This window comes from Oncorhynchus kisutch, linkage group LG27 (genome assembly GCF_002021735.2).
Source record: "Oncorhynchus kisutch isolate 150728-3 linkage group LG27, Okis_V2, whole genome shotgun sequence".
NCBI classification, from domain to species: domain Eukaryota; kingdom Metazoa; phylum Chordata; class Actinopteri; order Salmoniformes; family Salmonidae; genus Oncorhynchus; species Oncorhynchus kisutch.
Genome location: NC_034200.2, coordinates 17,185,428 through 17,329,606, shown reverse-complemented (window position 1 = coordinate 17,329,606; position 144,179 = coordinate 17,185,428). Strand labels below are relative to the sequence as shown.

Genomic DNA, 144,179 nt, shown 5'->3' with positions numbered 1-144,179 from the left:
AAATCTATTCAGAAATACATACATTATTTTGTATCTTTTGTCTCTTTGTGTTTCATAAATGTACATTTGCAAGAGGCTGAATGTATCTCACCCGTTACAGCATCCATGTGAACGAAGCAGTGCCCCTCTGGATCTATCTGATGCTGTCTGGTCAGAAAGAGTATGACATTATTGCTGTCCGTAGCATTGAATGCAAGGGAACCAGTGAGCATTTTGCTTCCCTTGATAATATTTGTAAGTAATAGCCAATCAGCATTGAGCTAAACTGAGTGAGCTCAGCTGTTAATGGTCCTGGCGCACACAAAAAAAATGTCAATGGAAGCCAGTTTGGATTTGGCTTCAGACCAATCACATCACAACCCAAAGGTCATTATTGACAGAAAGAAAACATGAATTTTGCATCTTCTTGTGTTGTTGTACTCCAGTGGCTAGCTAGCTAGCTAGCCATCTAAAATTGTCTCTTTCCTAAATAGCCATGGATGAAGATATGTATTTGGACTTGTGGTTTTATTTAATTCTCCGTACTGGCCAATAATTATAATGGTGATTCTGATCCAACCATAAATTCATACATTGTGCCCTTGGCCAGAGAGGATGGAAGTTCAACATGTAGCTAGCTAGATGTAATATGCTAATTATAACTAGCGGGCCTGACGTATCATTGCCCATGAAAGGAAGTTAGGCTAGCAAGCAAGTACTTTAGTGAGGTAGCCTAGGAAAACAAAAACTTAAAGCATGTTCTGTATGACAGTTATAGATCGTTTAGGCAACATGAAAGAGGAGGATGGCATTGGCGTTTCTCTACAAGTAGGGCAAGTCGACATGTTTGTTCTACTTGCACGCACACACAGAAATCAGTACCATGGACAGCCACATCATATTTAACTTACGTTAAAACTAAATCGTTTTTGCTGTCTTTTAGTTGTCACTGTATTAGACTAAGCATAGTTGATTAGAGGATGTTGAAATGTTGAAGTTGAAATGGTGCTGGAATAGTGGAGGCAGCTCCTGTTTTCTTTGCGACATGTGATAACTCTTCGCTGTTCTAAATCAATATTAGTTTAGTAGACCAAATATGTTGGAAACATTACCTTGCCTGACCATGCTGTAGGTCATCAATCAATCAATCAAATGTATTTATAAAGCCCTTTTTACATCAGCAGATGTCACAAAGTGTTATACAGAAACCCAGCCTAAAACCCAAAACAGCAAGCAATGCAGATGTAGAAGCACTGTGGCTAGGAAAAACACCCTAGAAAGGCAGGAACCTAGGAAGAAACCTAGAGAGGAACCAGGCTCTGAGGGGTGGCCAGTTCTCTTCTGGCTGTGCTGGGTGGAGATTATAAGAGTACATGGCCATTTAAGGCCAGATTGTCCTACAAGATGTTAATTCATAGATGATCAACAGGGTCAAATAATTATCACAGTGGTTGTAGAGGGTGCAACAGGTCAGTACCTCAGGAGTAAATGTCAGTTGGCTTTTCATAGCCAAGCATGCAGAGGTTGAGACAGCAGGTGCGGTAAAGACAGAGAGTCGAAAATAGCAAGTCCTGGACAAGGTAGCACGTCCGGTGAACAGGTCAGGGTTCCCTAGCCGTGGGCAGAACAGTTGAAACTGGAGTAGTAGTATGACCAGGTGGATTGGGGACAGCCAGGAGTCATCAGGCCAGGTAGTCCTGAGGAATGATCCTAGGGCTCAGGTCCTCCGGAAGGGGAGGGAGAGGGAGAGAGAGAGAATTAGAGGGAGCATACTTAAATTTACACAGGACACCAGATAAGACAGAAAACTGGGTTCGGTCTGCTTTCCACCAGACACTGGGAGTTAATTCACCTTACAGCAGGACAATAACCTAAAACACAAGGCCAAATCTACACGTGAGTTGCTTACTAAGAAGACAGTGAATGTTCCTGAGTGGAAAATCTATGGCAAGACCTGAAAATGGTCTATCAATGATCAACAACCAATTTGACAGAGCTTGAAGAATGAAAAGAAAAGAACAATGGCCAAATGTTGAACAATCCAGGGGTGGAAAGCTCTTAGAGGCTTACCCAAAAAGACTCACAACTGTAATCGCTGCCAAAGGTGATTCTAACATGTACATCTAACATCACCCAGAGGTTGAATACTTATCTAATCAATATATATTAGCAATTCATTTCTCAGATAATTTGTTTTTACAGATGTTAGACCATTTCTTCCACTTTTGACATTACAGATTATTTTGTGTTGATCGTTGACAAGACATGACCATTTTAAAATGACATTTGAATCCCACTTTGAAACACAACAAAATGTGGAAAAGGTAAAGGGGTGTGAAAACTTTCTGAAGAAACTCTAGCTAACTCACTTTGCTCATCCCGTAGCGTCGACTGCTGACTGCTCAGTTGTGAAATTCCAGGAGTTGGGAAACACGGGAAAGAGATTGGGGATTGGCCTTAATTTTGATTATAACTACAGAGGAAAACACTTTGCCTGTTCCCTCTCCTATCCATGCCAGATTCAGATGACATCGCCTGGTAATGACACCGTGTTCGCCGAAGGAGTGCAGTGTCACGCTGAGACTCTGAGTGGGCCTCGGAAACAAGCGCCCTTCTTTCATCTCTGATGCGTTACAGAGACTAGCAGCATCTCGCTTTAGATCCCACCGCTTGGTCTGTAATCAGGAACCATCTCGTACATCTCTCTCCGAGTGCATTGCGTACTAATTAAACAGATTGTAACTGTGTTTTGACACAGTCAGTCGAATTGATCTTACTTTCAACCTCGCGACTGGAAACGAGAGGAGCTGAGGATTCCGTCTCAGATGTTTCTGCTTCAAAGATTTTCCAAAAGTTTGATAACCAGTGGGACTCTCAGCAGGTTCAAAATATGGAACATGAAATTACAGCATGATGATTACATGTGTCTCTTCAGCCCCACACTATTAATGGACTTTTAAAAAATTGTCTTACGCACAAACGTCTTATTCTTCCAAAGACCAAATATACCTACTCTGTATTTTTATGTGTTCCAGACCAGATGCATTGAATAATCGTCCAATGGAAAATTGGTTTCCAACTTCCTGTTTATAGTTGGTATAAAGCAAGGCACAATTGGACAGATGTTCCAACTGAAAAAAAGATTGAAGAAATATGCTAGACAAGATCTATAAGATACGTATTTTTTTATTTAACCTTTATTTAACTAGGCAAGTCAGTTTAAGAACAAATTCTTATTTACAGTGACGGCCTAGGAACAGTGGGTTAACTGACTTGTTCAGGGACAGAACGACAGATTTGTACCTTGTCAGCTCGGGGATTCGTATCTCTCATGGACAGAAGCACGTAGCATAAATGGTAGTGGCATCTGTCAAACAGACTGTGGGATGTGACAATTAATGAGGAGCTTTGTTCCAGTACGCTTCTTTTTCGTTACTGATCATTTGGACATATCACAATTTTGCAGGAGCTCGCATCTTTCGAATTTCAAAAGAGGAGGGGACATTTGGGCCATAAACGTGCCTGATACTTGCAGAGTTTCCGTTTAGGGGTTTGGAGTCTTCGCATGTCGCGTTAACATCTACCCCCAGAATTTAATCAAGCATCTGACGCAATTATGCAAGATTTTAATTCTAATGAGATACTGAAATTCTGTACAGTTCAGGACGGAAAATAAATTAACCCAATTCCCTTCTAAATTGTTTAATGCCATTGCTGACACGTTCTGGAGCAAGCTCCATTATCAGAGGACTATTAGATACATTTTCATATCACTTTCATGTTGTAGCATGTGTGTAATTTATATCATTGTACCCCACTCTTATGCCTTAGACCTATAGACAGATGGGATTGCGTATGCTGTACTTTAAAATGCCAGATCAAGATTATTTTCTCAGTACAACACATGTAAGTTGAACTCTTCACTTCCTATTCTTGGTTATTTTGTATGAATGTGCATCACCATATTGTGAATGTCACAGAGACATACAAATAGTAGTGGTATTGTACATTTTGTAAATAGTGTGAATTAGAATGAAGCTAGGACATTCATACAAAGAGTGAGTTAGTTAGAATTTAACTGTTGGCATACACAGTTTTTTTTTAAATGAGAGAATGAACATGTTGTACTGAGATGATGTCAGTCCTCAGAATCTGGTAGAACATCATCCATTGATGTTAATTCTGTAATTGTTTTGACTCTCTCCTGAATCCTGTACATTTTTTGAATTGATTGTTTCTTTATTATCTCCTGAATCATGTTGACTAATTGAGACAAAGATTCCTCTCTGGGGCTTTTCGCTGCTAAATGTATTTATCTAATTAACTTGTCAGCTGCGTGTATAAAATTAGCGTGGTTGATAGTGATTGTAACCCCGAAAGAAACACAATAGCCCAAACAAATCATTAAACAGGGAAATTATACTCTTGCATAATTAATGTACAAATAATTAATGGAATATTTTTCCAAATGGTGAGGATAGATCCAGTGATGAGATGATTTCATTATGCTTAGGCATATCACATTAGTCATACTCTTGATCTACTCTTACTCTTACTTCTCCCATACAAATTGATTAGTTACACTGTATAAAATGGCTGAGAAAAATCTCATGGTTACCTAGCATGTTTTTCTCTTTCTAGGCTACATGTAAACAATTCTCTTCAAAACAACAATGTCATTCTTCAATCATGACTATATTTCATACCCAGTGTTCTTGGTCTTTCTAAAGAAATGTCATTCCGTTACACTGACTAACAGACTATAATTACATAAAGTCCATCCAGTAACCTACACATTTCTGCTACACAGGCAATATGATCGATGCTGCTGTGGGGAAGAGACCAAAACATATGTTCCTTCCTCCTTCCCTATTCAATAGTCTCTGAAAAAATAAGAGCAAGAAGAAAAAATACTATTGTTGTGATCTGTTTGTTCCTTCTACCTTAATTGCTTCATTAGTTGTTTCCGGGTTTAAATGCTCCTAAATCATCTATTACTGATCTCGCCCATGTACAGTAAAGGCTCAGCGTCAGCTCCTGACTGGCGCAGCGATCTAAGGCACTGCATCTCAGTGCAGGAGGTGTATCACATCCGGCCTTGATTGGGAATCCCATAGGGTGACGCACAATTGGCCCAGTGTCGTCTGGGTTTGGCCGGGGTAGGCTGCCAATGTAAATAAGAGTTTGTTCTTAACCGACTTGCCTAGTTACAAAAAATATGAGAATTGAGGACCCTGGTTGGAGACCATATCCACCGGGTGACCATGGTGCAGCATGGTCTTCCAGATCCATGAGCTGGGAAGTTTCCTTGGCAGAGGATAGTTTAAGGAGAGGGATGAAATGAGCGGCCTTAGAAAACCGATCCACCACTGTCAGAATGACGGTGTTGCCATTAGACGAGGGAAGTCCAGTGACAAAGTCCAGAGAGATATAGGACCAGGGACGATGTGGGAGCGGTAGTGGCTGAAGAAGACCAGAAGGAGCTTGCCGTGGAGTCTTGTTCTGGGCGCACACCGTGCATGCGGCGACAAAGGCAGAGACATCACGAACCATTGCAGCCAACCGAAACGTTGTTGAAGGAAGGCTAGGGTATGGCGGGAACCAGGATGACAGGTTAGCCTGGAGGAATGAGCCCATTCCAGGACCGGACTGAGTTGGGGACAAACAGCTGGGCAGCCGGGGCCCTCTTCAGGTCCAGGCAGGGAGCGTTGTGCCTTGCGAACCAGGGTCTCAATAACCCAATCCACTGTGGCTGCTACGCATGAGGTAAGGTGAATGATTTTGGTGACCGAGGGTGTGGCAGAGGAACTGTATAGGCTAGAGAGAGTGTCAGGCTTCACATTTTTGGACCCTGGGCGGTAGGAAATGGTGAAGTTGAATTTGGTTAACAAGAGCCCACCGGGCCTGCCTGGAGTTAAGGCGCTTGGCTGTACGGAGATATTCCAGAATTTTATGGTCGGTCCAAACCAAGAATGGCTGTTCTGCTCTTTCCAGCCAGTGCCTCCCCTCTTCCATCTTCCATATTGACCGCCAGGAGTTCTCGGTTGCCAACATCATAGTTCCTCTCTGCAGGATTGAGACGATGGGACAGGAAGGCACAGGGATGAATCTTTTGGTTCTGGGCAGATCGCTGGGACAGGATGGCCCCCACTCCAACATCCGAAGCATCCACCACAACCACAAATTGAAGCGACGGGTCTGGATGGATGAGAATGGGTGCTGTTGTGAATCGATGCTTCAGGTCCACAAAGGCTTTTTTGGCAGCAGGAGACCATTTGAAAAGTACTTTTGGAGAAGTGAGTGCCCAAAGGGGGGCCGCCAGGATGCTGTAACCCCAAATGAAACGGTAGTAGAAGTTTTTCAATCCTAGGAAACGTTGCAACTGCACCCTGGACCTAGGTTGAGGCCAATCCACCACTGCTTTCACCTTTCCAGGATCCATCTGGACATTACCCTCAGCAATGACATATCCCAGAAAAGTGATTGTATAGTTGTGGAACTCACACTTCTCGGCTTTCACAAACAGTTGGGTCTCCAGGAGGAGCTGAAGGACCTGCCTGAAGTGAAGACCATGCTCTTGGGCAGACCAGGGAAAAAACAGGATGTCACCAAAGTAGACGAACACAAAACGGTTAAGCATGTCCCGGATCCCATCGTTTACCAAAGCCTCCAAACGGCATGATCTGATACTAATGTCCGCTGGCTGTGTTGAAGGCTGTCTTCCACTCATCCCCTTCACGTATCCGAACCAGGTGGTAGGCATTCCGAAGGTCCAACTTGGAAAAAATGGTGGCCCCTAGGAGATTTTCAAAAGCCAAGGAGAGGAGTGGTAGTGGGTAATGATTTTTGGCAGTTATGTAATTCAGTCCCCGGTAGTCTATGCACAGACTCAGGGTCTTGTCCTTCTTCTCCACAAAGAAAAACCCTGCGCCGGCAGACAGACGGACGGCCCCAGTAGCCAAATACTCCTCTTTGTACTCTTCCACAGCCTTGGTCTCTGGCCCGGATAGAGAATATAGCCGACTGAGGTGGTGTGGTGCCTGGGCGAAGATCAATGGCACAATCATAAGGACGGTGCGGGGGGTAGGGAAGTAGCACGTGCCTTACTGAAAACTTTAAGTATGTCATGGTATTCAGTGGGAATGACAGAAACTTCTAAAGCCTTGCTGTCCTGAGGAAGACATCTGGGGGAAGACTGTGCTGTTTGAAGACCGTGGGAATGGCAAAATGGGCTCCAACCCATGATGGAGCTTGTGGTCCAGTCAATAACAACAGGGTTATGGTTTTGGAGCCAGGAAAACCCCAAGACAACAGGAACATGGGGAGGTGCAATGAGGAGGGAACCGAGAGAGGTTGAATGGGAATACCTAGCTCAGAAGCAATAGTAGCATCCATAAAACTTTCATCAGCCCCAGAGTCAATAAGCACTCTGAGAGACTTAGATTGGTCTCCCCACAGCAAAAGCACAAAAAAAGGTGTGAGGGTAATGGGAATTAGGGAACTCCCAGTCTGACTCACCAAAGTACTTGTACCCACCAAAGACAAGGGTTTCCTAACAGGGCAGGTGGATATGTAATGTCCTGCCTGCCACAGTAAAGACAACAGTTAGAATTCAGCCTACGTGAGCATTCCCCAACCGATAACCTAGCTCTTCCGAATAGCATAGACTCAGGAGAATTCAACTCACCCGTCGTTGATAATTCACGAGGGCGCTCGGGTGGCTTCAGATCCTCTTGGGAAAACTGCCTTCGAGAATTTCCCGATTACTTCGAAGATGAGCGAGCCATAGCGGGTGAACGAGTGTGGCCGACGCCAGACCTCCTCTCACTCCTGCGTTCCCTTAAGCGTCCATCAATTTGAATGGTTAGGGCAATGAGGGAGTCGAAATCTACCGGCAATTCCCGAGCAGCTAGCTCATATTTTATCCACCTCAGATAATCCGTGAAGAAAGGTATCGAAGAGAGACTACGGATTCCAAGCAATCTCATCGGCCAATGTGCGAAAATCAAGAAGTTTACTGACTGCCTCTCTCCCGGATACCGGAGACTCTAATACCTTCCTCACCTCTGCCATGAATTCCTTCAGTTGACATCAAAGGGTGGCTTATTGCACCCAAACAGCCATGGCCCAGGAGAGCGCCCTTCCCGACATTAACGTAATAATATATGCTCCCTTCGATCGCTCCGAAGGGAACGAAGATAGCTGTAGCTCCAATTTTTATTTGTTTTTTTATTTCACCTTTATATAACCAGGTAGGCTAGTTGAGAACACCTTTATTTAACCAGGTAGGCTAGTTGAGAACACCTTTATTTAACCAGGTAGGCAAGTTGAGAACACCTTTATATAACCAGGTAGGCTAGTTGAGAACACCTTTATTTAACCAGGTAGGCAAGTTGAGAACAATTTCTCATTTACAATTGCGACCTGGCCAAGATAAAGCAAAGCAGTTCGACACATACAACAACACAGAGTTACACATGGAGTAAAACAAACATACAGCAAACAATACAGTAGAAACAAGTCTATATACGATGTGAGCAAAGGAGGTGAGATAATGGAGGTAAAAGGCAACAAAAAAAAGGCCATGGTGGCAAAGTAAATACAATATAGCAAGTAAAACACTGGAATGGTAGATTTGCAGTGGAAGAATGCGCAAAGTAGAAATAAAAATAATGGGGTGCAAAGGAGCAAAATAAATAAATAAAATAAAATAAATATAGTAGGGAAAGAGGTAGTTGTTTGGGCTAAATTATAGATAGGCTATGTACAGGTGCAGTAATCTGTGAGCTGCTCTGACAGCTGGTGCTTAAAGCTAGTGAGGGAGATAAGTGTTTCCAGTTGCAGAGATGTTTGTAGTTCGTTCCAGTCATTGGCAGCAGAGAACTGGAAGGAGAATTGGTTTTGGGGGTGACCAGAGAGATATACCTGCTGGAGCACGTGCTACAGTTGGGTGATGCTATGGTGACCAGCGAGCTGAGATAAGGGACTTTACCTAGCAGGGTCTTGTAGATGACAAGGAGCCAGTGGGTTTGGCGACGAGTATGAAGCGAGGGCCAGCCAACGAGAGTGTACAGGTCGCAATGGTGGGTAGTATATGGGGTTTTGGTGACAAAACGGATGGCACTGTGATAGGCTGCATCCAATTTGTTGAGTAGGGTATTGGAGGCTATTTTGTAAATGACATTGCCGAAGTCGAGGATTGGTAGGATGGTCAGTTTTACAAGGGTATGTTTGGCAGCATGAGTGAAGGATGCTTTGTTGCAAAATAGGAAGCCAATTCTAGATTTAACTTTGGATTGGAGATGTTTGATGTGGGTCTGGAAGGAGAGTTTACAGTCTAACCAGACACCTAAGTATTTGTAGTTGTCCACGTATTCTAAGTCAGGGCCGTCCAGAGTAGTGATGTTGGACAGGCGGGCAAGTGCAGGCAGCGATCGGTTGAAGAGCATGCATTTAGTTTTACTTGTATTTAAGAGCAATTGATTGGAGGCCACGGAAGGAGAGTTGTATGGCATTGAAGCTTGCCTGGAGGGTTGTTAACACAGTGTCCAAAGGAGGGCCAGTAGTATACAGAAAAATAAGCAAGCACTGAGAAAGAAAGCCCTAACAGGTACCAGAATCTCTAGAATATCGCTCCGGAGTAGGTAAGCAGGGTTCTCGGGGAACCGGGGTAGGCTGTACCAACTCACCACTAAAAGGAAAAAATGTACCGGGAGGTTGGGGTCTCTCAGGGATGGCGAACAGCCTATGAGTTAACTCCTTAATTTGCTCCATAGTAGCCTTAAACCCTTGGGTGTGGCGTTCTGTCAGAGAACGAAGCCCTTCCAGAAGGCTCCTCATGTCTCCCAATGGTGGCTCCCTGCAGGGAGACAGCGTGACGAAGCTGGTCCAAGTCTACTGGGTCTGTCAAGGCCAGTTCGTACTATCATAACTCAAGGCGATACAGACACAGGAGGCAGATGGTTGGAGTCTTAGATGTTTAATAATCCAAAAAGGAGTAGGAAAGAGAATGGTCTTGGACAGGCAAAAGGTCAAAACAAAATCAGGAGTCCAGAAGGTACAGAGTGGCAGGCAGGCAGGATGGTCACGCAGGCAGGTACAGAGTCCAGAAACAGGCAAGGCTCAAAACCGGGAGGACTAGAAAAAGGGGAAATAGAAAAAGCAGGAGAACGGGCAAAAACTTTCAAACTGAGAGCACCAGCAAGGCTGTTGACTGGAATTGTAAAAGAAGGGTATATAACTTATACCAGAAAAACTACCAGAATTGCCAGAAACTACCGGAACTTTATCACATGACAGTGACCTTTCTGAGTACTTCAGATTATGACAGTTACAGTTTAAGTTGGAAGTTGACATACACTGAGGTTGTAGTCATTAAAATCAATTTTTCAACCAATCCACGATTTTTTTGTTAACCTCTCTGGGATCGTTCGGGACACTAGCGTCCCACCTCGCCAAAAGCCAGTGAAATGGCAGGGCGCCAAATCCAAAACAACAGAGATCTCATAATTAAAATTCCTCAACCATACATGTATTTTACACCATTTTAAAAGATACACCTCTCGTTAATCCAACCACAGTATCCAATTTCAAAAAGGCTTTCGGCGAAAGCAGAACATATCATTATGTTAGGTCAGCAACTAGTCACAGAAAGCATTCAGCCATTTTCCAACCAAAGAGAAGTGTCACAAAAAACAGAAATATAGATCAAATGAATCACTAACCTTTGACGATGTTCATCAGATGACACTCCCAGGACTCAATGTTACACAATACATGTATGTTTTGTTCGATCAAATTCATATTTATATCCAAAAACCTCCATTTACATTGGCGCCATGTTCAGAAATGCCTCCAAAACATCAGGAGAAATTGCAGAGCCACATCAAATAACAGAAATACTCATCATAAACGTTGATGAAAGATACATGTGGCGGTAGCGTAGCCTAGTGGTTAGAGCGTTGGACTAGTAACCGGAAGGTTGCGAGTTCAAACCCCCGAGCTGACAAGGTACAAATCTGTCGTTCTGCCCCTGAACAGGCAGTTAACCCACTGTTCCCAGGCCGTCATTGAAAATAAGAATGTGTTCTTAACTGACTTGCCTGGTTAAATAAAGGTAAAAAAAATAATAATAATGTTTTACATAGAATTAAAGATACAATTGTTCTTAATGCAACCGCTGTGTCAGATTTCAAAAAAGCTTTATGACAATATTTAATAATCTGAGAACAGCGTTCAGCCACAAATGCAAGCCATACAGTTAGCCGCCAAATTGTGGAGTCAACAAAAGTCATAAATAGCATAATAAATCTTCACTTACCTCTGCTGATCTTCGTAGGAATGCACTCCCAGGACTCCCACAAGAAATGTTTGTTTTGTTCAATTATGTCCATAATTATGTCAAAATACCTCCGTTTTGTTTGCGTGTTTAGTTCACTATTCCTAAGGCAATCCAGACGAAAAGTCAAAAGAGTTCCATGACAGTTTGTGGAAACATGTCAAACGATGTTTACAATCAATCTTTAGGGTCTTTTTATAATATATCTTCAATAATATTCCAACCGGACAATAGCATATTCATTACAGAGGAAAAAGAGGGCACGGTGCGCCCGCGTGACCGCGCAGTAAACAACTGATTGGCCTCATCCTAGTCCACTTGTTGAAACAGCTCTTATTCGACACCCTTCCACAATAGAAGCCTCAAACAACTTTCTAACGACTGTTGACATCTGCTGGAAGCCGTGGGAAGTGCAATATTGCCCCATAGACACAGCATATTGGATAGGCAATTACTTAAATGAAACTACAAACCTCAGATTTCCCACTTCCTGGTTGGATTTGTCTCAGGTTTTCTCCGGCAATATGAGTTCTGTAATACTCACAGACCTCATTCAAACCGTTTTAAAAACTTCAGAGTGTTTTCTGTACAATACTACTAATAATATGCATATATAAGCATCTGGGACAGAGTAGCAGGCAGTTTACTCATATTCATCCAAGCTACTCAATACTGCCCCCCGTCACCAAGAAGTTAACAAATTATAGTTTGGGAAAGTCGGTTAGGACATCTACTTTATGCATGACACAATTAATTTAAAAAAAAAATGTTTACAGACAGATTATGTCACTTATAATTACCCGTATCACAATTCCAGTGGGTCAGACATTTACATACACTAAGTTGACTGTGCCTTTAAACAGCTTGGAAAATTCCAGAAAATGATGTCATAGCTTCAGAAGCTTCTGATAAATGATGTCAATTAGCCTGAGTCAATTGGAGGTGTACCTGTGGATGTATTTCAAGGCCAACTTTCAAACTTAGTGCCTCTTTGCTTGACATCATGGGAAAATCAAAAGAAATCAGCCAAGACCTCAGAAAAACAATTGTAGACCTCCACAAGTTTGGTTCATCCTTGAGAGCAATTTCCAAACACCTGAAGGTACCATGTTCATCTGTATAAACAATAGTACGCAAGCATAAACCCCATAGGACCACGCAGCCGTCATACCGCTCAAGAAGGAGACGCGTTCTCTCTCCTAGAGATGAACGTACTTTGGTGCGAAAAGTGCAAATCAATCCCAGAACAACAGCAAAGGACATTGTGAAGATGCTGGAGGAAACCGGGTACAAAAGTATCTATATCCACAGCTAAACGAGTCCTATATCGACATAACCTGAAAGGCCGCTCAGCAAGGAGAAGCCACTGCTCCAAAACCGCCATAAAAAAGCCAGACAACGGTTTGCAACTGCACAAGGGGACAAAGATCATACTTTTTGGAGAAATGTCCTCTGGTCTGATGAAACAAAAATAGAACTGTTTGGCCATAATGACCATCGTTATGTTTGGAGGAAAAAGGGGAGGCTTGCAAGCTGAAGAACACCATCCCAACCGTGAAGCACGGGGGTGGCAGCATCATGTTGTGTGTCTGCTTTGCTGCAGGAGGGACTGGTGCACGTCACAAAATAGATAGCATCGTGAGGAAGGACAATTATGTGGATATATTGAAGCAACATCTCAAGACATCAGTCAGGAAGTTAAAGCTTGGTCGCAAAGGCGTCTTCCAAATGGACAATGACCCCAAGCATACTTCCAAAGTTGTGGCAAAATGGCTTAAGGACAACAAAGTCAAGGTTTTGGAGTGGCCGTCACAAAGACCTGACCTCAATCCCATAGAACATTTGTGGGCAGAACTGAAAAGAAGTGTGCTAGCAAGGAGGCCTACAAACATGACTCAGTTTCACCAGCTCGGTCAGGGGGAATGGGCCAAAACTCACCCAACTTATTGTGGGAAGCTTGTGGAGGCTATCTGAAATGTTTGACCCAAGATAAACAATATAAAAGGCAATGCTACCAAATACTAATTGAGTGTATGTAAACTTCTGACCCACTGGGAATGTGATGAAAGAAATAAAAGCTTAAATAAATAATTATCTTTACTATTATTCGGACATTTCACATTCTTAAAATAAAGTGGTGATCCTAGCTGACCTAAGACAGGACATTTTTACTTGGATTAAATGTCAGGAATTGTTAAAAACTGAGTTGAAATGTATTTGGCTAAGGTGTATGTAATCTTCTGACTTCAACTGTATCTGTAATTATCTATGGCCCTTTGTGTGGTCTTATGGCTTTGTTTACACAGGCAGCCCAATTCTGATATTTTGCCCAGTTATTGACTGAAGCTGATCTGATTGGTCAACAAACCAATTAGTGGGAAAAAAACATCAGATTTGTGCTGCCTGTGTAAACGCATATCAAATATTTAAAATAATCAAATAAGATCATTTAAAAATATGAAATAGAATGACAAAGCTGTTAAACATTATTCTAAATTTAAACTGTCAACTTAGTGAACACCATGTGTTTAATACGAGGGTTTTTAAGCATGAAATGTCCATTATATTTTTTTACTCACTTATTAATTTTACTGTGTCAGTATGTTGTAAATGTTTTGGCACCAAACCGGTGGCAGTTGTGAAAAAAATCAATAGTTGGAAGAGTTTTAGAGTTAATTGAAAATAATGCCGTTGTTGATTAAATGCTTTTTTAATTAATTAGGCTATGTTCTCTTTAACCATATGGTCTATCCACTAGAAACTTGTGTACAACATGGTCTATATATTAATATTTTGGGGTTGTTGTATTTGTTCTTCAAGTATAAATTACCAAAGTGTTTATAGATTGCCATAGTTTACTGGTAACTTTGGTAAATTACTGGTAGTTTTGCAACTAACTGAACTCATCAGCCACCAGCCACCTTCCAGATATGCCTCTAATATCCATAAAGAGTAGACTACAGACCACAGAAGGGGTAAGAGTGACACCTAGCGGTTGTAAAAATTCTAATTTGCATTGTAATAAGACATTTCCAATGGCCAGGTCCTTCATATTGTAAATGGAAATATCCTTACAGTGAACTAAAAATCATTTTGAAGTCCATCAATGGTTAGGTCACTGTGGTAAGGGTCAATTTTATTTAAAATCCACTAATATCAGAGTATACTGTTTATGGAAATGATCTTGACTTGATTTATGTTCATAGAAGCAAAAATGTAAAGTCAACAATCAAATTTCAAGTTTATTGACTTTGATATAGATTTGGAAGCATTTTTCACAGTGACAAGAAAAAAAAGCTATTTTGGAGCGTACAGTAGGCCTTTGTGTTTAAATAATAGGACTGTGGGGTTACAGCCACCAGTGGTTTAAGAGGCCACAGAGAGAGCCCCTGCAGTGCATTGTGTCTCCCTGTCAGCCAGTCCCTGTCAGCCATGGTGGACTGAGATGCAGCAGCCAAGTGCCCTCAGAGTGTCCCGTGGAGGACGAAAACGAACATCTAGAGAGACTGGTTTCAGAGTATGCAGAAAACTAATTACAAGCAATAAATTAATTTCACGCTGTCGCTTTAGAATTAATTGCATCTTTAAAGAACTGACTGGAAGAGATGGCTTGAGTGGTGATAACAGTGGACAAAGTGTTGTAATAATTTATGTACCAATGGCATCGCCGTGCTGAAGGTTGCACGTCATGCTTCTTAAAGGAATGCGCTAAACCTCATTTAATTGCTGCTTCAGTATTTTCGTCATACATCTTATGTGGTCTATCTACAGGCTATAAATGGCCAAAAGTGCTTAGATTGCCTCAGCCTGTCTCCCCACTTTTTTCTAAAGCTTGGTGTGGAAAAAGGGAAAGAATGAAACAACTGACATCTCCCAGTCATCTTGATCGACAGTCTGCTAGCCTCGCTTCAACTTCTCACCTATGAGACAGCCATTTTGAGGTGAGGTGATACATTTTACACCATGCAGCTGAGGCTAATAATAACAACTGTTGTACCAGGTAACCCTGACTACCAGGCTTCCAACAGGTCCACGTAACACGGGTGCATGTCACAAGTCCTCAACTGGCAGCTTCATTAAATAGTACCCGCAAAACACCAGTCTCAACGTCAACAGTGAAGAAGCGACTCCGGGATGCTGGCCTTCTGGGATGCTGGCCTTCTAGCATCCCGGAGTTGCCTCTTCACCTTTGATGTTGAGACTGGTGTTTTGCAGGTACTATTTAATGAACCTGCCAGTTGAGGACTTGTGAGGCATCTGTTTCTCAAACTAGACACTCTAATATACTTGTCCTCTTGCTCAGTTGTGCACCGGGTCCTCCCACTCCTCTTCATATTCTGCTTAGGGCCAGTTTGCGCTGTTCTGTGAAGGGAGTAGTACACAGCTTTGTACGAGATCTTCAGTTTCTTGGCAAATTCCCATATGGAATATCCATCATTTCTCAGAACAAGAATAGACTGACGAGTTTCAGAAGAAAGTTATTTGTTTCTGGCCATTTTGAGACAGTAATCGAACCTACAAATGTTCGACGCACCAGATACTGAACTAGTCTAAAGAAGGACAGTTTTATTGCTTCTTTAATTAACACAGTTTTCAGCCGTGCTAACCTAATTGCAAAAGGATTTTCTAATGATCAATTTGCCTTTTAAAATTATAAACTTGGATTAGCTGACACAATGTGCCATTTGAACACAGGAGTGATGGTTGCTGAAAATGGGCCTCTGTACGCCTATGTAGATACTCCATAGAAATCAGCCTTTTCCAGCTACAATTGTAATTTACAACATTAACTATGTCTAAAATGCATTTCTGATCAATTTTATGTTATTTTAATGGACAACAAATGTGCTTTTCTTTCAAAAACAAGGACATTTCTAAGTGACCCCAAACTTTTGAACAGTAGTGTATATGTGTTTATTTAATATAAATATATATATATACACACACTGTATATATACACATATATTATCAGGGGTGCTGCAGCACCCTCAACATCCCTGCATCCCACAGCTATGTATAGGTGCCAAGGATTCAGACATGTTGAAGCATTGTGTAGAAGGGATATCCCACAATGTGAGAAATGTGCAGGAGGGTATAGTCAGAGGGAGTGTAAAGTCGGGATAGAGAAAGCATTGTGTGTCAACTGTGGGGGCGCAGATGCAGCTGAGGATCCAAAGTGCCCTGTGAGAGAGACAGGTTGAGATTGCCAGAGTATCCACTTTGTTAGATTTGTTGAATATACTCCAATCCGGCATCCTTCTTTCTAACTAGGTTCAAAATATATCCCATCTTCGACCTCGTCTTCTATCCCGCACGGTCTGCGTTCCAGTAACCTCTTTACAGCATGAGCAATAAGCATGACACATTTTGAATATTAAGTAACTCTGTGCACAAAGGAGAATGCTTATTTGGATCATGTCGGCCAGGCTTTGGCTCCTGTAAAATACTAGTAATTCAAAGAAAAATAATTAAAAAATATATATTATTTAACGATAAAAAGCACTACGTCATTCATTGCCTTATCCAAGCACAGTTTTAATGTCACAGGGGAACATTTGAAAAATACATATATTTGGTTTGAGGTTATTTGTAAGTCTGTTCTTAGAATGCCTTCTTATTAAATTTGGGTCAACTGTTCTTTTCTATTATTTTTTAAATGCAGAAGAACTGCTGAAGTCATTTTTGTGGATTAAAAAACAAAAAGAGAGTCTTTTAAGATAAAACTAATTGGCTCCTGTGCAGAAATCTTTGATGTGGCTGCTCTGCTACCAACTCTCTAGCGAGGCTCCTTTACATGAAATATAAACTATATGTTATTGTGTAATCCTCTCATAATTATGACAGTAATTGTAATCTTACCAGATAATTGTATTTTGTAAAGCACTTCACTGTTTGATCATTGTGAGGAATTTCAGACTTTGTACATTAATTTCCATTCCCATTTTACTGTCCACTCTCATCTTTAATATTCATCACCCACAATTGATTGACAGATGTTCCAATCTGGACCTTCTGTGTTATATGTTTCAAAGACATCTTCAGAGTAATTTTAATTAAATTGAGAAATGATAACTGCAAATCTCCTAAGCTGAAACACGGTACAATTCCACCATTGGAATGTAGCACAATTTTCTTTCATTATGCCTATAGGCCTACTCTATATAACAATTTGAATCACTGTTAGATTGAAACCACCCTCTGTCAAGGGTTATGGTACGATAACCACTTTTTTATTAGTAGGGTTTACACTATTTTTATTCAGCTGTGTTTAGACAGGGAACACAATTCAGATCCTTTTTTCACCAATCAGATTAGCTCTGAAAAAGATCTGATGTGAAAAGATCTGATGCATCTGGTCAATAGACCAATTAATGGGGGAAAAAAATATCAAAATTGGGCTGCCTGTGTGAATGCAGCCTAACACTGAGATCAGCATATGTATCTGGTTTGGGTATGCTCCCTGTGTTACTAAGCTGTGTTCTATGGTATGTAATGTTGGGAGAAATTATATTGCTAAGCACAAAGTACCACTGAGTCAAAGGCTATTTCTTGTTATATATACACAATACGAGTCAATAGTTTGGACACACCTACTCATGCAAGGGCTTTTCTTTATTTTTACTATTTTCTACATAGTAGAATACTAGTGAAGACATCAAAACTATGAGATAACACATATGGAATCAAGTAGTAACCACAAAAGTATTAAACCAATCTAAATATATTTAATACTTTACATTCTTCAAAGTGGCCACCCTTTGCCTTGATGACCGATTTCTACCCCAGTATGCACTGGAAGGAAGAGAGGTTAGTGGAGGAGTGGCGAAGCGAGTTCTGTGCCATCTTGGCCCAGGGCACGAACGCCGCCCACTCCCCAGACCGGTCCTGACAATAGGACCGCAGAAACCTGCCCACATCCTGGTTTACTCTCTCCACCGGCCCATTACTCTCAGGGTGAAACCCCGAAGTAAGGCTGATCGAGAACTCCAGACATTCCATGAACGCCTTCCAGACCCTAGACGTGAACTGGGGACCCAGATCAGACACGATATCCTCAGGTACCCCGTAGTGCCGGAAGACGTGTGTAAACAAGGCCTCCGCAGTCTGTAGGGCCGTAAGGAGACAGGGCAGAGGGATGATATGACAGGACTTAGAGAAACGATCCACAACGACCAGGATCGTGGTGTTACCCTGTGAGGGTGGAAGATCAGTCAGAAAATCCACTAACAGGTGCGACCAAGGCCGCTGTGGAACGGGTAAGGTGCCTCAGAGCCTTACACTGGGCGCACACCAAGCAGGAGGAAACATAAACCCTTACGTCCTTAGCCAAGGTGGGCCACCAGTACCTCCCACTCAAACAGCGCACTGTCTGACCGATCCCAGGATGACCAGAGGAGGGTGACGTGTGGGCCCAATAGATCAACCGGTCCCGAACAGCAGATGGGACAAACAGACTCCCAGCGGGACACTGGACGGGAGAGGGCTCTGCACGTAACGCCTGCTCAATGTCCGTGTCCAGCTCCCACACTACCGGGGAGAATGGGAGTGGGATCCATGGGCCGCTCCTCTGTGTCATACAGCCAGGACAATGAGTCTGCCTTCACGTTCTGGGAGCCTGGTCTGTAGGAAAGGGTAAACACAAAACGGGTGACAAACATGGCCCACCTTGCCTGGCGAGGATTCAGTCTCCTCGCTGCCCGGATGTACTCCAGATTGCGGGGGTCAGTCCAGTTGAGAAAAGGGTGTCTAGCCCCCTCAAGCCAATGTCTCCACGCCTTCAAGGCCTTGACGACAGCCAACAGCTCCCGGTCCCCCACATCATAGTTTCGCTCCGCCGGGCTGAGCTTCTTCGAGAAGAAGGCACAAGGGCGGAGCTTCGGTGGCGTACCGAGAGCTGACAGAGCACAGCTCCTATCCCAGCCTCGGACACGTCCACCTCCACTATGAACGCCAAAGAGAGATCCGGATGGGTCAGCACGGGAGCCGAGGTAAACAGAGCCCTCAGGTGACTAAAGACCTGTTCGCCTAAGCTGACCACTGCAAGCGCACCGGGTCCCCTTCAGCAGTGAGGTAATGGGAGACGCTACCTGACCAAAACCCCGGATAAACCTCCAGTAGTAGTTGGCAAACCCTAAGAACTGCTGCACCTCCTTTACCGTGGTGGGAGTCGGCCAATTACGCATGGCTGAAATGCGGTCACTCTCCATCTCCACCCCTGAGGTGGAAATGCGATACCCTAGGAAGGAGACGGACTGTTGGAAGAACAGGCACTTCTCAGCCTTGACGTACAGGTCATGCTCCAACAGGCGACCAAGCACACTGCGCACCAGGGACACATGCTCGGCGCGTATAGCGGAGTATATCAAAATATCATCAATACACACCTCCTTGTGACCCCCCTGCGTCACCATGCCCAAAGGAGCGGTGACCTCCCTAATCAACCCTGACAATAATGGTCGACTATCTAAGGCGTGAACGGGGAAGGGCACAGCCACGGGAACAATGGGGATCCCTAAACTATAGGCTAACGCTCTATCAACAAAATTCCCAGCTGGTCCACCAGCTGGTCGAACGTGAGGGTGGTGTCTCTGCAGGCCAACTCCCGACTGACGTCCTCGCGCAGACTTCAGCGGTAATGGTCGATCAGGGCCCTGTCGTTCCATCCCTCGCTGGCAGCCAGGGTCCTAAACTCCAGGGCGAACTCCTGGGCACTCCTCGTCTCCTGCCTCAGATGGAAGATGCGCTCACCCGCCGCTCTACCCTCGGGCGGGTGGTTGAAGACTGCCCGGAAACGGCAGGTGTACTCCTCAAACTGGTCCAATGTCGCATCTCCCTCTCTCCACACGGCGTTGGCCCACTCCAGGGCTTTCCCAGTGAGGCACAAGACGAGGGCGGACACCCTCTCAAGGCCCGATGGAGCCGGGTGGACGGTGGCCAGTTATAGGTCCAGTTGGCAGTTTGCGGCCTTTCCGTCGTATTCCTGGGGCAGGGAGAGACGAATCCCACTGGGACCAGGAGGAAGAGGGGCGCTCAGAGGAGACCCCGGTGCTGCTGGAGGCGCTGGAAGAACTCCCCGTCTCTCCAAGTGGTCCATAGTCTGGACAACGCGGTCCATGGCGGTGCCAAGATGGTGGAGCATTGCTGCGTGCTCCCGGATGCGCTCCTCCACCCCCATACCCGGGGTACCTGCTCCTGCTGACTCCATAGTTGGGTCGGTGATTCTGTAAGGGGTGCGTACTGGCGGCAGAGAAGTCAGACGCAGGAGAGCAAAAACGGTGTTTCCAACGGCTCAGTTTAATAACAAAAACCCACCGGAAAACAGATCAATAAATGGGTACATAACCTGACGCACACCAGGACAGACGTGCACAAGCACTTACAATAAACAATCACCGACAAGGACATGAGGGGGAACAGAGGGTTAAATACACAACATGTAATTGATTCAATTGGAACCAGGTGTGACGGAAGACAAAACCAAAGAAAAATGAAAATAGGATCATAGATGGCTAGAAGGTCGGTGACTTCGACCGCCGAACGAACAAGGAGAGGGACCAACTTCAGTGGAAGTCGTGACAGTTTCCTTACTTTCCGGCAACTGAGTCAGGAAGGAAGCCTGTGTCTTTGTAGTAAATGGGTGTATTGATAAACCATCCAAAGTGTAATTAATAACTTTACCATGCTCAAAAGGAATATTCACTGTCTGTTTTTGTCTTAATTTTTACCCATGTAACGCTAGGTGCCCTTCTTTGCGAGACATTGGAAAATCTCCCTGGTCTTTGTGGTTAAAACTGTGTAAGGTCCCTCTTCTGAGGGATATGAGGGATATGTTCTTCTGAGGGATATGTTTTTGCATGGACATTGCCATTGAGGACCACCATTTTAAAGTAGCCAACTGGGTGGGACTTCCTATAGATTAAGGAAGGATCACATCCAGGTCATCAAATGAATTATACTAGTGAGCAAACATTTCATAACTGCAGGTGTTCAAAACACACTCCAGATGGAAGTATGCAACCATTCAGTTTGTTTACCAAGTCATAGTAGTAGAAGAAAATTCATTACTTCAAAATGTAGATGGCCTCAATGGCGCTGCCCGTTCCCTCACAGATGCCACAATAGGACAGATACAGTGTGTCATCTAAGTCTATGGTTCAAGGGTGAATAAAGTGTCCTTAGTTACAGTACCTTGCGATGTTAGTTATTGTGCAAGGCTATATGTACTGTACTGAACAATGAACCACACCCTCTTATGCCTAGATAAGCCTGGTGAATGGTTGAGTAACAATATTTCAAAGCTAGGCCACTCTCTCTCTCTCACTCACATCCTCACTCTCTCTCTCTATACTTAAAATGAAGTATTTACAGTAAAACAGCATGACCAAAGTGAATAACACAACAAGTGTATTTTATATTATTTACTTTAAAAAACATATTAGCAAAATTTGACACTTACGAAATAGGCAATACGATTAATTTACAAAATGGGTCAGTTTGGTAATTGAATTCCAAATTAATAATATGAACATATGACAATGCTGATGAATCCATAGAATTAGGAATTAGAATACTAGAATGGAAATGAACCTTCTAAAAATTGGCCAAAGGTCAGCCATGTTGGTCAGGGAGTATGCCAGTGCTCTGATAAGATAGTGTAAAACAATGAATGTGGAGAATTTATCTGCACTGTATGTGTGTTAGCTAGCTAGCCAAACAGTTTTAGATGAATGATTCTAAATTAACTACCAATATGCCAACATTCCATTCAAACAATGTGGTCAATTCACAGCCATACACTGGTTCAAATCAGTTGATGATAGGACATAGACAAGTTGTAAATGCAACAAGTACTGAAATTGTATCATATATTAGCACTCACTGCTTTCCAATAAAACTACATCTGAGACATTTAGGGGCTATTTACACATAACATTTGTATAAAACCCATATACATTGTATTTATAATTATATGACAATATTTGAGGTTGACTATAATTACATTACACAATTTCTGATACATCACATGCCTCACTTTTATTTTTCTGCATAAGTAAAATCAGGAAATAGATAATCTATGCCTCTACTGCCATTCATTCCAATTAGACTAGTTATGGATTTCTCCCTGACCAAGACAGCTGACACTTTCGCCCCATTATGGAACAAATTTTGAGGGTTTATGACATAGCACCTCTAGTAATGTCATAGGGGGCGGCAGGTAGCCTAGTAGTTAGAATGTTGGGTCAGCAACCGAGCTGACAAGGTAAAAATAGGTAATTCTGCCCCTGAGAAAGTTAACCCACTGTCCCTGTGCGCTGTGGATGTTGATAAAGGAAGCCTCCCACACCTCTCTGACACATTTCAGTTGAATTCATTCAGTTGTACAACTGACTAGGTATCTCCCTTTCTATGGATCAATCAATAGAACAACATGTCGCTATGAATACTCACAGGCTGTCTGTCTGGTTCAAACCCCCCCCTGTTCACACACTCAGCCTCATGCTGAGTGTGTGAACTGACTCACTGTCAGACACTGTCTCATCAACCCCATGGGCCGTATCAGCACCTGTCTCTTCAGAACCTTCTATTCTAAAAATAATCACCCAGAACCTTCTATTCTAAACAGAAGCAGGCAGAACATTATATTCTAAAAAGTAGCACCCAGAACCTTTTATTTTAAACAGAAGCACCTATAACCTTCTGTTCTAGTCTAAACACAAGACTCTCTGCAGCCAATCAATCATAGGAATCGAATGGATTAAAGGGACGATCGTAGTGTGACCAATTAAACATAGAAGCCCCAATGCAGTCTAATCAACACTCATATAGAATAGTGTGTAATGTTTGTACCCCATCCACCTAAATTCATAAGTTATTTTAAAAATCAAATAATCTCGTCAAATATTCATGTATTCTTCAACGCACCTGTTTTTAGAGTCACATGAACAAACATTTGATTCTACGATACTAAACTTCATGTGGCTTTACCATAATATACACAAATAAAATAACATGACCAATGCCCCCCCCCAAAAAAATCTTGATCGCTAAAAATAATTTCTAGTTCAGGATTTAAATGAACACTCAGTGGTGCAAAATTACTCCAGTGTTGGTGTTAATAACCAGATTTGAATGTGATTAAAACACTTAAAAACATAGCCATCATTATCATATTTCCCAGCATGCTCTATTACAGTTTGATTTTTATTATTGTTTGTTTCAATATCTGTGTGTTTGCATGTACTGTACATTGACTGATCAAAGAATATTATGCTACACAAAGATAAATAACATAATTTTTTCTAAACTAATTCAATCTGTTAGTTAGATTTATTGCAATGGTTGTTTCAGTTTAGATGGTTTAGGTAGGCTCATCTATCAAATTTTCCAAACTCTGACAGTCATTCTGAATGCAGGCTACGGGTGATCAAAAATGTAAACTCTTGGATATCCACACTCTGGCTAGATTCCAATAGGAATGACATCACCTTGCAAGCCAGCATAATGTGAATGCACACCTGATGTGGCCTGTAAACTATGAGTTTTGGGCCACTGTTAATAATTTTATTTGGTGAAAGCCACAGGACTGAAAATGAATGAATGCAATGACCATGTCTTTGTCACTAACAACTCTACAATTCACTCGAAAAGGTAAGGCACACTGGGAAATATGCAAATATGGCTTTACACCATACCCCAAATACGAGTTACCTTAACACTACAGGTATTCATTAAAATGTTAATATCACTGAAAAAAGTGTGGACCCGTATAGACTCTGAAAAAGTGTTACATTTAACAATCGCAGAGTTGATTCAACACTGGGGAATTTGCTGTACAAGTAAATACATAGTACTTTCCAGTGCAAAATGTCAAACTAACAAACAGTTAGAGCAATTCAGTGTGTTTACTCTGAATGATAGCATAGCAACCCTCTTAACAGATTCCTAAAATTCATGGTATTATCAGAAAAAGAGTACACTTACAGTAATAAAACATATTGCATTATATTCTCTTTGTTCATTTCTTGTTGTTACAGACCTCAGCTAATGTCTTGAACTTTGGCCCCAATGTGTTTAGGAAGTCCAGGTCTTCCTGGTTTCCTTGGTCACTGCAGCAGCCCACCGAGCCGGCTGGAGACCCCACCCCCTCAAAGCCGTACGTGCGGATGATGTCATCGGCATATCGCCCCTCCTCCCTCGTCCCTAGGTAAGCCAACTTCTGCAAAGACCAGGTAGACAATGTAAGAGATGACGTGAAGAAAGGAGAATGCATTTTGTTATTAGTCCATAGAGAGCAGGGACTAGTCCGATGGTAGGTAAAATATTACATCTTTGCATAGGATATTACTGACAGGTATTACACTGAGAACAGACCAACATTTCACCAACCAGACAAGATATATGAAAGCTAACACAGGATTTAGCAAGTAAGAAAGCATTTCAGATGGGAATAGTCTAGGCTTTTACCAATAGGAAGAACGATTTACATTATTTGAGCTGTTTCTCAAGTTCTCTACAACCACTTTACCTGTTGTAAAAACAGCCCGTTCGTTTGCCAAGTGTGCCAGGCTGCAGAGTCGTTGAATTTCATGAAACGTGTGTTGTCAAAAGTCATGTTTCCACCGCCATATTGACCTCCACCACATTGTCCACTGCCATATTGTCCAACGTATTGGCTGCTTTCGCATTGGCCTGAGAAGCCGGTCTCCTTATCGGTCACTACGACACCGCCGGACTCCTGTAGCAGATTCTGTTGAGCGCCCAGGCCTCCTCCAATCATACCAGAGTTCTTAGCTCTCACCCACCTCACATCAATCATGGATCCCTTCACTGATGAGTCGATCCCAGATGCAGGAACGATGATGAGATTTGAATCCTGAGCCATATTTCAGAGAAAGAAAAAAAACATCCAAAAACAAATGAGGATATAACAGTGAAATTAGCTAAGATTCCATGAACATGAGAAATGTGTTTTGTAATGCTGTCATTATGACAGACTTACCACTGCATCCCCTGGGGCCTCAATGTTAGACTTCAGGAGGATACCGCCACTGTCTCCCATATCTTCCAGCTCCATTTTCTCATTCTTTGTAACACAGATGAATGCAAAGAAGATACCTGCAATAAAGAACAAAAAAGAAAAGTAGCTCAATCAAAATGTATGGTCCGAAAGTGGTCACAGGTTCGTCTGACGAACAAGAAGCACAAGCCATTTGCTAAGGAACAAAGTTATACTAGCTGTCATCAGCTGCTTAAGACTTCACCTAATGTCTAACGCCTCTGACACCAACCTGTCAGGCCTACATAAATAAGATGAATGAACATAATAAAACATTAGAGACTCACAGAGAAGAAGTAGCAGGCACAGCGCCAGCAGCATGGCCAGGATGGCCCACACCCCCAGCGACGTGGAGTTCTGGTAGGCCAAACACGCTCCGTTTCTGCAGCGGCAGATCCGGACCGTTACCGTCTGGGTCTTTCCAAATCCCTGTAGGTCCTTGACCATCAAGGGGACAGTATACAGACCATTAGGGAGCTCCTTGGTGTGCTCCAACATCCCTGCAGTGTCTGAGGAGGAAATACACTGTTGTAAAGAACAGGAGTTTGGGCACTAGTTTTCCTGGTGAGATTACATTGTAAGGACAAAAACTCCTGGCTCTAAACAATACTCATTGTCAGTTAGGTGCTGTGTAAGGTGGCTCTGGTGATGTTGCATTCTAGAGTATTTTGGCTCTAACGTTGTATTGAAGAATGTATGAGACTGACTACTCACTATAAGATGTGCATTTTCCGTTTAGATTTAAATAATTGCTTCACTTTTTAAATCACATATGCAAGATATCAATTTATATAGAGATGGAACGGAGTCCGGAGGTAGGAATCATTTTCATACCGTTAAGTCGCTTCACAGCCCATCTCCCATCATGCTCCTCTCCCAGTTTGAAGCTGAAGGGGGCGGCGAATGGAGCTCGGTCTTTGTCCTCTGCTACCACCAGCACAGAGCCCATCTCTCCCCCATCCTTCTCACACACCACCAGGTCTTTAGAGGGGATGACTGGGACGTGGTCGTTCACATCCTCCACTTGAATAATCACTGTCCCTGTACCGGTCTTGAGACCTAAAAATAGAGTAAGAAACACGATAACATATCAATGAACAATTCTTGCTGTTTTTTTTGTGGTTTTATTGTGAGAGCTATTGGGGATCCTAATAAAATACCAAGTCACACCAGGTGTTATAGAGTGACTGCTATACTCCTCATCTTGTCACTTAAACAACAGACTTATTGTTCCAATTCATCCCAAAGGTGTTCGATGGGGTTTAGGTCAGGGCTCTGTGCAGACCAGTCAAGTTCTTCCACGCCGATCTCGACAAACCATTTCTGTATGGACCGCTGTGTGCACGGGGGCATTGCCATGCTGAAAAAGCAAAGGGCCTTCCCCAAACTATTTCACAAAATCATCTAGAATGTCATTGTATGCTGTAGCCTTAAGATTTCCCTTCACTGGAACTAAGGGGCCTAGCCTGAACCATGGAAAACAACCCCAGACCATTATTCCTCCTACACCGAACTTTAATAGTTGGCTATATGCATTGGGGCCGGTAGCATTCTCCTGGCATCCGCCAAACCCAGATTTATCAGTCGGACTGCCAGATGGGGCAGCGTGATTCATCAATCCAGAAAAACTGGTTTCCACTGCTCCAGAGTCCAATGGCAGCGAGCTTTACACCACTCCAGCCAACTCTTGGCATTGTGCCTGGTGATCTTAGGCTTGTGTGCAGCTGCTCAGCCATGGAGACCCATATCCTGAAGCTCCCGACCAACAGTTATTGTACTGACGTTGCTTCCAAAGGCAGTTTGGAACACAGTAGTGAGTGTTGCAACCGAGGACAGACGATTGTTAAGTGCTAGGCTCTTTAGCACTCGGTGGTCCCGCTTGTGTTTGCCATTGTTGCTCCTAGATATTTCCACTTCAAAATAACAGCACTTACAGTTGACAGAAGAAGCTCTAGCAGGGCAGAAATTTGATGAACTGACTTGTTGGAAAGGTGGCATCCTATGACAATACCACCTTGAAAGTCACTGAGCTCTTTAGTAAGGCCACTACACTTCCAATGTTTGTCTATGGAGATTGCATGGCGGTGTGCTCAATGTTATACACCGGTCAGCAACAACTGTGGCTGAAATAGCCAAATCCACCATTTTGAAGGGGTTTCCACATACTTTTGTATATATTGTGTATTTAACTAAGACTCTGTAAACAATATCTACTTACTGGCATCAACAGCTTTCATAGTGACGTTGTACACGCCATTCGTTACAAAGTGGGACTCCCTGTCGATATTATTGGCGATCTTCAGCTGCCCGGTGCTTTCATCTACCTTGATCCATGAAGCAGGGTCTGAGACCTTGTAATACCTGAGAGGGAACAGAGAGAGAAGGAACTTTTACAGCATTCTCTTGTGTAACGGTACAATTCTGTTGGAGTGAGAAAAAAACATGTCATTCCTCTATCTTCTTTTGAAACACAATCTGACCTTACTTGTTATAACATCATATTATTGTTATTATTATGATTATTATCAACATGGTCACACAATAGGCCAGTACTACCCTGGTTCCAGATCTGTTTGTGCAGTCTTGCCATCTCCTGTAATTATAGCAAGACAGTACAAACAGATCTGGGACCTGGCAGGGTCAATTATTGGTGAGATCAATAAGGTAAACTAGAGTCTTACTTGATGCCAGCGCTGCTCTTGGTCTCTGGGTCTGTGGCTATGTAGGTCCCAATCAGGGTGTCGTTAGGAGTGTTCTCCTTGACTGTGAAGAGTACGGTGGGGGCGGTGAACTCTGGTCCCTCGTCCTCGTCCACTACAGAGACGTCTACAGGGATGGACATCCACTGGGCCTTGGTCCCACTCAGCTCAGCCTGGTTACGGGCCAACACCTCCAGCTTTAGGTTCTTGGTCTTCTCGTAGTCTAGAGGCTGGAGACACAGCAAGGACATAGTGTTATTTTACTGTATTATCATCCGTCAATGACAATGCGCAAAGAAGTCTTTTGGCTCAATATTTTGACTGTCTTTATGTTATGGGATAGTTCACCAAATGTATAGATTAGCCTCATTTTATAAATAACTAGCAAGACATCTATGGAAAGTCATGATCAAATAAAAAATTTGAGGTTCATTGTGAGTACCAGCTCACCTTTATTAGGTAAATTAGTCCTTCATTCGTTTTGGGGTCTCTTTCGATCCTGAAGTTCCCATTTTCGTTCCCCTTTTGGATGACAAACTCAGTGTTCCAGTTTGGTGTCTTCACCAAGTCCTTATCTTCAATGGGGATTCTGAGGATGAGTCCCTCTCCTTGGTTCTCTTTAACTTTTACATCGTACTGCAAAAGGAAGTAACATATAGTTATTTGGCCAAAACAAACAGAGTATTCATAAAACAAACTGGGACATCCATGCCTTTTTTGTTACATTGCAGAATAAACTGCAATACACAAACTCCACTACTGTAAAAAGTTGTCAAAGAAAACATACAGATGTCTTTGTGAATGTGGGAGGGTTGTCGTTGATATCACCCAACACAATGGTGGCTGTGGCTGTGTTGAATAGACCATTCAGAGCTCCATTCATGTCTCTGATTTCAACTGTCACCAAATAATTATCATTCACCTGAAAAACAAATACAAACATACATTTAGATCAATAATTTAAGCAATGATAGCCGTGATCAACAACGTGGAACCCTGGAAAACTGTAAGTGAGATATTTTTTTAAAGGTACAGCGATGGGACTGACCTCTCTGTCGAGGGTGTCAGTTTTGGTGCTGATGACTCCCGTCTCTGGGTTAATGTAGAACAGGTTAGTCCCAGAGAGGAGGGAGTACCTGATCTTAGTGTGGTCTGTACCACGCTCGTCTATGTCTGTGGCATTCACCATCCCCACCATCGTCCCTGCAATAGAACGTATCACAACACACCGGCTATTAGTTCACATCCACAAGTTCCCGTTACAAAGGTCAATGTCTGGATGTGTGCACAAATTGCTCAGAAAATGGACTAACTTGTGAAACGTATGTCACTTTTTCCATGTACTGTATTGCAGAGGCTACGGGCACTCTGGTATTTCTTATTTCAGCTGTGTGTTTCTCACCTGCTTTGCTTTGCTCCAGCACAGTAAACTGCAGTAGGCCAGTGAAAGTTGGTGCATTGTCGTTCACATCGTCTACATTCACTGTGATGGGTAATGGTAGATCTGTCTCCTGGTTGGTGTATCTGTCAAACACTCTGGCTTGAAACTGGAGGAAGATGGACTCAGTTTAGAAATGGCTTACACTGTTTGTGTTGTCTGTGCTACGGTATCAAGAGTACAATTGTCATGTTAACATCACAGATAAAGAATCAATCAATTATTCAAGCAAGCAATCAATAATTGTTGTTTACTACTCACTACAAACTGAGGAGTTCTCTCGCGGTCGACAACTTTGTTGACCCTCAACATCCCAGTCTCCATCACCACACTGAACACACCCACAGGATCCTCTGTCACTCCAGGCCCACTGATGGTGTAGTACACACTGCGAGTGGCCGACGAATCAGATGCAATCTGGACCAGGAAACAATCAAGTATTATTTGCGGTCAAGCTTCAACAAGCAGTGGGATAATAACATCACCCTGGTTCAAGGCCGTGCAGACCTTTCATGGGGCAGGTGCTCAAAATGACCATTTTAACATATTTGAGCATAAGCCTATTTATTTGTGCAGCAACACTCTCACTCATTATCACAAATTGTGAACTTGACAATGACTTGCGGGCAGTGGGTTACGAACAACAATGACAAAAAAATGAATACAAAATTATACCACCACCCAAAAGGGCACTTTAGTGACTAGAAGGACAAAGGGGCATGTGCTCTGCTCAGGTAGAGCCCTATCTGTGCGCGTGCCTGCTCAGGTTAAGAAATTGCACAATTTAGAATGTGAAGCATTGAGCTATGCATAACAGAAATACTCATAAGCCTTACAGGTAATAGGCCTAAAGCACAATACTTTTCGACTACTGTTAGAAAAAGTTATTTTGTGTTAATATGTATTCGCCTAGGCAGGTTACAACAGATCCAATTACAGTGCACACCCTGCCCAGTAGTTAGAAAGGAAGGGGAAGGGTTAAAAAGGAGAAAAAACAACTAAGTAAATGCTCCAACTGATCCCTCTGTTTGTGTCTGGGTGTGTGAACCCCCAGGTGAGGGCGTGGACCATACAGGTACAGAATGTGCATTAGCACCAAGTGAGAACGAATGAGAAATAGAGTGGAACATGGGGGTGGGAGAAAGGCAAGGACATGTAGAGGATAAATTGGAGTTTGTTACATGACACAAAATATGTACATGGCTTAGGTTTAATATCAATATTCAAACACAAAATGTGCTGAAATGTGATGCAAGTTGTGACTTATTTTAAGGACATTACCAGATCAATGTCCTTTGGAAATGGCAGAACGTCGTTTTCTATGATGTTGAAGGGCAGAGGACTCCAACGTCTTTTGGAGCGCTTTAGTAGGCCATCTTTCAATACCTGAAAAAGCAGAAAAAAGACCACACAAAGTCACAAGTCAACAATGTGATATAGATAATTTCACAAAAACAATACTTATTTGAAAAATGAGACTTTGTACTATAAGCCCATGCAGAATCCACCTTACCTTTCTAGAGTTCTGGGCAAGGTAAACATTAATTTCTCTCTTCTGACCATTGGGGTCCTGAAACTGCACTGAGAATGTTCTGCCATTGGCTGGTACCATGGTGATGGCGACTGTTACTATAGTGCCATCATGTCGTACTGTGAAGTCGGGGTCACTAGTTGTAAAGTGCAATGTGATGGTGTCACATTGGTCCACATCAACTGAACGACGAGAGAGAAAGAAACGTTGTCAACTATACAAGGACAAAAAAAAACAAACATGGATCATCCACAACACAATAACTTGATTATGATTAACGATGTTAACTGGTTATAAACAGTTCATGACTATATTGATTGTTTCATTCAGTATTAAGTACATTCAAAGTTAGACAGGATGGAAACATTTGTGAATGGCAGGACCTTTTGCAATAACATGTCCAACTTGTACTGTCTGCGGTACTGTTGCTCGTATGGAGGCAGGGGTGAAGCAGGAGTCCACACATGAGAGGGTCTGGAATTGCATGAGAGAGATATAATGTTCATACATTCTAACAGGTGGCATATCATACAAAAGCTGTGTTACAAATATGGTACTGCATTCATGGATATTCTGTCTTGTCAGTTCTTTGTACTAGATGAACCAAAAGAATATACATTTAAATGTGTACATGGACGTTTTCAAGGAGTGCATAGGCTGCACAGGTACAGTGCCTTCAAAAAGTGTTGACACCCTTTAACTTGTTCAACATTTGGTTGTGTTACAGCATGGATTTAATATTGACTCAATGGAGATGTTGTGTCACTGGCCTATACACAATACTCCATAATGTCAAAGTGGAACTATGTTTTTCAAAATGTTTACAAATTAATTAATTAAATTAAAAGCTAAGATATCTTGAGTCAATAACTATTAAACTTCATTGTTATGGCAAGCCTAAATTAGTTCAGGAGTAAAAATGTGCTTATCAAGTCACATAATAAGTTGCATGGACTCACTGTGTGCAATAATAGTGTTTAACATTATTTTCGAATGACTACCTCATCTCTGTACCCCACACATACAGATAATTGTAAGGTCTCTCAGTCGAGCAGTGAATTTCAAACACAGATTCAACCACAGAGACCTGGGTGGTTTTCCAATGCCTCGCAAAGAAGTGCACCTATTGGTAGATGGGTATAAAAAAAAGCAGATACTAAATATCCCGTAGAGCATGGTAAAGTTATTAATTACACTTTGGATGGTGTATCAATACACCCAGTCACTACAAAGATACCGGCGTCCTGCCGAACTTAGTTGACGGAGAGGAAGGAAACCGCTCAGGGATTTCACCATGAGGCCAATTGTGTCTTTAAAACAGTTACAGAGTTTAATGGATGTAATAGGAGAAAACTGAGGACCGACCAACAACATCATACTGTAGTTGCTCAACAATACTAACCTAAACGACACAGTCAAAAGAAGGAAGCCTGTACAGAATTTTTTTTTCTCCAAAAGATGCATCCTGTTTGCAATAAGGCAATAAAGTAAAACTGCAAAAAAATGTGGCAAAGAAATGAACTTTGCCTTGAATACAAAGCATTATGTTTGGAGCAAATCCAACACAACATCACTGAGTACCACTTAATATTTTTCACACATGGTGGTGGCTTTATCATGTTATGAGTATGCTTGTCATTGGCAAGGACTAGGGAGTTTTTTTGATACAAATGAACTGAATAGAGCTAAGCCCCGGTCAAAATCTTAGAGGATAACCTGGTTCAGTCTGCTTTCCAACAGACACTAGAAGACAAATTCACCTTCAGCAGGACAATAACCTAACATCACGGCCAAATATACACTGGAATTGCTTATCAAGACGACAGTGAATGTTCCTAAGTGGCATAGCTACAGATTTGAGTGAAATCGGCTTGAAAATCTATGGCAAGACTTGAGAATGTCTGTCTAGTGTAAGGGACATTTTTGTTAAACCTTGCTGATGCTTGTGTACTAGAAGATCTTTCCAGAAGCTTAGTTGCTTAGGCATTAAGGTTGAGATTGCTAAAGAAATTAGATCATATAAGATAGAAGATATGTACGTTCATTAGTATAGGCCTGTTTTAACTTGTCTTGTGAGTGTGTAGCATAGAAACCTAACTAGGAAATTAGGTCCCTATGATCTGGGCACACAGTCAGGAGCTGACTGGGACAACCTATGGCTTCCTGTTAGTCAGAAGGGAATGATCTGGTTCCTTTTCAGTATATTAAAACAGAGCAAAGCGTTGTATCCTGCACACCAGTCATAGAGCCTGTTGCTGGGCGACAGGTTCATGCTTGTGAATGTGTGTGTGTGTGTGTAAGTGAAACCATACATCATCCGGGCAGACAGTAAAAGGCTCTTGCTGGCTACTTTATGAGGAACTATGTCTGGAGTGATTTCCTGTTGCTTTGACACCTATTGTCCTCACTAGAAGATTAGAATAACCAGCAGTTGCTCCAGAACGAGATGACAAAATTAGAGTTAGTCTGTAACTTTAACTTCAGTTTCGTCCTGTTCTCCACACACGTACACATAACAAGATCATGTGTTTTGTACACTCTTGCGTAAGACGGTGGGCCTATATAAGGTTTCTGTACTCCTTGTTTCATTTGAGCTCTCGGCCTTCCACCTCAGAGTGTAGGGTTGACCAGCTACATTATTGCAAATCTTATCAAATAAAGGTTGATTGTTTGAAGAAATGACAAGTATCTCCTTATTGATTAAAGTTTCGACGACACTAGCAATGAGCAACATGACAGTGCTTGAATATATTTTTTTTTAAAGAATAATGGGCAGAAATTGTACAATCCAGGTGTGCAAAGCTCTTAGAGACTTACCCAGAAAGACTCACAGCTGTAATCACTACCAAAGGTGATTCTAATATGTATTGACTCAGGAATGTGAATACTACATTTCTAAAAACATGTTTTCACATTGACATTATGGGGTATTGTGTGTAAATGGGTGAGAAAAATAAATATATGTAATCATTTTTGATTTCAGGCTGTAACACAACAAAATGTGGAATAAGTCATGGGGTATGAATACCTCCTGAAGGAACTGTTGATGTATCAACAAGCTGCACCTTGCCAGTGATCTTTTTAGCTGAATGTTAGAAGTAGGGGTGCTGAGAGTTCTGCAGCACCCCCTGAAAAATCTTAATAAAAAAAAACAATAAACGGAAACAGGCCTATATACACTATATATACAAACGCATGTGGATCAATTCCATATTAATGCCCATGATTTTGGAATGAGATGTTCAACGAGTGTATATATACAGTACCAGTCAAAAGTTTGGACACACTGATTCATTCAAGGGTTTTTCTTTATTTTTACTATTTTCTACATTGTGGAATAATAGTGAAGACATCAGAACTATGAAATAACACATATGGAATCATGTAGTAACCAAAAAAAGTTTTGAACAAATCAAAATATATTTTAAATTTGATCTTCTTCAAAGTAGCCACCCTTTGCCTTGATGACAGCTTTGCACACACGTGGCATTCTCTCAACCAGCTTCACCTGGAATGCTTTTCCAACAGTCTTGAAGGAGTTCCCACAAATGAGCACTTGTTGGCTGATTTTCCTTCACTCTGCTGTCCAACTCATCCCAAACCATCTCAATTGGGATGAGGTTGTGTGATTGTGGAGGCCAGGTCAACTGATGCAGCACTCCATCACTCTCCTTCTTGGTCAAATAGCCCGTACACAGCTTAAAGGTGTGTTGGGTCATTGTCCTGTTGAAAAACAAATGATAGTCCCACTAAGCTAAAACCAGATGAGATGGCGTATCGCTGCAGAATGCTGTGGTAGCCATGATGGTTAAGTGTGATTTGAATTCTAAATAAATCACTGACAGCGTCACCAGCAAAGCACCCCTACACCATCAAACCTCCTCCTCCATGCTTCACGGTGGGAACCACACATGCAAAGATCATCCGTTCACCTACTCTGCGTCTCACAAAGACACAGTGGTTGGGACCAAAAATCTCAAATTTGGACTCATCAGAACAAAGGACAGATTTCCAACGGTCTAATGTCCATTGCTCATGTTTCTTGGCCCAAGCAAGTCTCTTCTTCTCATTTGTGTCCTTCAGTAGAGGTTTCTTTGCAGCAATTCGACCATGAAGGCCTGATTAACGCAGTCTCCTCTGAACAGTTGATGTTAAGATGTGTCTGTAACTTGAACTCTGTGAAGCATTTATTTGGGCTGCAATTTCTGAGGCTGGTAACTCTAATGAATGTATCTTCTGCAGCAGAGGTAACTTGGGGTCTTCCTTTCCTGTGGCGGTCCTCATGAGAGCCACATCATAGTGCTTGATGGTTTTTGTGACTGCACTTGAAGAAACTTTCAAAGTTATTGAAATGTTCAGTATTGACTGACCTTCATGTCTTAAAAGTAATGGACTGTCATTTCTCTTTGATTATTTTAGCTGTTCTTTCCATAATATGGACTTGTTTTTTTACCAAATAGGGCTTTCTTCTGTATAAAACCCCTACTTTGTCACAACACATTTGATTGGCTAAAATGCATTAAAAGCATTAAGGAAAGAAATTCCAAGGCACACCTGTTAATTGAAACGCATTCCAGGTGACTACCTCGTGAAGCTGGTTGAGAGAATGCCAAAAGTGTGTAAAGCTGTCATCAAGGCAAAGGGTGGCCACTTTCAAGAATCTCAAATCTAATATATTTAGATTTGTTTAACACTTTTTTGGTTACTACATGTTTCCATATCCATTATTTCATAGTTTTGATGTCTTCACTATTATTCTACAATGTAAACCTTGAATGAGTAGGTGTGTCCAAACTTTTGACTGGTACTGTATATATATTTATTTATATATTCATTTTTTCCTCACAAAAGTAGAGCACTGGGCCTTTACTAGTCCTGTATTAGTGGACCAATGCCATCTGTAACATGGGAACATGTATACATTTAAAAAAATAAAAAATAAATCACAAACGTACTACACTGGGTTTAGTAGTCCTGTATTAACTGACCTATTAACTCCCCCCCCCCCCCCCCCCAAAAAAAAAACATATTCCCAGGCTATGCAACACGGTTAAGTCAAAGTTTGGCAACAAAGTTTGCAAATTCAATTACATTAATAGAAACTTGAGCAGGTGATATATCAAAATCAAATTTGAAAAATACAGAAACACTAATTTAATAGAATTGACTTACTTACCAAAAAGATGCATAAATGTACAGGTAAATTCGGTGCCATTTTTGTTGTCGCAATTCGAAACACTGTATCCGACTAGACACGATTAAACACGCAATAACAATAACTCAAAGTTGTTCTGTCAAGTGGCGGGATTGAGATGGTGGATATTCTTTACGTCAATCAATTACAGTACCCTCATTTTGTCCTTATGGCGACTGGCATTGCCGGTAGCGGAATGACGATTTCGTTTGTTCTAATATGACCGTAGAAATGAAGGCATGCTCCCACGCCCGCGATTACTCACTAACCTGCATGTCGATGACGCATTCGTAGTCTAGGGATGAGATACTCCCCCTCTAGCAATCGTCTGTAGGAATTGGATGGAAGTCATGCCCAGCCTTCCTGTGGGGAAAACAACCTGTTGGCTCACAGCAAAAACTTCACCCTTTTCAAACGCAATTGTCTTGTCTGTTTGTTTTAGTCAATTACATCTAAGAAAACGGCAACATGTCTAAAGGACAACATTGCCTGCTCCCTAGCGTTCTCACTACTTAGAAAAACCCTCAGGCCCCTTTTCATGACGGTTGCTGGCAGCCAGGTGAGTGAGTTCGTGCTAGCTGCCGACCGGAACATTAAGCTAGCCAAGACCAACAACACAAACAAACAGCTACAAGTAGTGAGTGGAGTTATAAACTGACTATACTAAACAAGTTAAATGTCTTACTGTGGTGAAATGTTTTCTACACACATAGCTACATGTAGCCTACTTGGACACCGGGTCAAATAAAATAGTTTTGTCACATGCGCCGAATACAACAAGTGTAGACCGTACCGTGAAATGCTTTCAAACCCTTAACCAACAATGCCGTTCAAGACTATCCCACTCCCCTTACTAAAACAGATTGCAGTCAGCGTGCACAGACGAATTTGACACCAATAGTCTGTATTTAAAAGTTTAAAAAACAAATACATTGTTACATTTGTTAAAGATTTTCATTGTAGTTTACATATGTACCTTCATTTTCAATACATTGAATCCATGATGCACGTGGTATATGAACATATCTTAGCGGTAACAATTGTGACCAATGGGAAAATATACTGGCACAAATTTATATTTGACCATAGCAGATTATACTTTTATTTCAGTAGATTTAAATTGAGTTGGGTTCAAATTAAATAAAATCCCAATTTATTTGTCACATGCTTCGTAGACAACAGGTGTAGACCAACACTGAAGTACTTACCTACGGGTCCTTTTCCAACAATGCAGAGTTAAGGATAGGATAAATAAATTGAAATAGTGACACAGTGAATAACAAATAAGAATAACATGGCTACATATAGGGAGTAGAAAATGACCGCTATGTACAGGAAGTACAAGTACCGAGTCGATGTGCAGGGGTATGAAACTACGTCTTGACAAAATGTATAAATACATATTTATAAAAAGTTTGCTATTCGAATGGTTGTTACAGTGACCACGGTCATTTGGCTGTCCAATTACCGTCATACCACAAATCCATGACTGTCACAGCCCTAGTCCCCATGGGGCAAGATGCCTCATGAAGATTAGTGTGTTAAAATCAATTTTATACATTTTATTTAAAAATGTTAAGTAATTGACTCTTAAAAACTAAATTCTACGTATCTTATTTTTATTTATTAAATCAAATATCGAAAGAAAATGTTATTGCACCTCTCACTAAAAATATCGTCACTATGATGAAGTTTTAAATTTTCAAGCTTCATGTCCAAATCAAATTGTATCTACAAATTGATTGTGAAACTAAATGAAGTTGCTAATACATGATTTGGAAAATGGTAATATACAGTAGGTACCGTTGACTTGCACTGGATTGCCCTGAGGGCATCTTTCCCCGCTGGAGGGGCCCAAACATCACTTAAAATATTACAACTTTATTAAAAACTTATTTCAATTTTTCTTTCTTAACAGGTGAATTACTTATTTTTAGTCTGCCCTACTGGTATATATAAAATGTATAGATCTAACTTCATATGTAACTTTTTCAAAATGACTATTTTTTAATGATTTGATTTCCAAATCATTTTGTTGGTTTAATTTAGATGAGATGATACAGATTACATTTTTAGTTAAGCAAGAGTAGTGGCAGCCAGGGAAGGTGTTGGGAAATAAAATGGATGACAAAAAGTGTTTTTTTTGTGAGAATTACAGGCAGAGGCGCCTTTCACCGGGGTTCGCTTTACCCCAAGTTACCCTACTGTAGGCCACCCCCCTGGTCTGTAAAAAATAAAATATACAAGTGTGATTGATGCTCTATTCACATGTGATCATAAGCTGCTCAAAACATGCTAAGTAAATTGTGTTACATTGTAACATGAGAAAGCACTGTGAAGAAATGTTACCGACAGGGGGAAACGTATTGGCAAAGGGTCATTGTCTGAAATGGAATGCCCCTTAGCGCTTGTTCCCACCTATCAACTGTCCCACCATGCAATGGATTTACAGTGCCTTGCAAAAGTATTCAATCACCTTGGATTTCTTAACATTTTATTGTGTTACAAAGTGGGATTGAAATTGAATTAATTGTCAGCAATCTACACAAAAAAGTACAACAGTTTTTAATATAAATGTAATAACAAAAAATATAGTTGTTGCATAATTATTCAGCTCCCTGAGTCAGTACATGTTAGGAACACCATTGGCATCAATTACAGCTTTGAGTGTTCTTCGGTAAGTCCCTAAGAGCTTTGCACACCTGGATTATGCAATATGTGTAGCTGTTTTAAAATCACCAATGGCCTCATGATAACATCCCTGAGCAGTTTCATTCCTGTCCTGCGGTTCAGTTCAGAAGGATGACTATCTTTGATGTGTCTGGGTGGTTTAATATATAACCCACAGCATAATTAATAATTTGACTATGCTTAAAAAGATGTTCAATGTCTGATTTGTTATTGTTATCCATCTACCAATCACTGCCCTTCTTTAATGAGGCTTTCGAAAACGTTTCCTGGTTGTTTTAGTTGAATTTGTTCTTGAAATTCAATACCTGATTGAGGGACCTTACAGATACAGGAGATGTATAGGGGACAGAGGAAGGGTTAGTCATTCAAAAATCATGTCAACCTGTATTATTTCACACAGAGTTAGCCCATGTAAATTATTGTGTGATTTGTTAAGCCAAATTTGACTACTGAACTAATTATTATATATATTTTATGTCTTTACTCTTTTATATAATTATATCCTCCTAGTATTAATATCTAGTTTTTATGTATCCTTAGATATTGAACGTAGTGTTAGGTTTAAGCTCTTTGTGTATAGAAGTTTAATTATACTGAACCAAAATATGAATGCCACATGCAACAATTTCAAAGATTTGACTGAGTTACAGTTCACACAGTATAAGGAAATCAGTCATTTGAAATAAATTCAGTGGGCCCTAATCTATGGATTTCACATGACTGAGCAAGGGCACAGTCATGGATGGGCCTGGGAGGTTATAGGCCCACCCATTGGCGAGTGTGGCCCAGCCAATCAGAATGAGTTTTTCCAAACAAAAGGGCTTCATTATAGACAGAAATAACCCTCAGCACCCCTCATGCTTTTAATCAGCTTATTGATATGCCACACCTGTCAGGTGGATGAATTATTCCTTTACACTTGTGTGTATAAGGTAGTTGTTGTGAAATTGTTAGGTTAGATTACTCGTTGGTTATTACTGCATTGTCGGAACTAGAAGCACAAGCATTTCGCTACACTCGCATTAACATCTGCTAGCCATGCGTATGTGACAAATAAAATCAGATTTTATTTGATTTATATTGGCATAACAGGGATGTCACCAAATTTATGAACAAAATTTGATAGAAATAAGCTTTTTGTGCGTATCAAAAATGTTGGTGATCTTTTATTTCAGCTCATGAAACATGGGACCAACACTTTACATGTTGCGTTTATATTTTTGTTCAGTGTATTTAGTGGACTGCAGTGAACTGTAGGAATGTGTACTCCCAATAACTCAAGGCTTCTCGTGACTGATAAGAAGTCCTGTGATATGCACAGAGGAGCATGGAGAAATCCTGGATGATGGAAAAGTACTGAAGTACACATTTGTAGTAGGGACGGTTTGAGTGCTAAGGGTATGCATCGAATGTATGCATTCAACTGGTACATCTTCCCAGAGTAAACATTTGAAATGTCACTCAGTGTTTGGCCTCTTTTGTATGAGAAATATGTTTATTGTATATTGAGATAGTGGTTTTCTAATCACTAGAGCTTTTGTAACTCTTTTGTAATTCCTTGGAAATAGGGTCAGATACATTTAATCACATCCACATCCAAGCCCCTACCATTTTGATTTGTTCTGAAGAGAAGAGGATGTGATTAAAATATGTTGTATGGTTAATGTAATCCTTAACGCAGCTATCATGTAAAGTGTTTTTCCATTCAACAAACCTATGATCAGCATTTTCTATAGCTGCTGTGACAGTTCCAGGGAAATGAAGATGACATACATGACATGTTCCTATTTCTTTCTCTCATAATACAGGCATGCCAACGTTTGAATAGAGCTTGGAGTGAGATTTCCTAACGTGAATGCCATTGGCACCACTAGTTTTAAAGCTAATTTCTTGCTATTCAACATATTTTCACATGGCTTAGGCCCATGAACAGGGTGGAATAAAAAATACAAATACATGATTCTTTTAAAGTTGAATACACACAAACCATTTGACCACTTGGTTTGAAGGTACTTTGAAATAATTTTGCCATGAAAATTGGAGTATGCTAACTGGGGGACATTGAATTACTTTGGTTTTTGGTTAGAAATGGCTCATATTAACAGTTGGTAGCAGTGGCTAACCATAGGATGGATTTCAGTTTCTCCTTGTCCATAAGAAACAAACGTAAATATTTAATTCATTTTGGTGAACTATCGCTTTAAAATAGGACCATAGAAAATCCTGCCTAGAGTGGACCGCTGAACTGTTTCCCAAGTCCTGTGGGTTTGAATATGTTCATGTTACATTAGATTTATACAAATTACCTGACAGGTGGTTGAGGCTGATTTGAAAAACCTTGACATCTTTCGCTTTATAGGCAAGATCTGTTGCGTTTCTGCCTGCAAGTTCTGCCTAGCAGCTTGTGCACAATACTAAAATGACAAAACAGGATATTTGAGGCAAGGGACATTTCAATATGGCCTATTCTCATTTTATGTATCTTATTATTCAACAATGTCCATAAATGCTAATAGAAATGCATAAGCCTCATTGCATTTCTGTATATATATTTCTTAAGACATGAGTTGGCATATGATATTTCAAATAGCCTAATTACACCAACAAAATTGGTAAAAGGTGAAATTGTAAAATTATGGGAATAACAGTAGCGTTCCTGCTGAGATAAGCACACTAATTAGTCTATATTTGTTCCCCCCATTGTAGGGGATGAGAATGACTTTCATCAGCTATTGTGAAAGACCAAATAAATTAACACCCAACCCAAATTATCTTTCAATGTTTTGTCACCCCACAAGATTAATTTACACATTTGGGTTTACACTCTGTTGTGACAAAATAATGTTCATAATACAGTAAGACAAATCATGTCACCCTAACAAAATTCCTGCTGAATTCTGCTGTTACAGCCTAATGAACCTAGTGCTAAATTGCCAATGACAAACTGTAGAAATAGAATGAATAGAAAGGGCATCTCATTTCAAGTCAATGATGGCATAATGTGTGGACTGACAGCCATTTTGAGTGTACCCATTCCTAGGTTGAAAATGACAGTATATTTTCAACCTAGCCCCATGCAGGAAGTAAATAGCCTATGGATCTGGGATCATGCAAGTGGTCGATTAAATTACTAGTACTGTCAAAAAGCATTCTGCGACAGAAACAGGCAGGGCCGTAGCTACATATGAGGATACCGAGGTCCGGAATAGTAGAATACACAAGGTGCAATTTCGAAACATGGTTGTGCATTAGCAGTTTTCCTCTTTATTATATGTCACTCACTGACAGTCACTCAATTAGCCCATGTCACTTAAAATGTTTAGTTTGGTAAATTAGCTGGATAGTCTAGTTAGTCTACATTTGTAGTAATCATGGCTGAAGGTGCCCAGGGGCCCTCATTGATTTTGTTAGTCACTCTCACACATACTGTGGGGCAAAAAAGTATTTAGTCAGCCACCAATTGTGCAAGTTCTCCCACTTAAAAAGATGAGAGAGGCCTGGAATTTTCATCATAGGTACACTTCAAACTATGACAGACAAAATGAGAAGAAAAAAAATCCTGAAATCACATTGTAGGATTTTTAATGAATTGATTTGCAAATTATGGTGGAAAAATAAGTATTTGGTCAATAACAAAAAGGTACTCCCCAGTAGGAGCAGCCCTCCATAGGAATGAATAACGTTTTGCAGTATTTCAATTAAACGTAATTAAGTGACACAGGAGAAGAGTGCCTCTTTGGGATGTAGTTAATCCAGTTGGTGCTCTTTGATCATGGGATGAAATACTATAAAATAAAAGTTAGTGCTGGATAATGAACAATGCCGAAATAGCCTTTGTGCAAGAACAAACTTCCAGAAGTAATCAAGGCTCATGTAGTTAATTGTTCCTTATTTCTTCACTTCACGTTAGTGCCTTGATAACCTCTAGAAGTTCGTTTTTGCACAAAGGCTATTTTGGAATTGTTCATTATCCAGCATCAATTTGTGTTTATCCTAAATGTATGTTATTGTAGTAGGTACAGTAACATTAGTACTGAATATTTTTTTGTTAAATTTTCTATGTTTAGCTCACATAACAATTTTTAAATATGCATTACGGTGTCTGTAATAGAATAAACAAATGTCAAAAACAAATGTAGACATTAAAAAAATGAATTTCTATAGCTTCCAAATCTTTTGTAAAATTGAGGAGTACCAACATGGCTATGCAGTGGCTTCAATACTGCTCCCCGTCAGTCATCCAGTGTTTATACACATCATTGGTTTATACACACCCCATATTTATTTTTTAAACTGGGTGGTTCGAGGCCTGAATGCTGATTGGCTGTGTAACGCTCTTCTGAAGAAGAGGACCAAAGCACTGCGTGGTACTTGTTCATGATCATTTATTCAAACTGAACACTGACACAAAATAAAGTGGAACAAAACTAAACAGTTAAGTAAGTAAAGGAGTAAGTAAAGTAAAATTAATCCATGAAATTTTTTTAATTTCTTGTTAATTGGGGGTTTTGCTTACTCAATATCTAAACTCTATTAACGTGAACATTTCAAAAGGGACAAACATTCCTGCCATGACCCTGTTTTTTCGAGCAGGCTTGCCCAGTGTAAGACCTTTAAACATTAGACGCTTGTTATTAACAGTCACTGACACAATCCAAATATAACTAATCTTTATTGAAAACACAAACTGCGTACATGACGCCTAAACTTTCTCCACACTTTCTCCTGGGTAATTTATTACAGACAGACGGAAATTTTAACAAATCGCCGGGCTCAACGAATTCAGTCGTGGCAAAGTTCAGCTATTAGGCTCCTATGTAAAGAGGGTCCCTCCGCTGTGAGTGTGTTGGATTTATGGGTGCTCTCAAGCCAGCGGCCCGGTTCAAAGCAGCTGAGTGTGGGGGGGGAGGGTGAGGAGGATGCATAGGGTCGGACCATGATAACCAATGTGAGGTGGTCGGCTCAATGTCACACTAAATAGATCTGAGAATAGCTGCTCTACCAGGAAGAGAAATCATGAGTTACCTATCTGACCTGTTGAATCATTGCACTATTCATTGGTTATTTACAAACTTACCACTGACTTAGATGCATATCATCTCTCACTGTGGGAACATTCTTAGAATTCTAGTACTGTAGTGTTCCGAAAAACGAGGCCTTCTTCAAATTTTCACACGAATAAAATATGTCAGCAAATGATGACAGGGGACCATCGCACTTTCACCAAAGTTTGGTTGGTGCGTAAAACCTGTATATTCAGATAAGCAAAGAGGTGCGATGGGTCCGCCCTCTAAAAGATGTTACGTAGACAACACCCGTTGAATATGGCCGGTGTCAGTAAACGTCGGCTAAAAAAAGCGTAGTTAAATAGTTTCCAACAGCACAGTTACAATCACCAACACTCTGGATAACATTAAAAAAAACAGCCTAACCAGCTTTGCTAGGGTGAGTAAATGGTCAGTGAGCTGTTCTCTCATTTGTCTCAAAAAATGTTTTGGGGGCTGCATCTCGGGCTTCCTTGTTAGCCGTGTTCCCTCATAACGCTGCCGCTCTGCCTTCGCTGCCTCCAGTTCCTCCGTTGGACGTCGATACTCCTCAGCCTGCCTCCAGGGTCCCTTACTATCCAGGATCTCTTCCCATGTCCAGGAGTCCTATCTGCCACGCTGCTTGGTCCTTTGGTGATGGGTAGTTCTGTAACGCTCGTCTGAAGATGAGGACCAAAGCGCAGCGTGGTACGTGTTCATGATCGTTTATTCAAACTGAACACTGCCACAAAATAACAAAGTGGAACAAACCGAAACAGTTCTGTCTGGTGCAGACACAAAACAGAAAACAACTACCCACAAACTCAGGTGGGAAAAAGGCTACCTAAGTATGATTCTCAATCAGAGACAACGATAGACAGCTGCCTCTGATTGAGAACCATACCTGGCCAAACAACAAAGAAATCCAAAACATAGAAAGAAAGAAACTAGAATGCCCACCCTAGTCACACCCTGGCCTAACCAAAATAGAGATAAAAGCCTCTTTATGGCCAGGGCGTGACAGGCTGACAGTCATGGTATATCAGACCACGGGTATGACAAAACATTATTATTTTAATGCTCTAATTACATTGGTAACCAGTTTATAATCACAATCAGAGAGAGAGAGAGAGAGACAGACAGAGGCAGAGAGAGAGAGACATTATGTTACCACGGGTATGACAAAACATTATTATTTTAATGCTCTAATTACATTGGTAACCAGTTTATAATCACAATCAGAGAGAGAGAGAGAGAGACAGACAGAGGCAGAGAGAGAGAGACATTATGTTAATCCTAGCACCTCGGGGGTTTATTGTGTATGGCCAATAAACCAAGGCCAAGGGCTGTGTCCAGGCACTCCGCAATGCATCGTGCTTAAGAACAGCCCTTAGCCGTGGTATATTGGCCATATACCACACCCCCTCATGCCCCTCATGCCTTATTGCCTTATTGATTCTTGACATAGCTCACTCTAATATATCTACTGCTGTACACATCATTCTCTCTGCTTCCGCACGGCAAGTGGTACTGGTGCATCAAGTCTGACACCAACAGGCTAAATAGCTAAGATAATGAATAAATGGACTACCTGAGGTGACCCTTGTATTTTATAAAACAATTTGCACTGTCTCTATGCACATTCACAGGACTCTACACTCTCACACACACATAAAATGCACACACATGTATACTGACTCCACACACACACACTCTCACATACAATCATAACTGCTGCTAGTCTGTTTATGATATACTGTATCCTGATGCCTATTCACCTACTGTAGCTTACCCCTATACATATCTACCTATATCACTCCCTGTACATTGTAAATATGTTATTGGAATTGACCCTGTATATAGCTTCTTACTTTCCCATGTTCTTCTTATTTCTAGTTCTTATGTGTTTTTTTGTTCTACCTCTATGTTATTTTTAGTGCTACATTGATATTGATTACTGCATTGGGTTTGGAACTTGCAAGAAAGGCATATGATTGTGCTTGTGCCAGGACATAAAGAAATGTGGTGTAAATTCTTCTGGTGTATATATGTATAGATTGCATTTTGATTACCGTTACAGTGCTATTTGGGTGGTTAATTGAACTCGTCCCAACAATCTTAATTTCTTGTTTTTTTATATTGTGCTTTTTTACCATTTAATTATTTGTGTACTTGTTCTGGGAATATGCTTTGTCATTATTAAAATGAGTATGAGATTTTAGTGAGCCAAGTGCACCATACACTCCAACGGACACACCCAAGGCCTGTTAACCCATGTAAAGCCTTCCATTGTCTGTACTTGAAAGTACATGACCTCCCTCTGCCCCTCTTGCTGCATGTGGTAAATGTGTCTTGGATGGGAGCTGAAGTGGAGGAGGCTGGGATTTGTGTTTAGACCGTTGAGCTCATGCTATCACTTTAAACTGCCGATAAGACTGGAGCATTCAGTCAGCTCAGTACATGTAGATCTCTGCTGAGAGAGAGAGAGAGACAGAGAGAGAGAGACATTATGTTAATCCTAATTGCTGCTATTATTACATTTTGGAAAAATCCTTCACGCGTGGGTCTGGGTCATGGTTGTGGTCATTTTGACAGGCCTTGAGAAGGAATGTAACACCGTAATGCAAAGCAGATACACACACACAAACACACTCTGCAAATGCCCCTACAACGAAGTCCCTCTCCTCTCTCTCTCTCTCCTCTTTCTCCTATGTCAGTCTCCAAGTGAACAACTTTTATACTGTTTATTTTATTTATTTATTTTATTTAACCTTTATTTAACTAGGCATGTCAGTTAAGAACACATTTTATTTACAATGACGGCCTACCAAAAGGCCTCCTGCGGGAATAGGGGCTGGGATTAAAAATAAATAATGAAGGACAAAACACATCACAACAAGAGAGACACCACAACACTACATAAAGAGAGACCAAAGACAGCACAGCATGGCAGCAACACATGACAACAACACGTTAGCAACACAAAATGGCAGCCGCACAACATTGTAGCAGCACAAAACATGGTACAAACATCATTGGTCACAGACAATAGCACAAACAGTACTGTAGGAGCTGGACCAACAAAGTTGTGGTGCAAAGCATAAAGGATTATTCACCGTGTGCAGACGTTGATAATAATATAGACAGGAAACAAACCACCTCATCCTGAGTTTCTGTCGTCGTGCCTGTGTTGAGGCATAATCTTTCTTCCACGTGAGTCATCCATTAACTGATAAATACTTAGTCATTTAGAGCTTAGTGTGAATAGGTGTGTCTACTACAGGCTAGTAGACAACTGCAGGTGTGAACACAACCCCAGGATACCCTCTGCACAGGTCTGTTAGTGTTAGAATCATTTCACTGGGAAGTTCATTTGAGGTAGTAATGTCTGTTATTGTCAACCAAGGCCCAGCCAAAACTCCAAACAAAAGTACCTTACCTGTGATAGCAATTTCATGTAAGAGTGTTGTTTTAAGTAGAAATCCATCCCTGACCATATATTGCATTAAAACCTGTGCATTAAAAACATAGTGTGAGAAAGTTAAGGTAAAGTTATCCTCATGCTGGACAGTTCTGGAGACTTTCTGGAAGAGTTTGATGAGATGCTCTGATGTTACTGTTTCTAACCCTCGCCTTCACATGTGCGCTGTCAGTTTTACACACATGATCCAACAGAAGAAAATATCCTGTCATTTAAATCAGTTAAATGTATGGGCATATACAAATGACAGATTGGGTTTCATATTCTCTCTGATTTACGAGTCCTAGTTTTATTTCCCCTAACCAGGATAACCAGGCAAGGATTGATGATTGTTCCTGTTCTTCCAACAAACCACATCATTTCAACCCCCTTTACCTGTAAATCTTATCAAACTATTGAGACCTAGAAGGAAAAAAAGGAAAAAAAAAAGAGGCTTGTGCAACTCTCCCCTCAACTGTCAGTTAACGCTCTTAGTTCAACATACACACAAAACAATACCTTAGTCAGTACTGTTCCAGTACAAGGGAAAGTCTATAAAGGAGGTTGCTCAATGGAACTTTCTTCAGTAGAAAGGTCAGTGACAGACGAGGGTGTGGCTCTGCGTATACCTCAGGCACCCCCCCCCCCCCCCTTTACCCAAACATTAGCCTCACCAACACACCCTCTTCCCTTCCCTTGAAGCCAGTGAGTGAGAGGGAGGGGCACCAACATTGTGTGTGAAGAGGAATCATTGTCTGGGTGAGAGAAGTTGCATTATAGGCTTTAAGAAATCTAGACACTATCTTTACTACAAAGAGATAACAAACTACTGCACTGTCAATGGCCCTTCTGATTTTAGATTTCAGATGACAAAAAGTCAGAAGGAACATTGTAATTTTTCAGTCAAAGGACTGGTCTGAGGCCTACCTACAAGTCATCTCAGTCTTTATTGGTGTACAATCAATCATACTTTACTTTTGACCAAGACCCAGGTTATAAATGCACAATATCACTAGATAGTTGTCACATAAACACATATTCATATCCTTAGACACATCACCAAATATAACACACATTTCTGGAGTGCCTTATCTGATTGGCTGACTGCAGTCGTTATGTGTCTCATTTATGGGGTTTCCATAGCGTGTTTTCTGCTCTTCTCTCTTCAGAGAGGAATGCCGCTGAAACCTGTTCCCTGCCAAACACGGTGTGGTGAGGCGTCCAGGGTTCTACTCAGGTTAGAGAGAGAGCCATATCAGGTGGTATCACACACATATACACACACACACACACACACTGAAGATCTTATCCTGCTTCCTATTCTATTTATTTTTTTAAGTGTATTTTTAAATTTTATTGAACTTTTATTTAACTAGGCAAGTCAGTTAAGAACAAATTCTTATTTACAATGACGGCCTACACCGGCCAAACCCGGACGACGCTGGGCCAATTGTGCACCACCCTATGGGACTTCCAATCCCGTCCGGTTGTGATACAGCCTGGATTGCAAAAGGTCAAAAATTTGATGTCGTCCTGTTCTTTAACTTAGATTTTAGTCGTATTCTTTTCAAAGTTAAAGAATACGACTAAATGGAATTCAATCAAACTTTAAATAAACTTTTATTTGATTTATTCCTATTCTTTAACTTAGATTTTTGGTTGAGATGGAGACATTAATCCAACATATCAATTATTCACTGTAAGATTACATTTGAAAGCAACTAAAGCTTGAAAACGTACAGTACGCCTATATATATATTATTTTTTTGGTTGAACCCTCGGTTAAATTGAAACAATAGCTGTTGATGACTTTGCAAATGCTATATACTAAATAGCACCATAAAGTATGGTTAGATTTCATTTGCTCTGTTAAACCTACCCTTTGGAATGACTTTGGTAGCAACAGTGAATCTATTTAGTTATTAATCATTTTCACGATAGCACATTGGTAGTAGTCAGTAACAAATATCAAAGCTAAGCATGACTGGGCTTGGTTAAAACCCTTGATGGGAGACCAATTGCTAGCTGTAGATAGATCAACTCTCCAGTAGGAAGTACTACAGAGCATTTTTTTCTGATAGTTGAAGATCTGACGTTGTTTCAAAGTTACAAATTCAAAAATTTGTATACAAGATTTGTCTATCTTGAAAATTGGTTACCATGATGACATCATCCTGTGGTTTAAATTTTAACCTAAAAACAACAGTTTACTTTGATGACTTTTTGCAAATCCAATGTATTTTCCACATATATTCCGCAACACAATACACTGACAAATGACAGTACCTTAAAACAACATTGATTCAAGAAGTTTGTGCCCAGTAGTATGTGTCTGTCTTCTGTGTATTTTAACACAAGCTGTGTTATACCGATATCTATCTTAAACAGACTGATTTTGATGGGGATCTTTGTAATATGCTAACTAGATTCGGCCCACACTGTCAGGACAGTGTGGTTGTGTCATCTGCCAGGCCTACCACTGCCGGGCCTACCACTGTTGGGTCGTCTGCAAACTTACTGATGGTGTTGGAGTTGTGGGCGGCTACGCAGTCATGGGTGAACAGGGAGTACAGGATGGGACTAAGCACACACCCCTGAGGGGCCCCCGTGTTGAGGGTCAGCGTGGCTGATATGTTGTTGTCTACCCTCACCACCTGGCCCATCAGGAAGTCTAGGATCCAGATGAAGAGGGAGGTGTCCCAGTGTCCTTAGTTTAGTGATGAGCTTGGAAAGCACAACTGTGTTGAACGCTGAGCTGTAGTCAATGAACAGCATTCTCGTGTAGGTGTTCCTTTTGTCCATGTGGGAAAGGGCAGTGTGGAATGTAATAGGGATTGCATTATCTGTGGATCTGTTGGGGCGGTATGTGAATTGTAGTGGGTCCAGGGTGAATGGGATGATGGTGTTCATGTGAGCCATGACCAGCCTTTCAAAGCATTTCATGGCTACAGATGTGAGTGCTATGGGGCTTAGTCATTTAGACAGGTTACCTTAACGTTCTTGGGTGCAGGGACTATGTTGGTCTGCTTGAAACATGTACAGGTATTACAGATTGAGTCAGGGAGAGTTCGAAAATGTCAGTGAAGATACTTTCCAGCCAGTCAGTTCATGCTATGAGTACACGTCCTGGTAGTCCATCTGACCATGCGGACCTGTGAACGTTAACCTGTATAAAGGTCTTGCTCACATCAGCTCACATCACCTCGAAGTGCGCATAGAAGGTATTTAGCGATTCTGATCGGCTGGACAGCTAGCGGCTGGGTTTCCCTTTGTAATCCTTGATAGTTTGCAAGCCCTGCCACATCTGACAAGCGTCAGAGCCGGTGTAGTAGGATTCCATCTTGGTCCTATATTGACACTTTCCCTGTTTAATGGTTCGTCAGAGGGACTGGCAAGGGTCCAGATTAGTGTCCCGCTTATTGAAAGCGACAGCTTTAGCCTTTAACTCAGTGTGGATGCTCCCTGTAATCCATGGTTTCTGGTTGGGATATGTACGTACGGTCACTGTGGTGACAACGTCGTCAATGTACTTATTAGTGGTAAACTCCTCAATGCCGTTGGATAAATCCCGGAACATCTTCCAGTCTATGCTAGAAAAACAGTCCTGTAACTTAGCATCCACTTCATCGGACCACTTCCGTATTGAGTGTGTCACTGGTACTTCCTGTTCGAGTTTTTACTTGTAAGCAGGGATCAGGAAGATATATTTATGGTTAGATTTGCCAAATGGAGGGCAAGGAAGAGCTTTGTATGTGTCTCTGTGTGTGGAGTTATTTTTTGCACATGTGACATGCTGGTAGAAATGAGGTCAACCAGATTTGTTGTTAATAAAGACATCCCTACCTATTAGCTTACCCGACGCAGCCATTCTGTCCTGCTGATGTATAGAAAAACAGCTAGATTTATATTGTCCATGTCCTTATTCAGCCACGACTCGGAGAAACATAGGATATTACAGTTTCAGATCACATTGATAGTATAGCTCGAACGGAGCTCATACAGTTTATTTTCCAGTGATTGCACCTCTGCCAATAGAACAGAGGGTAGAGGCGACTTATCCACTCTCTCCGACTTAGTCTCGTCAGGTATCCCGCACGCCGGCCTCTATAGCACTGTCTCCTACTTTAGTGTTGGGGATTTGGACCTGGTACGTGATAATCAATATGTCTTTAGACTCCTGCTAATTGACGTAATGGAGGTTAGTGATAGCTGTTCTGATGTCCAAAAGCGCTTTTTGGTCATAGAAAATGTAGTTTTGATTTTGATTTTAAGCTTCAAAACATCTTGCCCAGCTAACAACTACATGTTTGTTTTTTACTTTATAAATTCTAATTATATTTTCAAGGCTCCACATGTTGTCATGGAAAACAACCAATGAGCAACTCCACCATAAATCCAGCACATATTGAACATTGAGATTGCCTAAAGGGAAAGTTTTCCCAAAAGGGAACGCCTACTCTGTGAAGTGCATGTGCAATAACTCAATTTGCCCTTGCACTCCTTCTAAACAATGCAATTTAAAAAAAAAATACTCTGGCAAGGAGTAAAGTCTACAAAATACAGTCCATTCTGTTTGTTTCAGATTATAGTTTTGGTAACAGAAAAATCTATGGAGATCAAATGTTTCATTGATGTGCAAAAGGTCAGCCAAAATCCATCTCGCTCCATTTTCTCCCAGACTCCCACTGCCGGCCACTGGGCTTCCTCTCATCACCATTTGGAAACGACGACTGAATGCTTCACATTTACACATCCGGAAAAATATCTGGCTCCTTGTTCTGTCTGTGCTGGTCCACAGACTAGCACATAACTATCAGGGGCAGGGACAGGGCCGGGCTGCCCATTAGACATGATTAGGTGGCTGCCCATGGCAGCAGATTGACAAGGGTGTCATTTTCCAAGCGAAACTGACCAAGACGCACCTCCAACAACCTCACAGAATTATTCCCAAAAACAATTACAGTTTCTCTCAACCAGTGGCATATGTGCGGTGAACCAGAAGAACCCATCGGATGTCGCTGCCACCGATAGTTGGCAAAATGCCCATAAAATGTCCATCAAGTAAAAATGAAATTTTCATGGAAATTGAAATTTGTAATGAATCAGATACTTTGAACCATTTACTTAGTATGTGCTTACAAGTCTTAAATGAGTCAATTTAGTTTTTACACTGTTCACGTTCGGTGCCTGGCAAGCCAACTGACAGCTCCCGTGTTGGCTTAGGCTCGTAGTCAGTTCCTTGATTATTTATAGTACAACTAGGCTATGTATCAACAGATCAGAGCGCAGATTGATTCTAATTTTCCATATCATTATAATGTTGATGCGGATGCAGGGAGTTTATCCGAGATTGCTTTCCTAGCCTAACTGAAAGCTAAATCCATTCAGATGGCCCAAATAAAATGGAGTTGACAGTGATCAAAAGACAAACAGTGATGAATATTTTGTACCCTACTTCATGTTAAATGATAGCCTACCCTATTGTTAAAACATTAGAAGTGAGAGACAGGTCAGTCACCCTGTCCTAATTCACATGAAATGATCCTGCATTTGACTGCACCCTCCCAATGATTCAAGCAAAGGCAGTGGATTATATGAAGTCCTTTATCTCTGTTAAACTATAATCTATAAATATTTGAAATGAAAAGCAATCGCGGAGAAACTGCCCGCATCCGCACCTTGTGAAGATGGTTAAAGTCTTCAGGTGCACATCCCGCTGCACGTCACCCCCTCCCCCGCGCTTCCCACTGTGTCCGAAATGAAGACGTCAACTTCAAAAATGGACAGCTGTCAATCATCAGGATGGCACCCTTTTCAGGTAGTGAAGTTGCTCATTGTTTAAGCTAATTAGATCTAATTCATATGAGAATTGTTGATAGTGGTTCTGATTTGCCAGAATTGATAAATGATTATTTTACAAGGGCCCTGCTGCTGCTGAAGATGATGATGATGATGAGAGAGGAAGTCAAAGTGACAGCAGTGAAACGTTGTTTGACCAATTCAGATGAGGAAAAAAATCAGACGGATGATGATGATGAACAAGGTTAACATACTGTGAGGTAAGTGATTGTTCCAACATATGACTGGACAGCATTCCTTGGCAGTTTCTTCAGGAAAGTGATGGGGGTAAAAAATAACCAACATTTTATTTCACACAGGGGTCAGGGTCTGTGAAGAACAAAGAGTTTGCAGACAGTGAAGTCACACAGTAAAGTCTGCTTAAAGATGAAGAGTCAACAACAACAAAAAAGTGATTGTTCCAAAAGGACTGGATACAAAATGACCATGGTATCGCTATGATGAGATAAGGCCTTTCACCGCTGAAGAGTGTAGGGACATCAACACCCCTTTCCCATCAGTCCCTAAGCCTGGGAGGAGGGCTTACTGGGAACTGAAGAACTCATCAGTTTTGCACAGCACACACCAACACGCAAGCACGCACGCACGTATGCATGCATGCACACACACACACAATAACAACTTAATCAATAACTAGCCTACTGTAATGTATATCTAGCCTACAGTAATGTTTAGAAGTTACAGTACATCATTTTATATAAGAATATAAATATAATTATAATAATTTGTATATATAGTACTATAACTGGGTGGTTCAAGCCCTGAATGCTGATTGGCTGAAAGAAATGTTTTGTCATACCTGTGGTGTACTGTTTGTGTCATGACTCCGACCGAAGGACACTCCCCTTCCCGTTCGGGTGGCGCTCGGCGGTCGTCGTCGCCGGCCTACTAGCTGCTACTGATTATTTCCTCCCCCTCCTTATGTGTTGATTGTGTGCACCTGTTTTGAGTTAGGTAGTAAGGCTTTATTAGTCAGCCGGCCCGCAGGGTTCCTTGTGCTGAATTAATTATTGTGATCGTCTGTTTGGTGTACTTGTGTGCACGTCTATGGGTTTTGTGTTTTCCCATTTTGTGGGTTTTCCCTGGACAGTTTAAGTCCCCCTGTTTGGGGCATTTGTTTGTTCAGTACGCCCTGTGTTTTTGTGAGGGTTGGCTTATGTTCAGCGTTTCTCAGTGCATTAAAATAGCACTCCCCTGAACTCTCTGCTTCCTGCGCCTGACTCCTCACCCACTACACTCAGACCGTTACAGAATCCCGCACCCTTGGAATGGAGTCAGCAGGAGCAACAGCCACTCCCCTCCCATCGATGGAAGAGAGGGTTCTACATCACACCACCGTTCTCCATCGGATCGGCGATGGATCTGGTGATGGAGAGAATGGACCGATGGGAGACAAGCGGTCTCCTCTCTCCACCTTCGGCCCCCCCTCCTCAGGACTCCCCATCTCCCGACTCCAGCACCCTCCGTCTTACGCTCCCGAGGGTCTATGATGGAGCGGCAGCAGGGTGCCAGGGGTTCTTACTCCAACTAGAACTGTACCTGGCCACCGTCAGACCGTCTCCATCGGGAGCGGAGAGGGTGAATGTCCTCATCTCCTGCCTCACGGGTCGTGCTCTGGAGTGGGCAAATGCAGTTTGGAATGGCCCAGACTCAGCTATGGAGCACTACCCCGAGTTTTCTCGCCGCTTCCGCGCCGTGTTTGACCATCCTCCAGATGGCCGAGCAGCGGGAGAACGACTATTCCATCTCCGGCAGGAGAAAAGGAGCGCCCAGGATTACGCGTTGGAGTTCTGTACCTTGGCAGCAGGATCCGGGTGGAACGACAGGACCCTTATCGACCACTACAGGTGTAGTCTCCGGGAGGACGTCCGCAGGGAGCTAGCGTGTCGGGACACCGCTCTTTCCTTGGATGAGCTAATTGACATGTCCATCCGACTGGACAATCTGCGGGCTGCCCGCGGGCGTTCGGTGAGGGTCCTGTGTGTTCCACCACCCAGCACCTCCACTCCTGTTCCGATGGAGTTGGGAGGGGCTTTGCCGAGGGTACCGGAGGAGGAGGCTCCCTCTGCACCAACTGTGGTCGGAGAGGACACACGGCCGATCGGTGCTGGGGGGGTCCGTCTGGGAGTCGAGATGGCAGGCGGAACATTTCTCGATCACCCCAGGTGAGTCAGCACCAAACTCACCCAGTACCCCCTGTTGGTCACATGTTTGTCTTGATTTTTTTTCTTAATTTTTTTCCCTCTTCCCAGCATAGGGCGCTAGTCGATTCAGGCGCAGCTGGGAACTTTATGGATGGCGGACTTGCTATTAAATTAGGTGTTCCGCTTGTGCCGATAGATTCTCCCTTTCCCGTGCACTCCCTAGATAGCCGGCCATTAGGGTCGGGGGTGGTCAGGGAGACCACAATCCCACTGGACATGGTAACGCAGGGGAATCATAGGGAGCGTATCAGTCTCTATATTATTGATTCGCCTGCGTTTCCAGTGGTGTTGGGGATTCCCTGGCTGGCCCGGCACAATCCTAAAATTTTGTGGAGACAGGGGGTTCTCCAGGGGTGGTCAGAGGAGTGTTCTGGAAGGTGTCTGGGAGTTTCCGTCGGTGCCACCTCTGTGGAAAGTCCAGACCAGGGTCCCCCAGTGTGCATTCCCCCCGAGTATGCCGATTTGGCAATCGCTTTTAGTAAAAAGAAGGCGACTAAATTACCACCACATCGACCGGGAAGGGATTGTGCGATAGATCTCCAGGTAAACGCTGCGCTTCCCAAGAGTCACGTGTACCCATTGTCTCAAGAGGAGGCGTTGGCTATGGAGACATATATCACAGAGTCTCTGGGACAGGGGTACATTCGGTCCTCCATTTCACCCGTCTCCTCTAGTTTCTTTTTTGTGAAGAAAAAGGAGGGAGGATTGCGTCCGTGTATTGATTATAGAGGTCTAAATGCCATCACAGTGGGGTTCAGCTACCCACTACCTCTCATTGCTACGGCAGTGGAATCCTTTCAGGGAGCGCAGTTCTTCACAAAATTGGATCTCAGGAGCGCGTATAGCCTGGTGCGTATTCGGAAGGGAGACGAATGGAAAACCCCATTTAGTACCACATCGGGCCACTATGAGTACTGCGTCATGCCTTATGGGTTAAAAAATGCTCCAGCCATTTTTCAATCCTTTGTAGATGATATTCTCAGGGACCTGCACGGGCAGGGAGTGGTTGTTTATATCGATGACATTCTGATCTACTCAGCCACTCACGCCGCGCATGTGTCTCTGGTAGACTGGCAAGGAGCAAGGTGCTTGGTAGACTGCTGGAGCATGACCTATACGTCAAGGCTGAGAAGTGTGTGTTCTCCAAACGAGCCGTCTCCTTTCTGGGTTATCGCATTTCCACCTCGGGGGTGGAGATGGAGGGTGACCGCAGTAAGGCCGTGCGTAATTGGCCGACTCCAACCACGGTAAAAGAGGTGCAGCGGTTTTTGGGTTTTGCCAACTACTACCGGAGGTTTATCCGGGGTTTTGGCCAGGTAGCGGCTCCAATTACCTCACTGCTAAAGGGGGGCCCGGTGCGGTTGCGATGGTCAGCAGAGGCGGACAGAGCTTTCAACAGGTTGAAGGCGCTGTTCACGGATGCACCCGTGTTGGCGCATCCGGACCCCTCTCTAGCATTCATAGTGGAGGTGGACGCGTCCGAGGCTGGGGTGGGTGCCGTGCTATCACAGCGCTCGGGTACGCCACCAAAACTCCGCCCCTGCGCTTTCTTCTCGAGTAAGCTCAGCCCAGCGGAGCGTAACTATGATGTGGGGGACCGGGAGTTGTTAGCGGTGGTCAGGGCTCTGAAGGTGTGGAGACACTGGCTTGAGGGGGCTAAGCACCCCTTTCTCATCTGGACCGACCACCAAAATCTGGAGTATATTCGGGCAGCTAGGAGACTGAACCCGCGGCAGGCAAGGTGGGCCATGTTTTTCACTCGATTCCGGTTCACTTTATCATATAGACCGGGCTCCCAGAACGTGAAGGCGGACGCACTGTCCCGCTTTTACGACACGGAGGCTAGGTCCACCGAACCTACTCCCATCCTTCCGGCCTCAAAGCTGATGGCACCGGTGGTATGGGAGGTGGACTCGGACATCGAGCAGGCGTTACAGGCCGCCTTCGGGGGAGGTATTGGTGGCCTACCTTGGCTAGGGACGTTAAGGTTTATGTCTCCTCCTGTTCGGTATGCGCCCAGAGTAAGGCTCCTAGGCACCTTCCTAGAGGGAAGTTACAACCCCTCCCCGTTCCACAACGGCCATGGTCACATCTATCCGTAGATTTCCTGACTGACCTTCCCCCGTCTTAGGGCAACACCACGGTTCTGGTGATTGTGGATCGGTTCTCTAAGTCCTGCCGTCTCCTCCCGTTGCCCGGTATCCCAACAGCCCTACAGGCTGCGGAGGCATTATTCACCCACGTCTTCCGGCACTATGGGGTGCCGGAGGACATCGTTTCTGATCGGGGTCCCCAGTGCACGTCCCGAGTATGGAGGGCGTTCATGGAACGTCTGGTGGTCTCGGTCAGCCTGACCTCCGGTTATCACCCTGAAAGTAATGGGCAGGTGGAGAGAGTAAACCAGGAGGTGGGTAGGTTTCTGCGGTCGTACTGCCAGGACCGGCCAGGGGAGTGGGCGAGATACATCCCCTGGGCGGAAATGGCCCAGAACTCATTACGCCACTCCTCTACTAATGTGTCCCCCTTTCAGTGTGTGTTGGGGTACCAGCCGGTCCTGGCACCGTGGCATCCGAGCCAGACCGAGGCTCCTGCGGTGGAGGAATGGGTGCAGCGCTCCAAAGAAACCTGGAGGGCCGTCCAGGACTCCCTTCAACAGGCTAGTGGACGGCAGAAAAGGAGTGCTGACCGCCACCGCAGTGAGGCCCCCGTGTTTGTACCAGGGGACAGGGTCTGGCTCTCGACCCGAAACCTGCCCCTCCGCGTGCCCTGCCGGAAGCTTGGGCCGCAGTGTGTAGGGCCGTTCAAAGTCCTGAGGAGAATAAACGAGGTGTGTTATCGATTACAACTCCCTTCCTATTATCGTATTAACCCCTCGTTTCATGTGTCTCTCCTCAGGCCGGTGGTAGCTGGTCCCCTACAGGATGGTGAGGTGCTGGAGGTCCCTCCTCCCCCTCTGGACATCGAGGGGTCCCCGGCGTATACGATACGGGCCATTCTGGACTCGAGACGTGAGGGGCCTGCAGTACCTCGTGGACTGGGAGGGGTACGGTCCGGAGGAGAGGTGCTGGGTACCCACCAGGGACATTTTGGATCCGTCAATGTTGAGGGATTTCCATCGCCTCCATCCGGATCGCCCTGCGCCTCATCCTCCGGGTCGACCTCGATGCCGGTGTCGGCGCGCTGCGGGAGCCACGCATCAAGGGGGGGGTACTGTCACGACTCCGACCGAAGGACACTCCCCTTCCTGTTTGGGTGACGCTCGGTGGTCGTCTTCGCCGGCCTACTAGCTGCTACTGATTATTTCCTCCCCCTCCTTATGTGTTGATTGTGTGCACCTGTTTTGAGTTAGGTAGTAAGGCTTTATTAGTCAGCCGGCCCGCAGGGTTCCTTGTGCGGGATTAATTATTGTGATCGTCTGTTTGGTGTACTTGTGTGCACGTCGATGGGTTTTGTGTTTTCCCATTTTGTGGGTTTTCCCTGGACAGTTTAAGTCCCCCTGTTTGGGGCATTTGTTTGTTCAGTACACCCTGTGTTTTTGTGAGGGTTGGCTTATGTTCAGCGTTTCTCAGTGCATTAAAATAGCACTCCCCTGAACTCTCTGCTTCCTGCGCCTGACTCCTCACCCACTACACTCAGACTGTTACAGTTTGATATACCACAGGTATGACAAAACATTTATTTTTACTGTTCTAATTATGTTAGTTATGTCAGTTTATAATAGCAATAAGGCACCTCAGGGTTGCGTAACTTGCGTTGCACCAAAGAACAGCCCTTAGCCATGGTATATTGGCCATATACCACACCTCCTCGTGCCTTATTGCTTAATTATATAATCATCATAGTGTAATGATTGTATAATTACATATGGCCTTTAATATAATTATTATAGTTAATTGTTTGTGATCTTTTACACTGTATCCAACCTGTTAATCAACTTTTAAATGTAAACGGATGTAAAAAAAAAAAAAAATATTGACTCTGAAATGTGTTCATTCAAGTGGTACCAATAATTCAACACTATTGTTGTCAAAATAATCTGTTCTATGTGATATTTTATTGCAAATAATATGAATAAGTGTTGTTTCAAAAGATTTCAATACATGAACAATCTTTTTGAAAACAACCCAGTTGACTGTCTTTGAATCTTTTAATTCATGTTTTTCTCTTTTTAATTTGGGGATGTAGACAACGTTAAAAGGTTCTTACTTTGGTTCTGTTAACGATAGCGGTGTTAATAAAACAGATTTGTATTCAAGAGAGTTTGTAGTTTTCAGAAATACTGGATATAAACTCAGCCCAAAAAGTTACGTCCTCTCACTGTCTACGGTGTTTATTTTCAGCAAACTTAACATGTGTAAATATTTGTATGAACATAACAAGATTCAACAACTGAGACATAAACCGAACAAGTTCCACAGACATGTGACTAACAGAAATGGAATAATGTGTCCCTGAACAAAGGGGGGGGGGGGGGGGTCAAAAGTAACAGTCAGTATCTGGTGTGGCCACCAGCTGCATTAAGTACTGCAGTACATCTCCTCCTCATTGACTGCACCAGATTTGCCAGTTCTTGCTGTGAGATGTTACCCAACTCTTCCACCAAGGCACCTGCAAGTTCTCTGATATTTCTGGGGGGAATGGCCCTAGCCCTCACCCTCCGATCCAACAGGTCCCAGACGTGCTCAATGGGATTGAGATCCAGTCTCTTAGCTGGCCATGGCAGAACACTGACATTCATGTCTTGCAGGAAATCACGCACATAACGACGAGCAGTATGGCTGGTGGCATTGTCATGCTGGAGGGTTATGTTAGGATGAGCCTGCAGGAAGGGTACCACATTAGGGAGGAGGATGTCTTCCCTGTAATGCACAGCGTTATGATTGCCTGCAATGACAACAAGCTCAGTCCGATGATGCTGTGACACACCGTCCCAGACCATGACAGACCCTCCACCTCCAAATCGATCCCACTCCAGAGTACAGGCCTCGGTGTAACGCTCATTCCTTCGACGATAAACGCAAATCCGAACATCACCCCTGGTGAGACAAAACAGTGATTTGTCAGTGAAGAGCACTTTTTGCCAGCTCTGTCTGGTCCAGCAACGGTGGGTTTGTGCCCATAAGCGACGTTGTTGCCGGTGATGTCTGGTGAGGACCTGCCTTACAACAGGCCTACAAGCCCTCAGTTCAGCCTCTCTCAGCCTATTGTGGACAGTCTGAGCACTGATGGAGTGATTGTGCATTCCTGGTGTAACTCGGGCAGTTGTTGTTGCCATCCTATACCTGTCCCGCAGGTGTGATGTTCGGATGTACCGATCCTGTGCAGGTGTTGTTACACGTGGTCTGCCACTGCGAGGACGATCAGCTGTCCATCCTGTCTCCCTGTAGCAATTTAGACATCTATGTTTGGTCCGGTCTGGACCGACCTTGATTTGGTAAAAAAATAGACATCTATAAAGGACATCTTTTAAACTTTCATTCAGAACCGAAAATTAACCTGATTTCAACATCCTTAAAAAACATCTTTCCAATGTCACAAAATAAGTATTTTCACCTTTCATTCAGCCATGCTGCTGTTCCAGTTTCAACTGACCTGAGCCCTAGGACCATGCCCCAGGACTACCTGACATGATGACTCCTTGCTGTCCCCAGTCCACCTGGCCATGCTGCTGTTCCAGTTTCAACTTCCACCTGACTGTGCTGCTGCTCCAGTTTCAACTGTTCTGCCTTATTAATATTCGACCATGCTGGTCATTTATGAACATTTGAACATCTTGGCCATGTTCTCTTATAATCTCCACCCGGCACAGCCAGAAGAGGACTGGCCACCCCACATAGCCTGGTTCCTCTCTAGGTTTCTTCCTAGGTTTTGGCCTTTCTAGGGAGTTTTTCCTAGCCACCGTGCTTCTACACCTGCATTGCTTGCTGTTTGGGGATTTAGGCTGGGTTTCTGTACAGCACTTTGAGATATCAGCTGATGTACGAAGGGCTATATAAATACATTTGATTTGATTTGATTCAGAACATAAAATAAACCAAAATTCAACGTCTGGAAAATACGTATTTTAGACCTCTTGTCGACATAATTTTGCTTACTGGGACTTTTCGAAATGTTTTGGTCTAGCCTAGGGCGGCCAGGATGCACATTAAGGAAAAACATTGAATAATAATTTCTGTAGAAGTCCTGCCCTTCTATCTTGTCATCCTGCCTCCCTCTCCCTTCCCTTAGGTTCTCACTTGGTTGTGATTGCAACATCCCTAGCATCCATGTGTCACGTTCGTCATAACGAGGAGACCAAACAACCGTGACGCTATAAGACACGAGTGCTGACAGGCAACTACACATAGACAATAACCCACAAAACCAAAATGGAAAATGGCAACCTAAATAGGACCCCAATCAGAGACAACGATAAACAGCTGCCTCTGATTGGGAACCAATTCAGGCCACCATCGACCTGCATTTACCTAGACAAACCAAAACCCCATAGATATACAAAAAACCCTAGAGAAGCAAAAACACACATACCACCCTCGTCACACCCTGACCTAACCAAAATAATAAAGAAAACTAAGATAACTAAGGTCAGGGCGTGACACCGTGTCTCACTGTGCAATCCACCCCCAATCCACATTGTGCAATCCACCCCTTAAAAAAAAAGATTGCAGTTTTGAAATTGCAGTAAAAGTGCAGTAACTGCAGTTGACTGTATTATTTTGGACGCAGTAATTACAGAATAACTGGAGTGTTTGATAGTTGAATTGTAGTTATACTGCACTCTAACTACAGTTATACTACAGTGTACTGCAGTTATACTGCACTCTGAATGCATTATTTTCATAAAGGGACCTGAAGGACTTTTACTGTATGAAAACAGACTGCACCCATAATAAACCCATGGTTTTATCAGTCCAGATGAAAGATGAAATCACCCGCCCTACTCCCCAAAGACCATTAAGTAGTTCCTTGTAATTTGGCAACATATGCAAAAGTGGAATTGTTTTCTTTTATCAGTACACTTTCTTAATATGTCCCTGTCTGTCTGTCTGTCTCTCTCTCACAGACACACACACAGACAGGCACACTGCAATAATATTTAACTAGGTTAATCAATTTATTACCAGGCTAAAGACTGCTGAAAATGTAAACATCAGGAGTGTCTTTCAAGTTCTGAGTGTAGACCTTCCTAGCAGAAACAGAGATTTGGGAATCTCACATGCCTGAATGAGGTTTTACACCTGAATGAGAAAGCACTGGACACAAGATGGTGTCCTAACATTTTATAGAATATTAATGATTGTGGATGCATTAGCTGCCGTTTTGGACTACTAAATAAATCAAAACAATGTTGGCCACTATATTGTGATGTGTGTTGTACGTGAGATTGTAATAGTTTATATTTCATTTTCAACACAATAATAATAGCTTTCCCTATCAGGACTGTGCACAAATATTCCCTCCCTAGTTTCGCCTCGATTGGCGTTTCTTGTAATCAGCATATGTGCTGTGGTGAAACTCGTCGAGGCGCCGCCTATTGCAGTTGGTATAATCTCAGAAAAGTTGAGCCTACACCTTCGAAGAGGCCAAAGTCCAATGTAGAATTGAAAATACTAACCGCGGATTTAAAGCATTGTACTTCAAGAGGGGAACGTCTTACTGAATTGCAATGGCCCGTGTAGAAACTGTTGTTATATTGTTGCCGTTCATACTAACGGTAAGTAAATAATAATACGTTTCATATCGTAACAGGTGTTGATAATGATATACCCTAACATTTATAACAGTTCTCTCTTTTTGGGGTGTGGCACTGCTCATGTAGATTTAAGCGTCAATCTCGACAATACAGTTTATATCTCGAATTAATTTACCGTTTTCTTTTTTTAGCATTGTAGCCATCCCTTAAACCGACAAGAAGAGAGTGCTTACTCTATATCCCGTCATTTAATTGCAATTTCTCTGTCATTGTTTGCGTGCAAGTGACAACGACTACCGACAACACGAGAAGAAAAAGTGTTTAGCTGCGTAGTGGTTCTCCAGGGAGTCATAGCCTACAGAATGTCAGACCACATCTGGTCAATGTCAGTTTTAGCTCAGATTTTAAAAACAAAAAATGATACCGACACCCACTATCGACAGTGATATCACTATTACAACGTTCTCCTTTAAACGTTGTGAAATTAATTAGTGAGATATTTTCATTGGTCCTCAGCATACGTAATATGTTTTCTTCTTTCATAAACTGAATTAGATCCAGCTTCCTTTTGTAGGCCTTGTGATAGTGAACGAAAACTAATTGGCCTAATTGCCTAAAGCTATATAATTGTAAGTATGCATGTCATATGGTTTTCATTATGAACAGGCCTAAACATGCAATTATAATTTGGCCTGTCAAGAAACCACACACATTAATCCGTACAAAGTGGAACAGACACCGAGGAAACAATCATGACATGGATCTGTGCACAGCACACTTAGTTACATCAAGCTATAACTACTGTGCTAGAAAATATAGGTTTTTGTACAACTTGTACAGTGTTGCGTGATTTAAAAGAGATACATTGGTATTACAGTATTATTACCGTAATGTTAAATGAGGAGTCAACGTTATTTGTTGTGTTTTTCTCTGTAGTTTATATGTGTGGTGGCAGTAGAAAGCGGCGGACTGAACCTGAGAAGACAGAAGAGAGAATGGATCATTCCTCCTAAAACGTTGAAGGAGAATGTAGATTACAGGAACTGGGAGTACATCTCAAAGGTATGAGCTCGTCTTTTAGTCAATCTCGTGGAGTGGTTCAGATGTTTCCGACTACCATAAGACCATGCCTTTGTCTGGAGCATGACATACAGTCAGGTCTAATGATCGGCACATTGATAAAGACGAGCAAAAAGATACTGTAAAATGAATAATACAAATACTGAGCTACATTGTATGCTAAAAATATATATATTGTTTATTAGAGAATGAGGTTTCGTTTAACAAGTAATACAAATAAATAAAAATAAAGATGTATGTGTTGTGAACAAGCTGCTCAGAGATACAGTACAAGCCCAATGTGTGGGCACGTACAGTCATTCTAGCTGAGGAATGGCTCAGGCTAAAAACAAAATATGAAGTCTCTCAACAAATATTGTTGTATGCCTGCTTTTCTAGAACTCAGACATACAATTCATTGATCTATAGTTTAATACCTATACCTTGACATGAAAGCTATATTGAAAAAAACTAAAAACATTTTGGCAATAAAATAACATTATAGCATTGTAGTGTACCAACCTAGCTATTCCCCCGATGCTTATAACACATTGTATCTGCATTTAGGGTCATTCTTGGTCACCATAATCCAGCTGTATAAATATAGACGTGTGAAGTGTTCGATAAGGGCCTCATGTTACTGCATTTTTCTTTGGACAAATGAGGCTGCTACATGAATACTATTACAATAACAATGGTGTTTTACTATCTTGGCTGATTGGAATGTGTGTCTGTGCCAGATTCGTTCTGATGAGCAGTACAATTCAAGAGTGACGTACTCACTGACCGGGATCGGTGCAGACCAAAACCCCACGAACGTATTCACCGTCAACCCAGATAAAGGCCTTGTCAGAATCAACGTCATTCTGGACAGAGAGAAGATCGCTTCCTACCATGTAAGCTACCCACTAAAATCTAATCCATGGCGTGGAATGCTTGTGCTCAAAATGTAAGAAATTAATACAAAATATGTTCTATCATGGTCTCTTTTAGCTACTTGGAGTAGCGATGTACAACAATGGAAGCCGTGCAGAGAAGGACATTGAACTGAATATTTTTGTTGAGGACCAGAATGACTGCCCACCAGTGTTCGTTTTTGGCCAATCTGGATCCGTCAATGAGTCCAGTGCTGCAGGCATGTACAGTAGTTTCCAACTATTGTATATGTTTCTATCAGAGTTGGTAGAGTAGTGTAGTGGTAGAGTAGTGGTAATGGTTGAAGTTGTAGCAGCTGTTGTACTAGTATTGCTGGTACCAGTGTAATCAGTAGAATAGTGACAGTAGTGATACAATAGTAGTAATAGTAGTAGTAGTAGTAGTAGTAGTAGTGGTAGTGGTAGTAAAATGAATAGTAACAATACCACAGTATAGTACTGCTGTGCTGCACAAGTAAACCTTCCCCGTGGTCAATTCCAGAGACCGTTGTCATGAAAGTGACTGCCACAGATGCGGATGAAGTGAACACTCTACACTCTCAGATTTACTACAGCATAGTGGAGAAGAGTGCTTCAGATAAGATGTTCGCCATCAACTACCAGACTGGAGAGATACTGGTTCGCAGGACTACACTGGACAGAGAGGTGAGAGAGATGCCTTGGTATACTATTATACAGTACACAGTGCATCTATGTGAGCATCTATGTGACACTTTCAGTGGCCATTTTGTCAATATTTGAGTAACTGTAAGTGACTGTAAGCTCCATTGTATTTCCTGGTTGTCTAGACTCAAGACACCTACACCCTGACTGTAAAAGGTTCAGACATGAACGGAGCATTCGGAGGAAACACGGGAACAGCAGAAGTTGTGATTAAAATCCTGGACATCAATGACAACATCCCCACCCTGGAGAAAGAATCTGTAAGGACAAAACCTCCACTACTTTTCTATTTTCTATTCAGCATAATAGGGAATTATATTTATTATATTGTAGCAACCTTAACCCAACACCTAACGTCAATAGGTTCAGATCCCTTGGCTAAGGTGTTGGGTTGACAGTTGCTGGACTCCCCGAATTCACTGCAATATGTTCCTGGGCTGTATGACCTTTATGATGTGTGTTTGCAGTACGAGGGCAGTGTGGAGGAGAACACGGTCGGTGTGGAAGTACTGAGGATCAAAGCCATTGATCTGGATCTGATGTACACTGAGAACTGGCTGTCTGTGTTCACCATCATCACAGGCAATGAGGCCGGCTACTTCAACATCACCACAGACGCTAAGACCAACGAAGGCATTATATGGATAACCAAGGTAAGAGATTGACTCTGAGGCTAGAATTGAACCGAAGGACAGTTAACATTCTCTTTTAGATTGAATTCCAGCCTCAGTGTGCCCACTGGGCAAAAACTAGTTGAATCAACATGGAAAAGTGATTGGATTTCCATAAAATATATATATATATAACTTTGAACCTAAATCCAATGGCATGGAGACATTTATTGTTGATTTCACGTTAGTTGACAGCTCAACCAAATGTACTATATATCAAAACTAGATGACGTCTGTGCCCAGCGGGTTGTAACTACTAGTGTTCTCACCTTATTCCAACATTGTTTGTATCACTTGACTGATTCTACTGTTCGTTCCCTTTTGTTTGAATCTAAAGGCACTGGACTATGAGGAGCTGAAAGTGCTCAACCTTGCCATACGTGTTTCCAACAAAGCAGAGTACTACTTTGGCTCCTCCTCTACGAGTGGATCCATAGGAGGAGGAGGGGTTGTGGGAAATGCTATCACGGGCGGTGGTAAGACTTACCCCATCAAGATCAACGTGATCAACCAGAAAGAGGGACCCAAATTCAAGCCAGCGGTTAAAGTGGTGACCATCTCTGAGGGCTCCAGCTTGGTCACCATTAACAAGGTTATCACTACCTACACAGCCATCGACAGAGACACATTACAGATCGCTACCAATGTCAGGTGAGGTCCCAGAGGTTTTCATATTGTTTTATTGGGGTTGAAGATTATGTGGTGTGATGTTGTGTTAATCTCCATCATACAGTACTAAAGAATCCTTAAGTTCATCCCGATCGCGTGCCGTTGTCATGATCATCTTCTCAGGTATGCCAAAATATATGACGAAGACCACTGGCTGATGATAGATGAAAAGACAGCGGAGATCAAGCTGAACAAACTCCCTGATCGGGAGTCCAAATACCTGGTCAATGGAACATACTACGCCAAGATAATAGCCATCACAACGGGCAAGTACCCATAGTAATAATCAATTGGTCCTAATGCAATTCTGTAAGATATGGAATTAAGTCAAGAAATCTACCCAGAACAGTTGTAGTTGGAGATGCACACTAGGACCTTTGCTCCACAAGAAGCTAAAAGAGAACAAGTCAGGTCTGTATCTAATTCTGTATTTTCTTTTGGTGTCCAGATCTGCCATCCAAAACGGCCACAGGGACAATAGCCATCCAGGTGGAAGACTTTAACGACCACTGTCCCACGCTGACAGCTACAACTACGACCATGTGTCTGGGGGATACCGCTGTGTACGTCATGGCTGTGGATGGGGATGCCTTCCCCAACGGAGCTCCCTTCAAGTTCAGAGTGATTCAGGACGACAGCAAACAGAAGTGGATGGTGGAGCACCTCAATGGTAACAGCCTAGTCGAGGACATTTAGGTTTGGCATGTAGGAAGCAGATAGACAAGCTTCTCACTAAGGGACTGTTTTGGAGTTATTTTGTTGAGCCTGTTTTTAAAAGTGCAGTCTTAAACTGAATTTAAATTATATCTTGTTGTATGTTTTAATGGATTTGATTGATAGATTTAATTTGACAATTTGTATAATTAATTAGTATTTTCTCTTTCATGTCTCTTTTAGCCACCACTGCCATTTTACGAGACCATGCCCATATGTGGCCAGGTCACTACAAGGTTGCTGTGGAGATCAGGGACCAGCAGGGGAAGGCCTGTGCTGACATCCAGGTTCTGAACGTGGTTGTGTGTACCTGTGATCAGGTCAATAAGGTCTGCATCGAGCGGCGGACGGGCACTGACATCACGTTAGGAGCGCCTGCCATCCTGCTGCTCCTCCTGGGCCTCCTGCTGTTGCTGCGTGAGTAGGCACTCTGTTATCTTCATACTCATTGGCTTCCTCAGACTGCTTACCTGATAAGAATCTAGGATGGAGAGACTGCTTCATCATGCTCGTAAAACTACACCTGTTTCAGCATGCTTTGAGTGATTAGTAAGATGGCCAAGACAAGTCATTGATGAGTCATGTCCACAACAGGCCATTAAGCCAACCCACAGGGCACGCACTGGTTGAATCAACATTGTTTACCGTGGAACCAACGTAGAATAGACGTTGAATTGACGTCTGTGCCCAGTGGGAAGACATCCAGGCCTCTCACCAATGTCTTGTGCTTTTGTCTTGTGTCCATGAGTTGAAATGTGGAATGTGGGTTCACAGTGGTTCCTCTCCTGCTGCTGTTCTGTCTATGTGGAGGAGCAGCGGCCATTGGAGACTTTAAGCTCATCCCGTTTGACACTAAAGAACACCTGATTGCATATCACACTGAAGGACAAGGAGAAGACAAGGTATTTTATACATAATGGCACTGCCAATGGATGACATGAAAATATTCTAGAGTTAGTGAATAAGAATGATCTTTGGAAATACATGTTATGTTCCATTATGGCTCAACTTGAAATGTGTATTGCTCTGAAATTCCCTCCTCTGATTGACCCACGCATTCCCCCTCACAGGAAGTTCCTCTCCTGAAGGTTCCTGTGGAGGTGGAGCATGGCCGCATCAAAACTGTGAATGTAGGGAAGTACGGGGGAAATGCGGGATTCATAGGAAGAGTAGGGGAGATAGGAGGAGCAGCAGGAGGCGTGTCAGGGGACGGCTTCACCTCATCCTCAATGTTCACAGGAGCGCATCAACAGTACCGTGGCTTCCACCAGCCCAGTGGCAGATTAGAGGTGGACTATGGCATGGGCGGAGGAATCATGACAGAACATCATGAACACTCAATGTTCTCCAGATTACCTGCTGGTGCTTACGACGGGATGGCACTCTCTGAGGAAGTCTTAGAAGAGTACTACTCTGCAGTGAGTATCTTACATCATCCAACTTCTTGGACTACTCCTTTGACATAGGAGTTGAGGGGCAGTGTTATTGTATTGCCATTTTGATTCAATTCAGTCATTGTCTTAATAAATCTTTCCCTATCAAATGACCTTTGCAGAAAGCCAATCACACTGCGCAGATCGACCAACAGAGAGATGCCCTGCTGATTTACGACTATGAAGGTCAGGGGTCACCGGTAGGGTCTGTGGGCTGCTGCAGTCTACTGGGGGCTGATGATGACTTGGACTTCCTCAACGACCTGGGGCACAAGTTCAAGACCCTGGCCCAGATCTGCCAGGGGTCGATAGCTATGGAGGCGGAGACTGTCAATGTGTCTGTGTCACCCACTCATCCTAGACCTACCACATCCATTCACACAGAGGTCAGCAGAAATACTGCTCTCAATGTCAATACCCTGAACACCTCCGTCACCACCTCCACCACCTCCGTCCCCCTACAGGAGAGCCTGATTACTCGGGACCAGGGATCAGTCACCATCCCCAGGTCTCATATCCAGGAGAACGTGGTGATCCCCAGGCAGACCGTCCTCATCCAGCAGCCCACCATGTACTATGCCGCTTCCCCCACCATGTACATGGTGGAGCCTCAGCCCCAGTTGTTGCTGGTGGAGCAGAGAGGAGGAGGTGGTTATGTCCATGCCCAGCAGGCGGTAGGCCATGTGGGGGTAGGGACTGGTCAGGGGATGGTGCAGACAGGAGGGCTCCATGGTTCTCAGGGTATGCTGCTAGTAGAGAAGCAGATGGGGGTGGGTGGTGGTGGGGGAGGCCATGGTCATGTCGTTATGGGCGGAGGCCAGTTCTTACAGGGAGCCGGCCAGACTATTACTGGGGAAGGTCACATTATTACAGAGACGAGCCAAACCATTACGCAGGGAGGCCAGATTCTACAGGGGGTAGGGCAGACCATGATTGGAGGAGGCCATCTCTCGCCAGGAGGAAGCTTCTCACAGGGTTCTAGGAAAGTGCTGGTTGTTGAGAGCGGGTCCGGGCCAGCCTCGGCAGTAGGGGGCAGTGCAGGCTTATGGGCACCCCAGGTCACCCTGCAGAGAGGCCAAGGGTCATCCTCCACCTTTTCCTCAGGTGGTCATAGTGTAGAGGTGATAGGTCAGAGGGGTGCTTCCACCTTGACCTCCAGCTCCCTGTGTGGCTCGATGGGGTCAAATCAGGCCTCTGCTGCTGCTGTCACAGTCACCACCACACCCATGCCCACGGCTGCACCACGTAGCAGGAGCCACACCGCTGTTGTGCAAGAGAAGAAATCCTCTGTCACTGAGAAATACACTGAGACCAGTACTATAGCGTAGAAAAACAACCTCACATTTGCTTGAAAACATACAGTACAGCCAAGTCACTGTGGGTTTAAAAGATATGTTTTCTTTTTAGTCAATGAAACAACAGTCAAGGGAGAGACAGAGGGATTGGTGCTCTCTGCTGGTCTGAAATTATTAATGAATACGTCTACCGACTGTTAACACTACTGTTTTATAATGATTTTAGTTTTTACTGGAGCGATGGGCTTTATTGCGATTACCAGCGGGTATTTCATCCTTGATATGATGAATTGATAAATCTGTGGCTGTGGTGGATGATGTATTAATTGTTCAGGTAACAAAATCTTTCTGTATCTTTGATTTAGCTTTTCTTTCTGGGATGGCCAATTCTTGATGTAATTCATAGTTGAGTAGGCCAATGTTTCCAATGTTACAGTTGTACAAACGGTACATACAAAAATATTGTGACATAGAAGTGTGGGACCCCTCAAACAGATCCTATTTTTCTATTGTAAATAGTTTACATTTTAAGCCAAATAAGTGCCTTGTTTTTGCCGTTTGGCCTCACATGCATTAACTTATCCCATGATAAAAAAAAAAGTGTGTTATTGATGCCAAGTTAATATCATTTACAGAAAATGGATTTTAAATTGTTGCATATATTTTTTTCAGTTCATACAATATAAAAATAGAGATTACATAGGATATTTACCATGAGGTTGGCTTATTATGCACTGATATGCATTAAAGTATCACACGGATATTGCTTTTAATGCTACTGATATTTTTTTGCCAGTTATTTCACATTTAATGCTTTGTGGCAATATAAGGGATTTTCCTGCTGTGTGTCTCATTCTGTATCAAAAAGTTTGATCAAATGTTTCGAGAGTAACAATAAAACTTGAGTGATAACATACACGCTCTGTTAGTCATGTGTAAAGGTTTAATATTGACCCATATGTTATAGTCGTGTGGCTGGAAAGAGATCCTTTCTACCCCGGTACTGTAAGTGATTCTTCTGGGGAGAGAGAGTGGAAAATCACGTTTTATAGTATCACTCCTGTATCACACCTCGACATGTTTACATACCTTATGTAATCTCAGACGTTGTCACTGCTCATCCACAAAAACAAAAGGGGACTCTACAAGAGAGGACTACATGTCTTTACCAGTCTTCAGTGAAATATTGACTCACCTCCCACCCCCTTCAAGAATGCAATGGGAGTATCTTTTGATCTTTCAGAGTTGTTACCCACGGAAGTCTGACAGGTACAATATTATCACAGGTGAATTACCAGGAGAATGTTAGGTCTATAGTTCTATTTGATTCGATAAGGATGTTTGAAACCAGTTCTGACTTGCTACTGTGCATGGACCTGAAGTGCATGATATTGTGCTGGATTCACAATACAGAACAATATAATGAGAAGGGGGGGGGGGGGGAGAGCAATCTCAACTGTTGCTGTAAGCAATGGGCAACAAAGGAGTAATGCAAGTAGCGTTGCCAGGTTACTTTAGGGCAGGGACAGAATGGGACCCTGGAGGAAAATGGGGGAGGCTCATTGTTTTTCAATTTCAGTCAGGTGGAGGGTTTAGTGTTGTTTAAGTCTAGTCTAGTGGAGGGTCATGTAATTTGCAATTGATGACATTTCTATTTTCCTCAGTGTTTTAGATTGAATTGGTTATTATGCTATATATGTCAGTGAAGTAAAACCAGGAAGAGAGGGGAGGGGGTATGAGAGGTTATGGGTATCATGCCATAGCAAAAAGCATACGCCTGACCTTGTTAGCTTAAGATTTGGAATAAAATAAAATAGATCTGATTATATAATGTGATCTATAACAGCACTTTGGTCCATGATGCTTAATGCTAGCAACAAGCGGTTAAATACCAGGGAAAGACATGACTCTGAATGCATATATGTGGATATCTTCGTTAAGATTCTATGACAATCATTGGCTGAGCCACAACCTTCTAGAGCCGAGGAGACAAAAAACGTGCTTTGCTTGTAAAGTCATCTTATTCTGTCGCTATCAATTAATTGAGCTATTCCCTTTCTGTAAAATATAAGATGTTTTAACACACAGTTTTTGAGGAAACACTTGTGACCATCTCCCGTTGGGTTATGCCACAGAATAAGAGTAGCGAGCAGTTCCACCTATTAAAAATAACTGCGTCGGTAGGCCTACTCTATCTGGGGTGGAAAGGAAGGCCTAACTTTTGATAGTACCATGCATAATGATTTGAAAGCGGTTTATTTGCAAACAAGACACACTGATTTGGCATTGGAGAAAGATGATAAGATGAATGCATAGGCCTATCTCTCTGTCAATTCTTAGCCTGTAATTTTGGTCATTTGTGTGGTATAAAAAAAATATTCTGCTAAGGTCTCTAGCCACGTAAAATGACGTAGAAATGCATTCATTTTTTACAGACCCGCAAATACAATGATAGATTCATGCAATGCTTTTATTGTAAAGCAGATATTCCCACCACTACTCTTGTGCGTGGTGCATGGTGGTCTGAGAACCCACAACCTTCTGGCCCGCAGCCCTGTGAGCTATCAAAACTCCTGCAAAAACTTACAGGACGAAGAACAATGTCTAAAAGTGCATAAGTTTCTGGTTTGTCCTAGAAGTGAGGGTAAACGGTAGGCATGTTCTCTGCTATTCACTGTATGTTTTAATTATTATTTCATTTATAGGGGAGGGTTTGGTTGTAATATATTTTGCTGAAGGGACGGCCATCCATTTTCATTTCAGAGAGGTCCGACTTTCTCCAGGTGACTCTTATTATTAATAGCATACACTTCCGTAACCAAAAGAACAATGGCAATAGTTTTTCACAGAATAGCTTCAGATGAAGGAGACAACGCACAGGCGCAGAAGACAATACAGGTGAAACTCAAGCATTTCGCTGAACCCACGGTAACATCTTCAAATCTGCGTACACGACCGTGAACTTGAATTTGACTTTGAGTGGTTTTTAATCACTGCATCTCAAAAGGCACTGAGAACGTAACGAAATATCTCCATGGATATGCTGTGAAAAATATGCAAGAACAAGTCGGTTTATCTCAGGGAATATTCTCTTCCTTTGAGTCTTATTACTTGTTATTACTTGTTTGGCTTCAAAGCCTGAGTCCTGAGCAGATATTAAATTGCAGTAACACTCCACTAGGTGTCATCCTTGGCATATCAAACATTAGCCGTGACTCTAACCCTAACTTCAAGTCCACACCCCAGCTCAATTCTAATTCCAACCATAACTTCACCCTGGCCTAACCTGTCGTTTTGGGTGAACCTATTGGTTTCTAATGAATATGTTGTTTCTGATAGGTCCTCCTTGGTAGCCACACATTCATTCAATGTATGATGTATTTGACGAGAGCATCTTCCGCCCAGTTGTCTGAATGTGAAAACATAAGACCTCATTTTAACACGTTGGCAACTTGAACACTGGCAGCATTCCTCCTGGTCAGACTTTTTAGACGTTTTCTGTCAAAATAGAACTTCAGTCTTCAAGTATTTATGGACCTCAGCGCAATGAAAAATGTTACCGTTATTTACTGTACCTCTAACGTAAGTCGAAACTCTTGGCAGTGAGCCTTTCTAGCCTTGCAATTCATGTTCTACCAAGGACTTTGTTTTAAATGATATCAAGTAAATTGAACAGGTTGAATAAAGGTGTGATATTGTGCTGAACCAATGTGAAGATCTGATTAGGCTTATATGTTCAAACCTTGGTACTTTGATTTTCTTAATTATTAGCCAAAATATTGAGGCATTGAAAGAGCGCCCTAATGATGTCGTCATTGTTTGTGCGAGTCTGTAAGTTGGTCGTATATATGGAGAGTGCTCTACTTCTCCACACATTTAACTCTATACTCTAACAGCTGCCAAGTCTGGCCAGCCCTTAATCGGATTTACTAGCTCTCAGATCAAAACATGATAAAGAGGAATAAACAGATATTCCTTTTCTCTCTCTGAGTCTTTGAGGAAGTGTTTCCTGTCCCAGACAGACACACAGTCATGATGACCCAGGACACTCACAAGACTATAAAAGTAGTAAGCTTCTTGGGGTATGGTAATAACATTCACCTTGCATTTTAAAACCAGAAAACATCTCTTTCATCCAGTATCATCATTACAGCATGGAGAACTGAGTTACTCAATTTTGGTTACACCTACTTCAAGTCTGGAGTGTTCATTGTATCTCACCTGCTGAATACGATTAGCACTCCCATGAAAAAAAGCCTACAGATATTCATAGGACAGCACCATTTTATTTCACGACAAAATAATGTATTCTGAGGTAAATGTTACAAAACTCGGTTTTTGACAATACTGTATTGTTGTTTTATTGACATTGGTACAGCATGAATTGGAAAACCAATGACGTCATTTAAAATACTCACATAATTGTTATGTTTCTAATATCACTTATGGTCTTCAAGACAATCGAAACAATGAAAATGCACTAGTAGTAGTTTGCTAGGCTAAACAGCTATAATATATCTTGACGCGACGATAACTCATCTGCGCCTCTATCCTTCCATAACTATTGATCATTTAAAATGACTGGTGGATATAACATACAGACTGCTGTGCTGCTTCTACCCGGCATCCCTCAGTGGCGGACATCATGGTGCTGCTGGACATCCTGCTCCTCATCCTCCAGCTCGTCTTCTTCATACTCGCCAATCTCGTCAGCAGTGGCGTCCTGGTACTGCTGGTACTCAGACACCAGGTCGTTCATGTTGCTCTCAGCTTCTGTAAACTCCATCTCGTCCATACCCTCTCCGGTGTACCAGTGAAGGAAGGCCTTACGGCGGAACATGGCGGTGAACTGCTCAGAGATCCTCCTGAACAGCTCCTGGATGGCCGTGCTGTTGCCGATGAAGGTGGCAGACATCTTGAGGCCGCGGGGCGGGATGTCGCAGACGGCCGTCTTCACGTTGTTGGGGATCCATTCTACGAAGTAGCTGCTGTTCTTGTTCTGCACACTCAGCATCTGCTCGTCCACCTCCTTCATGGACATGCGCCCGCGGAAGATGGCGGCCACGGTGAGGTAGCGGCCGTGGCGAGGGTCGCAGGCGGCCATCATGTTCTTTGCGTCAAACATCTGCTGTGTGAGCTCGGGCACGGAGAGGGCACGGTACTGCTGGCTCCCCCTGCTGGTTAGAGGGGCGAAGCCGGGCATGAAGAAATGCAGGCGGGGGAAGGGCACCATGTTAACAGCCAGCTTGCGGAGGTCAGCGTTAAGCTGACCAGGGAAGCGCAGGCAGGTGGTAACCCCGCTCATGGTGGCCGACACCAGGTGGTTGAGATCTCCGTAGGTGGGCGTGGTGAGTTTGAGGGTACGGAAGCAGATGTCGTAGAGAGCCTCGTTGTCGATGCTGAAGGTCTCATCTGTGTTCTCCACCAGCTGGTGGACTGACAGGGTGGCGTTGTAGGGCTCCACCACCGTGTCGGACACCTTGGGTGAGGGCATGACGCTGAAGGTGTTCATGATGCGGTCGGGGTACTCCTCGCGGATCTTGCTGATGAGCAGGGTGCCCATGCCAGAGCCGGTGCCCCCTCCCAGGGAGTGGGTAAGCTGGAAGCCCTGGAGGCAGTCACAGTTCTCAGACTCCTTCCTGACTACGTCCAGGACAGAGTCGACCAGCTCAGCTCCCTCTGTGTAGTGGCCTTTAGCCCAGTTGTTACCAGCTCCACTCTGACCTGAAAGACCCATGGTGAACCTGTGTTAGAGACATCACACCTTTGTGTGCTAATACACATCTGCAGTTGAAGTCAGAAGTTTACTTACTTTTACACAAAAAAAACTCAGTTTTTCCACAATTCCTGACATTTAATCCTATAACAAATTCCTTGTCTTAGGTCAGTTAGTTTATTTTTAGAATGTGAAATGTCAGAATAATAGTAGAGAGAATGATTTATTTCAGCTTTTATTTCTTTCATCACATTCCAAGTTGGTCAAAAGTTTACATACACTCAATTAGTATTCTGTAGCATTGCCTTTAAATTGCTTAACTTTGGTCAAACGTTTTGGGTAGCCTTCCACAAGCTTCCCATAATTAGTTGGGTAAATTTTAGCCCATTCCTCCTGACAGAACTGGTGTAACTGAGTCAGGTTTGTAGGCCTCCTTGGTCACACACTTTTTCAGTTCTGCCCACAAATTTTCTATAGGATTGAGTTCAGGGCTCTGTGATGGCCACTCCAATACCTTGACTTTGTTGTCCTTAAGCCATTTTGCCACAACTTTGGAAGTATGCTTGGGGTATATTGTCCATTTGGAAGACCCATTTGCAACCAAGCTTTAACTTCCTGACTGATGTCTTGAGATGTTGCTTCAATATATCCACATGGCATCATGAGAAAGGAAAACTATCTATTTTGTGAAGTGCACCAGTCCCTCCTGCAGCAAAGCACACACAGACACACAACATGATGCTGCCACCCCCGTGCTTCACGGTTGGGATGGTGTTCTTCGGCTTGCAAGCATCCCCCCTTTTCCTCCAAACATAACAATGGTCATTATGGCCAAACAGTTCTATTTTGGTTTCATCAGACCAGAGGACATTTCTCCAAACAGTACAATCTTTTTCCCATGTGCAGTTGCAAACCGTAGTCTGGCTTTTTTATGGCGGTTTTGTAGAAGTGCCTTCTTCCTTGCTGAGCGGCCTTTCAGGTTATGTCGATATAGGACTCATTTTACTGTGGATAAAGATACTTTTGTACCCGTTTCCTCCAGCATCTTCACAAGGTCCTTTGCTGTTGTTCTGGGATTGATTTGCACTTCTCGCACCAAAGTACGTTCATCTCTAGGAGACAGAACGCGTCTCCTTTCCTGAGCAGTATGACGGCTGTGTGGTCCCATGGTGTTTATACTTGCGTACTATTGTTTGTACAGATGAACGTGGTACCTTCAGGCATTTGGAAATTGCTCCCAAGGATGAACCAGACTTGTGGAGGTCTACAATTTTTTTTCTGAGGTCTTGGCTGATTTCTTTGGATTTTCCCATGATGTCAAGCAAAGAGGCACTGAGTTTGAAGGTAGGTCTTGAAATACATCCACAGGTACACCTCCAATTGACTCAAATTATGTCAATTAGCCTATCAGAAGCTTCTAAAGCTATGACATCATTTTCTGGAATTTTTCAAGCTGTGTAAAGGCACGGTCAACTTGATGTAGGTAAACTTCTGACCCACTGGAATTGTGATCCAGTGAATTATAAGTGAAATAATCTGTCTCCAAACAATTATTGGAAAAATGACTTATGTCATGCACAAAGTAGATGTCCTAACCGACTTGCCAAAACTATAGTTTGTTAACAATTTGTAGAGTGGTTGAAAAACAAGTTTTAATGACTCCAACCTAAGTGTATGTAATCTTCCGACTTCAACTGTAGCAATACACATCAGTTAGCATGAAAAGTCAGTTAACCAGTTAACAAGCAAATGCACCGGGCATATTATTTGTCAGTTTCCATTGAGAGAGACAATTCCAGTTTGTTAAGAGTGGACAATAACAGCTTAATTGAGCATGATCAAGAGTACCATGATCTAAAATATTATAGTGTAGAAGTCTTCATATACAATAGGATGTGGAATGTAGCCTTACTATCCTTTATGCAGTAGAATTGGCAAGGTGTCGTGGGTGGATTTGATTTAACGCTATATCCCCATCTTGATGGGCACTGCAACAGTAGCAGTCTATGCCCTGTTTTCTGCTGCGCCATGCTAGCTGTCTGTGCCTGACACAACCGCTCACCGACCATTGCATTCCCTTCCTGGTACATTGCTGAGCTGTTGCAGAAAAGTTGCACACTGAACACACCGTCTATCTATGTCAAAGTTAAACTAAGCTTGGCTTCAGAGGAAATGACTGGATGCTGACACATACATGCTGTGGGTTGAGGATGGAAGTGCTGACAGGACATGATGATGACCCATTGGGCAAGACAGCACAGACAGATCTGGGACCAGGCTGGGCAAGATAGCATAAAACAATCTGGAACCCGGTTGGATAACCACTACTCACCAAAGACAAAGTTGTCTGGTCTGAAGAGCTGGCCGAAGGGCCCTGAGCGGACAGAGTCCATGGTGCCTGGCTCCAGATCCACCAGGATGGCCCGGGGGACAAACTTGTTACCTGTGGGGGAGGAGAGGCAGGGACATCAGGTTTAGGGAGGGAAGGAGGATGGGCTCTCACTCTCGCTTTCTCTCACTCACTCACTCAGCCTCCCTTGCAGACTGCAGCACAGAAAAACTGCTAGCTCCAGTCCAAGGAGGCTGAGCTAAGCTGAATTCATTCAGACCAAGATGGCATCTCCCAGTAGACATGACACATTTTCTCTCTTATCGTCATATCATCTTATCATGCTGCTATGCGCATTTCTCTATGAGTAGATATTCAATCAGATTCACATTAACAAGAGGTCAATAGTGCTTAGCATTGCACGCACAGGAAATAGGATCGGTGCTAACTACAGGACATGTAGGCTACTATAGGCCCCAGAATCTGCAGTCTGGCTGGTTTGCCATAGGAGACTGACTGTTCCGTATGAGAGAGAGACAGAGACAAAGTTTGAGATTCTGCATGGCCATGACCTTCAAATGCCTGGGCAATAATTTTTTTTTAAATCAGACCAACGCAGACAGAAGGCAAGCATTAGGGTTGGGTTGGTTTTACAGAGACTGCACTCACTGCAGATATATACATGCCACCCCTCCGCAACGGGCTCTTAAGAGACAGAGAGAGAGCCAGAGAGAGAAAGAGAGGGAGAGAGAGATGATGCTGCAGAGAAAGAGGTGATACAGGGAGAGAAAGAGAGAGACCGGGAGGGAGGGAGAGAGATTGACAGGTCCCTGCTACTGTCCTCATTTCCTCTGCCCTGCCACAGGGCCCACTGCACCCAGACAGATATTATGGTCACAATGTCACATTCTCAATTTAAAATTTGGCCTACAGTGCATGAGTTTGCAAGTCAAAAAAGGTCTGCAATTTTCATCACCAGGGAATATAGTTTTTATTCTGAGTTTATTTAGGGAAAGGCCAAAGCACACAGTGTACAAAACATTAGGAACACTTTCCTAATATTGAGGTGCACCCCCTTTGCCTTAAGAACGGACACAATTTGTTAGGCCATGGACTTTACAAGGTGTCAAAAACGTTCCACAGGGATTGCTGGCCCATGTTGACACTAATGCTTCCCATAGTTGTGTGAAGTTGGCTGGATGTCCTTTGGGTGGTGGACCATTCTTGATACACACATAGGAAAATGTTGACCGTGAAAACCCAGCAGCGCTGCCGTTTTTGACACACTCAAATCAGTGCGCCTGGCACCTACTACCAAAAAGCACTTAAATATTCAAAGGCACTTAAATATGTTGTCTTGCTCATTCACCCTTTGAAAGGCACACACACACACACACACACACACACACACACACACACACACACACACACACACACACACACACACACACACACACAAAATCAATGTCTCAAGACTTAAACATCCTTCTTTAAACCTGTCTCCTCCTGTTCATCTACACCGATTGATGTGGATTTAACAAGTGACTTAAATAAGGGATCACAGCTTTCACCTTGTCAGTCATGGAAAGAGCTGGTGCTTGTAATGTTTTGTACACTCAGTTTATGGTTGATTATTTTCTTAGACCTGTTGTTTAGATGCATGCAGAGATTACTTAAAGACCAATCTAGATAGTAAATTGAGATGTATTTACCTGATGCTTCATTGTAGTACACGTTAATCCTCTCCAGCTGCAGGTCACTGTCACCTTGGTAACTGCCGGTGGGGTCGATGCCATGTTCGTCACTTATCACCTCCCAGAACTAAAAATGGGACAGAGAATAGGTCATGCAAACGTGATGATTCATAGTTTGACCTAAGAGATCTGGCTATAACCTGATCAAGACATGGAAAAGTACTGGACGACCGTTGTGCGTAGTCTATCGCTATGGCGCAGCTCCTTTTGGCGACAGCATGACGCGCCAGCCCCGCAGGTGCGCGACACCACTGCAGACCCTTTGGCTCCTAGCCCAAGTCCAAAAGCAACACCCCCATAATCAACCTAATGGCATCTTATAGGTGTCAATAAATGAAACACTAATTTCCACGAGACATTCGTCCAAAAACATGACCCCAAAATACTGCATGGCTGATTTTGTTCTCTTGGAAAATGTAGTGCGATTCATGCTGGGACAAAATTGTAAACATCTAACAAAAAAAAGGATTGCTCTATAATAACGTCTGCGTCTAGACAAATATACACATAACACCTACCTTCGCACCAATCTGGTTTCCACATTGCCCGGCCTGGATATGAACAATCTCCCTCATGATGATGCCTTTTGGGTGCACGCAGATAGCAGCCTTTTGTCTCAACTAACAACAGTGCCCTCAACCTGGTTGCGACCACTGTGTTTCTCGCCTCTCAGCAGTTGTTACATTCTTATGGCGATCGGTAAACCAAGGGAGACTCATCATGTTGATGCTGATTGGGTGACGTCACACCTGTGCTGCATCCCAAATGTGTGCACCAGCCTATCAGCGGGCACCGGTTTGATGCAGTGGACGGGATGAGGATCCTGCTGCATCACTCTCCATGACATCACCCTGTCCCGGGCCAAAATGCGGGTTGTTGCCAAGCACTTTTAATCTAATACGTGGCGCATAGGCCTAGCTGTTAGTTTACAAGTTAAGGAAATACAGCCCAATTGTCGATAAATACGCCCCCTTTCAATATAACCAAGGCATTGTCCATGTACCTTGCAGTCCTGAATCTGCTTCAGGTGTAGCCTATATTTTGTCCAATAGAGGTCAGTTTGGAGCTTTGCAACTATACCGTCCACAATGTTCCCATCAAAGACAGGTTCCTTATTTGTTCTTATTAATCACTTGTTTATCAGAGACAGGAAAAGCCTTCACCTGGGAGAACGTTCGCCATGTATTGCTTTATTGTATGACATTATACAACAGGAAGTGGTTAAAATCAGAGTATTCCAAGCTGAAAAATCTATTGGCAGCATGAGTGAGTTATTTTGGTTAGCTAGTATATGGCCTTAAAATATAAAGATTAAATCAAATTTTATTGCTGACATAAAAAAAATGTGTATCAGATGTAGTGAAGTGCTAATCAATATAACTAAATTACTGAATCATATTTAGGGGATGACTTTCCATCACAGCAGTACACCAACATGAATCCACAATTCATTATTAAGAATGTGAATATTGACAACTGATCCATTACATACAGAATTGACACCCTTTATGCCCTTGTCATTATCTTGGGTTAGAGAGGACATCATCAAGTGAAAAAAAAAACATAAAACAAGAACCTTGCACAAAAACACCTCAAGATTCAAGAGGTGGCTTGAAAATTGTCTGCAGACCAATTAACCCAACCAAGACCCAGAATGCATCATTGATCAATAAATAGTGAAGTTTATTACGACACGTATGGCTTATATACAAATGCATTATTCAAGTTAAAACAAAAAAGGGAAAATTAAACTGGTAAAATCCATGTTTTTACATTCATTCATTAATTAAAATCGTGTAAAAACAGAAACTGTTATATCAGGATTATTTCTCATTTCCGCAACATTTTTTGGCTGCAGTGGGGACAATTTAGGATGAGGGGAGCCATTTGATCAGTTGAGAACCATTTCCAGACCACTGTATCACAGCACAACCTATCAATGCACAGCAAATCAAAGTTAGTTTACATATCAGTCTGCATTTTCTTTACCACTGTATACTCAATGTATTATATTGTCCATCTACTTGTACCGTTTTAGTGTAGCCACTTTCCAAGCCATCATCCCACTCTACCCATAGAAATAGAATGTGTCATTATACTTCTGACCAAGCATACACCATCGCTGGTGCGGACGATGCTGTCACATATGAAATCGGAGACTGTAATGTAAGGTTGTAATGTGTTGTATTGTGACATTTTAAGACGAGAGCGGTTGCAGTTCAATAAATGTGGGGTGAGAAGTATTGCTACAGCTGCAGACAATATACTCTTAACATTTGTATGATTGACCTCTGTTGTTCCAGTGTCAAGACTTTCGTGCGTTAGTAACACCATCCTCACATCACAGCTAACCCAATGTACTAATCTGACTCGACGGGAGTACTGGAGACATTATGGTTTGAGCCGTGAAGTCTATTAGATGTTAAAAGAAGCTAAGAGGCTCATACAGGGGTGTAATGAAGTTTTACTTGATTCACATATCCTTTCTCTACCGTGCTTGAATTTTCCAAACAAGGTGTATGTAGTATTAGGAATGAAGACCACAGCAACAAGTATATCTTCTTTAACAGTGTGCTTATTTACCAGGAAATAACCAGAGAATATGCGGAAAGTAGGTCGTTACACTTTTAGTATTTACATAGTCATTTTTATATCCACAGAACTACATGACAGTGTGTGTTGTGATGACCACTTTATGATTAGTGTACAGTTGAGTGATCAGTGGCTGCTATTGCATGATATTTTGGTCACCTCCAAAGCCATTGTATTTTCCATTTTAAATAGATATTAAACACACTGTAAAAGACAGGACTCCATGGCATTTGAAAAGGACAATATGTCAAAGATTTTTGAAAAGAAAGAAGCTCTACATCACAACAAGTGATGTTGTATTTGTAAAACAGTGGCCTAACACAATCTGATGCAATTGCCTAACCAGTGAACTGACAGCCACCATTTTGTTTGCCCGGTATGTACTATTGTCAATAGTCAGTCATTCACAGACGTTGGTAAAACATGACGTTGACACTAGACATTTGAGTTTTTCAAAGAAAAAGAAAGCTCTTCATATATTTTTGTTTTAATTAAAATAATCAGAGACATGTTGTAGCTTTTCCAATAATGACGACATTTCGCTATCATGTCTGTATTGATTACAATGAAAGTAATTCAAGTAAATGGTAAAGTTTTGAAGTAAAATGAAAAGAGAAAAAAAAGAGGGATAAGCCTCCATTTCAAAACGCAACAGAATTTGAGTCAATATCACAAATATAAATGTTGCATACTTTGGTGAAGTTGAAATATTTCTGGTATATTATTTGGGAAATATACTTCAAATATTTTTACGTCACCAAATATGCTAATTACATGTAGAAAACACACACAAGATGGTGGCAATGACAGATGTATTTGTAATGAAGACAAAATCCTTTTGTCATTCATGTGTCCATTTCAGAGATAGCTCTTGTGATATTTTAGGTAACATTTGAACATCACCTCTATGTTTCATGGAAAAGTTCACATTTTTGTTTACATGCTCAGTCCCCGTAGCGAAGATTAAAGTGCCACTTACATTCAAACAAATAATGTTAACAGTGCCGCCTATCTTTATACACTAAGGACACCCCCCCCCCCCGTGAAATAATGGCAATATTTGTTTTTGTGATCAAGCGCAACATCAGTAGCACAACAACAAACTACGCAATTTGACCTAGAGTATCACATTTACAAGATCCAATTGCCTACAGTGCAATTCATTAATGTTTTTTTAAGAGTGGAAACAAATGTCCCATGAAACATTTGATATAGTCTGTAAATTCTCAAATGTTTCACTTACAGGAACGCAACGTCAACAAGCAAAACATAGTCCTAAAGGACCAACAGAACTCTCACTTCTACCACGTCACCGGTACAGCTCTCCTTCGCTCGACATAAACAGTCCATAGTCCTAATAAATGTATGAACATGTCTCCTCAGTTCGCGACATTCTCTTTCTCTAGTACCTTTTCATACACCCATGCTTGTATAACACTAAGGACTGAAGTCTTCAGATGTTTCGCTTGTCATTTTTAACTCATTGCCTCATACATTAAAACACCTCCAATACTTGGGGCAAAACTTATTGCCCTTTTTTTGGTTTTTTCATATTTGGCAAATTGCTCTTTTCCCTACACAGATTCCATTCAGTTTCTGACAACAAAAACAATTGGGTGACTCTAAACTCGGTTTAGATATCTGGCACTGTTGACATTCAAAATTCTGCATTGTATTCTTAAAGTATTTTTTTTTCTACATAAGGCAAATGTACATCAAACACATTGGGCGTACATCTAAGTCTGCAATTGAGGCAAATGTACAGTCAAATGGTTTTTAGTGGTATGTATAGCATCTCCAACTAAGCATTGGGATAATGTGTCAGAGGAAGTCAAAGGGAGTTTTGGCAGGAAGTATCTCAGTCTAAAATGACACATACAGATTCCTCCAACAACAACTATGTAAAACGCTGATGATGTCAGTTATTTACAGTTCCGCACTGTGGCAGAGTAACCACTCATTACTGTCACCGCAGCACGGTCCCCCTGTCCTGTTTTCTGGCTGTTCCCAGTAAAAGGTGTCAGAGATACACTCGTCCCCATATCAAGCTGTTCCCTCTCCTGTCGGTCACTGGTATTCTCCCTACAGAGCAGCCAAAATGTCTGAGGCCTGATCAGCCAGTTAGTGACTCCATACATGTGACCTGGATGTCCAGGACTTCTTCCTCCACGAGGGAGTGGCACACCTCCTTGTTCCAGAGGTAGAGCCTTGGATCATGACGACGCCACCCCGTTGATGACCCGGTTTTCTGAGATAGTACAGTCCATAATAGGGAGGATTCCCGAGTCTATGGGGGAGGAGATGGTACAGTCCATTATTGTGGAAGCGGTGGCCGCCTCTGTGGTCTCAGAGTCTGTTACGTTGGGGTGCTGAGAGTCTATGACAAGCGGAATGGTAGAGTCCAATGAAAGGGGTTGAACAATGTCTGTGATGGGGTGAGTGGTAGAGTCCACAGTGGGGCTGTGAACAGTGTCCATGACAGGGGGAATGGAAGAGTCCACTGTTGTGGGGATATGACCTGAGTCATTGGGTGGTGGTGGTAGTGGGCAGATGGGGGGATGAACAGGGGAATGAGCTACGACAGGGTAAGTGGGAGAAACAATAACATTATTAACACATGGGGATGAAGAGTCCAACTCTGGAGTATGGACAGAGTCTATGAGAAGGGGAATGGTACAGTCTGATGTAGGGGGAGGAGGAGCGGGGAGTTTGTCATCTAGAGAGTATATGAGCGGGTCTGTGGTTATGTGGTCAGCAGAATCAATAGGAGTCGTACAGTCCGCCATGGGGGGAGGGAGAAAAATGTCACTGATGACAGGACCAGGGGAGGGTGTTGGAGAGGGGGGTAAAAGGTCAAGTACAGGGGGAGTGGCAGAGTCCAATGTAGTGGTGGTTTCTATGACAGGGGGAGTGGTAGAGTCCAATGTAGGGGTGGTTTCTATGACAGGGGGAGTGGTAGAGTCCAATGTAGGGGTGGTTTCTATGACAGGGGGAGAGTCCCATGTGGAGGTGGTTTCTATGACAGGGGGAGAGTCCAATGTGGAGGTAGGTGGAGTTTCAATTAATTCTGGAGCATCCAATGAAGTGTGGGTGGATTCTATAACAGGTGGAGTGGAAGGATCCACTACGGAACTAGGAGTGGAAGGGTACAATGCGGAGGTAGGGGTTGAATCAAGTACTGGCGGAATGGTTGATTCCAATAAAGAGATGGGAAGAGTTTCAGTGACAGGGGAAATGGTGTTGACCAAGATGGATGTATGGGTATCTTCTGTGAGGGGGTCAGTGGTAATTTCTTTAGTAGGGGAGGGAGCTGTCTCATCACCAACATTGAAAGTGGATGAAGGGGCAACAGAATTAATGAGGGGTATATCAGTGGAGTCTTCAGTGGATTTGCCATCAGACTCATGCTGGTGTGACATTAACGTCCTAGCGGAGGGCGCCGAAATATCAATAACCGATGGTGCTGCGCGGTCAACAGCGGAGGACGCCGTGAACTCCATTGTGGAGACGGCGGTGGCGGCCGCCTCGTGCAGCGGCGTGTCATGGACCCGGGTGTAGTCCCTGTTGCTCTCCACCTGGGCCAGGAGGAGGCGCTGTTCGCCAGGCCTCCTGGGGGGCAGCAGGGGCTGGCGGGTGTAACACTCCCCGTCGGCCAGGGTCTCGGGCAAGGGCTGGTAGCGCGTCTCGGGGAGGAGGAGAATGCAGATGATGCAGATGAGGGTGCAACAGGCGAAGATGATGTGGTGAAGGAAGTAGCCCTTCTGGTTGTGGAGTTCCATGATGGGGGCGGTCAGCATGCCGAAGCCAGCGCTGGCGAGCACCAGGCCCAGACCCCCACCCCTACGGAGAGAGACAAGGACCATCAGTTAGGAAGTCACTATCTCTGAAGAACATGACTACACCCGATCCCAAACCAACCTCCAAGCCCCACCGTCTTTAAACCATATCCATCCTGTAGAAAAGGTGTGCCCTGAAACCTCTGCCATTTCCAGTGCAATGTTCTGCTTTGTTACATTCCAAGTCCATTCCATTTCAATGCTTTCTTTTATATTCACTTTCAATAGCACATTCCACATTCCAGCCCCTACTATTCTCATTTCCTTATGCAGACACACGTGGTCTGTGTTATTGACATGTCCTTGCCATTTTACGCCCACAGCAGCAGAGACTGCTGCAATACCATGTAACAGCATCCTGCCAAGGCAGTAGCCTCATTTCTCTCCTGTCTGCTCCGTGACTGGCCACCAGGTGGCGATCCACAGTCACTCTTCAGGCAGCACAGTGCACCATACCTTACATAACAACACAGCATCATGATGATGATGATCCAAAGCTGTGTCAGTTTGTCAAGAGAGGGAAAGGCTAATTCAAAACCAGGCTGATCTGTGAAAGAGACCTCGGTCTGACTCCCTGTCAAAATAAAAGGTTAAATAAATAATCATATAAAAAAATATGGATATTGAACAACACCTTTATTATGGTTGTGCATATAACAAGAGATCCATGATCACACACTCATTTTAAGTGCTTATAGCAGGGTAGTAATATTCTGGTGATATCCTGGCAGGTCAGAGACACTGAATCATGAACCTCTCTATTGAGATCAAAGATTGCGACTACATTCTATTATGATAGTGAGCATCATAAAACAGGGTATTTTCCCTTCACACTACATGATGACAGCAACCTTCAAACTCCACACCTCTTTATCTTTCTCCAATTCCAGATGTGTATACGGTATGTTTTTCATAGCTTGACAGAGTGAATGTTCTGTAAAATGTTATCAAATTAACCAGACACTTGACCCGACCCATCTCTGAATAAAAAGGGGAAGAAAATGGAAACCCGTTTTTGATTTCCACGAAGCTTTCTCCTCAACCCTGGCCTGCACATATCCTGACAGCTCCCTCTGAAACCTCTCCCTCGGCCCCTCTCTGTGGTACGCTCCAGTGGTCTGTTCCCAGCGCGTGGGTGGGCTTACCTGATGACGGTGGGCGTGATCTCAGCGCAGAAGAAGATGCTCAGGTTGCTGACAGCGTGGGAGGAGAACATGCCGATGATGGAGAAGGCGATGGAGAAGTTCTTATTCAGCGTATCCGAGCGCTCTGTACAGACAGACGGCAACATACGAGTCAGCCATTAAACACGACTCCGTATTAAGTTGAGATTTGTGTATCCGAGTACTCTGCATAGCAAGAAAGCAAACATAACAATTATCCAGCCAGCATACAGAGATAATACATTCTAATGTACTGTAGAAAAGGGGAGATTAACTCAAAAAGAAAAATACTATATCTAACCCTGAATGAATGATTCTCATATTAGAAGGCTCAGTGCACTGAGGAACAGTATCTAATACATTCTCAAAGAGCAGGTTGTTATTAAAGTAGTAAGATGATCCTATTAAAATGTACTTAGACTGTTACATAATTCCCATGAGTCTGTGTTGTTGAGCATCCTGTATGTTGTCGATCACCCTGACCATGTTATCCATTTAACTAAACTAGCCATGAAGGATTACCCTGACGTTGATCTGTCTGATCCTCAGCTAAACAGCAGCAAAACAATCCTAGAACTAACTCACACGGTGCTGCTGAACGAGACATCATCTGAAAGTGGTCTCAGTATCAGTTTGTTGCTGAACGAGACATCATCTGAAAGTGGTCTCAGTATCAGTTTGTTGCTGAACGAGACATGCTCTTCTGGCAACTTCAAACATCTGAAAATGGTCTCGGATGAGTTTGTTGCTGAATGAGACATGTTTAAGTTGCCCTAAGCAGATAATCTGAGGCAGAACTCAGATCAGTTTGCTGCTCCTCTCTAGTCCTCTGGCTGTCAGACAACAGGCCAAGTTAATTCTGCTGCCAGGTGGAGGACTAGGGATGGAGAGAATGGAAAGAAGAGAGGAGCTAGATAAACACACAGGGGAAGAAGAGGGCTAGAGGCTACTTAGGTTAGCTAGGGTCAATGAGACCGAGCCAAACAGAGAGGATCATCAGAACAAAGCAAGGATCGGGAAGTGAAACACAGACAGGAAGACTTCTAATAGTTGCAAGAAGTTACATGAAGAACAGGCAAGATCAAAAAAAAAGTTATGATGAACGATGGCGATAAAACCATATAACGTACTATAATACCATGCAGCAGTGTGGTTATTACACAGTCAACGTCAGGTTTATTTGTTATAATGGACTGTAGTACTACCGAGTTGCACGACTAGCCTACTGCTGGTTCCATGTGTTAGCTGTAATGTTTCACTGTGGAGGACAAGCAGGCTGGATCTGAACGTGTGTTTATGCAGTAAACAGAATGCAGCTAGCTTGTCCTTGAGAGATGTATTCATTCCTCGATGCCTACGGGCGTTCTGAGCCCCATGGTGCCTGTGTTTGAACTGTCACTCAGTCGGCAAACAGAAACGACACGCCATGGTTTGCGCTAACGGGATCTGACTGAACTCTGCAATGAGTTTGAGTTTGTTGTTCTTAGGGAGTGGGTGGGAGAGTGGGAGTGATTGGGAGAAGGGGAGAGATAGGACAAGTCACAGTATTTAGGTCGCAGTGATGGTGAAATACCAACCTTTGCTTTAAACCCCCTCAATTGCACAACAAATCACACTGCAAAGCACCCTTGTCTTTCTGCTACTATGTTGGAACACTGACATTTTCTTAGTGTCCTCCAATCTTACACAAATGTCAGAGTTCCTCCAGTCTTTGTCTAATCACATCAAAGAAATCACATTAAGACATCTGCAGCTAGCCAGCGATCATAATGTGTTTCTAACGGCTTGAACCACATTTAAGACAGTAGATTGGTTATCCATTTATTGTGGAATTCTCTCATCTGCCTAGGACCTTGTTGTTGTTGTTTTAAATCGAGCAGTTGCAGTATTTCCAGTAAGCGGATTATAAAATGGAGTAAACAGTTAAGATCCAGAATGATGGGCTATTGATTAGTTAAGAGTCTAGGGTAGAGTAACTGCAACCAGGGAAATATGGTCTGAGTTCCCACAAGAATGAAGAGGAGAGAAATCGATGGTTGTACTGTACCTATATTCAGATGTACACTGTATTTCCCCAGTACTATAGGAGCCACAGGGAGAGAGAGGAAAACAGAAACAGGTTAATATGTAGTCAAATGATCACACACACACAAAACACACACTGGTTACACCATAGCAATAACAAGACAATATGTTTGCTGTTTGAATGATCTCAAGGTGTATTTTGTAGGTATAGGTTAAATATATATGTTCCCTCAACATTTGTGACAAAGAAAAAGGACTAGGTACTGTCAGATTTCGGACAACATCCGTCCTTGTTACACAGTAAAGAGGCCACCTCCCACAGACCTACATTCAAACATCATCATCAAAACAACTATACAGTAGCTAACTATAAAGACTATTTCACCTCCACCCCCAGGAGGTCAGGGCCCCCTGAGCACATGACCTGCGTGCTCGGCCGTCGGTAATTTGGTGATGATTAGGCCTACCAGCTGGCTAGACTACCTTACCTAGCAATGTTAGCTGACACTGGCTAATTGATTGCCTGACATAAGAGGAAAACTACTGATGCACTACCAAAGTTTCGAAATGTGGGTTCTACTTTTCTAACTCTCAACAGAAAAAAAATATGTTTTTTGGTCAGGGGCCCCCTAGTGGCCACGGGGCCCTACACACAGTGCAGTTGGCGTATAGGAAGAGGCAGCTGTGTGTGTGTGTGTGTGTGTGTGTGTGTGTGTGTGTGTGTGTGTGTGTGTGTGTGCACTATACCATTGCGTATTATACTGTAGGCTACTCACAGTTGAGCAGGCCTAGCTGCAGCAGTGATGCCAGTGCAGTGATTATCATGAACATGAGCAGGCCACCCCTCCTCCCCATCAGGGACACTGCCGGGCACAGTGCAATGCATGATGCCACTGCGATGCCCGCCATGGTGTAGTAGTCAGCGTAGAAGTTGTGGAACATGGTGGACTCGTGGGTCTCGTGGTGGTCCATCATACTGCGGGCAAAGCAATGGTGGATCCCATAGCCCGTCAGTCTGGATATATAGAGAGAGCGAGAGAGAAAAGGGTATCAAGAAAGAGAATAATGAAAACAGGGATAATGGGTGTGTGGTAGTGCAAGAGAGGGAGAAAGAAGTAAGGAGATGAGTGTACAGAGGACAGAGAGAAAGAAAGAGGGATATTGGGAGAGAGGACAAAGAAAGACCATATGAGTTCAGAAGATGAAGGGGAAAAATAAAGAGGAAAGTGTATTTCTATGAAACAAAACTAAAACACACAAACCCTCTTGCTCGTCTCCAGTTCTCTCATAAGAAGACAGCTCATGAAAAATGTATGGTCAGACTACAGCCAGGGACACTGTGTACTGAAATAGCCTGGGCTGTGTCTAAGTCTGCTGTCTACAAATGACTGGGTTATGTGAGTGAGGAGAGGTGAAGCTCGTTCTGAAGGCCAATGGACAGAAAAACCGTCGGACAGACAAATGGACAGACGCAAGACTGCAAACAGCACAGAGACAGGAAGACAGAGGGATGGATAGATAGACAGGCCTGCTAAAAGCAGACGGCCACTGCATCGAGCTGACAGGTCAATAGTCCCATAATCACTGCACACCGGTTTATAGGTAGTTTCAGGAACCAATGCTAACGAGTGTTATGCTAGCTGTTCCCATAGACTACTGGGGAAGTAGACAAAGGGCCTCATTGCCAAAATCCAGAAGTATCGCTTAAACACCCAGAGTCGTCTGACTGGCAGCTGCATCATGGACGCATGCACACAATACTACATAAACTCACACACACACACACACACACACAAACAAAGATACTTACGAGTTCACGCAGAGGACCACAATGTTTTTCCACAGGTTCCTTGTCCCCACCATCTTCACAATACATGTCTTTTTGGGCTTCTTCTGAAGAGCTTTCTGCAACTCTGAAACAACGTAGAGAAATCAGGTAAATATGACCACAACGCACTCATCTACAGGCTGTACACAGCCAACGAAAGGGCTTCATCTGAGGATACGAGACTAAGGACTAAGAGACAAAGGACACCTTCATACCAAGACATTTCATCACTTATCTCTGTTAGAAAACAGGAATGACAGGGGGGAAAGAGTGAGTGGGGAGGAACAAGTGAGTGAATGAATGAACAATTGAAAGAGGAATGTTTTCAGAAGACAATGCCCCAGGACAGCGCAGATCATAGCATGGGGCATGGATGTTTGGAAGTACGAGGTGTTGCTATGAAAACAAACCTCCGCTTTGGTCATGTGCACACACACATGTAATGTTGCCCGTCACGCGCATACAAGTTTTTACTCAAAGTTGCTCTCTATACAATCATGGAGCTCTGAAGTCATCCTCTGGCCTAGCCATAATCCCTTGCATAAAAATTGGCCCACAAACGGCAGGCCCTTTTCAGGGGTTAGTTATGTTACATTCAGTAGGCATTCAGTAGTTCCGTAGGACGACCTTCAACCAATCAAAGCTTTTGCAGTATGAAGTGATATGTTGTCCATCCAATCATAGGATTAGGATCAGAGAATGAATCTAGTCCGTTTAATTGGGGTTGTGCTGCAGAGCATTATGGGGGGGGGGGGGGGGGTTCTATGTGTTGAGAAGCTTAGGGAGCTGGGGATGTTGTTTGCTCCTTGTATAAATAGGTTTAACTTATTTTAATGAACATATACCACCACCCGCATAGGTTGCTGGGTTCAAGAATAGCTTTCTGCAATTTTCAAGAACACACATTTCTTTCCCCCAATATTTTATTATTTTTACATTTCTCTCATCACTCATTTCTCTCATCACTTAAAAAGCAATGAACATATTTCTGATGCATTTTTTACCAACTAAATAGAGTCTGTCCAACAATACTCTATTGTGGCTCCATTTCTTTTCACATAAACAAAACATAAACAATACATTCAGTCCAGGTGCCCCTTTTTACATTTTTTAAAAGCAATTCTCAATAAGCCTTTCAGGGGCTCTGACAGTCCTTTTTGGTCGTTCTGTTGAAGTGCTTCCTGAAAGAGTTGGACAGCGTTCGTCGTCAGTCAGGGTGTTCTGACTGAATTGTCCATTTCTAAAGGCATTTGACGCTTCAGCAGTATCCTCCTGATGATCCTCAGTCCCTTGAGTGAGTGGCTGAAGCCTTAGATCCACTCTGTTTCGTCTCAGTTGTGATCCATGCTCCGTTTGTATCTCATAGGATCGCGGTGCAACTTCTCTCTGCACACACCCTTGCCTACATCCAGGTTCCTGTAGTGATGTCTCAGAGTCGTACATGATCTCCAGGTTTCAGTTCAGGTAATTGTCTTGAACTTCTGTTGTGTCGCTGTTTGTTTGTCTTTCTGTTTTTCCTTCACAAGTTTGACTTTGTGAGCACCTCTGGGTGTTAGCAAGTCCTCATGGATGGGTAGGTTGGTTCTGATGCGACGTCCCATCAACATTTGTGCAGGTGAAAGTGCGCTGCGGTAGATCAGAGTTTTTAGGAAATCCCCCTTTCCATCCGTGTGCCTTTTTCATCAGACCTTTGACAATTTTGACTGAACTCTCTGCTAAGTCGTTGGACCTTGGGTAGTTGGGGTGTTGTGTCGGAATCCCTAGTCGTTAGCGAACGATTGGAATTCGAAACTTGAGAACTGTGGGCCATTGTCCGAGTACAGTTCAGACACAACGCCATGTCTTGAAAAGACTGATTTCAGGTAGGTGATTACAGATTTGCTGGAGGTAGTTGTCAGTGTTGCTACTTCAGGGTAGTTTGAGTAGTAGTCGGTAACAACGACGTGACTTTTGCCATTGCAGTCAAATAGGTCAACTTTGTAGTAGGGTCTGTTGGGTACTGGATGAGGCATTAGCGGCTCTGCTTGCTGCTTTGGCCTGTAGGGCAAACACAGTTTACATGAAGCAGTGGTCTGGCTGATTTCCTGGTTCGTTCTTGGCCAGTACATTACTTCTCGTGCTCGTCGTTTACATTTTTCCTCACCCAAGTGGCCCTCGTGTATTTTCTGTAGCATTTCTTTGCGTAGTGTCATGGGAATGACAATCTTGTTGCCTTTGAACACTATGTCAACCACAACGGTGATCTCTGCTCTGGACATCCAGTAATCCTGTACTCTCCTTGAACAGTTTTTCTGTGCGGGCCAACCTATCAGTGTTGTTTCTTTCAACTCTATCATTGTTTGGTCAGCTGCGGTCTCACTTTTAAATCTGCTCCATTCTCTCGGAAGACACAGGAAGTGATGCTACGATCATCTTTTACTGTATGGCATACATCCACAGAATCAAAGAATTATTCAATCTCCTCCTTGACTGTATGAACCTTTTTCCTTTGTAGCCTCAACTTTTCAGCATTTTGAGAAACTATTTTTCCCAGTTGTTACATGATTTGCCATTTGCAGGGCAATTTCTTGGCTTGTGGATGAATCACATGTAGTGTTTGGATTGCTCCATTTTGCTTGTTTCTGTTTTGTAAGGCGTTGTGTGTGTGGTGCTCCTCTCTTGTTATTGTATACACTGATGTCTCATCCCTTCACAGCTCTTTAGCTTGTGCTCTGGTGGTTTCAGCTGCTCGACACATATTCATTGCTTTATCCAAAGTTAAATATTGCTCACGCAGCAATCTCTCCTAGAGTCCATTATCAAGTATGCCACAGACTATCCGGTCTTTCACTAGTGAGTCTTTCAGATGTTCAAATTCACATGTTTTGCTCAGTGTGTTCAGCTCAGCCAAATACTGGTCAAAACTGACTCCCTGTTTCTGATCATCAGAGAAAAACTTCCCTCTCAAACGTGACGTTCTGGCTTGGTACAAAGTACTCCTCAAATTTAGCCATTCGCACAGTCAATGTAAAGTTTGCCTCGTCTTGCTGAAAGCCATTGTAAAATGTCCAATGCATCCTCTCCAATAACATGCAGAAAAATGGAAGCTTTCAATTTGTCATCATCTCCCCCTACTCCACTGGCTTCTAGGTAGATATTGAATCTCTGCTTGAAACGTTTCCAATTGTCAGCTAAATTGGCTGTTAACTGCATAGGAGTAGGAGGACTAAACCTATCCATGACGGAGAACAGGAACAGTGTCAATTTCTCTTATTTCAGTATGTTGCTCATCAACTTGCTCGTCAAATTCCAATGCAGCCTCACTCTCGCTGCTGTCACTCTCGCTGCTGCGGCTCGTTGTCCTCGCTCTCGCTGCTGTCACTCTCGCTGCTGTCACTCTCGCTGCTGCGGCTCGTTGCCCTCGCTCTTGCAAGCTAGCATCTTCGACTACTCACGTCACTTGACTTGTGGTAGAATGTTAAATTTTTCTTCGCAGAAATTTGCAGAGCAACTCCTTTCTTTTCTTTGTCTTGTCATAGGGACTACCAATCTGACACCATGTTATATTTGTTCCTTGTATAATGACAAACCGGGGCGTAGGTTTTAACTACTTTTAATGAACATAGACTTTAGCTACAAAACTCCTTGTTTAGCCACGCAAGGTTAAGAAGGAGCCTTTCATCAAACCGCCTGATTATGTGGACCAAGGTCTGCGTATTCAAACTGCGCAACACCACGAGAAAGGAAGAAGAAACATGGATATTCTTAAATGCTTATCGACACCACTGCATTTTTGGCATGTAAGAATGGGCTTTTAGAGGACACGGCGAGCCGGAAAGTTCCGCTAACGGCAACTACAAGGAGCTTGCAGCGGTAATTGCACGGTACGATGCTTTACTTGCTGAAAATATGGAACTTTCGACTGTCTTTTCTGGGATGTCGAAATCAATAAAGAATGACTTGATCGCTTCCATCGCATCATCCATTAAAAGTGAGATTAAAGAGAGAGGCTGAGGCAGCACATTTTTTCCCCCGCACGTGCTTAAGTAGGCTTTCCACTTTCTTTCTGTATTTATTTAGCATAGGTGAGAACACAATCACTCCGGACAGACACGAGAAAAAAACTAATTTCATAAATGTTGCAGCAGCCTACCTAAAAAGAGATCTGACATGCTGTATTTGATGAAAGAGAGACTATATTTCAGTCTGATCAACTGTAGGCTACAAATAATAGCAGCTGCATACAGACTATGTGCCCTGTCCATCTGGTCAGGGTAAACAAGATTGGTAACGTTATGTATTTATAGTCCATTTGTGTGTCAGGAGAAAATGTGAATGGGAACAAATTTGGTTTATATTCAAACCCGGGCTGGCTAGACTGGCTACATGTTTTCAATCCCAAATGATTCATTGGAATGAATTCATCAACATAGTCGTGATGACAGATGTGAGTAAATGTTTTATTATTTGCTTGCAATTGCAGCAACGACCTGGGGAATAGTTACAGGGGAGAGGAGGGGGATGAATGAGCCAATTGTAAACTGGGGATTATTAGGTGACCGTGATGGTTTGAGGGCCAGATTGGGTATTTAGCCAGGACACCGGGGTTAACACCCTTACGATAAGTGCCATGGGATCTTTAATGACCTCAAAGTCAGGACACCTGTTTAACGTCCCATCCGAAAGAGGGCACCCTACACAGGGCAGTGTCATTGGGATATTTGTTTTAGACCAGAGGAAAGAGTGCCTCCTACTGGCCCTCCAACACTTCCAGCAGCATCTGGTCTCCCATCCAGGAACTCACCAGGACCAAACCTGCTTAGCTTCAGAAGCAAGCCAGCAGTGGTATGCAGGGTGATATGCAGCTATGTATTCACTATTATTCTACAATGTAGAAAATAGTAAAAAATTAAGAAAACCTTGAATGGGTAGGTGTGTCCAAACTTGACTATTAATGAGCGCACACACACAAATCACCCAGAATAACAGTTACATTCAAATGGGCATCTATACCATAACCTCTGTCAATACTATAGTTCTCTCTTGTCCACTGCAGGAATATGGCATTGCCTACAGTACGGCACTGCCTATGGTTGTATCTAGTCACTATCCAAAGTGATTGACCTGGCCCCATCTGTTGTCTGTGAGCAATGCCTCTCTCCACCCTCGAAAGGCCCTAATAAAGTTAATTAAGGGTCCGGAGGGTCCCATCCGGAAGGCCATGGTGTAGGTTTACTACCCTGCCAATTTCCCCAGGAGAGAGGACTGTTACTATGGGAACCAGGCATAGAGGAAGGAAGGGGATTTCCCCAGATCCATTCAGACTGACCAAGCACTTCTGTCTCAGAGACAAGCCAGCAGATCTTGCTAGGGAAATAGTAGATGTAGTCCTTTCCCTTCAGAAGAAGACAAACTCATCCACTTTCAAATAACCAAAAGCACAGCAAATACACAGAGAAAGATATTCAAGCCCGAAGACTGATGTCTTGAGCTGAGTAGTTACACAGCATTAATATCACCAGTTTTAAAACTGAGATGTGTACCTGTGACTAGAGCAGTTAAAGGGATGACCTTTTCCTCTCCCCTGTGTACTATACCTGTGAGGATGTGATCAGTGTCCAGCTCGGTGTTAACCTGGTTCTTCTTGGCAATGTGTCCCATGATCCACTTGGAGCGGCCATATTGTTGAGTGGCCAGCAGCCACCGCAGAGACTCGGGGAAGATCCTACATGGAAACAAGAGAACAATCTGCTCAAGAAAATATGAACCGTTGAATCAATTAAATTAGTCCCTTTTTTCCCCATTGGGATTTAATGAGAGGCTGAAAGGAACCTCAATATATTATCCTCCTTCCTCAGGCTCTGCGGGAATCCCTGGGTACTGGAAAATGTGTGTGTGTGTGTTTGTGAGTGAGAGAGTGTGTGTGTGTGCGCATTCATGCTATCTTTCTAGCTGATTGAAACACATAACTGCAATACTGTACTCTCGCTCGTAACCACTATGCTACCTGCCGCTCATCAGGTATACAGTGTGAATACAAGGTAAATGGTGGTTAATGAATGAGTATTTATTGCCCACGCCTTAAAGACACCAGCTGTAGTAACATGAACAGTAGAGGTAATTTGAATGGATGTTAAGCTATTAATTATCATACGCTATTATGGCTGTTACTACAGTGGGGAAGCAACGCTGGAAAATTCCCTTGGGTCCAAGAAGCTTCCCTCTGATTCTACACAGATAAGACAGAATGTCCAATTACATGTTCTCCCATGCCTCGCTATTCCCACTTCTATTTCATACATACACTACCGGTCAAAAGTTTTAGAACACCTACTCATTCAAGGGTTTTTCTTTATTTGAACTATTTTCCACATTGTAAAACAAAATTATGAAACAACACATATGGAATCAAGTAGTAACCAACAAAAAAAAAGTGTTAAAGAAATCAAAATATATTTTATATTTGAGATTCTTCAAATAGCCACCCTTTGCCTTGATGACAGCTTTGCACACACTTGGCATTCTCTCAACCAGCTTAATGAGGTAGTCACCTGGAATGCATTTCAATTAACAGGTGTAACTTGTTAAAAAGTTCATTGGTGGAATGTCTTTCCTTCTTAATGAGTTTGAGCCAATCAGTTGTGTAGTGATAAGGTAGGGGGGTATACAAGTCCATATTATGGAAAGAACAGCTCAAATAAGCAAAGAGAATCGACAGTCCATTACTTTAAGACATGATCAGTCAATACGGAACATTGAGAACTTTGAAACGTTTCTTCAAGTGCTGTCGCAAAATCCATCAAGCACTATGATGAAACTGGCTCTCATGAGGACCGCCACAGGAAAGGAAGAACCAGAGTTACCTCTGCTGCAGGGGATAAGTTCATTAGAGTTAGCAGCCTCAAATTGCAGCCCAAATAAATGCTTTGCAGTGTTCAAGTAACAGACACATCTCAACATAAACTGTTCTGAGGAGTGTGCGAATCAGGCCTTCATGGTCAAATTGCTGCAAAGAAATCACTACTAAAGGACACCAATAATAAGAAGAGACTTGCTTGGGCCAAGAAAATCGAGAAATGGACAGACCGGTGGAAATGTCTAATTCAAGGCACACTTATCCAGCATGGCTACCACAGCATTCTGCAGCGATACACCATCCCAACTGGTTTGGGCTTAGTGGGACTATCATTTGTTTTTCAACAGTACAATGACCCAACACACCTCCAGGCTGTATAAGGGCTATTTGACCAAGAAGGAGAGTGATGAGTGCTGCATCACATGACCTGGCCTCCACAATCCCCCCCCGACCTCAACCCAATTGAGATGGTTTGGGATGAGTTGGACTGCAGAGTGAAGGAAAAGCAGCCAACAAATGCTCAGCATATGTTGGGAACTCCTTCAAGACTGTTGGAAAAGCATTCCAGGTGAAGCTGGTTGAGAGAATGACAAGAGTGAGCAAAGCTGTCATGAAGGCAAAGGGTGGCTATTTTAAAAATCTCTGTTTAACACTTTTTTGGGTACTACATTATTTCATATGGGTTACTTAATAGTTATTTCATAGTTCTACAATGTAGAAAAAAGTAAAAATAAAGAAAAACCCTTGAATGAGTAGGTGTCCTAAAACTTTTGACCGGTAGTGTACATAATATAAGCATTGGATAAATAGAACCCACATTAGCCTACAATATAACCCAATCATGAACTGTAGTGTATGATGATTGGGAGTGGTAGGCTATAGCAAGTAACCAAGTAAATTAAATCAGTAGTATCAATCTCAATGGGATCACCCGTATAATAAACAGCTAAATATATCAATACTAAGATGCTAAATTAAAAGCAGGTGGTGGGGGTATAGCCTGTCCCAAAACTGTTTTGTGCTTTGCCTGAGATGGGGAGTAAAGTAGGTGTTGTCCTCACCAGATATAAGAGACCATGAGGATCAGCGGGCAGATGATGACGGCCTGCAGGACCTGCCAGTCTCGACAGAGGTATGCCATCCCTGGCATAAGGAGCTGCCCGCCCAGCACCACGAAGCTGGCAACCATAGTCATGGAGAAACGCCAGGCTGGTAGGCACAGCTCAATCCCTGGAAAAGAGAAAGAAGACTTGAGTAATATTACAATACAGACATAAGCACAGTCACAGTTCCAGACAGAGCTCGACCGCAGGGGGACGGACGAAGAGAGAAAGAGGAGGTTAGCCTGCAAGTCAAACCAAAGGTCAACAATGTCACCCCCACATTTTCACAACTTGACAGAGAGTGGACAGAGGAGAGAGTGGTGGCACTAGTTCCACCACACAGCTCCATCCCTGGGAAGGAGAGGAGGTATCCTGATACCGATGCCACTATCGTGAACATTGTCTAATTACCTTGTCTGGAACTGAGCAATACAGAGGTAAGATCAGGGACATTGTATGACTGACGCCACGGCATAAATCGGCAATTATCATGCAGAGAATATAGGACGTCAAATATTTGCTTATTTTGTCTTAAGAGCACTGAAGAGTCACTGCCCTGAACCGAGCCCATTGCGGTGAACCAACGATGGCCAACTTGTACTTACTTCTCCCCAGCTACGATAAGAAAGATCCTGGTTCATTCATACAGTCATTAGCATGCATGCCACCACCTCGCTAGCCGCTAGCCGGCAGAAACACACACAACTCAGCCCCTTAGCTGGCTAGCTCGACGCTGCAGCACCACACATTATAAAATATATTAAAAGCAGGCAAGGTGTCTGGTATTGTAACAGTTGCTTTGCCTCTTTCTTCCCCCGTCTCTCCCTCAGCCTTTTGTCCTCCATTCATTTCTTCCTTTACATCTCCTCCTGTCTTTTTTGTCTAGTGTTTTATTTTCTGGCGGCCGCATTCTGCAGCCGGAGCACGCGGCCCAGCTCCAGATGGGTCTTTCAAGGTGACAGGCCAGGGATAATACAGACTGCAGGCTGTAGCTCCGCTCCACTACCAAAGAAAAGCCTGGAATTTCAATTAGGATCTGCCCCCCTCCTAGCTCGTATGAATAATGCTCTGTGTTCGTGGAACAGTAACACAGCTGGAACCACCAAGCTAAGAGGGGGAAGAGGGGAGAGAGGAGGAGGAGGGGGGGGGGGGGGGTTGGTGTAACTTCAACCTGACACTAACAGTAACACAGCTGGAACGACCAAGCTATGACTGAAGGAGTGAAGAGAGGGGGGAGAGGGAATGTTGTGTTTTTGAATAACCTCGTCCTGTAGCTCAGTGGGAGTTTTGTGAGTAAAGTTATGGGTCAATCGGAATAGCATTGGTTTGGTGTTATGGTTGTGAGGATCACACATACGGACGCACTAACAGAACATTCTGTACAGAATGACTACGTATGATAACATGTAAGACTCATGTAGACACACACAAACTCCTGAAGGGGCAGAATGGGGGTTGAGGGGTGAAGGTGGGGGCCACCTGAGCACCTTCCTCCAGCTGCCCCTAATCTTCCCCACCCCTCCTAAATCAGCAGTCCCACAATTCCCCGCTCCAGATTCGAACCATCAGCTCGGGCCCTTCCCTGCCTGCTGAAACAAACAAGTGCTCAGCTGACGTCAAGCAAAACACTCACAGAAAGCCAGGGTGACAGGAGTGACCAAATGCACTAATAAAGGGCTTTGGTGACAACAAGGTGGTCATTGAACGTCAGGGTGATATCATCGAAGGTTGACTAGGGGTAGCCTTACCAACAAAAGTGATCTTATTTTGCTGCCTTTACCAATACAAGCAGTTGAGTAACACAAACAGTGTGGGATCCTAATAGAGCATGCAACTTCAAGAACTGAACATCCAGTGAGCCAAAGAAGGCCCATTGTTCTGAGAACACTACAATATCTGACCACTGTCTTTTCCCCAGCAATCACATGACACATCTCCTCATGCCCTCCCCCCTTGCCTCACTGACCCCAGCTACTGGGTTTGTGTGTCTGTAACACATTTGTGTTCCCAGGGCCCGCTCCTTCTAAATACAGTACACACGGACATTCAGTTGAAGTCGGAAGTTCACTTTCACCTCAGCCAAATACATTTAAACTCAGTTTCACAATTCCTGACATTTAATCCTAGTAAAAAAATCCCTGTCTTAGGTCAGTTAGGATCAACATTTTATTTTAAGAATGTGAAATGTCAGAATAATAGTAGAGAGAATGATTTATTTCAGCTTTTATTTCTTTCATCACATTCCCAGTGGGTCAGAAGTTTACACACTCAATTAGTATTTAGTAGCATTGCCTTTAAATTGTTTCACTTGGGTCAAACATTTTTGGCAGCCTTCCACAAGCTCCCCACAATAAGTTGGGTGAATTTTGGCCCATTCCTCCTGACAGAGCTGGTATAACTGAGTCAGGTTTGTAGGCCTCCTTGCTCGCACATGTTTTGTCAGTTCTGCCCACAAATTTTCTACAGGATGGGGTCAGGGCTTTGTGATGGCCACTCCAATACCTTGACTGTTGTCGTCCTTAAGCCATTTTGCCACAATTTTGGAAGTATGCTTGGGGTCATTGTCCATTTGGAAGAACCATTTGCGACCAAGCTTTAACTTCCTGACTGATGTCTTGAGATGTTGCTTCAATATATCCACATATTTTATCTTCCTCATGAAGCCATCTATTTTGTGAAGTGCACCAGTCCCTCCTGCAGCAAAGTACCCCCACAACATGATGCGGCCACCCCCGTGCTTCATGGTTGGGATGGTGTTCTTCGGCTTGCAAGCATCCCCCTTTTTCCTCCAAACATAACGATGGTCATTATGGCCAAACAGTCCTATTTTGGTTTCATCAGACCAGAGGACATTTCTCCAAACAGTACAATCTTTGTCCCCATGTGCAGTTGCAAACCGTAGTCTGGCTTTTTTAATGGCGGTATTGGAGCAGTGGCTTCTTCCTTACTGAGCGGCCTTTCATGTTGAGTCATTATAGGACTCATTTTACTGTGGATATAGATACTTTTGTACCCGTTTCCTCCAGCATCTTCACAAGGTCCTTTGCTGCTGTTCTCAGATTGATTTGCACTTTTCACAACAAAGTACGTTCATCTCTAGGAGACAGAATACGTCTCCTTCCTGAGCAGTATGATGGCTGCGTGGTCCCATGGTGTTTATACTTGCGTACTATTGTTTGTACATATGAATGTGGTACCTTCAGGCATTTGGAAATTGCTCCCAAGTATGAACCAGACTTGTGGAGGTCTACAATGTTTTTTTCTGAGGTGATTGGCTGACTTTTCATTTTCCCATGATATCAAGCAAAGAGCAACTGAATTTGAAGGTAGGCCTTGGAATCCATCCACAGATACACCTCAAATTGACTCAAATGATGTCAATTAGCCTAATCAGAAGCTTTTAAAGCCATGACATATTTCTTGAATTTTCCAAGCTGTTTAAAACTTCTTACGGCTAGGGGTTCCGCCTCGACAACATTCCTCTGAAAAGGCAGAGCGCGAAATTCAAAAATATTTTTTAGAAATATGCAACACACCAAATTAAAGCTTAACTTCTTGTTAATCTACCCATCGTGTCCGATTTCAAAAAGGCTTTACAGGGAAAGCACACCATATGATTATGTTAGGTCAGAGCCTAGTCAAACACACAGCCATTTTCCAGCCAAAGAGAGGATTCACAAAAAGCAGAAAGAGATCAAAATTAATCACTAACCTTTGATGATCATCAGATGGCACTCATAGGACATCATGTTATACAATACATGTATGTTTTGTTCGATAAAGTTCATATTTATATCCAACAATCTCAGTTTACATTGGAGCTGTGTCAGTAATGTTGTGCCTCAAACATCCGGCGGATTTTCAGAGCCACATCAACTTATAGAAATACTCATAATAATAAAGTTTGATAAAAAAGATACAAGTATTAAGCACAGAATTATAGATATACGTCTCCTTAACTTCTTGCGTCGAGCAATCCCGAATCCGGGAGCATAATCATAGCCTCAAGCTCATTACCATAAAGCAACGTTAACTATTCATGAAAATCGCAACTGAAATGAAAGAAATATATTCACTCACAAGCTTAGCCTTTTGTTAACAACACTGTCATCTCAGATTTTCAAAATATGCTTTTCAACCATAGCTACACAAGCATTTGTGTAAGAGTATTGATAGCTAGCATAGCATTAAGCCTAGCATTCATCAGGCAACATTTTCACAAAAACAAGAAAAGCATTCAAATAAAATAATTTACCTTTGAAGAACTTCGGATGTTTTCAATGAGGAGACTCAGATAGCAAATGTTGAGTTTTTCCAAAAATATTATTTGTGTAGGAGAAATCGCTCCGTTTTGTTCATCACGTTTGGCTAAGAAAAAAAAAACGAAAATTCAGTCATTACAACGCCGAGCTTTTTTCCAAATTAACTCCATAATATCGACAGAAACATGGCAAACGTTGTTTAGAATCAATCCTCAATGTGTTTTTCACATATCTATTCGATGATAAATCATTCGTGGCAGTTGGGTTTCTCCTCTGAAGCAAATGGAAAAATACACGCAGCTGGAAATTACGCAATAATTTCGACAGAGGACATCAAGCGGGTAAATGTAGTCTCTTATCGTCAATCTTCCAATGTTTTGCCTACAAATACGTCACAATGCTGCAGACACCTTGGGGAAACGACAGAAAGTGTAGGCTCATTCCTGGCGCATTCACAGCCATAAGGAGACATTGGAACACAGCGCCTTCAAAATCTGGGGCATTTCCTGTATGAAATTTCATCTTGGTTTCGACCGGTAGCATTAGTTCTGTGGCACTCACAGACAATATCTTTGCAGTTTTGGAAACGTCAGAGTGTTGTCTTTCCAAAGCTGTCAATTATATGCATAGTCGAGCATCTTTTCGTGACAAAATATCTGGTTTAAAACGGGAATGTTTTTTTATCCAAAAATTAAAAGAGCGCCCCCTATATCCAAGAAGTTAATGCAACCGCTGTGTCAGATTTCAAAAAAGCTTATAGGAAAAAGCAAACCATGCAATAAGACAAAAACAAGCCATGCAGATACCCGCCCTGTTGTGGAGTCATTAAAAGTCAGAAATAGCGTTACAAATATTCACTTACCTTTGATGATCTTCATCAGAATGCACTCCCAGGAATCCCAGTTCCACAATAAATGTTTGTTTTGTTTGCTAAAGTCCATCATTTATGTCAAAATAACCAATTTTGTTAGCGCGTTTGGTAAACAAATCCAATCTCACAAGGCGTGGGCAAGTCCAGGCAAAACTTCAGACGAAAAGTTCAAAAAGTTATATAATATAAATCTTTAGGATGTTATCATAAATCTTCAATAATGTTCCAACCGGAGAATTCCTTTGTCTTTAGAATTGCAATGGAACGCAGCTACCTCTCGTGTACGCGCATGATCAGTGCATTGCACTGCCAGACACCTGGTTGAATCAACTCTCATTCTCCCCCAATTCACAGTAGAATCCTCAAACAAGGTTCTAAAGACTTGACATTTAGTGGAAGCCTTGGGAAGTGCAATATGACCCCATAGACACTGTATATTCAATAGGCAATGAGTTGAAAAACTACAAACCTCAGATTTCCCACTTCCTGGTTGGATTTGTCTCAGGTTGCTGCCTGCCATATGAATTCTGTTATACTCACAGACATCATTCAAACAGTTGTAGAAACTTCAGTGTTTTCTATCCAATACTACTAATATGCATATATTAGCTTCTGGTCCTGAGTAGCAGGAAGTTTACTCTGGGCATGCTTTTCATCCGAACGTGAAAATGCTGCCCCCTATCCCAAGCAGGTTAAAGGCACAGTCAACTTAGTGTATGCAAACTTCTGACTCTGAATAGTGATAGATTTATTTCACTTAATTCACGGTCTGTAAACAACTGTAAAAATGAATTGTGTCATGCATAAAGTAACTGACTTGCCAAAACTAGTTTGTTAACAGGAAATATGTGGAGCGGTAGAAAATTGTGTTTTAATGATTCTAACCTAAGTGTATGTAAACTTCCGACTTCAACTGTATACTTAATGTAAATGCAACAATTTCAAAGGTTTTACTGAGTTACTGTTCACAAGGAAATCAGTAAATTTAAATAAATTCACTAGGCCCGAATCTACGGATTTCACATGACTGGGAATACGGATATACTTAAAAAATAAGTAGGGGCGTGGATCAGAAAACCAGTCTCATGCAGCATGACACATCTCCTTTGCATAGGAGATAGAGTTGATCAGGCTGTTGATTGTGGCCTGTGGAATATTGTCCCAATCCTATTTTTTAAATTTATTTTACAAGTCAGTTAAGAACAAACTCTTATTTTCAATGGCGGCCTAGGAACAGTGGGTTAACTGCCTTGTTCATGGGCAGAACGACAGATTTGTACCTTATCAGCTCGGGGATTCGATCTTGCAACCTTTCGGTTACTAGTCCAACGCTCTAACCACTAGGCTACGCTGCCGCCCACTCTTCAATGACTGTGCGAAGTTGCTGAATATTGGTGGGAACTGGAACACGCAGTCATACACGTCGATCCAGAGCATCACAAACACGCTCAATGGGTGACATGTCTGGTGAGAATGCAGGCCATGGGAGAACTGGAATATTTTCAGCTTCCAGAAATTGTGTAGAGATTCATGCGACATGGGGCTGTGCATTATCACTCTGTTCACATCAGCAAACCGCTCGCCCACACATTGCCATACATGTGGTTTATGGTTGTGAGACCGGTTGGACGAACAGCCAAATTCTCTAAAATGACATTGGAGAAGGCTTAAGCTAGAGAATTGAAAATGTAATTCTCTAGCAACAGCTCTGGTGGACATTCCAACAGTCAGCATGCCAATTGCCCACTCCCTCCTGACATCTGTGGCATTGTGTTGTGTGACAAAACTGCACATTTTAGAGTGGCCTTTTATTGTCCCCAGCACAAGGTGCACCTGAGTAAATGACTGCCGCTTAATCAGCTGCTTGATATACCACACCTGTCAAGTGGATGGCTTACCTTAGCAAAGGAGAAATGCTCAGTAACAGGGATGTAAACAACTTTGTGCACAACATTTGAGAGAAATAAGCTTTTTGTGCGTATGGAACATTGGACGGTACTGGGCAAATGTTACGTATCCAAAGGGTGCCCGTCCATCCTTTGGATACATCATGAAAGTTTGAGTCATGTCTCTGTACATTGAATACAACTGAGTCAGCCATATGGGCCTACTACAGTATCAAGCTATGGGATAGAAAGTCCCCATCCATCCATGACTCTGGGACTTCAGATAGGGAGGGATATAGCCCCAGGGGAGAGGAAATGGCCTAGGGGTGAGAGATAAGAATAAAGGGACGAAAGTTTGCAGAGCAGCCGGTGGGAATGTACACCCAGCACAAAAGTGAACTTTACCCTGCTCAGAGGAAGCACCAAGTCTCCACCATAACTCATCTAGAGCAGAGAGAGGGGAGGAAGGGAGAGGGGGGAAAGACGTGGAGAGAAGGACGGAGGGGGTTCCGTGGTAGCCCTCCCAGTGAATCTCTCAGCCAGTCACAGATTTATTCCTCTCTTCTGGCTGAGAAAAAACACAATTTATCCTGCCTAGACATCCTTATCAGTCTCTGAGAAATAGGGCTGATCTCAGCGCTCATTAATGTCTAGTGGGCAGGGCTATACATCACTAACTGGTCCATGTTCCATTAAGCCTTTATTCAGCCTTAATTCCTTTGTGCCTCCATCATTCAGCACAAACAGATCCTAGTTTAGTCAGATGGTTAAACCTGTGTCCTCCGTGGCCCCTTCATTCTGCTTCAACTGATCCTAGTGCAACCCTAACTCATCCTAGTATAGTCAACTAGCTAAGTCGGGGTCCTCCATCCTTGCCTCCATCGTTCAGCTTTAACTCATCCGGGTACATTGTTGGGGGATGGGGATAGTCTGTTTGTAAATGCTCTACAGATGGTCACACCATCAACATACTATCTGTTGATAAGCAACTGCTTGCTAAGACCCATAGACAATCAATTAATTAAAAATATAAAATGACATGGAAGCTACAGTATAAGGATCCCAGACTCGTACATTCTGCACCATGGGTCACCGACATGAACTCAGTCTCAGCATGACCACAGACACGTTCACTCACTCAAACCCACCCCCCTCCATGTCTGTCTGCACATCAGTCTCTTCTCTCCCTCTGTACTGGGAGATTAAAGCTTCTGGATACAGACGGACACACACACTAATTACAGACAGTCAATCTGTCTGAGCAGCAGAACCCAGCCATACAAACTGCAGCAGGAAGGGGAACAGAGCCCAAATCCTGCCTGAATAAACCAGCTTTACTATCCCATCACCAGAGGGGAAACAGACCAGGATAGAGCATGGCAAACAGGGGATACACCGTCATCCATCTACTTTTTAAGAGTAGATAAGTGTTTTCCTGTGCATCTTCTCAGTTTCTCTGTGCAATGCTAAATGTACAGCAATGTGGATGTACAGCAGATTCTTAACTGTACATTAGAGCTAGGAGTAGGACTGTGTATGTAATTAAGTTGAAGTGAGTGCAGGCTCTAGTGTCTAAGTTGTAACTACACAGAATAATCAATACAGTCCAATAAGTGTTGAGAAGCATAAAGACTACAATACGTCAGACTGGAATGAATGGACTGATCAGATAGTCAATAGTACATTTCATTTAATGTCACTACTTCACAGTGATCAAGATACAACCCTGCTCCTTTAGTACAAACAGAGCAAGACCGTGATGAAGTCACCCCCTGATTAAAAAGTCACAAGACTAGATTTCCCGGTGAGAATATCACATGACCTTCATCTGGAGGTGTGGAATTCTGAATAGATGAACAAATATGGTCACGTAGAGGACACAGTGATTCAAAGTAACTGACTTAACGCATTCCATCTTTATAAACATGAGAGTATAGACGAGTTAAAGTCAATCATATAAATCACAATTATTTTAAAGTTATTTCTTAATGAGTGTAAAAGTTGACTAAACTTAACCCTTTGTGAAATACAACCCAAGTGTTCAATAATAAGGAAGTGTTAGGCATTTGGCAACAACATGTAGTCAAATCTGGATAATTCTACACACACACACACACACACACAAACTTGTGATTCCTACTAGTACACAGGGCTGGGGCACTCCTAGTTAGCTATTTGGTGACATCATCAGCTCTACCAGCTCATCTCTCAGCAAGATGCCACAGTCCTGAGACAACACGAGTATGTCGTGAGGCAGGCGGGGGCAAGCCTGGGGAACACACTGCAGCCAGAGAGTGATATCATCAAGTATCGTCTGCTTAGACACTGTTCAACATCCCAGGATCACATGTGCTCTGGAATGATACAGTATGAAGCAACAAGCTGGAGGCCTATGATTTCTATGTGCTGTAGATATACAAAATACTGTGATCTCCCTAACACACGGTATACTATTGTGATTAGCCAAATGAATAAGAGTATGGTCGTCAACATTTTCGATTCATTAAGTTAAAATAATAAATTGGCCTAGCTAAAATTATAAAAATGAAGACTAGTTAAATAGTTGATTTCAAAATCGCATCACAGGCTGGGAGAGAAGAAAAGTGACCTACTTATCTGGGGCAAGACATGAGCTAACAATCACACAGAAATAAACAAATCTAGCTAGCCAAGTCTACCCACTGCACCTGAGCACAATAACCCTAGCAAAAATGCTAACATACCGTATTTCTACTGACGCTACAGCGCAAAAATGCTAACATACTGTAGTCCTCGTCAGTGATGGAACTCTGAGGTAGAAATACCACTGCATTTCATTAGTGATTCTGCTATGTTTTAAAAATAGGGTGGATATGGATGTGCTAGTCTTAATATGGCCCACTGCTTTGGAGTGCACACATCCTGGGCATTGCAGGTAAATGCACACATTAGCACAGCAAACATTCACACTTGTGCCAGCATTAAAAAAAGAGATTGATAACATCAAATCGTCACCAAAAGAGTAATAATGAGTCATCACATCGATCGTGAGCTATATTCCTATCCCTTGCTCCATTTGCCCCACCCTCCATCTCTCTCTAGCACGATGCCTTTCTGTTTCTCCCATTGCTCTCCCTCTCCCTTGTCTGGATGGTGATAGGAGTGGTGTCAGGAGCCTCACATCAGCCCTGTCCTCCCCTGCAGTATGGCTGAATCTGACAGGCCAGTGCAGCGAACAAAGGCATTTACACAAACCTCTCCCCTACCGGGGCTTACCGCCCGCCATAGAGAGAGCTCACTGAATGGCTGGTTGGCAGGCACTGGGGATATCATTAAGGGAGGGAAACAGAGAGGAGGTTGGTTATGTTCTCTTACTAACCATACCCTCAGTGTTTCCCCATGCAGGTACAGTAAGGCCCCTAAGCAGCATCCAGTGCCCAAACATACCATGTCCAATACTTTCAGGCGGGGAATGACAGATGGAAGCTAGATGGAAGGGAGCACCTTTCCTATGTAATTAAAGGGGAATTACTGTCACACACTCCAGAGCCTTTTGAGTCACCAGCGGAAAACCCAAGTCACACAGAGAGTATGTCAATCAGCTCCATATAGTGCAGCACTGCGTCGTGTCTCTAGGTAAGATGAAACCACACACAAAAAAAGACAGCTTCCATGGTTTCCATGGGGAAATACAGTTGTTGACAGTGAACCCTGCAAAGTTTTACCTGGATTACAGTCCCTCTGTCTAGATTGACGTTTGTGTACGATTAACAAAGCAAAAATCAGACCTACAAGATTATCACATCAAATCAAAATGATTTGATTATGACTACGCACTCACAGCCACACTTTAGGAGAAGGAAGAAGAAAGGATTCCATTGACGTGGGAAATCTGTGGAGTGCAAGGCAAGGTGACACAACCACGATGAAATACCTTTGGTGTATGGTCACTCCCTTGGTCCAGTCATGTACCGTTGACCTAGCACATTTCATTGACGGTAACGCTAGCGCATTAGTCTATTCACTTACATTTCTGCCATATACACCGATGCGCCAACACTGGCCCGAAGCGCTGTCCAAACGTTAATAGGCTAAGCCTCGCTTGCGATACGGTTTTGTAAGCGTTTTGGAACTTGACAATTCTTTCTTGCTGATGTGATGGTTAAGACTAAAAGGATAAATTACCACACATCTTTATAGGGTTAGGGTTCCCACGCGGCCATATTTCCATGTTAGAGCGCTTGTTTACGGAAGACAGAGGTGACCACCTGTTCTAATTAGCCATGTAGCATCTCCGAATACCCGTGTGTAACGAAAGAAGGATCCCAGAAAAAAAATATGTAATGCTGTCGGCTGCAACTGTGTTAAACAGGTTAAAACCAGTGTACACTGTGTGTGGAAAACATTAAGGACACCTGCTCTTTCCATGACATGGACTGACAAGGTGGTGAACCCAGATGAAAGCTATGATCCTTTATTGAGGTCACTTGTTAAGTACTTGAAATTAAATTATGGGCAGAAAGACAAATTCAACTCCATCTCCATCTCCATCGAATCAGATGGCCTATTCATCACAAATCCATTTGATGTTGCCAATTATTTTGTATGATTATTTCATTGGCAAAGTGGACAAACTTAGCGGGAAATGCCAACAAAAGAACAGTGAGCAACGGTATTCATGCATAAAAAAATCTAATAATGATAGAAAAGCAGTGCAATTTTGAATTTTGAAAAGTTAGTGTGGGAGAGGTGGAAAAATCATCAATCAATAATGACAAATCTCCTGGCATTGACAACTTGGATGGAAAGCAACTGAGGATGGTTGCTGTCTCTATAGCCACTCCTATCTGTCATATTTTTTATCTGAGCCTAGAGGAAAGTAGTTGTCCTCAGGCCTGGAGACAAGCCAAAGTAATTCCGCTACCCAATAGCGGTAAAGCGGCCTTTACTGGTTCTAACAGCAGACCTATAAGCTTGCTGCCAGCTCTTAGCAAACTGTTGGGGAAAAAATGGTGTTTGACCAAATACAATGCTATTTATCTGTAAACAAATTAACAACAGGCTTTCAGCATGCTTATGGAGAAGGGCACACAACATGTACTGCAGTGACGCAAATGACTGATCGGTTGAAATAAATTGATAAATAAGACTGTGGGAGCTGTACTGTTAGATGTCTGTGCAGCCTTTGATATTATTGACCATAACCGGTGGTTGAAAAGAACTTGTGTTATGGCTTTTCAACCTCAGCTCTGAATCCATGATATGGCAATCTAATAGAACTCAAAGGGTTCTCTTTAATGGAAGCTTCTCTCATGTCAAACATGTAACGTGTGGTGTACCGCTCTCTAGGCCAATGACCTGCCACTGGCATTAAACAAAGCATGTGTGTCTATGTATGCTGGTGATTCAACCATATACACATCAGTAACCACAAGCACAGTTAATGAAGTCCCTGAAACTCTTAACAAAGAGTTAACAGTCTGTTCTGGAATGTTTGGCCAGTAATAAACCGGTCCTGAACATCTCTAAAACTAAGAGCATTGTATTTGGTACAAATCATTCCTTAAGTTCTAGACCTTATGGTAATTAATGGTGTGGCTGTAGAACAAGTTGAGGAGGCTAAATTACTTGGCGTTACTTTAGATTGTAAACTGTCATGATCAAAACATATAGATTCAATGGTTGTAAAGATGGGGAGAGGTCTGACCGTAATAAAGAGATCCTCTGCTTTTTTGACACGACACTCCAAAAAGAAAGTTCTGCAGGTTCTAGTTTTGTCTAATCTTGATTATTGTCCAGTCGTGTGGTCCAGTGCTGCAAGGAAAGACCTAGTTAAGCTGCAGCTGGCCCAGAACAGAGCGACACATTTTGCTCTTAATTGTAATCAGAGGGCTGATATAAATTCTATGCATGCCAGTCTCTCTTGGCTAAGAGTTTAGGAGAGACTGACTGCATCACTTCTGTTTATAAGAAACATTGTGTTGAAAATCCCAAATTGTTTGCATAGTCAATTTACGCACAGCTCTGACACACACACCTATCCCACGAGACATGCCACCAGGGGTCTTTTCACAATCCCCAAATCCTGAACAAATTTAAGAAAGTGTACAGTATTATATTGCTCAAATAAACAGCAACCCTGGTTTCAAAAAACAGATAAAGCAACACCTTGCGGCACAACGCCTCTCCCATATTTGACCTAGATAGTTAGTGTGTATGCATTGATATGTAGGTTACGTGTGCCTTTACATTTTTTTAAAATAGTTCTGTCTTTGAGCTGTTCTTGTCTATTGATGTTCTGTATTATGTTTCATGTTTTGTGTGGATCCCAGGAAGAGTAGTTGCTGCTTTTGCAACAGCTAATGGGGATCCTAATAAAATACCTCCCAAAAATACACAGAAAAAAATATGAAGGGGAGGATACAGTTTAAAGAAGGATTTTTAAGCCTTGAGAAAATTGAGACGTGGATTGTGTATGTGTGCCATTCAGAGGGTGAACGGGCAAGACAAGATTTAAGTGCCTTTGAACGGGGTCTGCTAGCAGTTGCCAGGCGCAACGGATTGGGTCAAGAACTGCAATGCTGCTGCGTTTTTCATGCTCAACAGTTTCCTGTGTGTATCAAGAATGGTCCACCACCCAAAGGACAGCCAGCCAATGTGACAACTGTGGGAAGCATTGGAGTCAACATGAGCCAGCATGCCTGTGGAAAAGTTTACACACCTTGAAGAGTCCATTCCCAGACAAATTGAGGCTTTTCTGGTTGGGGGGGGGGGGGGGGGGGACTACATATTAGAAAGGTGTCCTTAATGTTTTGTACACTCAGTGAATTTTGCAAATTTGAAATTATATTGATGTGATATGAAAGTAGAGGGATTTATGTTTCTACAACCGAATGGCAATTGAGAATCGATTCACGTTTAGATTGAGAATGACAGTTTTGGTTGCCAGAGCCATTTACCTCTGAACAGAACATATGAAGTCCTTGGATATTATAAAAGAGTAGCCTCGCCTACACTCCTTAACAGTACATCTGGAACTATCCTTGACCCAAATACTACATGGTTCTTCCCAGGTTTTCCCCCACCACACGTCTCAGCTGTGTTGATATGAGAGTCTAGATACCTGGCATACACAATTCTTCAATTTGCCCTGAAAAATGTAGATGTTTTGTGAATATAACTTTTTTGGAAAGTCTAAATATGCCTATCCTGTACATGGCAGTATTATGAATTTAGTGATATAGGGTTTGGATAACAGTGCCAATATCTGAAGAGAACCCGCATTGGTAGAGTTGTGGCAATACAGAGGGGAGACGCAGAATGTGACGTATACCGCCTCCACATTAAAAACAACAATATAGGCAACGGTATAGCTCAACTTAAATGACTTGACTAGCTGGTAAAAAATTAAGAAAACTCCACCCATTCCATAGAGTAATTATTCCAAACTGTATTGTTTGGCATTTGCACATCTTGAATGGCAAGTTCAGACATAATCTAGACAAATCTGTAAAGAAAATATAGCACAGCCAAACCATGGGTATGCTACAAATCAATTATACCAATCATTCTAAATGCGTGATGACCGTGTGATAGTTTTAACAAGTAGACAGCCAATGTAGTCCCAACATAATGAATCCTCTCAGCACATAACCTTCATGGAAAATCCCCATATCCTTGCTCTGCCTCTCTGCTGTGTGTTCCTCAACAACACTGGCGGAGAATGAAAAGCAGTCGGTTTGAACTCCAGGTTCGTACAGTCTTTTACCACCGTTGCCGGAGTGATTCAGTGGCACTCCTTAGAGCGTACGTACACTCTACAGTATTTACTCAGCAATCACTGGGATGGCAGTTGATAATGAGTGGAAAAACAGGATAGAGAAAGACAGGGCAGAGAGGTGGAGACTGGAGAGAGAGAGAGAAAAAGAGGGTGGAGGGGGACAAAAGAGTTGGCGAGACAGACAAGAGGGTGGGCCTTAATTTAATTGTGTCCATACATACACAGTATCTAGTCAGCATAGAGTGAGACGACTTTGCGAAAGCTATGTAAACAAGCAACCATTGAATGCAATTATCAAACACAAAACCACCTGACAGAAGGTCCCAGCCATCTATTTTGGGAACACTGCGAGGCTTTTCAAGGTAGACGGTGTGGAGTAAATTAGAATGACAAGGGGCCCCCTGGCTCTGCCCCCCTTCCGTTCCGCCACCCCCTGCGCATCAACCACTAGTTATCAGGACGTTATCTCCTCCTCCTCCTCCTCCTCACCCCACCCACCCTCTCCTCGCTAGCTGGGTAAATGCATTTCAACGGGAATGAGCGCCAGGACCGACTGGAACGGCTTTCTAGAGCAGATTATCACTCATCAAACCTTTACTGTGGAGAGAAAAGGTCACAAGGATTCATCGCTCTGACTGTTATGGAGTGTACAGTACACACAGTTCCAGTGAAGCACTGCAGTGGGCAAGGCCAGCGAGTACAGTGGAGCGGACAGATATCACCTTGCCACCTCTTCTGTTTCCATCTCAGTATCTGTCACTCAGTCTATTGGTTAACAGTAATGAGAGGACAAACCAAGGAAGTGAGCTTGATTTAGAAAAACTGCACTTATTTCAAAGCTGTTCTGCACTTGTTGGGAGTGCTTCGGAGGGACTTCCAAAAAGTGGAAAGTCAGCGATTCTCTGTCAGTTGATACCTCCTCAGAAGGAGGTCACACCCTTTAAAATAGAAGCTGTACGCTATCCGAGGCTACATTTACACTGAAAGGCACTTTGATCAAGGGTATTTGGCTCCACAGGAACAGGCAAAGTCAAGCTGGGATGACCTTTAAAAAATAAAAATAAAAAACATTTTGATAACTTTCCACTCCGTCTACCAGTAATGCGATGTCGTCTTTCCTAGAACTATAACCCGGACCAAAACAAACCTAGTGTAACTGACCCCATCAAAAGGGGGAGCCTGACACAGCTCTGACAGTGTTCCGTGTAATAGACCAGACAGGCTGCAGGTACCTTATTGCTGCTTTGTCTCCCTCTGTGTTTAGTACATATTCAACAGCCTCTGACCCTCTGCTGACCCTCCACAAACATGACCCACATTGGAAAGGCTAGGGCTGCGTCTGAAGTGGTACTCTGTTCCCTATATAGTGTGCTACTACTGACACAGAGCCCTGGTTCAAAGTAGGGTACTATATAGAGAATAGGGTGCCATTTTAGACACAACTTAGGTTTCCACACAGGTACATATACTTGGAGTCATCTCTATCAACGCAGAGGCCTGGTGGAAATGGGGATGAGTGACAACACAGATCGATAGCTAGGACCTATGGAAGCTGCTGCAACAGCATCTACATAACCCACATAGGAAAGGCAGCGTCTCTCTCTGTGGGGCAATAGGTTTCCACAGCTCCTTCTGAAACGCTTGCAGTCATCTCTAGTGATACAGGGGCCTGTCCTAACAGTTTACAGGCAACTAGAACGAACAGCAGCTGTTGGAAAGAACACACCCCTCACACCATATTTACACCTCGTCACTAAGGTTTTCCCTAATCTGGGTCCCAAACGGCACTCTATTCCCTACTGTACATAGTACACCACTTTTAACAAGAGCCCTAGAGAATAGGGTGCCATTTGGGATGTAGCCCCATGTCAGGTAATATGGCCCTACTCAGTCATAACACCATATGTTGATATATAGAATCCCAACGCCAACTCAAGACATGGGGGTCTGTCTAATATAACACACTCCACAAAGACAAGGCTATGGAAACCAACAACTGCCCACACTGCAGCACATCCATTACCACAACACTAATTGAAATTCTCACAAAACAGATAAATCAATTGACTGTACAGCATAGCAAAGGCATGGAGAAAAGCACGGTGTACTAGGCCTGCAGGACTTACTGAAGACTTACTGAGGATGTAGAGGGAGAGGATGATGCCTGCCAGGCAGAAGCCCTCGAAGAAGCGCAAGGTGCTGAACATGGGAACGTTGATCGAGAAGGCCACGGTCAGACCGAACACCAGCATGAACAGGACCGAGATGATCAGGACCGGGTGACGACCAAACCTGAGGATGGAGGGAGGGGAGAGAGACAAGGGGTAGGGGAGATGTCCCATATTTAAAACAATACAAGCTAAAGACTTCGAGTCGGCCCCTTAAGGTATTTTATTGTTTCGGTGCATTAGCAAGAAACACACTGAACTGAATGTCTATTCAAATGTATTAACTTTATTATGTAGTTAGAAATAAAACTCACCAGTCTGCCAGGACCCCAAAGACCAGGTATCCGAATATGGAGCCCACAAGCAGAGAGAACTTAGCGATGTGGACCTTCCATGCCGAGTCACACACCAGACTCCACTGTAAAGGTAGATTAAGAACATATGAAGGTTAGGCTACTATTGGCCATCCAATGTAAACGACAGATGTGTTGTTTCTGCTTTATCCGGACCCATCTGAAACACACAGGGCAGCCACAATACGGCGTAGGGAGAAAGAACACGTTAACATCAGTCATTTCATATTCAGACTGGAATTAATTATCTCAGCCAAGGTGGGGAAAAAAAAGCACCACCTTATGGTTGGTGAACTCCGAAAAGTGCTGGTTTAAACTACAGACAATCGCCTCGGGTCCCCGGTCACAGGGAAAATGACACAGCAGGAGACATACTCAAGTCACTCATTTATTGCCACAAACACAGCATTGAATTGTTAGTACTATTGTTGATAATGGTGGAAGCAAAATTTATTTTTTTGCATTGATGCACTAGCACCCCACCCATGTTAGGAGAAGTGTCCAGAGTTTGCAGTACAGTATGCAATCTTCTGCTAAAGTGTACTCCACTTGAATGAAGGTATCCACATCTCTCTTGGAAGAACTAAGACCTGTTAGGGTGGAACTATGTTTTTGTAATTGTCCCTGCCTCACCCGCCCATTGGCCTGGGATCAGGTGGGCTGGTTCAACAGTTGGGAGAAATGTCCTAGCATGTTCTTAGAGCAGCCCATACTCCCTCCAGCAGGCCTTACAACACAAAATAAACAATCCCTGACTATTTATTTAACTAGGCAAGTCAGTTAAGAACAAATTCTTATTTACAATGACTGTCTACCAGAAGGCAAAAGGGTAAGAAGATTGTGGACTACAGGAAATAGAGGGCCGAACACACAGACAGGACTGTAGTGGAGTGGGTTTGAGAGCTTCAAGTTCCTTGGTGTCCACATCACCAACAAACGTCAAATGGTCCAAACACACCAAGACAGTCGTGAAGAGGGCATGACAATGCTAACGACTTTTCAGAGTGCGTACGGCCAAGAACATCACTGGGGCCAAGTTTCCTACCATCCAGGACCTCTATACTAGATGGTGTAAGAGGAAGGCCCCCCCAAAATATTGTCAAAGACTCCAGTCACCCACGTGCTCAAATACTTTGCTCAAATACTCATACTTACAGCACTGTGACGTGATTAAGTATATAGTATGTTTATTGGTCATAGTGACAAAAGTTTCCGAATGTCGTACTAAATTCGCCAAAATAAGAAGCACACACGCAAAGGACACTAATTCTGTAGTTTAGAACCATAATTCAATTCTTCATGAAATGGACATGGTTCACATTGTTTCCAGATTTTAAGAAAATGGTGGAAAAGATGCAGTCGAAGTACAATGAGAGCGGATACAAATTCATTGCTTTAACTAATTATGACAAATGTTATGAAAATGTTGAGCAATGTAATAAACTAATGACTTTTCAAATAAGTTAACTTATATGTTATATTGGCTGACAATTTGTTAGCTACACTGTCCTTACGAACCACATAGCGTCTCAGTATAGCAGTATGTACTGGTATGTTGTAGCTAGCTACCTAATGTTAGTTGGCTACTTAAACATCATACTTGCCAGTATATTAACTATAGGCTCACTACCTACCCAACGTTTATTGATTTGATTATTCCCATCATTCTTAGCTTAGCTAAATGGTATAGTTCTGCTTTCTCATTTGACAATCGGGTGCTTTCATTAATTCGCTCTGGCTATTTACTCTGAATTCGGAGCACTCGCGTTTGAGTGTCCACAGTGCAGAATAAATCATTTACAAGCGCTCAACACCCGTTGAATAAGGCCGGTGTCAGTAAACGTCGGCAAAAAAAAGCGTAATTAAATTGTTGCCAGCAGCACAGTTAGTCACCAATGCTCTGGATAACATGAAAACTGCCTAACCAGCTCTGCCACCAGAGACACTGGGTTCTGAGCCCAGGCTCAGTCACAGCTGTTGGTTAAGGGATTATAAGTAAGCATTTCACGGTTAGATCTACACCAGTTGTATTCGTCTCATGTGACAAATACAATTTGATTGTCTCTACAAGTGCTGCGCCGCCCTGTGTGATCAGGGTGATTGCAGGCTGGTGTCCATTGCCTGGATAGCTGCCCTGTGAGCACAGCAGGGGGTGCTGCATTTGCTGTGGGGAAATCTCGTCTGGTGGATGCAGCAGATCCGTGGGTCCCTGGACCAACAAGCTCAGCTTTGTCTTAACAGCTACATGACTGCCTGCAAAACATGATTGAACAAGCTGGACTGGGGTGATGAGGTGCGAGTAATCAGCACTGATAAGAAGCAGAGGTGTCACTTGGTTCAGCTCCTGAAGTGGCAGTCGCCTGAGGTGGTGGTGTTGCCTGATCCATCTGAACAACCGCTGGATATGAAGAGGTGTCGGGATATTTGGACCTATACCTCTACATGTGCACTTAATGGAGTACAACGAGGTGCTATCCACCACAGATAGTCTCCTGAAGTTACAGAGCCTCACGGTGAGCTTGGCTGCACCGTCGACAGTGGCTCTTGTCCTTCAGCCACTTGAGGATCTGCTCGACAGTCATTGAGTTGAATCTCTAACACCTGATGAGGTGGTTGTCCTTGCTTTTGCACAGGGGCAATACGCGTTGGCCTCTGCTGTGGGCTGGGTAAGTGGTAGTTCCTGTGCAGGTGTCTTTGAAGCCCCATAGTATAGCAGCACCGGGGTGTTTCTGCTCAAAGGCTGCTTGTCCCATTGTTTAAGGGCACTGGCTGCTCTGGCACTCTGCTTCCATCTTCAGCCATTGTGCTAAGTACAAGTGCTTGCTTGTAGGTAGGTAGGTAGGTAGGTAGGTAGGTAGGCAGGCAGGCAGGCATGTGACTGACGTTGCCCTGTATTCAGAGCTTCCCCAGAAGACAATCAACTTGAGCCACAGGACTCGATTACGCCTGGGCCAAAGTGAACAGGGCATGCTCACTAAGGTCTTGATGAGAAAAGAAAACTGACAGTAGCCTTGTGTCCCCTGGCCGGATGTCTTGCAACTTCATGATGACAGATCTCCAGGGCAAGGTAATGTAGCTGGCCCCATTGCTGCTCAAGGTCTGCCATGGCAGCGGTGTATGGCACTGGGTCATGGAGTGAGATGGCCATGAGACGGGGATCAGGCAGCTTGAGGTGGTCGAGAAAGTGGTGAAACTTGACCAATACGTCCTCATCGGGGAGCAACAGGTTTTCGAGGGCCATCTTGAAGAGAGCAAACTCCTGTCATTGTTGAAATCAGGGAGCGACAGTGTCTCTAGGTTCAAGAAGGCGCCGATCCGTGGCAGGTACTGTGGCAACCTTGGCCAGGGCCGAGGCTGGTCAGGTGGGTAACACTGGATGCGGAGGTGGGTACGTGTAGGCGGTAGTACCTAGATACAGCTACTGGCTCGGGGCTTGTGCTGGTCATCTCTGCTGGTGCAGCTGCTGGCTCAGGGGCTGTACTAGCTGCTGAGGTGGGTACGTGGAAGCCACAGCAGCTGCATCCGGATGGTAAGAGTAAGCTTCTCCATCTCCAGCGTCTCCAGGAGACCATGGACGCCTGAGGAATGTGACTAAGGATTGGGCCGGTCGAAAGCTTCAATGAGCACGTCAAAAGATCTCTCCGGGTAGGTGAGCCTCCTGAGCAGGCCGCAGTCATTCTCGCCGTCCTCTTCTCGCCGGTGTGTGCTTGCATAACTCTGGTCAGGACCGCCCTGATCCAAGGCCAAGAGTTGGCTGGGGAGCTGAGAGGACGGTGACTAGCCCCTACTGGTCATTTCTCCAGGTTAATTGTCTCTAATCCGTCTCGAATCAGGATGCCGGTGAGCAGACACGCGAAGGCAGACCCGTGAAGGCAGACCCGTGAGTCCCTAGACCAACCAGCCCAACTTTGTAGTCTTAACAGCTACAGGACTGCCTGCAATACATGATCGAACAAGCTGGACTGGGGTGATGAGGTGCGAGTAATCAGCACTGATGAGAAGCAGGTGTCACTTGGTTCAGCTCCTGGAGTGGCAGTCACCTGAAGTGGTGGTGTTGCCTTTGAGCCTCAGCAAGGCAGGCAGGGTTAATCGTCTCTAATCCGTCTTGAATAACCATGAAGAAAAAAAAAGTGTGCCGCCTGTTGGTCGGTGAACTCAGAAAGGTGCAGGTTTAAACTAGAGACAATCGCCCCGGGTCCCCGATCACAGGGACAATGATGCAGCAGGAGACACTCAAGTCAGTCACTCATTTATTGCCACAAACACACACACAGCATTGAATTGTTAGTACTAGTGTTGATAATGGTGGAAGTGGAGGAAGTAAAAGTATAATTGTAATTTTTTTCACATTGACACACTAGCACCCCACCATGTTAGGAGAAGTGTCCAGAGTTTGCAGTCAAGTATGCACTCTTCAGTTATGGTGTAAGAGCAGTGGGCAGCCCATTCCCCCCCTCTAGCAGGCATTGCACCTCAAAAGAATAAACAAGCCCTGACTATTACTAGAAGGAGGATTTTCTGCACAGTGTGTTACTCAATACATTCAATAACTAAATGAAGCACATACATTATTTGTCAGACAGTATGGGGACCAAACGCATTAGCTACCTTGCTATAGGGCTTTGAAACGGGCAACAAAACCCCTGTTCCCAATCCAGTTTCCCCTAACCAAACTCCCACTTTGCCAACACTGCCTTTACCAGAGAGACTCAGCAAAACACAGAAACGTTGTTTTAAAGCCTCCATTAAAAATTGTTCAGCCATGTAAATGTACTATAGCCTATTATGCAGCATTTCCTCTTCCAGCGCCTAGATCTCCCTCTGTGTGTAGGCTATAATTACATATACACTCTGTCTGTGTACTCTCCCTCTGGCTGTGTACTGTAGTCCACTACCCCAGCAACAGTGGGATTCCCAGAATGCAAAGCATACTCTGCCACTCTAGATGATTTGCATTTGATTTATTTAAAGATATAGTAGGTGTATACATATATGAACAGAACAAATCAACTTTGAACAAATCTCACACAACATTAATTAAGGAGATTTATTAGACATTATGTACAACTAATCGCATACGGAGTCACAGTTCCTGTACAAGTGCTGTATGTGTACAGTACATAAAGTAGATGAATAAACTCACTTGAGAAAACTGATGATAATTTCACCCCAAATCTGTTTGACTTATCCACTCCACTATCACCTGACAATTTGAGTCCAATGCAGCTGTGAATGAACTGAGAAGCAGTCTATTGGGGATGGTTACTAGGTTCCTGGTACTCTGGTCTGGAGCCCCCTCTGTGCATACAAATATGAGGAAGGAATATAAATATGGATATGAAGTGGGGACTGGGTTTGCACTTCTCCTTTGAAACTCAATGTCTTTAGGCGATCAGGGTTTATAACCTCTGGCATAGTGACCTGTTGTGTTCAGAGTGGAAACTTCTGGAGGATTACTCATTGCCACCATGCAGTGATCATGAGACACATGTATGCCATGTCATTCATACCTTCAGTATCAATGTCACTATGGATCAAGACCAAGACAGGAGGCAAACAAGTTACTCAATGTTGCGCAATACCACATTAAAAAAAAGCCAAGGAAGGCTGCTCTGTCTTGGTCTGTGTCAAACTAGCGTGTTGAAAGTGTGGTGTGTGTGTTTGCGCTTCAGCGCTGGGACTGTGAAGAAGACCATGGGATATGGAGAACTCATGACTGTGCAGAATGGGGGACCAACCAGACCACGCGGTCGAGGTGACTGACTAAGCATGACCGATTAATGCGGTTCAAAGCAGTTGACGACTGCAAGGTTGAAAGTAACCTTAACCATTAAATCAGCAAAGAAAGAGATGACCGGGCAAGAAGCCTGACCACATCTTAGTTAGAGGAACAGTATGTCTTAAAACTCATCTTAAAATGTTAACCATAATAAAAAGCCTAACCATGCTTCCTTTCGTGCACTCATTCACTCACACACTATTGTAAGGGTCATTGCAGAGAGCTGAATTGAAGGCTCTGTGTTAGAAGGCAATGCCTTACTAATCCATTAGTTTGACAGGCAAGTGGAAGGACAAAAGGCCTATTTGTGCTCTGGGTCTGTGTGTGGCAGCAGTGGAGGGCATCAGGGCCTGAACACTGGCCCCGAGTGACAGCCCCAGTTCTGGGAGGAGACAGAGGGGGACAGGAGCCTCCCTGTATAAACCCGCTGCTGTGTCTGTCGTTTAACCCCAGCGGTCACCCTGCATCAGTGATTCTGATTCGTTTAACCCCAATGGTCACTCTGCATCAGTGATTCGGACTGGCCCTGACAAGGACGCTTATGCACCAACTACAGCTACATGTACAGCACATGTCTAACTAAAGAGCGGGAGGGAGTAGAAAGAGGGAGGTGGGGGAGGTAATCAAATGCTTGACAGTGAATGAGGATTGGAAAGAGAAAAAACGAGAAAGAGAATAAGGAACTATATTAAGGGAAAAAGAGCGAGAAATTATATGCCTGACAGGGACTGTGAAGAGAGGGAGAGTAGAGAGAATGATGCATAGTTACCACCTAGCAACAGACTCACCTTGGTTATCAGTTCTTTCCTAATTAACAGTATACGTTGAGAAGGATTCTTTCATCTCTGGGATCAGGGAATATAGGAGAGTAGGTGGAGGTGTGAGTGACAGAGACGTCAAAGACCTTCCATTACCGATACATCTGTCATAGAAAGAATATCCAAAAATATAAACCCACAACTGTACCATCAGTGAGATCATTTTGATAATTAATATGCAACTCATTGAGAAATCCCCTAGGTTAGAAATGCCATATTCTAGAGCTATTATGTGAAGATTTTGATATCATATCCCAGATAAATATCATACCAGAATCAATTCTCAAGTTACAAAGGTTAAACAAATTACAGAAATGTTCAACGGGACTGTCTGGGACATACAATTTACATGCTGAGCAGACAATGGTGACATCCATTCAAAAACCAACACAGGTCAAGTCTCTACTGTTAACATTCATGGAAATAACGGGGCACCTTTTCTCTCGGGGGCACAAATAAATTAACAGTCTGAAGAAATGTACCATTATTCCTCTACTGAAATGAATGGTTTTAGCCTTGGAGAACAGTGGCACGCTCAGTGACAGCAAAGGGACAACAGTCTTCTACCACACCACAATCTCCTTATGAAGGCCTGCTGTGTGTGTGTGTGTGTGTGTGTGTGTGTGTGTGTGTGTGTGTTTCCATGACAGAGCACACAGTGAAAAATGGTACCAGTGTCCGTCAGACCACTTTCTGAGAGAGAGAGACTTGATCAGATCAAACTAAAAAAAAAGACTTGTCTTTGAGTTCTGCAGGAAGCATGACGACACTCGAGACATTCTTACCATATCCTGAAAGTATACACAAGACATAGTCAAACACATCAAGGATCAGAAGACATTCTTCAGTTTGGGTGTGTGTACACTAAGGTAATAGCATACTGGGTATGAGTCACCATGTACTGTGTAGAGAGAGAGACTAGACAATATTATTGGGCGGATAGTGGATGAAACGAGAGGCTTTTGTTCTTGTAGTGTGTCGGCATGCAGTGAACAATTACTGTACTGCCTGACTCTCATAGCTCCTTCCCTCTGTCGCTTACACACAAAGTGCTCCAGTCTAAATCAGCTATATTACCAGAACTGAAGAACCATATAATTCAATGTTTTTTTTTTTATATAAATCTTACTGTTTGTCATCCTGCAGAGAGAGGGCGCGATTAGCTACTTCCCTCTGATCCTTGCATGACATCAATTCTTCCTAAAACCACTGTGACCAGGGCCAAAGGCTGAGCCGGGTCACATATTTAGTTGCATGTTTACTGCCTCTCTGCTCAAAAACACACCTCTTATCAGAATCTAACTCCCACCACACACATACATACAACGCCTGTACAAAGCTTTATCTTTCAGTGCCACAGGCAGGCCTCTTTTCCTCCCACCTGACATGTGTGTTTGCGTCTATCCAAAACAGATGTGTCGGTCTCCTGCTGTTCCACCCTGATCCTGGGTCTGTGGATAAGACAGGGCAGGCCAGTATATGGAAGATTGAGAATCTCTAAGGCTAGGGGTTCTTGTATTCACTCACAGGGCATTGTGGGGGCCATTATCCAGTCCTGGTACTCTGTCACTACAGTGGAATTACATGACTTAAAAAACATGAACTTAATACAACAGTTCTGTAGAAATGTGGTTTGGGCAGTAGGCTTAATTCATGGTCACAGTATATTGGCTATATGACTGGCCTGCCAATCTTGTTATTCTCAGACCATATTATATTTAAATGCTCATGCTTTGATAACAAAAGAAATCAGTGTAGCATTTGCAAGGAACTGCAGAGGATGAATTGAAATAACTAGCTTTTTTTTATTTTACTGGACTGATGTTAACTGCTTCTGATGGTCATGGTGCTTTCAAGACAACTAGGAACTCCCCCACCCCCCAAAAAATGTGAAGTCAAATCATGAGGTCAGTGATCTTCACGTTAGAAAGTCAGAGCTCTAGAAAGAGTTTGACTTGGAAGTTGGATCCAGTTTTTTTCCCCCAAGCGTTCCCAGTTGTCTTGAACCCTATTCGGTCGGATTTAGTATTACAGGATGTGGGTAATGTGTGTTTTACTATTGCACATCAGTGATTTTAATGAACGATCCGCATGGGATAAGGCTTTTCCCCCCCAAATAAAAAAATATCACTGAGGGAGTTTGATAATATGTTTGGTCTGTTCCCAGATGTACTTGTCACACACTACTTCCGCCTACCACAACAACACACGTGGAAACCGCAGCGGCAATTTAAAATATGGCACCCAAGTCGAAGAAAACCAGGCACTGGGTAGGAGAGGAGACATTATGCCTCAAATCTGTGTTGGGGGAGCTTTCGAGGAAGTGCCTTTCGAGGAAATGATTCACAACCATAAAAAGTTTGGGAATAGATATTTAAGCAGGTGTGTGAGGAATGTCCAGCCGTCAAGTCAACATTTGGCGACGCAGCGAAGTACTGTGAACAAATAAACTATCGACAGAGCATTAAGCACAACAACAAATTGCTCAAACCCCCAGTACTGCCCGTACTTTAAAGAAATTGATGCAGCTCTGAGTAAGAGCATATTTTTATTGCATATCTGTTAGGTAAGCTAGCTAGCTAGCTAGCTAGCTAGCTTCTGAATGCGTGGCTAGTATGCTGGCTAGCTATCATTAGCTAGCTAGCGGGATCGATATTAAAATACACTTGACGAGGTGATAATAAATAATAAAAACAGAGGGCTATCGATACACTTCGCTACTTATTTATTGCCGCTTTTATGTTTTGTAAGAGTGTTGAATGAAAACAGTGTATACAGTGCTGAATAAAAACGTAAACATGAACTCATAAAAACAGCAGCTCTTTGCTGTATACTTTGACAGTCTCTCTCTGGTCATGATTTTAAAATGTATTAGATCTTACGTAGGCTAGTAGCCCATCAAAAACTTTGCTGTGGCCACGGACGTGGAAGCTCTGTAGGAACCTGTGATTTGAGCTATCCAATTGACCAGTGCAGTAGACGCACAGATCTCCCGGGGTGATGTCTGGTGATCAACTTGGAATGTCTTGAAGATCGACCAGTCTATCGTGATTGACCGGTGGGCGACCACTGGTCTAGATAGAATGTGATGATAGGAGTAGAGCCATAAAACTGGCTGTGTGATGCTGCTGCCATCTAAAATGTAAGGTAGAATATATGAGCGGCATGAGATTAAGCAGGGAGAGTGGGAGACCCTCTGTCTCACTGTAATGATCCAGGCTCGTTTTATTTTATTCAGCTCAGTCCAATTAACCGAGTCCCCGAGGAGCCCAAGGTCTCAATTAGGATGGGCCTCCACATCCACACCAGCCAGTCTGGATCCCCCATCAGCCCCTATCCGCTCCTCCTCTGAGCCTAGCGTTATCAAATCCTTCTCTGAACAAAGCTATGAGGGGGAGAGTTGCACTGAGGAGCACAGTTACTATGCCATTACTATTCAAGGAGACGTTACCATGGAAATCCATTCTGTTGCTCTACTATTAATATTTAAAGACGATATAGCCAAACTCTCATTGCATTATTACTATGTTGTACTATTACTATTCAAGGAGATATCCTCTTACTGTATTGCTATGCCAAGGCCTACGCCAAGAGACTTTGCCAAAGTAATTCCTTTCATTTCTTTTAGAAAGAGTTAAGTCTGAGATGAGACGTTTTCGGTGTGTTCCGGTACATTGTGACAGGAAAACGAAACCACCTTTCCATGGTGTCGGCACTCTGCTCCACTCCTGAAGGATAGGGAGACACAGAATTCAGACGGAATCATGTGCCGTTATGCCTATGTAATATAAACACACCAAGGACTGCGGTGTCATCACTTTATGTCATCGTGTGTGTCACTTCCTGGTTATCGCATGTCAGACCAGGAGTCTAGGGAAAGGGAGTGGGCTTATAATGGAGGTCCTTTAAGTGGGATTGGATTCGTCCATTAGCCCGAGAATCAATTCCTTCTGGGGACGACCTTGTTGGTTTGTGGAATGCTTGCTTGGGAAAAAAGGACACCTAGTTTTTGTCACCAACTGCTCGGCCGTGTCAAGAACTGCCTTGCCCTGGTGCCAGTGTCAACAGGAAAACCAACACAAATATCAGTAGCTATACTACTTAGTCCAAGAGAGGTGGAATGATGCAACATTGCAACATTGGAATGATTCAAAAAGGTCCAATGCAGACATTTGTATCTCTATCAAATTATTTATGGGCAACAATTAAGTACCTTACTGTGATTGTTTTCAAAAAATGTTTGTCAAAAATAGCTTCTTAGCAAAGAGCAATTTCCCAAACCAGAATTCTGAGTGGCGAGCGGAAAACTGAAAACTAGCTGTTATTTATTGGCAGAGAGGTTTGGAATGCTCGTTCTTAATGGTCTATGAACTCATTTACCTTCTGATGACGTCGACATGCAGGCCAAAACTCCATCTCACCAAAACAGGCAGTCTTTTCAAACAGCTCTTACACTAAAATAATAAACGCAGCAATGCGCACATGTTGGTAGGCTTTAAGTTCGAATGTTCCATTAGTTGAAAACTCCATTATCAAAAGTGACCAGAAATGAAATTATAAATGTACAGATTTTATTATAAAAGGTGCATTTATGGTGAAAATGATCTTCCTCAGACTTGAAACTCACACGCTGCTTATATATGTCATTTAGACTCTACACCCCTTGTAAAGCAGATTATTATGCTTCATTTTAATTTTCCACTTTAGTTATACAAACCTTACTAAAACACATAGGCCTATGGGCTAGGAAACATGAGGTGTGTGACTAGGATTTTAAAAAATTACAATAAAAACTCATTGTGATAGCATAGAACTCACAAGTGATAGGCTAATGTTGGCACCGATCAGACTATTCTTGATTTAATCTGGTCTTTACATATATTATTTAGTCTATATGTGTGACATTTGTTTAGATGTAGCATTATCATGCACCTGTATCGAAATGGGCAGGGGAAAAATACATGTCATCTATGCACTTAAATAGCGAATGCAGGACGCTTTTCCCCATGGTTCATTTTCATGCCAGCCAGGTAGGCTATTCTCCTGTTGTAAATATAAGCAATGTGCTTTATATTAGGAAAGTTGAGAAATAAATATAGTAAGCCTATAGAAAGCTGATGGAATTCTCCTCTTTTTAATAGTGGCCATCAACTCTGTTTCCTCCCGCAATTGCATAGCCTATAGAAATGTTGCACAACATGAGTTCATGGTCTCTCATGAAGTGTTTGAATTAGATTTTCAAATACAATTGCATTGATGTCCGAGTGATTTGAGGAACAATAGAGTGCCGAGTACAAGGCAAGTTTGGTAGGCTACTAATTATCAGCAGCAGCAATAGAGCTTGGAGAAGTCTTATTACCGTGACTAAACAGTCATGTGGAATTTGACTGCCTTTGTGACTCGTGGCCGCCGGTAATGCATTCACTGCAACAGTGACCGTATAGTACTGAGGATTCAAAACCAGCCTCTTTATCAAGCTGGTCCTCTTACGCCTTTGAGTGGCAAAATGTCAGGTCTAGGTCCATATAGACCAGACTACAGTGTTTCCCAACTCCAGTCCTCAAGTACCAACAGTACATTTTTTTTGTAAGCATCAACAAGCACACCTGATTCAACATGTGAACTAATCATTAAGCATGTAATGAGTTGAATTTGGACTGTTTGTCCCCGGGGCAACAACAAAAATGTGTACTTATGGACTTGAGTTGAGAAACACTGGACTGGATGACGCATCTGTGGGTAAACTGGTGTATTTGAAGTACAGTGTTTGATTACGAATGTGTACCTTCAGCAGAAACCTAACAAACTCTACTGCCCCTTCCTTCCCTGCCCCTTCCTTCCCTGCCCCACGAAGATGGAGATACTAGGCTACTTTTTTGAAAAGTTTGCTTTCGACAGGTATAAACACACCTTTGACTCACATAAAACACAAATGACAGGGACACAGGACATAGCATTTAGAATGTAGTAATACGTGACCTTAAAGTTCAGTTTTCAACCTTTTTGATAAAAATATAAATCATTAACTCAGTCCAGAGGATGTTTAGTTTATCTATGTAGAACTTACTACACATTTGAAAGGACTCACTGGGACAAAGTGTAACGACAAAGCCCAGCAAACAATTTGGGGGTGTACAACATTGGCCTACAGTCGTAGTTTTGTTGCTGATGTGCAGCCCTCCAGAAATGGCATCTCTGCTATGGATGTACTTTTATACCGCTAGGGGTCCATGAGAAGAATGCCAAATGATTTCTCAATATCTTCTCACAGAAAGACACCCTTTTGTGAAATAGTAGGCCTTGTGAGGTATATTTTAAAAGTGCAAAATCCTGTTTTGTGTCACTATTTGTTTTGTTTTTTAAAGTATATCTAATCCTAGTATAGAATAATAAATAAATACATTTTATTTGGTGGACACCTTCCAGGGCACTCAATAACATCTTATATTAAAAGGTAGGGCTACATCAAATCAAGTGCAGTTGGTACATAAGATCATCAAATCAAGTGCATCAAAGTGCAATTTTAAATTAATGGACCAGGAGCGATAAAAAGAGGGGTTGGGTAGAGGATACAGTTTAGACTAGAGGGTAAGGGTTTAGGGGGTTGGGTTGGGAATAAGTTACAGACCAGGTTTAGGGTAAGGGTGTGGGTACACATAGGTATACAGAAAAGACACAGAAGGGGGGGGGGGGTTGCAGAATCAATCCTAAACTATAGGCCAGGGATAGGCAACCCTTAGCTCAGTTGGTCAGGTGTGGTGACTAGTTGGAACAAATTCACGCAGTCTACGGCACTTCATGAACAGGGTTGCCTACCCCTGCTATAGGCTTAATGTTATCAAAATCCTTGAAGAGGTGTTTTCTTAGGAGGATGTTGAATGAGATGACTGTCTCTCTGCATGTTGTGTGTGTGAGTGGGGGAGTGCATTGCCAGGACCTGTGTGCCTTGCAGCTGAAAGGCCGAGCACCAATGTTGGAGAGGGGGGTGGCAAGGAGACCAGCAGAGGAGGAGCAGAGGTAGTGGGAGGCATAGACTGGGAGGAGGTGGGTGCCAGGTTGTGGACAGCTTTGTAGGTGAGGAGTGTCTTAAAGTTAATACGGGATTGCACAGGGAGCCAGTGTAGATTGATTAGGATTGGTGTGATGTGTTCGGTTGGCCTGATGCGGGTGAGGATTCTGGCAGCAGATTTCAGTTGAAGTCGTTTGGCGGGGATACCATACCAGTGAGGAGAGTGATGCAATAGGCTAAACAGGAAGTTCCGGAGGCATGGATGCTGGAGGCCTAGATCTAGGCCTGTGCGGATCGATAAACACCAGAGGAAGAGGAATTGAACTACAACAGCAACTGAACTAAGCAGTATACCATATTTTCTGACATACTATTATTGATGCAGGGCCCGGTTTGGGATTTTACTTTAACTTCTCCACCGGTATTAGAATGTTTGGTTTGTTAAATGTGATACGCCATGTGTAATGTCATTTTTTATAGCTTACTTCGCTACTTGAGTCATCTCTCTCAGCACCACTTTCCACACAGACCTAGCCACGCCCCCTGTCATTCAAGGAGAGCATTTGATGTTCCTCAACCACGAGACTTGCGTTCGTTCAGTCTGCATGGTCAATGCAGCACATGCAACAATGTTGTTTTCACTTTGCTTCTTAATATCAATCCACTAGCATTCTATAATGACAGTATTAGTTTGTTTCTTACATCAGCAAACAGCTAGTTTGTCTTTTCTTAGCAAGTTGCCCTAAATCTTGTGATATGCTAATAGCTAGCTAGCTAATACATGTAATGAGTAAGAGCAAACGTAGCTAGCTAATACGGCCTGATAATACCAGCGATAGTGTAGACCTAAATCAGCATGCTGTTTGTGCAAACGTATCTTCTAAATCAAAGAGGAATATGCAAAGCAAGAAAACGTTAGCTACATGAAGCTAAGAGAAAACATGCAATGCAGCTAAAGCTTCCTGAGTCCCCTAGGAAACACTTTTCAACACTTTAGTTCCTACCCTGTCACAATAACTCCTCCCTGGCATTTTAATTAGTTGTCATCTAAAACTGTATTCAAAAGTGCCCACTATAATATTCTAACTATAGAATAGTCATTATATTTCCACGATTCCAACAGTTTCTCTAATTCGCAAGTCAAATCGCAATTGCAACATTTGGTTAAAAATAAATGTGAGATTATTTGCCCATATCGTGCAGCTCTACGTTGCAGTGGTGTAAAGCACTTTAGTACTTGAAAGTATTTTTACTTAAGTCATTTTATTTTTACAACTTATACTTTTCTACATTCCCGAAGAAAATATTAGACTTTTTACTCCATACTTTTTCCCTGGTACCTAAAAGTATTCACACCCTTGACCAGGGATGTTCTCTTGACATCTACAGCCTCTGATCGGGAGGACTCACTAAACACAAATGCTTTGTTTGTAAATTATGTCTGAGTGGTGTAATGTGCCCCTGGCTATCCGTATGTAAAATAAAAAAAAATTTAAAAAATTATGACATCTGGTTTGCTAAATATAAGGAATTTGAAATTATTTATAGTTTCACTTTTGATACTTAAGTACATTGTATAAATGCCATTTACTTTTGATACTTAAGTACATTGTATAAATGACATTTACTTTTGATACTTAAGTACATTGTATAAATGACATTTACTTTTGATACTTAAGTACATTGTATAAATGACATTTACTTTTGATACTTAAGTACATTGTATAAATGACATTTACTTTTGATACTTAAGTACATTGTATAAATGACATTTACTTTTGATACTTAAGTACATTGTATAAATGACATTTACTTTTGATACTTAAGTATATTTTAAACAAAATCATTTTAGACTCTTACTCAAGTAGTATTTAACTGGGTGACTAACTTTCACGTGAGTCATTTTCTATAGCTTATCTTTACTCAAGTATGACAATTGGGTGCAGGAACTTCAGAAATTATAAAAGTGCAGACATTTGTTTTGTTGAAGTTGAATTGAACAGTATAAAACAATCAGACTGGAGAAAAACTAATTGAAATCACTTAGAATGTATTTGTTGCCACCCTAGGATCACTAACGACTCAAAGCAAATGTAGACCTTTCATTATTCAAAAACGAAAAATACCGTCATACCTTCAATGTTTTTTTAAATACCATGAGCTAATATTTGGGCCATATCTCCCAGCCCTAATCTGAACTATCAACAACTAAAAATACAATGGAAACGGGGCAAAAATCCCATTACCTGATGACTACAGTCCTTGATACAGTAGTCGTGTATAATTTTCAGATATAAATTCAGAAAGAAAGGCAGACTAGTGTTGGCGTGTTAAGTTAAATATATGGCAGGTGGCAATAGCAAAACAGGGAAGTCATTATTCTCGGGAGGCGCGCGCGGAGGAGCACTAATGAGCATGACAGTACATGCCCTTTGCTCTAAATCAAAACTCGAGTATCACTTTGGTCTGGGTCTTTATGGCCACAGGCACATTCCGCCGTGGTCAGAGATCTCTCCACTCTAGCTCACACCTCGTCAGCTGCTCGGAAGAGTAATTACATGCTATCCCTCGTTTAAGAATACTGTTGGCATGTTAAAATTAAGATCAGAGAACTGCCAACATACTGCCAGTTATTGACCATTATTATTCTTAGCCCCACGAACAGGTTATTCATGTACTCAGTGCAGCAGCTCATTTTATGATCCATTCCTGGGCTTGTTGCGCCAGTATTGGAGGCTGCAATGCATGAACCAGCCATATGTTTTGACTCATATGAAGGTGTGACGGTTAAACCAGGTGCTGGTCTGTAATCAAAACATTGTATTATGAGACCACAATACATGGAATTGTTTTATTGTACGACTATTAACCTATGTGAAAACGACAAAAGCCCTCTGGTAACAGCCTTTACTTATGGCTGTGGGTAACCCGCCACAATATGCTAATAGCCTATTATAAATCAATTGACCCAATGCACCTCGTCTGAAAAGAGGGAGGAATGTATATGACATAATATAAACTATGGAAATGCAGTCCTAATTGCTCAATGTCAGGCCACGAAACTTACCTTGGTAACCACATTCTGAATGAGTCCGGTATGCAGCTCAAACGTCCACTCTTTGCACATACAATGTTGCAGATGCCTAGCCGTATCATTGTGGGTGCCATTGGTATAAACGTACGCCGCTGTTCGCGGAAAACTATTATTTGCCCCATGAAATAAAGGACTTCTGGTCAAATTACTCGTGTTTGCCATAGGCGGAACACATGTGTTGTTCGGTTGGGCAAGAAGGAATTCATCAGAGTACTGGCTGAATCCAATAAATAAAGCCGGAATCCATGTCAGCACGATTAGCTGTCTCTGGTACTTCCCAAATCCCCCAAGAAAAGGCAAGACACAACTGTCAATGCGTGTGAGCAATCCCGGCGACTCGGTTTCGGGGGACACGAAGCCGTTCTCCGATTGATGGTCCTCGGTATCGAGCTGTACCACGGCCATCGCGGTTTCGCTCATGGATGCGTCTGTAGTGCAGCCGAGTTGGCAATGCTGCCGGGAGACTCCACACTGCGTCAATAACCCCGCTCTGGTGGTGACTGCGGTGCGTAGGCAATCACTGAAATTGAAGCAAGACGCACTTCTTTATGACCAGGAAGCTGCTCACTCCCTGTGATCCTGTTTAGGTGGACTCCCCGCACTATTGTCACTGAAGGAAAAGCGCTTATTTGGCTGACAGCAAGCAGGTTTAAATGCAGGCTGGCAAATGTCCTACATTAGAACAGACAAGCGCGACAACATGCGGCGAGTGAAGTTTTTAATCACCAATATTTCCCATCTGCTGGATACATCTAATTTGCATAGAATTTGATCAACCTATCTGTGTGAGCTGTGCCGGAAGAAGTAGTAAACCAAGGAAGGGAATACAACCTTGTCCCTTACACGGTTGCACGTACAGGTAACACACCTGCCCAAATACAGTCCTTTAGAGTAGCCTATAGCGTTTAGAGTTAAATAGTCACATGTACAAGGTTGCAGATGTAATTACAGAGTACAATACACTCATTGAGCTCTGACTTCTTGTAAACACAAGCCTATTCCCTCTTTCCTGTCAAGTCATCCGCTATATCGAAAGTTGATGCTTTTTTAAATCATTTACACAGCGGAGGAGTACTACGCATTCTGTTTGCAGAATAAGATAGGCAGGACTTTGAGCAACCCTCCACCCTTGTCCGTCGCATACACCTACAAGGTGCATAATAATATACTAGTGGTGGGTCGTTTGCGAAGAACGTCGCTTTTTTTTAACAGCTCTTTTTGTTGAACGTCCCCATTGTAATGTGTGTAGGAGACGTTTAGTAGGCCATACGCCTGCCCTTTATAGTTCTGTGACAATAGGACTTTTATAGTGGAGGGAAAGGAGAAGAGAGAATGCAATTGAGAGTTGAGAAGAAAAATGTAGGGGTGGAGACACACACACACACAGGGGGTATTTTATTATTACCAGAGATATACAGAGAGAGTGATTAATATCACCTGTGCAATACAGTCAGTCAACCACATTATTTTATGATCTTATCACATTATTATTTAAGTAATGATTAACTGTAACTCTCAGCTACACTGTCTTGTGTGGTCAGATAAAATAATGTAAACTATGAGGAAATTACTTAATTGAAATCAACACAACAAAATCAATATGAAGTACAGTACCAGTCAAAGGTTTGGACATACCTGCTCAATCCAGGGTTTTCTTTATTTTTACTATTTTCTACATTGTAGAATAATAGCGAAGACATCAAAATGATGAAATAACAGCTTTGCACACTCTTGGCATTTTCTCAACCAGCTTCATGAGGTAGTCACCTGTAATGCATTTCAACTAACAGGTGTGCCTTGTTAAAAATTAATTTGTGGAATTTCTTTCCGTCTTAATGTGTTTGAGCCAATCAGTTGTGTTGTGACAAGGTAGGGATGGTATAAAGAAGATAACCCTATTTGGTAAAAGACAAGGCAAGAACAGCTCAAATAAGCACAGAAAACAGTACATTATTACTTTAAGACATGAAGGTCAGTCAATCCAGAAATCCAGGCCTTCATGGTCGAATTGCTACAAAGAAACCACTACTAAAGGACACCAATAAGTACAAGTTACTTGCTTGGGCCAAGAAACACAAGCAATGGACATTAGACCAGTGGAAATCTGTCCTTTGGTCTGATGAGTCCACATTTAAGATTTTTGGTTCCAACCACTGTGTCTTTGTGAGATGCAGAGTAGATGAGTGGATGATCTCCGCATGTGTGGTTCACACAGTGAAGCATGGAGGAGGAGGTGTGATGGTGTGGGGGTGTTTTGCTGGTGACACTGTGATTTATTAAGAATTCATGGCACGCTTAACCAGCTTGGCTACAACAGCATTCTGCAGCGATACGCCATCCCATCTGGTTTGGGCTTAGTGGGACTATCATTTGTTTTTCAACAGGCCAATGACCCAACACACCTTCAGGCTGTGTAAGGACTATATAACCAAGAAGGAGAGTGATGGAGTGCTGCACCAGATGACCTGGCCTCCAAAATCATCCAACCTCCACCCAATTGAGATAGTTTGGGATGGCCTCACGTATGGCCTCCCGGGTGTCTAAGACACTGCATCGCAGTGCTAGCTGTGCCACCAGAGATTCTGGTAGCCGGCCGTGACCGGGAGGCCCATGGGGCGGCACACAATTGGCCCAGAATCGTCCGGGGTGTGGAGGGTTTGTACGGCAGCGCACTAGCTACTCCTGTGTCGGGCTGGGCGCAGTGCATGCTGACCAGATCGCCAGGTGTACGGTGTTTCCTCCAACACATTGGTGTGGCTGGCTTCTGGCTTGGTTGGGTTGTGTTTCGGAGGATGCATGGCTCTCGATCTTCGCCTCTCCCGAGTCCGTAGTTGCAGCCATGAGACGAGACTTTAACTACTACCAATTGGATACCACGAAAAAGGGGTGGGAAAAAACAAGGTATTTGGGATGAGTTGGACTGCAGAGTGAAGGAAAACCAGCCAAGAGTGTGCAAAGCTGTCATCAAGGCAACGGGTGGCTACTTTGAAGAATATCAAATCTATTTCAATTTGTTTAACCCTTTTTTGGTTACTACATGATTCTATATGTGTTATTTCATAGTTTTGATGTCTTCACTATTATTCTACAATGTAGAAAATTGTAAAAATAAAGAAAAACCTTTGAATGTGTAGGTGTGTCCAAACTTTTGACTGGTATATATTTGATTTAACGTTTCACCCCTTTCACCCCTTCCTCTTTTCTATTTAGTGGCAATGCCACCCTCTGCTGGTTACAGTGTGTCACTACAGCATTGCCATTTTTAGTTTTCACAAAAAAAGTGTGAACAGTCATTCTAAAGGACGTAGGCCTTGACATAGGCCTTGGATTGTCGGTAGAGGTTTTGTTGGTAATGGAACTGTCCCCAAAATGTGATGTTTTTCAATTATTATTTCGGTACCACTTTATTTTACAGTACAGAAATTACAAGGTATTTATTTTGAATGTAGATAGTAAATGGAAATTAGTCAAATGACACATAACTCAGTTACTTATTTCCTTGTTTGACATTTCAATAAGCACCACTAGCATAGGCTCCATTTGGTAACAGTCAGCCCCAACCAAAGATGCAACTCTCTGACTGTTTCCGAGCTCCTCTCCGCTACTGTAGAATACAGACCTACTGTAGTCTTAACAGACCATGGAGCAGTTCCAACTTGTTACCATTGTCTTAACTGACAAATCAAATCAAATCAAATTTATTTATATAGCCCTTCGTACATCAGCTGATATCTCAAAGTGCTGTACAGAAACCCAGCCTAAAACCCCAAACAGCAAGCAATGCAGGTGGAGAAGCACGGTGGCTAGGAAAAACTCCCTAGAAAGGCCAATACCTAGGAAGAAACCTAGAGAGGAACCAGGCTATGTGGGGTGGCCAGTCCTCTTCTGGCTGTGCCGGGTGGAGATTATAACAGAACATGGTCAAGATGTTCAATGTTCATAAATGACCAGCATGGTCGAATAATAATAAGGCAGAACAGTTGAAACTAGAGCAGCAGCACAGTCAGGTGGAAGTTGAAACTGGAGCAGCAGCATGGCCAGGTAGACTGGGGACAGCAAGGAGTCATCATGTCAGGTAGTCCTGGGGCATGGTCCTAGGGCTCAGGTCAGTTGAAACTGGAACAGCAGCATGGCCAGGTGGACTGGGGACAGCAAGGAGTCATCATGTCAGGTAGTCCTGGGGCATGGTCCTAGGGCTCAGGTCCTCCGAGAGAGAGAAAGAAAGAGAGAAGGAGAGAATTAGAGAACGCACACTTAGATTCACACAGGACACCGAATAGGACAGGAGAAGTACTCCAGATATAACAAACTGACCCCAGCCCCCCGACACATAAACTACTGCAGCATAAATACTGGAGGCTGAGACAGGAGGGGTCAGGAGACACTGTGGCCCCATCCGAGGACACCCCCGGACAGGGCCAAACAGGAAGGATATAACCCCACCCACTTTGCCACCAGAGACACACTGGGACTATCATTTGTTTTTCAACAGGCCAATGACCCAACACACCTTCAGGCTGTGTAAGGACTATATAACCAAGAAGGAGAGTGATGGAGTGCTGCACCAGATGACCTGGCCTCCAAAATCATCCAACCTCCACCCAATTGAGATAGTTTGGGATGGCCTCACGTATGGCCACACTGACACACTGCTGTGTCAGTTTGGGATGGCCTCACGTATGGTCACACTGACACACTGCTGACCTGCATTGCTAAACCTGAATAACAACTCTTGTCAACCTTGATGTGGGAATTATACAGCTCTTAGCAAAGATCAAAGAAATATATCTACAAATGTAACTGTCAATGTAGCATTTGACTGTTCAAGGTACTATTCTTACGCTCAATGTGGCTTAGGGCATAGTTGTTATGAAAAGATATCGTGTAAAAAAAAAAAATAGTAGTACAGCACCCCTAGAGCAAATTGCCTTGCTCAAGGGCACATCAACAGATTTGTCACCTTTTGACTAATTAACTTGTGTATTTGAACCAGCACCCTTTTGGTTACTGGCCCAACGATCTAACCGCTAGGCTACCTTTATTGTGTCTGCGCCAAGTCTCGAAACCAACAGGACCATGAACAGCTTCTACCCCCAAGCCATAAGACTGCTAAATATCGAAGCAAATGGCTACCTGGACTACCTGCATTGACCCTTTATTGGACTCGTTTGCACTGACTCTCTGCATTCACACACTGGACATACTTACACTAACACCCCAACACACACAAACAATTATTTGCACTAACTCTTCTGCACTGACTCAATGCACACACACCCACTCACTCAGACATACTAACACTGACACCCCAACACACTTACACACCACAGAAACGCTGCTGCTACTGTGTTTTATCTATCCTGTTGCCTAGTAACTTTGCCCCTACCTGTATGTACATAGCTACCTCAATTACCTCGTACCCCTGCACATCGACTCGATACTGGTAGTCCCTGTATACATGTTACATTTTCTCGTTATTGTTATTCGTTATTTACTGTGTATTTATTCCTTGTGTCACTATTTCTATTAATAAAAAATACATTTATTTTTCTCTCTGCATTGTTGGTCTACACCTGTTGTTTACGAAGCATGTGACACATATTTGATTTGATTTACAAAAATACAATTATTCCCATCCTAGTTGAGCAGAGTTAACAGTAATGTTTCAGGGAAACTTTTTATAATTGTGCAATATCACTAATATGCTCACAAACTTTTCCCACAAAACCTGGTCCTGTCAATGTAGCCTGTTTTACAACCCACTGGGTACAGACGTTACAGTTCAACGTCTAGTTTTGATTTACATTTGGTTGAGTTGTCAAAAAATACAAAATTCCCTTACGTAGATGACTCTTTGCAAATCCAATTCGTTTTCTACGTTCATTCAACATCATCATGGAAACAATATTGATTCAACCAGTTTTTGCCCACTTTGTTGAGTGTCTGCCAATAAAACCTGACCTGCCCTCACACCACAACACTATCTGTGGGCAGGTTCGAATGGGTCACTTTTGTCAACCGCCTTTCAAAGCGTGTTGCATTATGGTTATAAAAATTGTACGACTTGCCTGACATGTCGACTGCATGAACTGATCAAAGGTCATGCAGTTTTTGATGAAGTCGCCTTCAAGTCGCTTCTCACCAACTGCATCATGCGAGGCACTATTTGTCAACTAATCATTAGTGTTTTTTGTTTGACCCACGCGAATGTGGCCAAATACGTGACTGAAACAGGAACCAAACTTTGGGCGATTCTAAAGCTACAAGGGATAGCTTTAACAAATGAAAAGTGGTATTTGAAACCAGTCTAACCAATACATTTTTTCACACGTTATGTTTAGAAACATTTATTTTGACATTTAGAAAGAATACAATCTATGTTGACACTGCCATGATGATCTAAGCCTTGCTGTTGGAAATCCACAACAATGTCCGTCTTTCGGCTGTCGCAGATGCACCTCCCCCGACTTCACTCCTCGACTTTCGTCCACAGTCGGTTGCTTTCGCCTTACCACTCAAACAAGCCCTGTCTCACCCTACTGTTTGTTATTGTTCAAACCTGCTTCTTTGTCACCATGGCAACAATCTCAGGTGTGGCGGGAAGCCAAACCGTATGTGCATCGGTTGACCTGCGTGTGTGTGTGTGTGTGTGCGCGCGCGTGTGCGTAGGTGTGTGTGTCGGAAACGGTCAACACTCACTAGGCTGGTGATTAATGCTTTGCTGGAAAGCACTGGTGGTTTGCCTCAGGCTTAAACAGTGCTGTCAATTGTAACTTTGCTGTGTAGAACACTCTCTCTCTTGCTCGCGCGCACACACACACACACACATACACACACGTTAAGGATCTTATATCCTCGTGGGGACCTAAAATACATTTCCATTCAAAATCCTATTTTCTCTAACCACTAACCCTAAACCTAGCCCTAACCCAAACCCTTACCATAACCTTAACTCAAACCCTAACCCTAAACCTAACCACTAACCCCTTACCCTAATTGTAACCCTAAACCTTACCCCTCATGGGAATGTGGGAAATGTCCCCACGAGGGAGAATTTTCCTTGTTTCACTATCCTTGTGTGGACTTTTGGGATTTTAGGTCCCCCCCCCCCCCACATACACACACATTTCCCCCTTTTCTGTCTCACTGTATCTAATGGTCAAAGCTTTGTGAGCACACCATTGCTCCATATCAATCAAATTGTTTAAAATGATCCAAAACTGTCAGTTGCTAGAGGATAAACAGTTCATACCAGACTCATAGTTTTTCCACAGAAGAAGCTGCAAGAAAATCACCTTTCAAACGAATGAGTCATTATTTAATTCTTCCCTGTCTGCCTTTAGGTCATAGAGTGTGAGTTGAGGTGTTTATGTGACATTGTTAAACTGGATTTCCCATCCTAGCTGTCTGCTGAGTTATACTAGCAGTGCCACACCCTGCTACTGTAGCTGTGCCAGGCAAGACTCCAAGACAATGCAGACTGTACAGTGGCTTGCGAAAGTATTCACCCCCCTTGCCATTTTTCCTATTTTGTTGCCTTACAACCTGGAATTATCATTTGAACATGTAAAATATTTTTTTGTCGTGAAACAAACAAGAAATTAAGACCCCCCCAAAAAACTTGAGCATGCAAAACTATTCACCCCCCCCAAAGTCAATAGTTTGCAGAGGCACCTTTTGCAGCAATTACAGCTGCAAGTCTCTTGGGGTATGTCTCTATAAGCTTGGCACATCTAGCTACTGGGATTTTTGCCCATTCTTCCAGGAAAAACTACTCCAGCTCCTTCAAGTTGAATGGGTTATGCTGGTGTACAGCAATATTTAAGTCATATCACATATTCTCAATTGAATTGAGGTCTGGGCTTTGACTAGGCCATTCCAAGACATTTAAATCTTTCCCCTTAAACCACTCAAGTGTTGCTTTAGCAGTATGCTTAGGGTCATTGTCCTGCTGGAAAGTGAACCTCCATCCCACTCTCAAATCTCTGAAAGACAGGTTTCTCTCAAGATGTATTCCCATCCCTGTCGATTAAAAAAAATCATACACCACAGCATGATGCTGCCACCATCCTGCTTCACTGTGGGGATGGTATTCTTGGGGTGATGAGAGGTGTTGGGTTTGCGCCAGACATAGCGTTTCCCTTGATGACCAAAAAGCTACATTTTAGTCTCATTTGACCAGAGTGCCTTCTTCCATATGTTTGGAAAGCCTCCGACATGCCTTTTGGCGAACACCAAATATGTTTGCTTATTTTTTTCTTTAAGCAATGGCTTTTTTCTGGCCACTCTTCCGTAAAGCCCAGCTCTGTGGAGTGTACAGCTTAAGGTGGTCCTATGGACACATACTCCAATCTCCACTGTGGAGCTTTGCAGCTCCTTCAGGTTTATCTTTGATCTCTTTGTTGCCTCTCTGATTAATGCCCTCCTTGCCTGGTCCCTGAGTTTTGGTGGGCGACCCTCTCTAAGCAGGTTTGTTGTGGTGCCATATTCTTTCAATTTCTTCATAATGGATTTAATGGTGCTCTGTGGGATGTTCAAAGTTTCTGATATTTTTTTATAACCCAACCCTGATCTGTACTTCTCCACAACTTTGTCCCTGACTTGTTTGGTCTTCATAGTGCCGCTTGCTTGGTGGTGCCCTTGTCACGCCCTGACTTTAGTTATCTTTGTTTTCTTTATTATTTTGGTTAGGTCAGGGTGTGACGAGGTTGGTATGTGTGTTTTTGTCTTGTCTAGGGTTTTTTGTATATCTAAGGGGATTTGGTATGTCTAGGTATATGTAGGTCTATGGTGGCCTGAATTGGTTCCCAATCAGAGACAGCTGTTTATCGTTGTCTCTGATTGGGGATCCTATTTCGGTTGCCATTTCCATTTTGGTTTTGTGGGTTATTGTCTATGTGTAGTTGTATGTCAGCACTAGTTTTTTATAGCGTTAGTTTGTTTAATTGTTATTTTTTAAATAAAAGAAGAATGTATTCCAATCACGCTGCGCCTTAGTCTCCTCGTTATGACAAATGTGACAGCTCCTTGCTTAGTGGTGTTGCAGACTCTGGGGCCTTTCAGAACAGGTGTATATGTACAGTGAGATCACGTGACAGATCATGTGACACTTAGATTGCACACATTATGTGACTTCTGAAGGTAATTGGTTGCACCATTTAGGGGCTTCATAGCAAAGGGGGTTTATATATATGCAATCACCACATTTCTGTTTTTAATTTTTTTGACATTTTTGAAGCAAGTTATTTTTTCTTTTCACTTCACTTATGTCCATTACATGAAATTCAAATAAAAATCCATTTAAATTACATGTTGTAATGCAATAAAGTAGTAAAACCCCGAGGGGGTGATACTTTTGCAAGGCACTGTATGAGATTTACATACATAGTATCACTTTGATGTGTCCAGGCGCATCACTGAATTCAAAGTCCAACTGAGAGGTGCAGATGAACACATTTATTATTACTCAGAAGGCTTTATTGCCATGAGTCTACTCTGGTATACAGAGTTCATGTGAGAGCAATGTACACATGTTGAATTAGTTTAACTCATCTCTCACACATGCATGTGTACACACACACACACACACACACACACACACACACACACACACACACACACACACACACACACACACACACACACACACACACACACACACACACACACACACACACACACACACACACACACACACACACACACAAAGATAAATCAGATGTGTATCTTGCTAGAGCGTTGGTGATATTGGTGTGTAAGGCAGAAGAGAGATCTACTAACCAATCCAATCCCCAAGCTATAATGGTATAAGGTTATTAAATCAAATCCAATTTCATCTGTCACATGCACATGGTTAGCATATGTTATTGCAGGTATAGAGAAATGCTTTGTGTTTCTAGCTCCAACAATGCAGTAATATCTGACAATACGCACAACCTAAAAGTAAAATAATGGAAATAAGGAATATATACATATTAGGAAAGCAATGTCGGAGAGGCATAGACTAAAATACAGTAGAATATAATACAGTATATACAGTGCACATATGAGATGAGTAAAGCAAAAATATGTAAACATTATTAAAATGACTAGTGATTTCAAGTCTATGTATATGGGGCTGCCTAGTGATGGCTATTTAACAGTCTGATGTCCTTGAGATAGAAGCTGTTTTTCAGTCTCTCATCCAGCTTTGAGGCACCTGTACTGACCTTGCCTTCTGGATGATAGTTTGCCCCCGGTGATGCGTTGGGAAGACCGCACCACCCTCTGGAGAGCCCTGCGGTTGGGGGTGGTGCAGTTGCCGTACCAGGTGGTGATACAGCCCGACAGGATGCTCTCAATTGTGCAAGTTTGTAAAAGTAATCTGTAACGGTTTGTAAGGGTTTTAGGTGCCA

The 144,179-nt window shown here is 42.9% G+C and overlaps 4 protein-coding genes across 6 annotated transcripts; 1 reads left to right on the top strand and 3 right to left on the bottom strand.

Moving 5' to 3' along the window:
* Nucleotides 1–21,704: 21,704 nt before the first annotated feature.
* Nucleotides 21,705–36,616, bottom strand: LOC109872047 (desmocollin-2). 3 transcript variants are annotated; one of them, XM_020463132.2, is made up of 16 exons: nucleotides 36,505–36,616; nucleotides 31,425–31,515; nucleotides 31,024–31,223; nucleotides 30,792–30,896; nucleotides 29,772–29,927; nucleotides 29,475–29,619; nucleotides 29,121–29,275; nucleotides 28,860–28,994; nucleotides 28,523–28,708; nucleotides 28,055–28,302; nucleotides 27,592–27,734; nucleotides 26,208–26,432; nucleotides 25,661–25,882; nucleotides 25,317–25,432; nucleotides 24,843–25,190; nucleotides 21,705–24,533 (listed from the first exon to the last, which is right to left on the bottom strand). In XM_020463132.2, exons 1-16 carry the CDS (start codon nucleotides 36,508–36,510, stop codon nucleotides 24,333–24,335), a joined length of 2,682 nt encoding a protein of 893 aa, XP_020318721.1. In that variant the 5' UTR covers nucleotides 36,511–36,616; the 3' UTR covers nucleotides 21,705–24,332. The 3 variants fall into 3 exon arrangements, with proteins under 3 accessions (XP_020318721.1, XP_020318720.1, XP_031662354.1); XM_020463131.2 differs by having other exon boundaries at nucleotides 36,218–36,516; XM_031806494.1 differs by lacking the exon at nucleotides 36,505–36,616 and having other exon boundaries at nucleotides 31,024–31,255.
* A 26,373-nt stretch (nucleotides 36,617–62,989) lies between these two features.
* Nucleotides 62,990–71,521, top strand: LOC109871897 (desmoglein-2). Its single transcript, XM_020462922.2, has 14 exons — nucleotides 62,990–63,187; nucleotides 64,103–64,228; nucleotides 64,966–65,121; nucleotides 65,219–65,360; nucleotides 65,642–65,805; nucleotides 65,949–66,083; nucleotides 66,291–66,476; nucleotides 66,832–67,145; nucleotides 67,287–67,429; nucleotides 67,612–67,833; nucleotides 68,061–68,294; nucleotides 68,652–68,779; nucleotides 68,948–69,295; nucleotides 69,433–71,521. The coding sequence occupies exons 1-14, from the start codon at nucleotides 63,140–63,142 to the stop codon at nucleotides 70,636–70,638; spliced, it is 3,552 nt and encodes a 1,183-aa protein (XP_020318511.1). The 5' UTR covers nucleotides 62,990–63,139; the 3' UTR covers nucleotides 70,639–71,521.
* Nucleotides 71,522–74,871: 3,350 nt separating this feature from the next.
* Nucleotides 74,872–81,176, bottom strand: LOC109872359 (tubulin beta-2A chain-like). The gene is made up of 4 exons (XM_020463564.2): nucleotides 80,923–81,176; nucleotides 80,363–80,471; nucleotides 78,654–78,764; nucleotides 74,872–76,329 (listed from the first exon to the last, which is right to left on the bottom strand). Exons 1-4 carry the CDS (start codon nucleotides 80,977–80,979, stop codon nucleotides 75,236–75,238), a joined length of 1,371 nt encoding a protein of 456 aa, XP_020319153.1. The 5' UTR covers nucleotides 80,980–81,176; the 3' UTR covers nucleotides 74,872–75,235.
* A 397-nt stretch (nucleotides 81,177–81,573) lies between these two features.
* Nucleotides 81,574–134,770, bottom strand: LOC109871618 (solute carrier family 22 member 23-like). Its single transcript, XM_020462534.2, has 10 exons — nucleotides 133,759–134,770; nucleotides 117,047–117,150; nucleotides 116,702–116,856; nucleotides 99,745–99,913; nucleotides 97,425–97,552; nucleotides 91,831–91,933; nucleotides 90,797–91,035; nucleotides 90,043–90,075; nucleotides 87,978–88,101; nucleotides 81,574–86,836 (listed from the first exon to the last, which is right to left on the bottom strand). Exons 1-10 carry the CDS (start codon nucleotides 134,203–134,205, stop codon nucleotides 85,210–85,212), a joined length of 3,129 nt encoding a protein of 1,042 aa, XP_020318123.1. The 5' UTR covers nucleotides 134,206–134,770; the 3' UTR covers nucleotides 81,574–85,209.
* Nucleotides 134,771–144,179: the final 9,409 nt, after the last annotated feature.

Bases quoted from the DNA above. Each gene is read 5' to 3' on its own strand.
- LOC109872047 (XM_020463131.2), bottom strand. From the start codon at position 36,256: ATGGCACCGAATTTACCTGTACATTTATGCATCTTTTTG. The intron at 28,303-28,522 runs GTGAGCTGGTAC...CTGTGTCTCCAG, and splicing joins GACTAATTTACCTAATAAAG to CCTCTAGACTACGAGAAGAC. The intron at 25,433-25,660 runs GTGAGTCTCTAA...TCTTTATTGCAG, and splicing joins GTGCCTGCTACTTCTTCTCT to GTATCTTCTTTGCATTCATC.
- LOC109871897 (XM_020462922.2), top strand. From the start codon at position 63,140: ATGGCCCGTGTAGAAACTGTTGTTATATTGTTGCCGTTCATACTAACG. The intron at 63,188-64,102 runs GTAAGTAAATAA...TTTTCTCTGTAG, and splicing joins TGTTGCCGTTCATACTAACG to TTTATATGTGTGGTGGCAGT. The intron at 66,084-66,290 runs GTAAGGACAAAA...GTGTGTTTGCAG, and splicing joins CCACCCTGGAGAAAGAATCT to TACGAGGGCAGTGTGGAGGA.
- LOC109871618 (XM_020462534.2), bottom strand. From the start codon at position 134,205: ATGAGCGAAACCGCGATGGCCGTGGTACAGCTCGATACCGAGGACCAT. The intron at 117,151-133,758 runs GTAAGTTTCGTG...CTACCTTTACAG, and splicing joins TTCAGAATGTGGTTACCAAG to TGGAGTCTGGTGTGTGACTC. The intron at 97,553-99,744 runs GTGAGGACAACA...GTTTCCATGTAG, and splicing joins CTCATGGTCTCTTATATCTG to GATCTTCCCCGAGTCTCTGC.
- LOC109872359 (XM_020463564.2), bottom strand. From the start codon at position 80,979: ATGAGGGAGATTGTTCATATCCAGGCCGGGCAATGTGGAAACCAGATT. The intron at 78,765-80,362 runs GTAAATACATCT...CCTCCCCCACAG, and splicing joins GTACTACAATGAAGCATCAG to GTAACAAGTTTGTCCCCCGG. The intron at 76,330-78,653 runs GTGAGTAGTGGT...TGGGTCTTTCAG, and splicing joins ACCAGACAACTTTGTCTTTG to GTCAGAGTGGAGCTGGTAAC.